The following is a 142,517-nucleotide window of genomic DNA, read 5'->3' on the forward strand; positions in this document are numbered from 1 at the left end:
AATACTCCGTGACATTATTTCCTAGTGATATAAACTTTGCTATGAGCTTGAATGTTTCACATTTCATAATGTTTTCAGTCATAATTATCTTTAAACATTCTGTTGAGTTTTGTTGCGATACTAACCGCAGCGCAACAGCAGACAAGTCGTTCCTGACGTTAAACTGTATAATACTATAAACCTAATAGCGAAAGTTCAAGCCCGCTACAAATGTGATAAAAGAAGAGATGAATTACTACATCGACATAATATAAGTTCAAAAGGCCATTTGTAGACAATTTGTCACATTTTTATGGGAAAAAAACACACATTCATTAGATTTAAATAGTCAAATATATATCTAAAAAGAGGCCTCTGATAAGCTTGATATTGGAATATAAAAAATCTCATAAAAACTGTGATTTATGAATGTCACAGCCTTGATTTTTTTATCTAGATAACATTCATCAATGTAATCTCCTTTTGGAACGATACAATCATTCTAGTTTCTCTAGTTTTTCGATATCACGGGTGTAGAACGGTTTATCGAGACCTTCCAAATATGCTTCAGTTTCGACAATCACTTCCTCATCTGAGCCAAAAACTCTTTCCACGGAGCATCTTTTTGAGTTCTGCGAAGAGCCAGTAGCTGTTGGGAGCCGATCTGGAGAATAAGGTGGGTGCAGTAGCAATTCAAAATCCAATTCGACCTATTTTGCTGCTGTTTTTATTGAATTGTGACACTGTACATTGTCTTTGTGAAAGAGCACCTTTTTCTTCTTCAAATGAGGTATTTTCTGGGTAATTTTGCCCTTCAAACGATCCAACAAACCGATATAATAGTCGCTGTTGATTGTTTTTCCATGTTTCAAGTTAGTCATTGAATAAAATTCCATCCAAACCCAAAATACAGAGCCCATGACCTTCCCAGCCAATGTTTGAGTCTTTGGACGGCTTTCTCCGTACGCACAGTACTCAACAGAATGCCGTTTTGATTCCAGAGTGAAGTGGTTAATCCATGTTTCATCCATTGTGATGTACCAACGCTAAAACTTCTTCTTATTTCGCGTGAACATCTCCAAACAGCTCTTTTGGATCATCTCCTCGCTGTTGCTTTATCTCTGGTGTGAGCAAACGCAGCATCCATTTGGAATACAGCTTTTTCATACCCAAATGTTCGTACATCATGGAGTAAAAACAACCTTTTGATAACTTTAGCGTGTCAGCTATCTCTTGCAACTTCACTTTGCGATTCCCCATGATGATGTCAGGATTTTTTCAATGTTTTCCAGAATAACCGCCTCATTTGGCCTACAAGGGCGTTCAGCATCATCGGTGTCCGCACGACCACGTTTGAAATCGGCAAACCATTGTTTGATGGTTGTTTTCGATGGGGCAGAGTCCGGGTAACATTTTTCTATCCAAGCTTTGGCTTGAAGAGTGTTTTTTCCCCATCAAAAAGCAATAATAAATCAACACACGAAATTGATTTGAATCCATCGTTTTTAAGAATCACAACCGTAGTGCCACTTAAACCACAGTAACTCAATAAATAATTAACCAAACGTCATGAAATTTTGACAGTAACCCTTTTATGTTTGTACTTTCGAAAATATTTTGTTAGTGGAGCCATGTGGTAGTTAGGCCCGGGACTTATTGACCGATGCTTCATATGCTTGACTATTTAAACCTAATACATAGTTTTTTTCCCATAAAAAAATTACAAATGGTATTTTTAACTAATGTTATGTCATTTTAATCATTTCTCTGTTCTTCTTCCCCATTTGTAGCGGGCGCGCTTGATCCTTCGCTTACAGGTTTCTAATATTATATGCAGTGATGTAAATACGGTGTATTTTTAAGATGGCCCGGTTTTTTTAGGACTGGCAGTTTAAGGAATGAACTCCTGGCTATATCATTGCTAGATACGAAGTGGGGGTTTGATTTTTTTTCAACTAAGCTTCTCTTCTTCCAAACGTTCTCCAAATTATCGAAAATTCAAGGTTTCTGTTATTTACAGCGACGTCCGCAGAATTTTTGGATTTTTTTTGGAAAAAAATTTAAAAATTAACTTTTTGAAAAAAAATTCTAAAACCATAGCTATTCTCAAAAAATTAAATTTTTGGGGGAAAAAAATTTCTAAATTTGCAGCTGTTCACAAATAATTATTTTTTTTGGGAAAATTTAAACAATTCACAACTGTTTTAAAAATTAATTAATTGTTTTTAGAAAAAAATTCAAAAATCCAAAGTTGTCTATAAAAAAATTTGGAAAGTTAATTAAATATTAAAATTTTTGAAAAAAACAATCAAATATAAAATTTTTAAGTAAAAAATAGAAATTTCTTCATTTGTCCAACCCTTGCGTACGCCCGTGATTGAAACATACCAGCTGATGATAAAATGATCAACTACGATTATCTTGAAGATCCAAATACACATAATATGTTGTGCCTTTGTAACATTCAGTTCCCCAAATACATGGATAACGACCATTTGGTCACGCTCAGCTGACATTTTATGTAATATGTATATGACACTCTTTTGAATAAACTAAGAATAAGTATTTAAATGTCAGAGCAATTCGAAATATTTCGAGGTATGTGTTCATTTACATATTGTATTGTATACGTAATAGGTCTGAGGCCTTACAATGCTTAGATTTATTACATTCTTCTCGTCCTACACTAATTACATATATTTTACGACCACAAACATGAAACCATTAATTCACGGTAGTATTTGATTCATTTGAAGTATTTAATAAATAAATAACTCATTATTGAATTACCCAACAAAGGATAAACAAAAATTGCATGCTTTGTTACTGTGAAACTTGGCTAAAACTCAATTGAGACTTCTTCACGAAACTGTTGCTCCTCGAGTGTGATCAAACGCGGCAACCATCTTGCAAACAGATTTCTCATGTCCAAATCTTCAAATAGCATTCAATGTAACGCACTTTTGAAAGGCCTACAATGTCTACTAGTTCGTACAGTTTATGTTGACGAACTTGTAGATATTTTCACAATTTCTGGAGTCGTTACATCAAATGGCCGACCACTGTGATGCGCTCGACATGGCAACTCATACGCAGGGGCGTCTGTAGGATTATATATATTTTTTTTTTTTGGTGGAGGATTTGGCAAAAATGATTTCAAAAATTTATAGCTATTCAAAAAAATTAATTTTTAAATCCTTAGCTATTCACAGAAAATTAAATTTAAAAAAAAAAAATTTAAAAATAAAATGTTTTTAGAAAAAATTGAGAAATTAAAATTTTCAAAAAAAATCCAAAGGAATCCAAAAAAATTTTTTTGCTCTGCTGCATGACTTGCCTGAATTACGAAAATATTTTCTCGTTAAAAGCAAAAATTGCCTTATTCGGCGGGGGGCAACATCCTCTTTAGCCCACTCCCAGCGGACGCCCCTAGTACGGCCTCGTTTAATCTCAACTGAGCAAAAATATACTTTTGTAAACGAAGGAGAAGACTCATCCAGAGTAGAATTTATATTAGTAGGGCCTTTCAAAGTATCAAAGTATGCTATCACATAACGATGACCAATTTCCTTCATTTTCACAAATAAAGACTGATAACGTTCATGATTTATGGACGCCAAACAAATACTAAACAACGTGGCACTTTCAAAACTTGAAACTTATGTTTTTACTTTCTAGCCCAGGGATTTTTTTAAACATCTACTCCCATCTTTTAGTCAGGCTGGGTATTTCTGGGACCACCCTTGTATTATCCTCATCGTTTGAGGAGAACCAAAGCTTTAGATCTAGTGGCGAAATCACTCTTTTTTTTTTGTATGAATATACGACTTTACATCAGTAATAACAACATGAGTTTGAAAGTTAGTTGCTTAATATGTAGCAAAGAATAAGATCTTTGTCGTCACAATGAAGAAAAACATCTACCAAAAGTTTCCTGGAACGTTACACTCTGAGAATTATGAGTCCATGAAATGTAGTTTAGAAACTCAAAGAAACTTCTTCACGAGAAAGTTTGCTGAAAATGAATCTGTCACTCTTGCAAAACAGAATAATTATCCGGCCCCCGTTCCTCATTCTTTCCTTTATCAGGCCCGCAGTAAACAAAGTTTTTTGACCCCTGGTCAAAATAATCAAAACTACCAAACATTTCTACAGTTTAAATCATAGTGTTGAGTTGAGCATACCTACAAGCCATATTAGTTCATTATTTAGTCTTGTGAATAGTCAATGTCATTAGAGTAAAGAATAACGTTGCAGTGACAGGTTATTTGTATAGTTGTTTATCGGTTACGAGTATACTACTTACATTATATTCAGAAACTTATGAATGAATTAGCAATAGATAGATTTTGATCCATTTAATTTGTTGTTCATTTTGTTAAATATTTTATATTCCAAATATTTTCTTTATACATTGCACAATTATTTACTACATATAACTAATAACTACCTAGGGCTATAAATTAAATCTGTATTTATAGTCTCTAGAGTCAAATGACTCAATAGTACTTACATTGGCTATAAAACATATTATTAAAAAATTGTGTGTTGTAGTCAGAGTCGGGCATTTTATGTACCTTAGTAGGATAAAACAAACTTTTAAGGGATATAAAATTATTTAAATTCCCTAAGCCTCGATTAAAAATCGCAAAACATATTAATTTCCCTATTCAAGGTGTTATCCAGGCAAAAAAGAATTGCTTGTAGTCGATTAAATGTTTCAGAAGCATAATGAAAAGTATTGGGGGATCAAATGTAGATTCAAAGGAATCCTACGCATTTTTATGGGGTGCATAATATCTCATTACACTAACGATGGGTGAAATGGTCACAGTTCGAAATGATACCAAACAACACTAAGTATTATATTGTTCCTTCATGTTTAAGGGCTTCGGATAAGGTTTCCTTAATTTGTCAATTTTGTTTATTAATAACATGTTACATATATCAACAATATACGATTTATTTTTTTCTCGTGAGAACAAGTGTTTTATTTCACAGTGAAGTTAAAATTGTAAATAGTGGTGTTACCTCTATTCATTGATATCAGAAAATATTTGTTAAAGAACAGGAAATCGTGTAGAGTTATCAAAGCCTTGGTTTCCTAGTTAGTTACATGGAATAAAAATTGATGAACAATAAAGGTAGGGATGGTTCTCATTGATCACCTGTGCAATCACTGATCCGTGTTCAGGACTCCATTTTTAAATAACCGTATATAAACGAATAGTATTTTTCTCAGCAGCTGATTCTATGTATTTATGAATTTATAAGGATATTAGTGATACTTAGAGTTGTATTAAATATAATTTACCGATTTGTAAAAATAAAATTAACCAAGAATGAACGAAGCCAAGTCGAGTCGAGTTTCTACAAGGAAGATATACCAATTTTTAAGTAGGGTTGTGCTCCAGTTTTTGTGAACTTCCCTCAATATATAATGTATAGAGATGTATAAAATATGACAAGCAGGTTTTTAAAAATTTAAAAAACAGAAAATTAACATGGTAATTTGCAGAATGTTTTGGAGGAAAGGAGATTAGCTGGCATGACGTTTTATTAAATTAGCGAAAAGTATTCGAAAATTAAAATTTAATAGTACAGCTATAGTATAAAGAAATTGAAAAAAAAAAGAAAATATTTTAGCATCTATGTATAGGGGCGTCCGCAGGGGTTGAGCTGGAGTGGTTGTACCCCCCCAATGTCCAAATTTCCAAAAAAAATATTTTTATATTAATATTTTTTAAAAGTTATCGATTTTTCAACTTTTTTCCAAAAAATTTATTATTTTTTATTTTTTTTTTATTTTTGTCTCCCAAAAGTTAAATTTCTTGCGAAATAAAATTTGGATTTTTGAAAACAATTCCCCCAAAATTTAATATTGCAACTTTTTTTCAAAAAAATTTAATTTTACAAATTTTTTTTTTGAAAATTTCATTTTTCGTCAACAGCTGTGCATTTTTGAAATTTTTTTCTGCGAAATTTTTTGAAATTTTTTCTAAACAAAATTTAATTCTTGATTTTTTTTTTGGTAACAACTGGTGATTTTTGAAAAAAAACTCATTTGATTTTTGGCCAAAAAAATGTAATTCTTTTTTTTTGAAATTTTTTTTTTGGTAACAGCTGGTGATTTTTGAAATTTTAGCACACGGTATGTTTGTATGATTAAGCACCATTTTTAGGGACTTGTATTGAAGTTATAACTTATTTTATATTTATCAGGTCATACTTTTTCTCTCTATCTGGAAATTGTAGACAGCAACAGCAAAAAGTTGAAACTCAATAATTGAAACTTTTAATAGTAAGGAAACGACTTCGCTATGTGAAATGAAGAATATATTATTGACATTGGAGTAAAAGAAGAGGGCAATTAGCACTTTGGAGAATCATGAAAGTATACGTCCAAAAGTTGTTATTTACACATTTCTATAATTGAAATTTTGTGAGGTTTATAACCGTATTCTTAAAATGTTCCGATAGCCAATGTTGTTCAACACATTCCGCTCGGGATTGTCCGAGAAGGTCATCTGGGAGCAGACTGACACCTTGAGGAAGACAATTTATATTATCTCCAGGAGGTTGAAGGTCGGGGAGGACCTCAGACACTCTCCAGGAGCAGGCAAGGAACCCTTCGTATCCGTCAATCGACTGAAGTCAACCTTCAAGAAAAAGCCGAATTTATCAATCGTTGACATGGCCAGGAAGATGAACAAGTCCTCTGTGGCAGATTTTGCGGTCTCCATTGACAGAATACTTTGTACGTTATAATTTGTAAAAAATAACGGTTGTCCCGGTAGATGGAAGGCCTCATTATGTGGAGAAGGTTTAGGAGTTTGTCTACTTTATAGTATATAGTATAGGGAGCCTCGGATTAGCCCTGAGAAGATCACGCCGTAGAAAAAGTCGTAGTGCTTTACTAAATGAGGGGTGATCTCCTCCGGCCTCATACCTTGATCCCCGGATCGAATCCGAGTCCGTTTTCTCCTACTCCAATAAGAATAATATATATGTATCTCGCGTCACTTAGCCAAGATATTTCCTAATTATTAAAAGCTTGCAATAATTGAATTTCAAATAATCAGCTGTCACTGTCTTCAATTCCGAGATAGAAAGAGAAATTATGACGTGCAGGGAAACTTATATTATACTCTTTGCCTTTTGCATTCCCCTAAAAATCCATCACAAAAAAAGTTAGCAAAAATGGCGTTTACATCGAAAATTTACATATTAAATTTTGAGACATCTTTTGACAAAAATATGTATATAAAAGCTAAAAAATATAGCCCCTATGTGGGATGAAGTGACTTTTTAAGGGCATTCAAAAAATGTAATGTCATTATTTGAGTGGACAAGAAATAAAAGACTCAATATTACTCGCACAAATCTTTTACGTAACTTTTTATGAAGAGATCACTAATTAGTTGTTAACTCTTCTTAATGATGATTTCCTTTTATTTTTAAGTCTAAAGACAAAATAAATACTAGTTATTATTTTAATAATTAAAAGGATCAAACCATATATAAAAAAAGAAAAAAACAGACACGAAAAGTGGTTAGCAGCATGTATAACCAAAAAAGAACTTTCAAAAAAGGTCTTGCAAACATACATTACCTTGAAGTTGATGATGATGATTGAAATTTCAGATACCTACAAGGTTGCAGAATAAAACTCCTATGTAACAAAAGTTAAAAGACATCTGAACAAATTAATAAACAAGAAAAAAAAACATGGTGGTTCAGGTAAATCCTGACCATATTTAACTACAACCTCAACAATAAGCCCACAAGTCCTGGAGTGATAAAAAACGGACTACCAGATTATTTGTAGCCCTGAAACGGTCTTTGAAGATATCTCCTGTCACGCCAATTAACCCTCTTTCCAAAAAGCGCCAAATAACCCATGCAACAGTATCCAGGGCTATAAACACTGACTTAATAATGAAATCATACCCCCTCTACAAAAGACATATACTTACAGACAAAATAAAGGCACTCGGAAGAAAATTGCTAAACGATTGGAAGTCCCAAGGTAACGGAATTATCTTTTATTCGGATGAGAAACAATGTACTGTCAATAGATCCCACAACATCCAGAACGACAAATGATTCGCCACAGGGAGAGTTAATGTCCTCCACGTCTTTAAAACCAAGTTTTCGGCCAGTATCATATCCCTTGGGATCATTGGGAGCAACGGCAGTGTCATTCCTCCATCTTGTTTGAGCCATAAAAGGAGAGGGTGGCTACAGACAGGTACTGTGAATTTCTATCTGAGTAAGTGATACCTTGGATGAAAACTGAGGCTAATGGTGTCCAGTTCCTGCTTCCACAAGACGTGGCCCCTCTCGCAAGGCCTGCAAGACCCAAAAAACTTGTTGAAAGAAGAGAAAATGTAATTTTTGGATCCCCAGACCTGGCCTGTAACTCACTCTTTATGAATCCCGTAGATTATTTCTTTTAGGGGGAGTTAGAGAGGAAGGTATCTGCCAATTCACAGAACAGCATCGACAGCTTGAAGAGTTTCCGACCTAACCAGAATACAATATTATATAAATTTATTATTTTTATGTTTCAACATAGTCTCCCTGTAACTCTACAAACTTCTCCCAGGGATGCTTCTATCCCGGATACCCGTTCAAATAGTACTCGATATTTTTCTCTGCAAAATAATTGTTCACAAGACGCTTTTTTTTTTGGTTCAATTACTCTGAGTTGGATTGACTAAGATGCGTCAAATTTTTCAACAATAAGCTGTTATATATTTGATATTGTATGAGTCTATTTAAAAGTTATACTTTTACAAAAAAAATTATTTAATGACAGCTCGATACTCGAATTTGTCCATTTTCACAAAAACACTCACATCAACTGCCTCAAACGACTGTTAGATAATAATTGCGCATCTAAAATCCCTGATACTTTGGTGAGCAACTGTCAACAAATTTTAGGAGCATTACCATCTTCACGTTGAGGTAGGAAACTTTTCAGACCTTCAGACCACTGATGCAATCATCGCAAATTATTGCATCAGAAAAATTCAATATTGCCTAAATATTGTATCAGCCAAATTTCATTTTATTCTGACCAAAAATATTTTTTTTTTTACTATAAAACGGATATTTTGAATACATCAATTTTTGGACATACTGTGTAGACTTTTGATTTTTTTTTTTCAAAATAATTTTATTTTTCAAAAAAAAATTCCAAAAGAAAATAATATTATGTAAATAACTATAGATTTTTGAAATTTTTTTCCTTAAAATTTACTTTTTGAAAATAAAAAATAAAAAAATTTAATCTTTTGTGAATAGGAATAGATTTTTGAATTTTAATTTTGGAATTTTTTTCCAAAATTGGATATTATTCCTTACCTTTTATATTGTTTTATATCTATGCATAGATACATCATGTAAAGAAAAGGCATTTCCCCTTATTCTTGATTTTTGTTCAATGTTGTTTTTATGTTAACTCATAACATAATATGCAATTTTGAAGAAAAAAAAATCTTTCTATTTTTGGATATAGAAAGGTTGAGAAATACAATAAAAGTTATATAATTGATGAATCATAGTTTTCCTAGAATAAAAAGATAGTTAATTCAAACAGATACAATAATACCTTGCGATAAAAGTGCCTCCAAAACCGAGTTTTTTACATACGTTGTGGATTACGAGCAAATACTCCCATTGACTCATAAGGTGTGTGTTTTTTTATTTAAAAAAAAATTATAATAATAAAAACCAAAAATGAACATGGTAACCCTGACAATTTGAAGAATGTTGGAGAGGAGAGGAGCTTATCTGTTCAGAAGTTTCTTTATTATTTACTATTCTCATTTTGAATTGGATATGGTATAGAGTTGACATTTTGGTAATGAAAAAACTATCTCGTAAAATTAGAAAAGGAAAAATTGTGGTTGGCTGTGCTTTTTCTTCTTTTTTCTCCATTATTAAATGGGTCGTCCTGCTATTAACTTCTCCCTCTGAAGTAGGCATTCTCGCCAATCTTTGATGTAAATTGTTTTAAAAATGCCCAATAACATTAATATAATTATAATATTGTCCGTTACAGATGACATTTTAAATGTAAGAGGCTCTCCTTCTTATCGCACTAAATAATATTAACAATAATCTTAGTTCAGGTGTATCATATGTAATGATGAAAATCCAATGTGTAATGGGTATGTTTAAAAAAAGAACCCAAAAAGCAACATGGTAACCCTGATAATTTGAAAAATGTTTTGGAGGAGAGAAAGAATAAGGCTCATGACGTTTCATTAGATCAGCTACAATACGTTGTGAGTAGAGAGGAAGGCGAAAAGGAAATAAACAAGGACATTGGCATTAATTACTCCGATGTCGATCCTCCATTCTACTCTGTGTCCAACAAGGACTTACTTTTATAACTCTGCAAAAAATTACGCTCCGTTTTTTATGAGCACACACAAATGTTCCATCGGGTTTGGAATATAATTAAATCTATTTAGGAAAGGATGTTCACAATTCAGGAATTAAATAATAATGACAACTGGTAAGGAAAAGAAAATTCATTTTTTACATTACCAATTACAAATTATCAGGCCAGCTAAAAAAACACACCGGATTTACATGACTGTATATAACTCTCGAACAAACCATCATTGTATCTTTTCGTCTTACATGAGGAGACGCACGAGTTATTACCTTTTAAATAGATGCTATGTTTTAGTTTTAGAAATATAATGCCTGTTCAGATTGCCAACTAGTAAAATATGTTTCGTTTTCTACATCATATTTTATACACCTCTGACAATGACTCAAAACAAACAGCGATAGCAACAAAGGAGTTGTCCAAGAAGAAGCATAAAAAGGTAGCCAGTTTCCGAACCTTTAGTGCTGTGTCAACCCTTATTTAGGAATGTATACTACAGTCTTGTCAAGTTCACGCTCCGTTTGGTCCAGTTCAGTCCTACAAATTTAAAAAGTTCGGTCTTTGATAACGTCACCCAACTTTATTTTTTTAAATCAATTCTAGTATTGACAGTCCAAAGGACAAACAGTTTTCTGGACCGGTGGTGACCACAGTGGGTAGGCTGGAGGGGCAGTAGTTTTTTACTAGAAAATGGGATATTAAAAAAAAAAAATCAAAAAATTGATTTTTTGAAATTTAATTAAATTTATCAAAAAACAAAATTAATTTTCCAAAATATTTTATTTTCTGATAATAGCTTTGAAATTTCCCTGCAAAAAAATTTATATTTGAATTTTTTTATAAAAATTTTTATATTAGAAATTTCATTTTTTAATTTTTTTTTTTTTTTTTAAATTTAATATTTGAAATCTCACTTTTGATTTTTTTTTTCCAAAAAAGATAATATTTTTGTAAATAGTTGAGGATATTTGCTAGGAACCAAATGCTTATTTCCTTCACTGTAACTAAAAAACAATTAAGATGTATTATATAAAATTATTTTCAATAGAACTGATGGAATGCAAAAAAAAAAAAGATACATTCATCTTCAATAGGGAAGATCCTCATTAAGCAGAAAATAAGGAGAATTACTAACAGTAAGACGCATTTAAAATCCTCATTTTTTGCTTAGTCTAGACTTTGCACAATAAATAAATAAGTGTTAAATTAGAGATATAAAACTTTTTCAACAATAAATATTACATAAAAAGATTATAAAAGGAAACCTTGATTCGATTTGGTGTTGCACAATACGTACATTGCAGGGTAGGTAGGTATTGGAACTTGAGCCTGAAGTTTTTATATCTTTAATTTCAATGGAAACGGCAGGAGGTACGCAAAACGTGGTTTCAGACACAGTGGATTATGCATAATTAGGTGTTTGAAATTATTTTAATTCCGCGAATATTGCAGGTATTTTCCACTAATGTGGCGTTGAATAATATATCTAGCAAAGGGTTACCCGGCGTTGCTCGGGCTAAGGAGGAAGAGGGAAATCACATCGAAAAAGGTCAAATTAATTAAGAAAATTAAAATAATATTCAGAAAATACTTCTATAGACTAACTTTTTTGCACTGATTTTGCACAAAAAATAGTTAATAACATTTATTGGAATTGTAAAAGAAATACAAACCCATCAATATTTTTTTCGTACTTGCGAAAACAAAAAAGTTATGCAGTATAATGTTGACGAAAAAAGAAAACTCGATAACTGGTGCATTTTTGCAAAAATTGCAAAAATTATGTTGTAAAATGTACCGGAAATTGAAAATATCCGTTTTTGATGTTGCGTCGTTTTTTTTTTGTTTTTTTTATGAAAAAATGGGATAAAAAGAGAGAAAAAATTCAAAAGAATGAAAAATTATTTAGGAAATAACAGATGTTTCAGATAACCATCAATTTTTATTTGGCAAATTTATATGCAAACGAATTTCCAGACAAATTTCTACAAACTTTACTCCATTTAATAATCCCATATTCCATTGGAAGTTCCTTTTTTTGCACCTGAAATTAACAAAATTGCAATTTTCACCGATTTCTTTTTTAGCCCATAACTTTTTTAATTTTGAATAAATTTAGAAAACGTAGTAGTTCTTATATTTGTTTTCGAACCGCCAACCACTTATTGATAAATAACTGAAACCCCTATCTAGTCTCCTTGAACTGCAAAAAATTGTTTTTGGATTTTGGGTATAGCACCCCGTTTTAGCCTATCCCAGCTCAAAAGAGGGATCTATTCAAAATTTCAGCCTCCTAGGTTCAATTGTGTGGAAACGTATAAAGGACATCTAAGCACACACAATCTCTCTTTTATATATATACAGAATTATATTTAAAAAAAACTATATATTGAAGTAAATAATAATTTTTGTAGTTGTTGACAAGATTGTTCAGCCTAGGCCTATATATTGATGTAATAAAATAATAAAATTTTGCATATGGGGGGAGTGTCCTGTATGTATTTGATTTGATACTAGAGGTGGATCTGGATACGATGTGTAGGGTTTTGGGTAAGGTTCTGGGACAAAATATGAGAATCTATATAATAAAAGTATTCCAATATATACTCATGAGAGATAAATATATTAAAAACATCAGAATATGATAACTAATTTATGAAATCAAATATCTGCAAATATTAAAAGATTAAAACTTTTGCCTCTGGTGGATAACTTAGTCAAATGACCATTTTTAGAAAAGAAACCCTTAAAAAACATTTTTTACTTTTCTAAAAGAAAAAATATTCTTGTACAAAAAATTATTTCATTTGGGTGAATGTCAAAACGAAAATGACGTCATCAATTAGTTGTGAAGGAATCATTTTACATTAGAAATAAATGTCAGGTTGGAATGTTCGGGCCACGGGTTTTTCAGGCTTTGCAAAATGAGGTTTGGCCGGCAGATTTTAGGGCTGGGGTCTAGACAGAATCCCCCTATATTGGATATCTATATACTTAAAACTTTTGGTTATTTTATATTATAAAAAGTTGCCTTTAAAAAAAATGCTGAATAAATATTGGTAAAGTTCTGATTAATTAAATTTTACAGTATTGAAATGACCGGATTAAAAATCAATGAAATACCCTACTAAGATTAAATTTTACAATTAATAATTGATGACGAAATAGCAAAAAAAAAGGACATTGAAAAATAATTTCTCCCAATTTACGGATTTTAGCATTGAAAAAGTCCGCGTAAAAAAGGGATTTTTATTGTGACCAAAAACCGCGATAAGCGGGGACCCCTAGTATATTACTATTTACATTTTTTTTGCTCTAATTTATCCGAATTGGCGGTTCATTTCTTGCTAGGATTGGTGTTCTTTCAAAAATGGTAGGCATTTAAATATAGGAAAAGTTCTTACAAACTCAAAAATATAAAAGTGTATATATTTATCTTGTCAGCTGTCGATGTTTCTGTTTCTTTTCCCTAACTAGTGTTCTGATTTGATTGGTTGAATTCGAACTAGCTCATGTCAAGAAACTATGAACAATCCCTAACGATTATTGAATAATCATTCAATATTTGGGACGAATTTGTACATAATTGTCTAACAACCATTAACAAAAAATAAAAAGTACAATTTGTCACTCATGGTGTCATGATATTTAGGTCATTAAAATAAGCGTATGAATAGCCAATATCGACAAAAAAAAATCCCATTTTATATTCAATTAAAAGTTCATGGGCGAAGTCAGTTTTTTATGTCTCAAGCAGAAAATATCCTGAAATCTGAAAACTTACTACTTCAATAATAATTAAAGGTTGAGTGAATGAAATTAATTCATATTAAAGAATAAACAATTAGTTACAAAAAAAAACCCAAAAAACCTGAGCTCTGTAGCTTACGTACAAGTAGAGAAAATGACACTTGAATGTGATCAACGAATTTTAATTCGCACACTGCAAGTAGTTTGGCGTCTCCAATACCACCGTCTATGCCATCAGCAAGTCGGAAACGTTAGAGAGGCTGAAAGAGCTTTGTGAGAGCGGAGAGGCCACTTTTGACGCTTTTGAATGAGTATTTTGAGTTCTTTTGAACACATTTTTTAAAACTTTTAACCCCCTACAGCCTTTGGGCCACCTTCTCGACTATACCTTTTGGGTGCATGTCGAGGGGAAGCCAAGCAGTGCCCCTTATCCTTCCTCAAAGTGTGGGTTGGGGCACTGTCCTACTATCAAACATACTCACCATTCGGATAAAATGTTCTTTGATCCAGAGTAAGACTTCCTATTTTCCCCTAACCAGTGTTCGGCACGTTGATTGGTTGAATTTGAATTAGCTCTTGTGATGCAGCTGTGATCAATTCCCCATAATTATCCAATTATAATTTCATATTTGGGAGGAATTTGTACATAATTGTCTAACTACCAGCTGATTTTGGGTATTTTCCTCAGTTTCTTTTTGTATTAAAGATTGCCTGATATAATAAAGGTGAGCTCGTGACATATAATAGGTAAAATTTGAAAGATGAAGTGTAGTACTCGACTCCGAACTTGCCATGTACTTGCTACTATGAGTACAAAAAAAGTACGCTTAGTTTTACCAATTAAAGGCAAAAAAAGAGTGAATGCTTCATGTATAGAGTATTCCCTGATTTAATTAAAACAAAGGGCCTTGAAACAAATAAGTAGACTTGTAGATTTGTGCTATTTATTTAACATATTATAAAGTTGTATTCATTCTTCAATAGTTTTAAGCATTTTTAACACACACTATGATTAAAACAATGTTTTTGCTCTATCAAAATGATGTATTTTGAGTCGTTACAAAATATGTAACGATGGGAAACACAGTTATTTGAGTATGAATGAAATATTCATTAGGCGATTGGTGGATAAGTAATTCTACCATTAAATAAACACTAACAATTATTTTTCAAATAAATATGTTTCCAGGGAAATAACATTGATATACCGGGTGTTAGATAGCTATTAGTCCATGGCAAGATCTAGCCAAAAAAATGGGTTAGAAAGAGTAAAGGTCGTTATTTTTATGATCTTAGACGAAAATAACATTACTTCTAGTTTTAAAAAAAAACAACCAAAAATGAACGCGGTCACTCTGACTATTATAAGAAAATTATGGAAGAGAGTAGCTTAGCTGTCATAATATTTTATTAAATTACCCACAAGCAGCTATGGGATGAAGGAAATAAACACAAACCCCATTCCGTATCTATTGATGATATAAATATAGATAGAAACTACTCCGATATCCATCCTCAATTCTACTCCGAGTACAACAAGGACTTACTCTACTAAAAACCCTCAGTGTCATTTTCTGTCTTTTACGCACAAGTGATTACTGTATACTTATATGTTTTCTCTTCAAGAATAATCTGAATAATAATAACAGATTTGAAAAGTTACAAAGACCTTTTCAGATGGGAAATTCAGAATGATCATATATAGTGGTACACATTTTTTTTATTTTGAATTTGTGAAGAGTAAAATTAAAACAAGAGGTTTTGTGAAGTCCTTTATTTAACAAAACCATTTGAAAATAGTGCTTGGCACAACTTTTATTCATTATGTGAGCCCTCATCACTAATAATTGCCTCAATAGGATGCATAAATACCTTGCAGACCTTGATTATGTAGTCAGACTCGAGCTTGGTCCATTCCTTTTTGGCGGAAGTTTAGAGACTGGGCACTCCCGTGAGGAGTAGCACACACCCTCTCCTCCAGACGCCCCTAGATAGAGTAGTCAAAGGGGTTCCGCTCTAGAGAGGAGGGTAGTCCCACTTTTTGAGGTCCTAAAAGTCCATAAGGTTGTATCTCAGGAGGCCCTGAGTCTTAGCGGGGAGATGACACGGAGCTCAGTCTTTAGTGGGAGAAAAAGTTGTCCCCGAACATTTCTCTGGCCCAAGGTATCACTTACTTATACAGAAGTTCGATGTAAGCATCTGCATTGAACCACTCCTTCATCTCCACAAAAATGGGAGGACAGACTTCGCATGTTCTTGCCACTGGATTTTTTGTTTAGAAGACATGTCTCACTGAAGCTGAGACATTGCCTGGATGTTCAGCTGTTATGTAGCGGCTGTTCTGCTTATTCACAGTGGCATCAACGGTGAAAATTATTTGAAGAAAAAAGAGAAAAACTTTACCCAAATGTTTGTTGGCCTTGAGAAAATTTAGAATCTTCTTTGATCTTTCCAACCATCTTAGCTTGCTCTATCCAGAGATAAGATGTCCTGTTGTTCTACTCTGTGATTTGGTACCAATGTCACTCCGGATTGAAAATAATAAAATGGGTACCACTAGATAAGATCAACCCTGTATATTATTATATCAATCTATGATTATGGTATCTCCCTATCTTTCAAGCGAAAAAAAAAAGATGAAAAAAGGTCCAAAAACAATTGTTAATCCACAAAATCTTCCCAACTATGAAATTATTCTTCAAAAATTGCAGATAATTGTTTACAACCAAACAAAAACTTACTCTAATTCAACCAATCAACATTCAGAATACTGATATCCTGGGAAAAATATTTAAAACATCGATAGCTGACGTTATTTAACAAAAAGTAAGTGAGTTAACACCATAAGTCAAAAGCTATAATATTTCAAATACTTAAGAAAGTGTTTTGCCTACATAATTTAGAACTCAATGGCACAAGCCATCAACCTCGATAATTGCCTTCAAACGGGTCCTTTTCATCATGATTTTGTCAATTTATTTCCATAGTGCATTGACGGATCCTTCAGAGCATTGGTATTGGTTTGGAGCTTGCAGCAGGCCCAGTTCTCAGTAGTTCAGCGGTATGACTTGACGGAATAATGTGTGTGACATACATGGTTTTGTCCCAAAAGGACATATGATCATCAAGACGGGGGTGGGTCACATTGACATTGTGATTAAGGTCACCATATTTCTACATATTTCCACGCCAATCTGTTTGAGAGTGCCTCGTGCGGAGGAGTTTGACAATTTTTGTATGACATTTTCACTTTCTCTTTTCTCAGTGATTGCAATGGATTCAAATCCATTGCTGTTTGTCCAATTTTGAGGCGTGGGGAAATTTTTAAAATTGAATAACGTAAATGGCTAGTTATAGCCATTTTAATAATGGGGAAATACTTATTGAACACCGGGTATGTAACTGCTAATGCAGATTTATTTATGTTAATGTTAATCGAATGTATATTGTATAAACATGATATAATCCATTAGAGAAACTCCTAAATTTATATGTCATCACTGATTTGTCAATAAATGAACTATTTTATCACAATTTATGTTTACAATCCATACCGCTAGGAAGGATTACTATATTTTTTGCAAGAGACGTGCCATTTGCAATAAGAGGATTGCATCACTTTTTTATGAGTATACAGGGTTGCTTTTTTAAACATTCGTATACTAAATTTACAATTAGTCAAATCTGAATGAGCCAATTGATAAATTTTAGTAATGCATTTTGAGGATTTCTGTATGGAAAAGTATATATACAATGGTTATGAAACAGGACAACTCTTGGCCTCAGCCTCGTATCGTTTCTTCTGGGTTTTTGTCCCAAGATGGAGCAATATGGACTAAGAGGTTATTTTTTCTTTTGGTTCTGGAAACTTCATTGACCTTCTTCTCAACTATTATTTACATGAAAAAACCAGAGGATTCAGATCTAATTAAGAGGGTTCTTGTCTCAGAAGTATTTAATTTCATTTTTACAGTGTATTTTCAAAGTGGTTCTCCATTCTATTAGAAGCAAAACATCTTGATTTGAAAATACTTTACAGACGCATGACAATATGAAATAGTCGTTTGTTATTCCACAAGTTGGATTTTAGAAAAATGCTGTTTAAAGAGCGTCATGGCGCTAAAGGTCAAAAATATTGCTAACAGAACCATCTCTTCAGCCATAAGAACCTACATAAAAAAATTCAGCAAAATCCAAGTACAATTACAGAAAATGACATTTGAACATGAATGACGAATTTCCACTCGCTCACTCCAAGTAGTTGGGTTTCTCCAAGACCACTGTCTACGCCGTCAGCAAGTTCGAAACTTTGGAAAAAGTAGGACTCTGTCAAAAACCCCAAACTGGACCCGATGGATTTAAAGAAAACATGCCTGATATTCACTATGATCGGAACACACTTTAGCAAGAATAAATAAATGTTAAATATCAGAAAAACACTTAAATGAAACATTTATTAGCTTAATTAATGGAATAATGACATTTCGTGAATTAATTATTATTTAAATATTCATGGGTGAAAATAGGGAGTGCGATGGATTTCACTACTGCTCATCTTATCCATCGGTTTAAAATTGGTTTGGGTGTGATTTACGAACAAACACAGACATTTACTTATTTAATATATAGATAATAAAACATTTTTTTTTTTTTTTTTTTTTTTTTTTGACGATCTATACCAAACTTTTCTTTTGGACAGAATTTAGTATAATTCATAACGGTCTCAGACCGGTTTAGTATTTTCAGACCGAAATCCAACCCTACTACATATCAAATTAATTAATATTTTATTCATGCTAAAAATTTATTTATGTACTTTTGTATGCTGGACTTCACATTTGAAAAATAAAACATATTTAGATAATATTGTGTTGCTATTTCGTTATATGTCAGAGTCCGTTATGACTGAATATGGGAGTTGCCAAAATCATTATTAAATGTGATTCATTCCTCAGTTTATTCCCACGAGGAAATATCATTCCTGTGGAACCATATAAACCAACATACTGTGATCATTCGTTGAATCATGACATTTATCATTTTAGTTGATGTATATTCTTGGTTCTATTTTTTGGAACATTAATTTTGTACCTAAATAACCTTTTCGAATATATTTACGTACATGGTATATAAAATTTGCAAGGTTATTTAAAAACGTGTAAATTGAAGATTGATGACCAAATTTGTCAATTTATATACAGTGAGGGTGTATTAAATTTAACGTCATCTAACTAAACAAATTATGTGTAGAGATTTATGTAAACTCCCGAGGGGTCCATTGAAATCTGAACACTTATTAATTCATTAATTAAGTAACGTTGAGTAATTGAAATTAATTCATATTTCGATATATTAAAGCATATACAATTAATTACAAATAAAACAAACCTCTCTAGTTTACGTACCAGTCGAGAAAATGACACTCGAACGTGATCAACAAATTTCCATTGGCACACTCCAAGTAGTTGGGGGTCTCCAGGACCACCGTCTACGCCGTCAATATGTCGGAAACGCTGGAGAGGAAGAAGGATTCAGTAAATAAGGGGAAACTGGACACAGATGATTTAAAGAAAAGAGAACAGGCCAATTAAAATTTTCAAATTATTTTCCAAAATATTTTAATATCTGGATATTTTTTCAAAAAAATCCAATCAGCGTCAAGTTAAAATTTGCCATTCTATATATTCAGGCAGTTCATAGGATTATATTTTGGAAAGGGCTTGGTTTTTGAAACTTTTTTGAAAAAAAAAAATCAAAAATTAATTTTTTTTGATAAAAGTTCAAATATTACATTTTTTCAAAAATCCACAAGCATTAGCAAAAAATTTAATTTTTTTTTCAAAAATCCACAAGCACTAGCAAAAAATTTAATTTTTTTTTTTAGCAAAAAATTTAATTTTTGTCAAATTTATTGGAAAAAATCAAAAATCTGAAACGATATACAGAAATTAAATTTTTCCGAAAAAAAAATAATTTTGAAAAATTTAACATTACAAATAAAATTTATGAAAAAAAAATTTCAAAAAATTCGAGTAAACTTTTTGAAAAAAAAATCAAATATTAAATTTTCTAATAAAAAACAAAAATTCCTTAATTTGGGGGAGGGCTGCAGCCCCTAGCTCATCCCATGCGGACACCCCTAATATTCACTATGATCTGAACACACTTTAGCAAGAATAAATAAACGATTAAATACCATAGAAAACACTTTTAATGAAACATTTATTAGCTTAATATATGGAGTAAGGACATTTCGTGAATTAATTATTATTATTCCAACAAGGTGGTGGAAGGGATTTCACTACTGCTCTTCTTATCCATCGGTTTAAAATTAGGAACAAAACCATCTTCATTATCAAGACTATAGAGCCATCTATCCTTTTCGACACTGTCCCATACCTCTTCACTCCTAGATATAAATTCAACGTTCAACCCATCCACGTTAACGGGAATATTGTACTCTGAAACAGTTACAGTTATTATAATTGTGGAGCAAACATAAAATAACTCATAATTCCCAACCTCCTCAATATAGACACTTAATCAAGCCCCGCTATTAATATATGTAAATATATATAATTTTTTATAAAAAAGTCATTTGGAATTACTTAGATGACAATCATCAATTTTACTCCGATTTCAACAAGGACTTTCACTTATTATTCACGACAAATCCTCAGTGTCACTTTCCGTTTTGACACACAGTTGATTACTTTATACTTATTATTCTCTTTTCAAGAATAAAATAATAAGGATAACAGCTTTGGAAAATTAAAAAAAAAAAAACCTTTCAGGCTGCAACTAAAAAAACTCTTTGATTATCATACTTTTTTCACCTATTCTAATATTATCTTCTTATTTATTAGGGGCCTGGGATAAAGCTAGTTTGAGCATGTGCGGGGCCTGAGCCGGATCATTTTTTTTTTTTCAACTGACCATATTTTCATAATAAGAATATTTACGAATGACGCTTTTTTGTAAATGTTATGTATATTTATTAATTACTTTTTTTTAAAGAATATTCTTTAAATTACCTTTTTCTTAAGGGCCTAAAACCCCAATCCCCAACAAGGTTTTTATTTTTTATTTTAAACTATAATTTTTTTTTGGTTTGTAGAAAAGAAAATTTATTTTCTCAAAAAAATATGTTCTTATAGCAAAATATAAGCCACCAAATACATGCAGTATGATGTTCAATCATTTGTTTGGACAAATAGCGAAGGTCAATAATCAGTTTATTATGGCTTATTTTAACTTTAAAACATCCATTTTCTTAAATGTTCCCTTAATTGGTGGGACGGAGTTGCACTGTTTAAATAAAAATTATAGTATTACTATCTGACCCAGGAATTTTCTTTGAAGTCCATATACATTAAGTATATTTCCTTCTCTAGGAACGACCGAGACGCGAACCAATGTATATTGATTTCAAAAGAATAATTACTCCTGAGCGTGCTATCCATTGAGCTACGTCGTTCCCTATAAACTTTCATAGGAACTACCTTACTTCAAGCCTACGCATATTGAGATCAAGAGAATAATTTCTCATAAGTGCATTGTCGATTGAGCTACGGTACTTCATTGTCTATATGTATTTTTTTTTTTGGCCGAGGTGTATTCATTACTTTTTTGTGTGGGTGTTAATAAATGCGTGTTTGATGTTACCAAAACTTAAAATTACGAGTAAATTAATATTAAACTTACCGATAATATTATTCTCTTCTTCTTCATCCTCATCTCCAACAAAGTCAAAAACATTTTGGTTATCCGTACTTTTGGTCTTTCCAGCCACTACTCGCGGCTATAAGAATAATTTACTATTATTATTATACATTACTTAAAAAAGGAAATTATTAGAATTTATCTCTGAGGATCCCGTTTTTTCCCCAAGACTTTACTCCTACACGAAATTCCAAAGAAAATAAATATTTCTTTGGAGATCTCGCATTTAGTCATTTTATTATATAAGTTCCATTACAGAATGGTACAGAATTAGAGCTCCATTAACTTTAACGTTATCAGATTAAGAGTATTGTATTTAAATACTACGACACCAAGATAGGGCCACGGCCCACCCTCCTGTAAATGAAGTGCAAGAAGTTGTAAAGGTAATTTAGAACACCTTGTACCTCCCTATTCACTTGATCCTTATCCCTTGGGTTAGGGTAGGGTCAAGAGGGAGGCCCATGCAGCAAACCTCTTACTAAAATCTTTTCTCGTACAAAATAACAATAATTTGAGTTGTGAATCTAAGTATCTTCTTTCGTAACACTGCCTTTTTTTTAAACATTCTGTGTAACCTTGGCCTCTCAAGATTTAATAGTATTGTTCCATTAACATTCATAATCTTCCAACAATATTTTATTCAAATCGATCTGTAACTTATTCTGTAATCCTACTTACAAACAAACTAACTAACAAACCGAGGGGGAAAACATAACTTCGTTGACGAGGTTAAAAACAAAAAAAAAATCCTTAAATATAGAATAAGTTACTTAAATTCACAGTATTTGCAATTTACTATCTCATCCTGGAATTTAGCAGGATCCCGAAATTTAAAAATGGTTTTCCCAGGATTTTGCATAAGGACAATCATAGGGGAAATTAGGAGCCCTAATTATGTAGTCATAGTACCTGAGAGTCCCAAGGTGAAGGGCGTGAGTATTCAAACATGTTTGCATTAGGTGCATAGTTTTCTTCCTTGATCAAAGAGGCAAAGTAATGCTTTGGAGCCACCAATGTGATCTGTTTGGAGTATAATTTAAAAGAAATGTAATTTAAAACAACTTCTTATCTCTTACCCTCAGAGATTTATCCCCCAATCCTTGAAACCCATTCATATGAATGAGAGCATTTCTCTGATCGTTTGACTCTGTGAAACGAACGTAACCAACAACTGCATCCGCTTCTTTGTCCTGAATCACTGAATATAGGTCGTATTTTAAGATTAACAAACATTATAAGAGTCTCATGCTTACGTTTAGAAAGTTCATAGGACTCGAAGCGTGTGGCGAAAGTTTTCTTAAATTGATCCTCTGTGACATCGTTCGTTAACTCTGAGACCCAAATGGAAAATTCTTTGTTCTTCCCACCGTCGTATTGTTCCATGACCTTTGCACTCGCTGGACATAGTTGATATTGAACAGGCTGATGAAAAATAGTAACATGTCATAGGTGGATATTTTTTACATAAATATAAAAGTGTGGATTTGAACATTAGATTAAGATAAAAAGGATTCAAAATACTATTACACACGAAAAAACAAAAAGGCAGGGTTTCTATAACTGTGAGCCACGGCGGTTTAAAACATCCCCAAGTAAATGATGCAAAATGACTGTTATTTTAGAGAAAGGAAAACCAAAAAAAAAAGTTCAATGGTTTTGCTTAAATAATTAATTCATCAAAATCGTTTCCGAAACAATAGCGGTTATTTCCCATTTACCATCCATTTCTTGGTGTTTTACAATTACGAAAAACTCCAGAGAGAAAAATTATTTCCTCGGAAATATCGAATAGTATTATAAGGTTTCATTACGTAACACTATTCAACCAAATTTTCACAATTTATTTTGTTTTTTTTGCCTTTGGATTAAAGTTGTGCGTTTCTCATGGTTTTTACTTCGAAAAAATTTGAAAATAATTTTTATAGTCCAAATTATATGGTTTTATGGCTTACAGAGTGAGTTTTGAGGAAAAAAAATTTACACCTTCACAATTTGAGTTATTTTTTCCCTTCAAAGATCTACATAAAAAAAATTGTAATTTTTTATATTTATATTTCCAGATTCAATACACATTTAAATTGTTTATGTATATTTTTAAGAATCGTAGAAAATGCGTTGTATGTACAAAAAATTGACCCTCTCTTTAAAAATCTAATAAATTCCTCATTTTTGAGCACAATCATAGAGACCAAAGTTAGCCGCAAAGCCATGGCAAACAACTTCTTAATGATAAAATAAAAGATATTACTAGTGATTTAAGATTTGTAGTTTGAAAAAAAATATTTCTGTAAATTTATTAAGCTGTCAAGGCGTATTGATTGTATATAATCTATAGGTCTCAAAAGCAGACATTATGGATTAAAAAGGTCATTTTCATGATTATCGAGATAAAAACAATCAGAAAACTACCATCTTAATCCAATAGCAAATATATGTTGACTAGTAGTATAATTCATTCAATGAAAATTTGAATACATATTAAAGATTCACTTTTAACGATATATTTTAGAGTGGCAATAATGTGGATCAACAAAAAATTATGATCAAGTACGAAGCACCTACCGAGTAAGTGTAGTAAGTGTTCAGATTTCAATGGCCCACCTGGTATAACAAATAAGCCAATGAATATTTAGTTAGTATTGGATCTTTCAAAAAAATACGCGTAAGACCAGGTTCGCAACTTATTTTTTCTTTTAAAACATAAAATAAATTTTCTAAATTTAACTATATTTATTAGTTACTATCCTATTCCGTAATTTTCCGGTATCTCAGAATTTAAAAATTGGTTTTCCAGGATTTCCCTGAGAAACCTCTCATTGGCGTAAGTCTTTCTGCCCTCCCTCCCTAAAATAATTTGGTGTATTTATTCTGTTGAGACCTCTTAGTGATTTTTTTCCCCCTGGTTCGGTCTTGAGGGATTTTTAAAAAAAAGATTTGTAACGGTTTTTTTGGTCCAGACTTCGATCCCAGACTGTATACAGAAATTTAATCGCATTTAAATCGAGGATCGATTTTGTCAGTCTCAATATATAGACCAATTTTCTTCTCCATCCTGACTTATGAGTTCAGGGTGTCCGCAGGATTATATATAAATAAATATTTACTAGCAAAGTCTTACCGAGGAGGGAGCGGAAAATCACATTGACAATGGTCAATATTATTTTTTCTTAATGTTTAAACCTCTTGGACGCGGGCGAGCATTATAATATATGTATTATAATGAATTTTAAAGAATAATTGTGTTATACATATACTTTCTAGTAACAGACCAACATATGTGCATCAAAAGAATTGTATAAACGTGAATTCGATCTTTTATTTTTGTCAAAAAATAGACAAATTGAAATCTGTTAAGAATATTTTAAATTTGTTTTTTGTTTTTTAAATTTAAAGTCAATTTTGCAATGTTTGCAAAAATGAATCTGTTATTGAGCTATTTTTTCGGAGACATTATTTTCCATAACTTTTTGTTTTTGCAAGTATGTAAAAAATCATGGTAGGTTTGTGTTCCTCTTTATAATTCCAATATCTTCTATTTTCTACTTTTTTTTGCAAAATTTTTTTTGGTTTCAATATTCAATTTGGCAATTTTTTGACAAAAATAAAGATGGACTTTTCATATAGACAATTTTTGATGCATATATTATTAGTATGTTACTTGAAGTTTATAAAAAAAATAATAATTTCATGATACATATATTATAATCCTTGTCCACGCCGAAGGAATCTTAACATTAAGAAAGAATAACATTGACCATTGTCAATGTGATTTCCCGCTCCCTCCTTGGCCCAAGTAACCCCAGGTAATCCTTTCTTTGTAATTATTTAATACCGGAATGTGTCACAGGAGGGGCACCCCATGGATGATTTGGAAATTTAGCCAATTTATGTGGTGATTGTAAAGAACATGAAACGTTTATCCAAAAAAATTAAGGTCATTTCATATTTGAGAAAAAAAAGGATAAGTCCTTTATTGAAAAAAAAAAGTATAAGAAGATTTTGATAATAAAATAAAGCCTTACTTTCTATTAAAAAAACGTTATCCCATAATTATTACTTAAAATTGTTTGAAAAAAAAAGGCAGCTCAAAAATATTTAATTGTGTACAAAGAAAAAAGAGAGAGAAAGGACCCCCTCATTACTTCTGAAAATTACCCCCCATATAAAGATATAAATTTTTGAAAGAGGATTCCATAAAAATTGGTCCAAATCAGTTTAACTATATTGCTCAATCAGGAACCATAATATCCAGTGATTAAAAAAAATATGATAATGGAAGAGTCTTTTTGAAGTTGCAATCTGAAAATGCATTTTTTATCTTCCAAGCCTGTTATAATTATTATTACTTTACTCTTCAAGAGGGCACATCTAATTACAGAGTAATCACTGGTGTATGAAAGACGAAGAGTAACGCTGGGGATTTGTTGCGGAGTTATAATTATAAGTCCTTGTGTGACTTGGAGTAGAATTGAAGATTGTCATTAGTGGGGACATTTCAGCCTAGCGGCGTCCCAAGTCAAATATTTTTTGCTTTGTATATAAAAAAAATTGGCAAGGAGGAATAATTTTTACACGAAAATAAGAGTAAATATATATAAAATTTTGTGGACGACCCTAATTTGTGTTTATTTCATTAATATCATCTGCTAGCAGCAAATTTAATGTAACGTCTTGACAGCTAAACTGCCCTTCTCTTAACATTCTTCAAATTCTAAGGGTTGACACGTTCAATTTCGTTTCTTTTTTTTTACATACCGGCATTTCATATGATTTCCATCACTGATCATATTAATATTTATTAAAAATATATATAATATTATTATTTTTAAATTACTATTATATACAGATCTTGGAAAAATAATTAGATATTTATTGTGCAATTAATTATTTGAAAAATGAATTAAACGAAAAAGTAGGATCTACAAAACAAAAAAAAAACCTTTTGAACAAAGTTGATAAGGCTGTGAAGTCAAATATTCAAAGTTATTTGCTTAAAAATCTTGCATTTTTTTTTCAAAAAAAATGAATATTATTATTTCTAATACTACTCTGGTCCAAATTCCCCGTAATTCAGTAGAAGAGGTAGACCATTCTAGAGTGTTATAATTTGAATTAATTCGGCCCAACTTCATTCTAGACCGGTTTCATTGTAAAATTCGCCCTACAAAAAAAATCGGTCTTGATGGACTATACCATGTAATTTTTTTTGGATTTTTAGAAAAGAGGAAGGAGGAAAAAATATGTACGAAATTTTGTTAGAAAGGGAATTATAGGTCAACGGCAGAGTTTGAAATTTGCTATAGGTGAACCATTTTGTAATTACAGTCAAACCTGTTTAAAGCGGTCAGGTAAGGGACATTGAGAAAGCAACCGCTTACTGCAGGTGACCACTTAAACCAGGTTTCTTATTGTAGAATTATAAATTTGAAAACTGGATATGGTGACACGCATAAAACAGGAGACTGTATTTACAAAACAAGTGTATAAAATATACATGTTTACATAGTGGTGTGTCAGTCCTTATTTATTTGGTCCAGTCTAGCCCATTCTTAGGGCCAGTCCGTCGGACTATCAGTACTGATGGAAAGTTTTAGGACTGAACTACTGCAGTCTTCATTCCTAAATAAGGACTTACACATCACTGTTCATATGATAAATCCTGAGTGTCAGGGGAGGATTGCCTATGATCCACGGTCTGAAAAACCACCAAACTGAGGGGAAAATCCGGTCACAGACCGAGTTTCAACACTAGTATTTATTGTTAAATTCGAAAGGAATTAAATAACCTAAGATAGTACACCCTTTGCCTTCCACTTCAATACAAAGTGGGAACCTTCGAATGACAAAAACTACACAATATAATAGTAGAGATCACCCTTCTCTCTCTCTCTTATACACACACTCTTGGACACGACTCATACTACGTCCATTAGAAATTACCTTTAATCTTATCTATCACTCTGCAAAATAATAATATACTTTTATTAAAAGGAAGATATGGAAATTAAAAAAATATATATAAATATGTCAATCTAGAGCATAATGCGATATAATTTTCGAGATACAATATGACAACGATTTGAATAAATAATCATCGAACTACTTTGCTCAAAGATTCAATTTTAGCATTATTCCACCACATTGATGCCTCCATGGATTCCCAAAGCTCTTCAGAAGCCCATACTGTTTCTTTATTCATTTTCTCATAATTGAGGGCCTCAGTATGATCTAGAAGAATAAATAAATAAAGATTATGCTCGGAGCAATAACCTGGATGCACTTCTTTATAATAAAAAAAAATGATTTTAAAAATTTGAATTTTCTCGTGCAAAAACAAAGTGTTTTTTTAGTGCTTTATTTACTCTTAAGACATGAAGGTTTTTTTTCTTTTCTTTTAAAAACATTTGTTTTGTTTGGTCCTTACTAATGATCTCTGAAGAGTCTCCCTCGGTTATACTCTTTGACTTGGGCTTAATAGGCTTAGTTTCAGTAACTGTCGTAATAACTGCTGTCGAGGCGGAAGTGACAGTTCTTTGTTGATCCTTTTGTTGTTGTGCCGCATAGTCAGCTGCAGCCTTTGCAGCAGCGGCCGTTTGATCCACTTCCATTTGTCCGGATTCATCGTGTCTAAAAATGGGAGACTTATTTAGAAAGAGAGTTTGAAGAACCATCAAGTTAAGTGAATCGAATAAATATCGTAGAAGAAGAGTGTGTTATATGTTTTACATAATTTATTCAAATAAATACTCGAAATTAGAAATAATTATAATGAACAAATAATGATACTAAAAAACAACTTAAGAAACTTTCATAAATAATTAGTTAAAAGTTTATGCATTTTTATATTCAAAGAGTCCTTCATTAACATTTTGGATGGAATTAGCCCAAACCAGAGACTTTTCATGATACGATGTATTTAGGTTTCGCAATCAATAGGGAAAGGACAAAGGATTTTTTTCATGTTGTCTTCTAACTAACTCGCACTGTTTAGTTGGAATATGTTATCAAAATATATAACTATAAGTATATGTATGCTCCTTACCCGTAATATGCCGACTGATCATAATATTGTTGAGAGTACTGACTCCAAGCAGCATAGTGTGACCAATATTGATTATAGTTCTGCCAGTATTGTTGAGATGCATAATCGTTTGCCGATGAAGTGGGAGCAGTACCATTGGGGGCAACTGCATTGATAGAAGCAGCAATTGAAGCAGCTAATTGTGATGTTGCTGGTTGCTGTTGTTGACTGGCGAGAGCAGCTTGCTTGGCCTTTGGAATCGCTAAGCTCACTTTGATTGGCTTTGCCCCTAGTCCAGATACGCCCATCATGGATATCAAAGCCGATTGCTGTTCCTGCTCATTACCAAAACGAATAAATCCATAGCCTTTGCTAAATCCAGATTGATCCAGTACCACTACAGGTAATAAAGTGAGTAGTTGATTAGGTAATCCATGGGTAAGTAAAAGAAAAGGATATAAATCCTACCTTTGGCAGATTTAATGGATTGGAATCTACTAGAAAAAAATTTGAAAAGTGTGAGGTCATCAACGTCAGGGGTTAGATCCCCAACCCAAATGGATGAATCCTTTTCACCAGGCATCAATCGAGTGCTATTATGATTAAGTTTGAATCTAACTGGCTGTAATATAAACAAAAAACAAAAACAGTGTGATGGATAAGACAAATTTATCGTTTCTTAGTATTCGTCACTTTACCTTTTGGTATCAACAACAACAACAACAACACAAGAACTAAGGAGGTCATTTAAAGCCCCACATTTGAAAGAGGGGTACCATTCCTGATGATTAAAAGAAAATGCATCCCTTTAATATCATTTTGTACTATACTCGTAAGAAGTAAGTATGATAATATAATTAGAAATAACACCTCAAAATTCAACAACTACATAGTAACTGCTTCCCTGATCTTAATTACTAATTAAATAATTCCCTAATCTCCCCCTCTTTAAAAAGAAGAAGAAAAACTCAAAACGGCTTGTTAAAAGAAATGAAACTTTCAAAAAATCCGGAATGAATGACTCTACATAAGAAATCAAGAGCGTTGTTTGATTTCTAAGGAGAGTAATTTGATCTGATTCCTTCTTTTTCTGCAATGATTGAAAGTAGGATGTTTACGTATGTTTGCACTAATGATTCAGTAAGGAGATGGATCAGGGACATAATCAACGAATGTATGGAAAAGGGAAGTAAAGGACCTCCTTTTGGATCTGACACAGGGCTACAATAATGAGAACTACTTGTTCTAAGAATAGTAGAATTGGAAATACAAGGAAGTAAAGACCAAAGTGACGAATACGAGGAGTAGCGGGTGTGTGCGTGTGTGAGAGAGAGAAGGGCACTGCAGACTAGACTACTGCGTCCTGCGTCTATAACAATAGGATTCTCCTTCAGGAGCAACTTACCGGCGTGGAATTGGGGATGATTTTACCATTGAGCTTATGCATGGCCATAAGTGCACAGGAATCATCTTCGAAATTGATAAACCCGTAGGAGGCAGGTACACCCGTAAATTTGTTTTTGATGACTTTGATGGAAATTATTTTATCTTCTCCCATGAGGGCCAAGGAGTTGCGAATAAACTCCTCGTCCATGTAAGGCTCCAACTAACGGGGGGAAAGAGATAAGAATCATAAAATCCGCCAACATAAGGGTCCATCCCTCGACTAGTACTTACTCCACCGATCCATAAGGCTCCTTCACGGCTCATGATGATATATTTACTTTAGCTTGAGTAACTTCTAAGCGACTTTTTTCGGACCGAAGCAGAGAAGAGGAGAGGAGAAAAGAGGAGAGAAGAGAAGGAGAAAGAGAGAGAAACACTAGAGGAGAGGAGAGGAGAGGAGAGGAAAGAGAGCTAGAAGAGAAGAGCAGCTACAACTTCTACTAGCATACTATTCCTAATACTATTACTCACTCACTCTGCCAGCTAGCTAGCTAGAAACATACACACATAAAAAAGAGCAAAAAAAGACTCCATTATTCCACTCGTTTCAGTAGCCAGGAAGGGAGGGAAACACACACAAAAGGACAAAGCTACGGAAAGAGAGCATTCAACAAGGGAGGAAAGAAAATATCGAAAATCCTTTAAGCGATAAGAAGAAGAAAGAGGAAGAAACAGTTAAACCTCACATTAAAAGTTTCATATCTTTTATATAATATTATGTTGGTACATAATGCGTTCCAATACTATTCAAAGGACTTAAATGAATCTACTATGTGATTCATTATCGAAAATGTTGAGTGTACTTTAATGAAAGAGTTCACTACTCTGAGGGAGGACTGTCTAAGTGAGTGATGGAAAATCTGAAGTGAGGTGGTGTCGAAGGCGGGGCGGCGGTGGAGGGAGAAGGTGATTGTGAGATGACGTCATGAGTCGCTCTCTTTCTTTTTCTTTCCCCCCTACTTCCAGCAGGAGCACCAGGAGCAGCAGCAGCAGCAAAAGGAATGTTCAAATGACAAAATTCCAATGTAGTTTGTTATGTACGTCAACTGTCTACTCAAAGTCAAAGTCTCTCGCCCGCTTGAGGAGAAGTGAAGTGAAGTGAGTACGCTCGTTATGATGGAACGGGTCAGAAGAGACAAAGTTGTTGTGGATTTTGCAAGTTCCTGGGATGCAGGCGAGCGCAGCGGCGATAGAAAAAGCAGAGTAGGAAAGGGAAGCCACGGATTCATTCCTTCTGAGCCATCATGAGTAAGGCGCTCAAGCGGATCCTGGATGTCTCTTCCCGCGTCAAGACGGCTCTCCGCAATGGAGATCCCATTGTGGCTCTGGAGTCCACGATCCTCACGCATGGCATGCCCTATCCTGTCAATGTTGAAATGGCTCAACAGGTGGAAGAAATTATCCGCTCCAAAGGGGTTACTCCCGCCACTATTGGGATTTTAGGGGGCAAAGTCCGGGTTGGTCTTTCTGGAGAGGAAATAGAGATGTTGTCTAAGTGCAAATCCGGCCTCAAGGTAGATTCTAAACATGTAATCAAAGTCCTCTTACTCCTCGCAATGCCATTCATTTCCAGGTTTCTCGAAGGGATTTGCCCTACGTATTGAGTGATCCGCATGCTCATGGAGGAACAACGGTGTCTGCCACAAGCCTGCTAGCCCATTCCTGTGGTATCCATACCTTCGTGACTGGAGGTATCGGAGGGGTTCATAGGGGAGCAGAGGTCTCCATGGACATAAGTGCAGATCTCTTTGAACTTCAACAAACACCCATTACGGTTGTCTCTGCAGGGATTAAATCCATTTTGGACATTGAAAAAACACTTGAAGTGCTTGAAACATTGGGCGTTTGTGTTGTGACCTACGCCTCAAGTCCACAAACTTCTTTTCCTGCATTTTTTTCTCGTGAAAGTGGTTTTTTAGCTCCATACACTGTGGCTTCCGCTAGAAAAGTTGCTGAAATGATGAAAGTTCGAGATGATCTAAAATTAAATTCCGGCATGCTTGTAGGAGTTCCTATTCCTCTTGAGCATGAAGCACTTGATGCTGAAAAATCCATTTTGAACTCTGTCAAAGAGGCTGCGGAATTAGGGATCAAGGGTAGAGAAGTCACTCCCTTCGTTCTCTCCAAAGTAAGCCAATTAACGCAAGGGGATACTCTTAAAGCCAATTTAGCTTTAATTAAAAACAATGCAATCATTGGCTCCGAAATTGCTAAAGAATATTCCATTTTGTCTTCTAAAAGTACCGAAATGCCTTTAACACCCATACATACTCCTATTGTTGTGGGAGGTGCTGCCGTTGATCTCATAGCTCAATTTCTAGAGCCAAAATTACCTCTGGATGGTGCAACTCACAAAGGAAAAATTGATATGCATTTTGGAGGAGTGGGTCGAAACATAGCTCAGGGTCTAGCACAACTAAATCTGAGTCCAGTCTTTGTATCAAGCGTTGGTAAAGACAATTTGGGAGCATCCTTGAAGCAGGATCTTGAAGATGACACTCATGTATCCACGTTTGATAACAAATCAACTGCTACGTATTGCGTAATCACGAATGATAAAGGGGATGTGCAATCAGGGATCGGAGATATGAATGTTCATAATGATATAAGTCCTGAATTAATTAGAGAGCTGGACTTTAGCTCCTGTCCACTCGTTGTGATGGATGGAAATATACCTGTATCAACCATGAATGAGATTAAGAATAAGTGTCTTGAGTCTAATCCAGTCCTATTATTTGAGCCAACGGATGTTCATAAAGCTCATAAGCCATTCATTAATACTGAAAATATCTCTGCTATCACTTACATTAGTCCAAATGAAAGAGAACTTGAATGTATTCTCAAGGAGTATAACAATGAAACTGCTAGTCCGTGCAATCTTAAGGACAAGTTGAATAATTGTATTGATCTCTGTCAAGGCATATTAACCCATGTGGAAGTTATTATGGTAACACTGGCAGAAAATGGCATTTTACTTGTACGCAGAGGTTCTTCCAACGATCCTCTCCCATTATTTAACAACCCTAACGTTTTAAATCCAGGAAGCTTTCCGATATCTGCAAAACATTATCCCGTATTATCAGCACCAAGTCACATTTTGTCATCCTCTGGAGCTGGAGATTGTTTAATTGCAGGGTTTATGGCTTCAGTTTTGAAAAATAATCATCAGGATAAGGCTATCGGAGTGGGAATGCAGCTTGCAAGGCAATCTTTGGAGCAGGTTTGTGCTGTACCCAAAACATTTCAACATTTGGATTGGGATTATTCTGCCACTGGAACAAATTTGTTATAGATTTTAGACTCATTTGGATTAGGATGGTCATAATCCCTCTGTAGCTCAGTTATAGCTATTTTTACTGTTTGTGACTTAATTTTAGTGCATTGTAGAATGCATCTCAGCATTAATTGATTAGTTATTTCTATTTTTCTTTATATAGTTTTATCGTCAGTTTTATATAATAAATAAGTGATTGATTGAATCAACGAATACATGTTTATGAACTTTTAAGTATGTTCTGAAATTCTTCATCTGTTGTCAGTTCACCTTTGTTATCATATTCATTAAATTTGATCCAGTCGTCAGATATCGGTGATGATACAATGTCATCGTCAAAACCGAAGGAATCAACTATGCCCAATGACTTTGGAGCCAACTCTCTACAGAGTTCTCGATTTAACTCCAATATCTAAATAATTGAAATTTGAGTAAAATTATAAATATGAAGGATAATTATCTTATTATCTATTACTTCTTGACCGTTCTGTGGGGTGATAAGCCCTTTAATAATGTACCAAGACAAATTTCTTTCCACGACAGATAGTAAGTGTAAGTGAATGATTTGACGGAATATGGCCTCAATGCCCCTTTGATTTTCAGAAATACTTTTCAATTCATCAATTGAGGCCTCGCAAACTAATCTATCAGCGTATGACTTGGAAAATTCTTGAATTAGGTCCTGTTCTTTTAACATCCAAGTATTGTAAATACCCTTATCTCTTTGTATTTTTTGTCCAATCCCCTTCAAAAATCCAGGTAGTTTCTTGGTTATCTAAAATAAATACAGCTAGTAACTAATATCAGTAAATAAGTAATTATAAATTGTACTGTGGTTATCAAAACAGGTGCAGTCAATTTTGTTTTTAATTCCGAATATAGAGTATTTTCTTTTGATTTCAACAAGTATTCCAAATGCTCAATATTTTGAGCATCAAATGAGGTTGGAGTAGTTATGGAATGAGGTTTGAACAGACTCATGTGTTCTTTAGCAACCTTTTGCATAAGAACAGAATTATCTCCTTCGGCAGTCATTCCTGCGTGAGCAGATCCGAAATAGATTCCAAGCCGATTGACAGACAAATAGCCTTGTCCTCCACATCTTTCTCTACACACAGTTACAACTTTGTTGAGGTGCCATGCAGTTATGGGCTTGATGCCACAGCACATGGTAACAACCTACATAATATAATTAAAGATATAAAAGGTGAACAGATCATTAATTACAAAAGTAGAGAAACCTCTAAATGTTTTGACCCGTCTTTTGGTTGAAAGGCCCAACTGTTCTTCACTTTATTTAATCCGATAGATAGAGCAATTGTTGATGCTAAAAGAGGCATAAGTGCCCTTTGTTGTAATTGGTAGCATAAAATTGGAGTATCTGATTTCCCTGTTGGTCCCACAGTTAATCTTGTTGATGCATAACGAATGGCTATCGCTAAAGATACTTTAGCAGCAACCATGCACCCACTTGCAATACAAATCCTTCCACTCAGTAATTGATCTGCCATAGCCAAGAAACGTGCTCTACCCCTTTGTTTGATGTTGGATACAAATTCTCCTTTTTCATTTATATCACTGAACTTGTTCAATAAATTTGTACGAGGCACTCGAACATGTTCGAAACTAATCTTTGCATTATCCACACCATTAAGACCCATTTTATGACCCATATCCTCAACGGTTACACCAGGAATGGGGCCCAAATTATCATCTCTACATCTAACAAGAACTCCGTGTATTCCCTCATCAATTCCCTTTACCAAAAGCCTAGCGAAAACAACTACATGTTTAGCATGGCAAGCACCATTTGTTATCCAATATTTTTGAGCTAAAGTTGTGGGAGAGTGAACGATGATTTCATCCGTCTCTGGGTCATAAGTTGCTGTTGTTTCCATTTCGACCGCATTGTTTCCATAGCCCAACTCTGATAGACCAAAACAGCCCACATCTTTCAAGGTATCAATTCCTTTTAGTATATGATGATGCCTCTCCGTTCCCAGTTTCAAAACTGTTCCTCCAAAGAGATTAAATTGTACCGTCATTTTCGTACCCATAGCAGGATCTAAAACTGCCATTTCGTGAGCAGCGAATATCCTAAGTGGATTATGCACAAAGTCCATAACTGATATGAAACCTGCATCACAAATCGCCTAATGAAATAAATATATAAAAAATGACCAAATGATGGTCTGATATGAAATGAAAGAATATCAGATGTACTTGAAGTCTCTTCAATGCGAGTTCTCTCTCATCCTCGAGGCACATATTATAGCGTGGTTTGAAGAGATCCTTTTTAAGGAACGCTCTGAACTCATCCCTCATTTCATGATTGTCATGATCCAGAATTTTTTTTAACTCTTCAACTGGGAAATCCGGTTTTGGCCAGGCCTTACGAATCTCAGGAGGAGAAAGAGCTATGGAGGAGCGTATAATCGAGTCCAAAATTCTAGGTTTCTTGGATTCATGAGGTAAAGATTGAGCAGCTGGCTTGGCTTGATGATTTGGGCTGGAAGCCGTTCCGAGGGATCGACTTGAGCATAAGAAAATAAGTTTAAATACAGATAATGTACTATTGCATACGTACCTTAAAAGAATGGAATACACTCGAGGTGTCTTGGGAATCTTACTCAGAATTATTGTCATGTTGGGTATGAGACAGTACCTGGGATCATTTATTATAGACTATTCTATAGAATAGACACGATAAAGAAATTAGAAAAAAGAACTGTCAAACGTAGGATATGAAAAACACTCTTAACATATGCTCCGGCCACAATTGGACTTTTGGTCTATTGCAGTGATGTAATCAGCCCAATCTGCCAAACTTCTTAAATGCAAAAGAATTCAAAAGCAGTCTGTCAAATCGAAATTTGGATTAATAGAATCAACAACGAAAGATTTAAGTAGAAGTCATTAACTTATATATTTAGTATAATTATAGAAGATTAAAGGCATGAATAATGCAATGATGCAAAGAGCGAAAGGATGCAGATTATATAAGGAAATATTATACTATATAATTTGATGTTAGAAAGGGAAATTCATTTGAGGATGACGTCATCGTATGGTAATGTGAGCTCAGAGCGTAACAAAATGAATTGTGCCGAAATCTATATTAAATTTATTAGGACATTTTTCTAAGCTGGCAAAGACCTTAATTTGATCGATCGTTGTTAGTGATCCAGCCTTGTCCTCCAGTTGGTTGCAAAGTCCTTGAAGATGACGAACATTATAGCGGAAAAAATATTGAATTCCGATTCGTGGAAATGGGCTTTTGAGCCTAAAAAGCCAGAGTTGTTAACGGATAAGAAGTATTACGGAATGAATGATCTTCCTTGGTACTTACGAGTCCCTCCTGGCAGTTTCATTTACTCTCGTGACTCCATAATGGACAAACATCAAGTCCCCAATCATAACTTTGCCGATTCTGTGAATATGAGGTCAGGCTATGCTATAATGAGTGTTTTAAGTCCTCTTGATTTGATTTAATTTATGTTATTTTTTTAATGAATTAGATCCATGGAACCCATCTTCACCAACGTCATCAGTGATCTCTCTTTTTTGGCCAACTCCATTCGCACGAGCAAATGTACCAAATTTGAGCTCAGTGCTATGGAATGCTACGAATACTACGGGATGCGTAAGGGACTAGACCTATGCAAGGATTATTTTGAGGACTATGTTGAGTGTACCCAAAACACGAAGCAGGTACATTCCCTTCAAACCTCCCCATTCATCCATCTATTCATTATTATCTTCCTCTTTTATATAGCTCAAAAGAATTTCTGCCATTCGAAAGCAAATGAATAAAAGATATTTAGAGTATTTGGCTGGAAAAAGGGAATATAAGGATTTATATCGATCACATCCCATTCCTTTTGCTTACTACGAACCGGATCGTGAAAATGAAAATATGTATAGGAAGTTTGCATGAAAGGACGATGTTGTCTTCTTTCTTTTAGTGTAGTCGTGACTTATTACTGATCTTAAAGTGTTATATATAATTCAATCAGAAACCAATAAATTTAATTAAATTTATAAGAGCATCCAAATACGGGGTTGTCATTGCTATATCCCATATATAACCAAAGTGAAATAAGACACTTATTTCTTAAAATGAAATTTTTAGATCACGTTTATATATATAACTCGGCAAATTTTTTATAACCTAGTAATATTAAGTGTTATAAAAAAATAAAGATTGTTTAACTCAGTATAATATTTTTAAACTGTTCCTTTTGTGCATGTAACAAACTCTCCAAACTTCAGTTTAATTTGGATAAGCCACTGTAGCCTGTAAAGCATTTGACTGATCTGAATATAGTCACTATTATATCGGACGAGAGGTGAGAGCTCATGTGTACCTAATTAAGCCATAATATAATGACTGAAGCAAGGACATATTTTTTGACTTGTTTAAACCACCTTTTCTCTAATGGTCGTGGGCAATGGTTATTTATTATATTTATAAAGAATCATGAAAATACATCGATAATTAATATTTGATTCTAAATTATGGTAATGTGTATATTAAAATATACCCTAAAATAAATTGTTATCGAATACTTATAATTTTTACATAATTCAAATTAGCTAGAACCCCTCCGATCCGAGTTATGAAGACCTTAATGTACCAACATAATTACCCATATTTTACAAATACCAGAGATGGGGACTTGAATTAAACTTGATTTTCTTTTGTCTTCTACTCGAGATGTTGATAAATAAAGAATGAAAAGGATACCCAGAAGGAGTGAAATATATATTTTTATAATAAAAAATTGTGTTTCTTTTTCTTCTGTTAAGTCCAACTAGGAGAATTGTTGGTTGTCTTACTCCAAAATTAATCTTCAGGGATTTTAATACTCGTATTTAATTTGACATTAGACCAAACATGTTAATCAAACAAAGAATGTTCGAATTCCAATAGGTCTATCCTTTCTAAATTTACGCTATTCAATCCGGGATATGAAATTTGATATTTCGAATAATAATCTAATTGAAAAAAAACAAACATTATAAGGCCTTTTCTAAATAAATAAAGAGTTCATCAAAGTCCTATGTTTCATTCATAAAACATTTGTAATTTGAAGGCTATGGGTTGAGATATACTTGTGACTTGATTCGTCCCATGTCTGACAAATGCTCTTAGGAAATATCAACTTAATAGCCTACGTTATATAAACGGGGGGGGTGATACCCCAAGGGAGTTTTAGAGTCGTAAAATAGTGGATGTTAGTTTGAAATTTTAAATTATTTATGGATTGTCCTTTAAAAAAATTGAAGGCTATTTGAAAAGTAAAATATATTGGTAAACTGGAGTTCAGTCTCGGTCCAGTCCAGTTGGGTCCTACATATCAGTTCTAAAAATTTATAAAGTTCGGTCGTTGATGATATCACTCAAATTTATTTCTTCTTTTTTAAATCAGTTCTAGTACTGGCAGTCCTAAGGACCGACACAACACTAAAATATACCATTTTCGATATATTATCTAAAAGAGAAAAAAGGTAATTAAAAAAATATATATTTTCTAAAAAAAAGTCATTCGATTAAAAATGATTTATTAAGAAAGACCTATTATTATTTATGGAAAAAGAGTCACTTCATAACAGATTCGGAAAAAATGAATCAGTTGTAAAATTTATTTGTTGCCTAATGAATGCCTTTATGTTATTAAAATACCTCTTATTTTGCACTATTTTCTGCCACAAGACACAAGCTGATAGCAAAGTTATGGGACAAGTTGGAGTTGAAATTAGGATTGGGCTTCATTCAATTGATTGATTGTATTAAGAATTTTCCCCTAATCGGCATTAACTTGTTAACATTATTAGCAATAAATAAAGAAAAACCGGATCAATAATTTCTAGCATTTTATACTGTTAATATAGCGTTATTATACTCTATGACATCAAAATCTGTCTGCCTTGCCCAGAAGTCTGTACGGTACATAAAATTAAGAATTATGGCAAGTCTATTACATGATGATGGTTGGTATAACCTTGATAATTACCTACTCATTTTGTATGTTGATCTGGAAATCTTACACTGTTGTAAGGCCGTGACAATCACTTATCCGTAGTTAAATTCTGAATATAAAATAGAGGTTCAATATCATTTATTAGAAGATCAATTTGATGGATATAATATATGAAGGTTTTTTTTATAAATTTCGGTCGTTCAAGGTTTGAATGTCGTTTTGTACCAAAATATCGATCTTGATTGTTCTGAAAAAAATACCTTAACCCTCTCTTAGTGAATGAAGCTAGTGTACTAGGGTAAAACATTACCTGAAATATAAAACGAATGCTATTACATGATAGACAGTCGACATAGACCCAAAATTAGGCTATTTAAATTTGTAATACTTTACGCATTATTTTATGTATTTTTTCACTCGTAAATATCAATTAAAATTATAAAAATACTTACGTGATTACAAGACAAAGGGAAAAAATACATTATTTTTTAAATTAATCTATTTTTGGGGCATGAAAAAGATTCAAAGTTGGTGATTATTATAGTTGAAACATTATAATTTCATTTGGAACAAAAGTTTTATAAATTATTAATTACTTTTTACAAATTAGTCATTAATTTTGATTCATGATATATACAGGGTTGATCTTATCTAGTGGACCCATTTTATTTTTTTCAATTTTTCAAGATTAAAATTTGAACGAGAGGTTTTGTGAGGAGATTTATTTAACAAAATCTTTTGAAGATAGCACTTGGCGCAACTTTTATTCAATATGCGAGCCCTCAGCTCTAATAATTACCTCAATACGAAGCCTAAATCCATTGCAGACCTTGACTATATAGTCAAACTCGAGCTTGGTCCACTCTTTCTTGATGGAAGCCTCTAGAGACTGGACACTCTTGTGAGGTATAGCACACACCCTCTCCTTCAGACGCGCCGAAATAGGAGTTTGTGTTTGGAGAGGAGGGCGGCCACATATTGAAGTCCCAAAAGTCCGGAAAATTGTATCTCAGGAAGGCCTGGGTCTTAGCGGAGTGATGATACGGAGCTCCGTCTTGAGTGAAAACAAAGTCATCCCTGAACTTTTCTCTGGATCTAGGTCGCTCATACTTATCCAGAATTTCGATGTAAGCATCTGCATTGAACCTCTTCTTTCTTTCCAGAAAAATGGGAGGGCACACTCCACAACGCCGAAGACCATGGTTCCGGCTGGATTTTTTTTTTCTGAAGACTTGTCTCACTGAAGCTGATACATTGTGTCTAGCGGCTGTTCTGTTTATTCACTGTGGCATCAACGGTAAAAAAAAATATATCAGAAAAGAGCAAAACTTTGGTCGAATTTTTGTAGGGCTAATGAAAATTTAGAATTTTCTTTGCTCTTTCCAAATCTCTGAACTTGCTTTGTTCATAGATAAGATGTCTTGTTTTCCTCCTCTGGGATTTTGTACCAATGTCATTCCGGATTGAAAATAATAAAATGTGTACCACTTGATAAGATCAACTCTGTACAATAGAATAACATCTGATAGTACATTAACAGCAATGGGTATAGTTTAAATTTAAAAAAAAAGTAAATAGAAAGAGTAAAAGAACAACTAAAAAGCCAATAAATTAATCCAATTCATCAAACTTTTATTAAAAATTCCAAAATTTACATATTCTTCAAAAAAAAAAAAAAGTACATTTTTACAACAGTAAAAAGTGGTATTTATTCTTGAGGATATTTGTAGGGGTTACTAAAAAGTTCTGATGATAAAATCTATTTTAGATTTAAAGCAATTTTATAAAATTTATAAACAGAAAATTCCTCTTCATTGAGGAATTGATCTCGGTAGAAACGAATGTGATTGTCATTGATTTCTACCTTGTTAGAGAGTCATATCTGAAGAATGGATCTACGTAGAGAAAAAACTAAGTTTACCGATTAGAAAAGGAAAAAAGGTGGATACGTGTGCTTTTTCTTCTCTTTTGTTTATTATTCAGTCAGTCCTGAGGGTCTTAACGTCTCCCTCTTAAAGAAGAATTCTCGCCTATCTTTGGTGTAAATTATTTTAGAAACATATAATAAAATAAGTATCATACGAATTTAAATGTAATTTTAATAATTTCCCTCCACTAATGTTAACCTCTTCTTTACTGGGTAGTCCATTGAAATCGGAAAACTTACTCATTCAATAATTAATTAAGGTCGAGAGATTAAAATTAATTCATATTTCGATATATTAAAGCAAAAGCAATTCGTTACATAAACAAACAAACCTTTAGCTTACGTACAAGTCAAGAAAATTACACTTGAATGTTATCAACAAATTTCTATTCGCGCACTCTATACAGCTGAGTGTCTCCAGGGCCACCGTCTACACAGTCAGCAAATCCCAAACTTTGGAGAAGAAGAAGGGATCTGTCAAAAAGGCCAAACTCGATCCGAAGCAGTTAAAAAAACAGCCCAGACCAATCCCTTCAAGTTCATGAGGGCCCATGCTAGACATATCGAGGTATAAACCAGATTGGCGAGAAACCTATCAAAAAAGTGGGTGGAAAGAGCCTTCCAAGAGTGGAGACCCCCCTTTTGACATCAGCAATGAAAGAAACCCATCTCCTCCTTTGCAAGACTCTTTTGGCCCCCATGAAGCCCTGATGCAAACCCCCCTCAACTACACCTTTTGGGTGCATGTGGACTGTGGAGGGGAAGGCTTTCAGTGTCCGCCATCTACACACCTAAACCCCCAAAGCTACTGTCAGCCATGATAGAGGACTCCAACTGTAGTGCCTTCCGGTGCTGCCTGGAGGCCATCATTGCCGCTAAGCGTGGCTACATTAATAATTAAGAGAACCGAAACACATATCTATTTATAGTATTCATTTTGTTAAAATTTTATTCTTAGTTATTAAATTATATCTTGTTGAAGTTTAAAATTCAAAGTCTTCAGATTTTTATGGAGCACTCGGTATAGCTGTAATTCATTTTCTCCCCAAAAACATATAATAAAGGTCTTAATTCAGTAATACCATATGTCTAACTCGCACCCTCTCCTCGCACTTTTACATAAATCACAACTTTACTCATATCGTACTGACCAATTTTGTTATTTTGAGTAACATTGAGATGATTAAAAGTACGCTTGAAGGATTTTTTTTTTTTTTTTTTTTGGTGGACACCCCTGGATTGCCTTTATCTTGGCTAAAATGATTGTCGGAAATATGAAAAAATGATTTTAATCAGAATTATAATATATTTCTCGTTAAAAGTACACAAATACTTGTCAAATGACATAAGATTTTTTGTCCTTATAAGTATTTTCTCGTAATTCAATTGGACTTGTTTTTAAGCTCTCTTCCTTTTAGCTGAGACCATTTTCCAAAGAATCGTAAATTGTTATTGATTCCAGATATTATAGAAATTTTAAATTAATCAAATATTTATGAAATGATTTCAATGTAATAGGAATCAATTCATTGAGCATTTGAAATCGATATCGTATGCGAAAATGACAAGACTGTAATAAACGAAGAATATTAAACATACATGGAACCAAAAGTTACAAGATGAAAATATTCTTTTTATTAAAAGAAAAAAAACTAATTTTTGATTTTTAATAGTTTTGTTATTACTTTAAATACATCACGGAACCTTCCCTCGGAAATGAAAAAGAAAAATGACCCCAAAATCAGTTGGTAGTTAGCCAATTATTCCCAACTATGGAATTTTAATTATTCAAAAATGGTTTGAAATTGTTCACAGCGCTAATTATAAACCAACAAATCCATTTTCAGAACACGGTTTAAGTCTATAGAAGCAGAAACATCGACAGTTGACAAAAAAAATACACATGGATATTTTTGTGATAGTCAGGTAACGCTGTTCATTCTGTTCTGGAATAAGGTTGTCTTGACTACAATAGGGTATTATGAATAAGTATGAAAATCCGGTGTATTTTTTAGATAACCTGTTTTTTATAATTTGTTGTATAAAGAACGAATTTTATTTTCCTTTGCAGTTGTCATTATTATTTAATCCCTGTGTAGTGAACATTTTTTCCTAAATAGATTTAACTATATTCAAAACCGGATTGAACATTTGTGTGTGTTCATAAAAGACGGAGCGTAACCCTGAGGATTTGTTGCGGAGCTATAATTATAAGTCCTTGTTGGACTCAAATTAGAATTGGGAATCGACATTGGAGTAATTCTAGCAAATATCCTTGTTTATATCCTTTTCGCCTTCCTCCCTTCTCACAACCTATTGTAGCTGATCAAATGAAACGTCATGAACATTATTCTTTCCCTCCTTCAAAACATTTTTTAAATTGTCAGGGTTACCATGTTAATGTTCGGTATTTTTTTTTTTTTACATGACCATTGTACACAGGATTTTCATCACCAAAGATGATATTCATTTATTGCTGAAATGTCCTTATTCAAAAAATGAAAAAATGAGACTTACATAATATTTGGGTATTATTGATGAGGAGCGTAACCTGGAAAATTTGTTACGAAGTTTCTAATTTCAAGTCCTTGTTGGACTCAGAGTAGAATTGGGATCGAAATATGAGTAAGTCTTGACAATGTCATTGTTGATTTATTTCTCCTCTCCTCTCTTGTCAAGGCTGATTTCCACCATAACTTTCCTCAAATTGCCAGGGTTACCACGTTGATTTTCAGTTTCTTTTTTTTTTAAACATGCCCAAAATACACACAATTTTCCTCACTGCTCATATCTTTAGAACAAATTTCAATATTTTGAGTAAGATTGAGATGATTATATTTATTAATTAAATCTTATATTTATTTGGTCCATTCCAATCGATTTTTCAATCTGATGTATTGTACTGACTGCTGAGCAAGACAGGCAGATTTTGACAAAACATGCAATCACTCATACTCCATGACGTTACTATTGCTGGAATTTTCAATTGAATGTATCGTACCCACTACTGGGCTAGAAAAACAGATTTTTTACAAAACACGCAACCCCTTATTTACTTTGACGTCAATATTAAAAGTGTGTTGAAAGTCAAACATCAGTCGTTCACGCGTTATGCTATAACCTTTTATTTCTATTAATCTTGGTCCAATCCAGTTTCAGGACTGTGAGTAGTAGAACTGATTTAAAAAAAAAGTTGAGTGACACCATTAAGGACCGAACTTTAATAGTTTTTACGACTGATATTAAGGACTGAACTGGGCCGGACTGAGATTGAACTGGACGGGACTGCAGTCTCCAGTCTCATAAATAAGTCCTAAATAAGAACCAACACCACATTACTTTTAGTATATAATATAACTCTTTCTAAAATTTGCAGTTTGGCTTAATTCTCATTTGTATATGATATTCCTTCGTATAAGGCAATGTTAACATTAACATTAGTGTTAGGCTCCTTTATATATATATGTATATAATATATTCTCCAAATCGCACCACTCCAAATTATGGCAACACCAAATTCGAAGAAATTAAATCGATTATTTACAATAATATTTATAATTATTTATTATCATACTATAATTTTGATTTAAATAATTCAGTTCAGGGACATAAATATATAATATCGTCAGTTCCATATAATATGTAATTAATATTAATAATGTCATACATGGAAAAAAATCTCGAAAACATATTGGTTCAGTTAACGAATATTGTGAACACGGGGAATGTATTTTTACATTTCAATGTGATCATTTATAAATTGAAGGGGTTTGTAATCGCAGAATATCTACATAATATCCTTTAAGGACGATGAATTTATAAATAAATTAAGAAATTTTGAAATTTGATAGATGCCTTTGATGTGAAGTCGCATGAACAAAACTTGTCATGCTATGTTGAGCAAAAAGATTATGTTCTTGGATAAATAATAATTGACCTTACTCAGAAGTAAGTTTCTATTTTTTTATGATCCTCTATTTATTCTTAAACTTATATTAACATAATTGCTCAAATGTCATATCATATCATATTCTTCAACCTTTGCTTCACGGACATTAAAGTTCTTGAACATTGAGAGTATCGTTGACCGCATGAATCTTCCATTTCCTTAATCTCCTGAATGAATTTGATGACAAGAAAATAATTAAATCACAATTCGTTAAATAATCAGGGGCGTCCGCCGGGGTGGGCGGGAGTTGGCTATAACCCTCCCGCCTACTCCCAATATGAAAAAGAATGTACCAAAAAATTCAAAACTTGAAAAAAAAAAAAAAAATTTTGAGAACAACTATGGATTTTTGAAACTTTTTCTCCAAAAAAATTGATATTTGAATTGTTTTGTGAGCAATTGTAGATTATTTAAAAAGTATTTGAAAAAATAAAATTTTTGAAATTTCATTTTTTTTTTTTAAATTAATTTTGGGTGAACAGCTGAGAATTTGTGCTTTTTTTCGGAAAAAATTCAATTTTTGAGAATAATTAGGAATTTTTGGAAAAAAATTTCAAGAAAATGTAATATTTGTTTTTTTTTTGCGCACAGCTGTTGATTTTTTTAGAAAAATTTCAATTTTTGAGAATGGCTATGGATTTTTGAAATTTTTTTCGAAAAAGTTTAATATTTGACATTTTTTGTGAATAACTGGTTTTTGGAACTTTTTTTCTAAAAAAGTAAATATTTGGAATGTCATTTTTGAATTTTTTTCCCAAAAAATTTAATTTTTTTGTGAAGTGCTGTAGATTTAAAAAAATCGAAAAAATGATATATTTAAAATTTTATTTTCAAAACCAAACCCCTTCCCAAAATATAATCCTGTGGATGGCCCTGATAATGGAATACTAGACACGTGGAATAATCATGCATGAAGCTTAGTTTGTTTTCTTTTTTCCTTCTCATTTTTTCCAAATAATCAATTCTTTTAAACGTCTTCCTCTCATGTGGAATAAAAATGTCTGCACGATTATTCCAGGTCTCTAGCATACTATTGCTAAATATATCTATAATCTATGCAGAACCGGTTTTAATATGAGCAGGGCCAGAGCATAGGCGGAGTTTGAAGGCAGGCTACCCTAACTAGAGATAAGCTGAGATTTTGATGAGGATTTGAAGTATACGGGTACAGTATAGTAAATTTGTATTATCACAAAAAGATGCCAGTCCCAAACAGGCTTCAGGTACTCGAACTTTTACGGATCTTAAAAAAGTTCCAAAGTATATAAAAAAGCTTATAGTAATGCTTAAATAACATAAGACGGATCTTTGATACGGATCTGAAGTACTCATGTATATTAAAGGTAATTTTGTATTCTCGGCGCTCCGGGATTAAGGTTCGGATCTGGATCGGAAAGTTCGAATACTTGAAATTTGGTCGAATATTAACGTCTCAAGATATGAGCCCACACTGATCCTGAACCTTTATTATATGAACATGGCGTCGTTACCTTTATGTATCTCTTCATAAAAGAAACAGGGGAAAGGTCCCAAAATCAGTTGGTAGTTTGCCAATACTTCCTAAATATGGAATTATTATTCAATAGTTGTGAAGAATTGTTCACACCTTAGCAAAGAGCAGATTCTAAATCGACCAATCAACGTTTAGAACAATGATTAAATGAAATTAAGCAAAAATATCGATCGCTAGAAATAAAAACACTGCCAATTTTCTGTGATAGCTAAATAACACCGTCGTATATTTTTCGTACATCGATCTCGATTTATGGCCCTGGGGCAAAATGAAGCTCTTTTATTTTATTCATTTTTTTAATATTTAGGAATTAAAATGCAGGGTTTTTTATAATTTTATTTTTTTAATGTGCAGTTATAATATAAATTAATTTAAAAAAATCTACACTTAGTGAAGCCCTTATCAGGGGTGTCCATAGTTGTTGGACTGGAGGGGGTGTAACCACCCCCTCATGCGGATATCCCTGATAATTACTATAATTTTTTTCGTTATTCGTACAAATTACGAAACCAGTCAAAAAATTAAATTTTTTGTAAATAGCTATGGATTTGTGAATTTTTTTTCAACAAAAATGAATTAAAATTTCAATCCCCCCCAAAAAAAAAAACAACTATATATATATACAATCCTGCCTACGCCCCTGCGTATCCGCCTTTAAAACCGGTACTAAATTTATGTACAATTTACATACCTGAATCTCCCTATTGATGCCCGTCAACGATTCCGAAATCCCGAGTCTGGCAACAGGGTCAATCATCGATAGGAAATTTTGTGCACTCTTTGTCCAATTTCCTAATTCCGAAGGGTTATGATACACTTCACAAAGCCATCTTTTGTAGCATACATTGCTCTCAAGCTCAAAAGAGCCTGATCGGGACTCAGCAAATCTGAAATTGTGGATTGGTGGGTTAGTATGTTACATATGGAAAGCAACAACAATTGAGATATCACGGATCTCTAGGCAATTCAAAAGAGCAAACGTTATTAATCTCAACAAGTAAGAGTATTTACTCTAATAAAATAAAGATTTTGTTAATTCTTTCAAGAATAATTTAGTATTTTTAACTTTAGAAAATAAGAAACAAAGTTTTACTCTAAACAGATACTTTTTCACCTTAAAAAAATAGAAGAAAATCACATGGAAATCCCAGACAAATCCATTTGTTAACGTCTAAAGTCTTTGGTATCGAATATCAAGTCTTTACTCACAATTTCAAGTCCATGAAAAGTTTTATATAGTCCCGTTTGGTTTCTTCGATTTATTTGGAGTCTATATAAATTCCGTACTTATAATTTCATAAATTTGAGTTTTAAGCTTTTTGTGAGTTTAGATCTGTCATAACTAAATCTCAATTATTATATTTTTATTGTTTTGACTTTTTAGCTTTTCGTGAGTCACAACTGATCTCAATTATTGCATAACTTTTGATTCCTCATCTATTTTTATACCCCAAATTATATCTGTATGTATAAATGAATGCCTTAAAAACAGTAACCGGGTAGAGTTCCCTGATGTATATCATATACCTATACAGTATTAAGAAAAAAAAGGGTATGTTACAAAAGAGGGAGTGATCTAATCTTTTTTTTCCACGTATTAAGTTGCTCGAACAACTGATCAATAAGAAGTTTCGTGACGCATAAAACGGCATAAATATGTACATCTTTTAAATAATAAATTTGATGGCTTTTTCTTAAGGGCATTACAAAAAAATTACCCTAATACTGTTCTATAGGGTTTAAACTATATTGACATTGCAAAAATTCAAGAAAAGTCGGAATATACAGCTTCATTTAATAACTTAAAATTACCTCCGAATTAGCTTTGACGTTTGGGCCAAAATTAACCCTTTTAAAGGAAGCTCCAACATTTTTCTATTCATTAATGAAAAAAATATAAGAATTCAATGCCACAATCAGTTTTTATGAGATGAAGTAGTTTGTAGCTTCTAATGAATAGAGGATGTAATGAACTTCAGATTTGCATGGTAGTTTGGAGCATAAAATCTCACCTTTCAGTTGACAGAGAAATTTTTAAAAACATCTAAGGAAGATGGAAAAAATTTCTATTCATTAGTGAAAAAATTTAAAAATTGATTGACGGAATCAGTTTTTATGAGTTGAAGAAATTTGTAGGCAGAAATAAATTATGAGAGGTGTGTCATTTTTGTTTTATACACATTCTTTTACGGTTACTGAACCTCGTAGAGTTCACATCTAGGAAAGTGTAGGTTCCGTGATTCAAACTAAGACAGTCCTAAATGTAGAGGGATATTATTTGAGTGGGATAATAATATTTACTACGCCAGTCATACGAAACTATTTCTTAATACGTGCAATTAAAGGAGAAGAGGCATTAAATTTTTGATCACGAATCTCTGGATTGCTCAGTGAATAGCCATTGGATTTTAATAATTGAGGTATTTATTGGAGAAAGCACTCAGTACACAACGAAAGTGTTCCTTTTCAAATTTATATTATGACTTTTTTCAGACTTTGTAACATACCTAGAGTATAATACACAGGGAGCACTGTATAAAATGAACTTAATCTCGCAGGCCTTAAGTTCAAATTATATTAAAAGAGGAAAAAAGGGAAGTACTTCTTATAAAAGAAAAAAAAGAATGTGACATTAGATGAGGTGTAACAACAAGCTAAAGTACTCCCTGGCTCATCAAATCAAAATACTTTTTTATTCTGGAAGAAAAATGTCTAAGTATTGAGTGAGGTTGCACATGAAAAGCGGAGATTAACACCAAGGATTTGTTGGGGATTTATCTTCTATATTATTAAAGCAAAATTTCTATGTTCGTTGATGTACTAACTCCGGGAAATATCAGGTACTACCGTGAGGTTCATCATATTGACATTTATTCATACATGAATGGAAGCTTTCTCCATCCCTTATACAAAGTACTTTTAAGAGTACTTCACCCTATACACTCAAAAAATTACAATGATTGAAAGTAAACTAATTGATAAAAAACGTCTCAAGTTCAGTAACTTCTCGAGTATTGGCTTTTTAGTTCAAGTCAAGTCCTGGGTCTTGGCTTTCGAGCTTAGGTCTAGTTTTAAGTCCTCAAAATACAAAATCGAGTCTCACTCCTTAACTTATCAAAATGGCACCTAAATTGTTTGGGATTTTAGTAAAAAATATTATCTTTAATTTTACTAATGCTATAAGTCAATCTGTTCAATTTTTTTTTCATGAATTTATAAAGAAGCGTAATCGTGATATTTGTTTCCACGATACCAGGGGTGTCTGCAGGAGGTGGGCTGGAGGGACTGTAGCCCCACCCACAATAAGGAATTTTTGCTCTTTACTGGAAATTTTTACGTCATTCGGGCCAATTATGCAGTGTGAGTAGCTATAGATTTTCGAATATTTTTTCGATGGCTATGGAACCAAGCCCCCCCCCCCAAAAAAAAAAAATATATATATTCCTGCAGTCGCCCCTAGATCCCTTCTCCCTAATTCTTAATAATAAAAATGGCAGCTTACAGCTCTTGTGCAACGCTTAGCATTCGAAGAATGGTTTTGAAGTTCAGACCATTCCCTCCCATTCCTCGATAGGTTGTGCCATAATGGTCATAGTAAGTAGGATAGCTGGAATACAGTTGTGCCGCAAGAACATCCTCTTCCTTTTTGTCTTCCGAGCCATCAATTTTATTATAGGCATATCCGTAAGTTTGGTTGAAATAGACGTCCAGAGCGTAGAGAGCCAATTCTGATAAAATATGATTTCATAATTAATTTAGCAATAGATATTGAATCATAATTAACTAAAGAATATATAAACGACGGGTACATAGATACAAATTAGCTATGAAAGTTATATAGTTGCAAGAAAATTCTGTTGTCAATGAAAGTAGACTTAAAAAAACAAAACAAAAAAACTCTGTACTTTTATGTTTTTAGATCATTCAAACGTAATAATTTGCAAATAATTCATGGAATGAACTATTATAATTTGTTTTAATTAATGTGTTTTGTGCATAAATTTATTATAGAGAATAGAGAAATCACATATCAGTTATTCAGGTAAGCCACATTTAATACTCGTGACTAGGATTTTTATTTGAAGATGTTGGGATTTTTGACAAAGCGTTTGACATTGAGACAGAATTTTTTTGTATATCATATAAATTTGACATATAAAAATGTAGAAAAGTGACTGAAGACAAGATTTGACAAATAACTTTTTGACAAGTCACATTTAGAAAATTATTCATTTAAAAAATTTAAAAAAAAGAAGCCCGAAATCATATGGTAGTTAGCCGAATAAGTCAATGATTTAATCCAAATTTATATTTTAAGTAATTTCGGATCATCATTGTCATATTATTTCTACACGATTTTTAAAATGAATTACAGAAATTTCATACTATTAAAATCCTATATAGTATTTTATTGGATACTGTATTTTAATATTGGTAAGTAATATTTTATTGAAAGTGTAACTATACATTTGTATTTGATAGCCAAAATTTCTTCATAGAAATAATAGAATGGACAATATATATATTATATTAACGACGAAGGAGCAACAAGAAATTGTATTCCGGACCTTTCGGAAACAGAGCATTAAAGTAGAATAACTTATTAAAAATTGAAAAATACTAAAAAATCCATATGTAGTCCCAACAAATTAAACATTTCAAATTTTTTGGGTAAATATTTCAAAAATCCACAGCTATTCGGAAAAAAGTTAAATTGTATAGAAAAAAGTTGGAAAACTCCACAGCTGTACATGAAAAATTAAATTTTTTGGAAAGAAATGTCAAATATTATTTTTTTTTTTTTAAATCAACTGCTGTTCATAAAAAATTTAATTTTTTGGAATAAAATTTCAAAAATCCACATTTGTATAAAGTATATGTAAGAAGAAGGATCGATGACTCATGTGGGAAAAAAAATGACGTCGATCGACTTTAATCAATCTAGAATTCCATGGCTCAGTGTCTCAGTACTTGATTATAATATAGATATGAAGTTTATGTTATAAAATAGGTACAATATTTATTGTATGAACATGTAAATTTCATTGGTATTAGAATATTAATGAATACAATTTATGGCTCCAAGTCCACTAAAATCAGCTCTCGTCTCATTTACGAGGGTCGTTCGAAAAGTCCGTGCAAAATCCGAAGGATGACACTACTAAATCGAGGTTATGTTTCTTTTAGAAGAACACAACCAACTTTTGGACATATGGGTCTATTTCTCTCTGTTTGGGGTTCGTTGGAATCGAGGAAGTGGAGTGATTTTCAAAAAATGTACAAAAAGAATTTCGTATCGCCATTATGACGACTAAATACCTTCTATTAAAACAGTTTATAAGTGGTTTTAAAATGATTGGATTTACCATTTGGGCACAAGTGACGCTGAACGTTCATAAATCATTGATAAAATACATGATATGGTCATGGATGACAGAAGAGTGAAGGTGCATGAGATTACTAGTGCTGTGGGCATCTCAAGTTCGAACCCTATTTCCATTAATTTTGCTACCACAACTGCAGATGTGGTAGCTGAAAATTACTTTTTTGTGGACCAATTGTGGGCGTTTTTCTTGCAGCTCAGGTTTCAAACGATGGAATAAATGTGAATAATATGCACATGTAATAGTTTTACCCTTTCCAGATAGTCGATGAGGATTATTCCTTGTGAATCCAAAAGGCAGTCGCTATAATATTTCCGGCCTATTACTCTATTGAAACGAATGAGAAACAGAAAGTAATAGACAAATCTGGCTGAAAGTTGGTGAGTGTTCTTCCAAGAAATGCTATTAACTAAATATAAACTCCATGCGCGACAGTAGTGTCATTTCTAAAAATTTAAACGGACTTTACAACCACTCTCGTATTATCCATGTTCCTACCCAGATTGTACCCTGTACAATCTGTGCTGTATATGACCCCACAATAGTTAAGACCGGCTCTTTTAATACAATTCAATATCCTTACCAAATAGTATGATAATCACGATGAGAGAAAGCCCCAAACTAACTATGGAGTTGTTGAAGAGCCCAGCTGTAAATGCAGTGGTATTAAAAATTGTATCAATGAACCTTGCTTCCGAATCCGTGGGATCCAAGTCCTCATAGGGATCCAAGAACAAAGGTGAACTTGATCCCTTTACAAAAAGCATAGAAAACGTAGTCAAAAGTACTCTCACTGAGAACATTTTATATGTTGGACAATGTTGTTAGTAAAGATTCACAACTGAACTAAATTGCAAGTCAATGAATTATGTTTCATATAGATATAATGATCCTCTGACATTGACGAAACATCTTCAGCGTTTCTTTTTACGAATCTCCCGCCTTTATTATTTACAAAGTGTTTTATCGTCCATATGGTGCGTCTGATATTTAAATACGTCTTCCATTTTTTTTTTTTTTTTTTTGATATTCCATGCACTAATTATAATACATACTTAGTTCGTCAAATGACCTTAAATCTACATATAATTATGTGTTACATACTAGTATTGAAGAGAAATTAATTAACATTTTTTTGTCCTAGAGTGAATGTCCTTGAAAACCTGGAGCTATGTACAATAGATGTGAATACGGAACATATTGTGAAATACATATTATGTTTTGTTTTGTCTTATTCATAAATAGACTTGGTTGAAAATTAAACATTTAATTGTTATTTTCCCTATTTTATTGATGGGATATGTCTCGGTTAGCCATTTTTAAAATATAAAAAACCAATTTTTATTTTTGATCAGGAAGGTGAAAATAATTATTAATCGATCGTGAATATGTGTACACGAAGTCATTGCCTTAAACATTTGACAAGGCATGAGATTCTAGAGACCTGGAATAATCACCTAGAATTATATTCCCAATTGAGGGAAATGTTTCTAAAACAGCCCCTATATCCAAGAAGAAGTGAGGCAGGGATTTGACGATGATTTTTCTTTTTTTCAAGTTTAGAACTTTTTTTTAGATGTCATTTACCGGTAGTTGCATAAATACGCAGACTATTTGTGGCAAATAATTAAATGTTTAATAAAATCCGTATGACGTATTTTTTTGAGAATTATATAATCGAGAATTTATTCTGGTATAAAATTTAATATCATTACTGAATATAACCGCCATCAGCTGATATGACACCCTCCAAGCGCCCGCGGAAGGCATTGCACACATTGATGCTGTAATGGTATTCATGGCTGCCCATTGTTCATTGACACTGGCCTTCAATGAGTCCAAATTCGGGTGGCGGGTAGCACAGGCCTTCTTCTCAATTTGTCGCCACACACTGTAGTCAAGGGGATTCAAATCAGGTGATTGAGGTGGCCAAATGTTTTTGTTCCAAAATGGCAAGTTGGCAGCAAGCCAATCCTGAGTCATTCCAGAGGTATGGGCAGGTGCCCCATCCTGCTGGAAGATAAAGGGGCACATTATATATCTTGAGGGCCTATGGAAGGACCTTGTCCTTCAAAATCTCCAAGTAGACAGACCTACTGGGGCGGAGGAGAGTGGCAACCATATGACGTTTGGCCTCGTAATTCATCGTAAACGGCTTTGTTTGATGCGAGTAAGAAAAACAAAAAAAAAGCCAAAAGATTTACCGAGTTACTTGTGCTGGAATTACACACGAATTGAACTTTGATTTGTTTTTATTTCCACCATTTCTTCTCCAGATTTGGCTTCCAGAGACTACTGACTGTTTGCAACCTAAAAAAAAATAATTGTCATTAAGACATTTCGCTCTAATGAAGAGGCTATCCCTGAAACTGAAGACTCTTTTGAGGGAAAAGATAAAGCGTTTTGAAATGTTAGAGCGGGGGCGGAATAATTGTGTTGCTCTTTATGGAGATTATATTGATGAAAAAAGACAATTTTGAACAAAAAAAATATATGTTATTTCTTTGTTAAGCCCAGGACTTTTTGCCAATATGCTATTATACTTACCTATCGGGTCATTCCACGCCAAATCGATCAAAAATGGACATTTTGTACGGCACAATCTACGATTTTGTTGAAATTTTGCATATAGCTTAATATTGAATAGAAACTCAAAAATATAAAATTTTAATCTTCTTTGACCTCCATGTCAGGAGTTAGAGGCTCTTAACGTTCCAGCCTCGAGGCCAGTACCTATATTTTAAAAGCTATTTCTCTTGGTTTTTTGAGGATATCCATCAGATTCTTCTAAGCGTTCTTACCAAAAGTGCCAAGTAAGCCGTGCAACAATCTACAGGGCTATAAACACTAACATTGACATGAATTAAGACCACCTCTACAAAAAATATATCCTTACAGACAAAATGAAGGCCACCCGGGCTTCCCACAGAAATAAAAATAAAGATATACCTACATATTTTTGATAGAGGAACAGGTTAAAGTCCTTTTATTATAGGTCCAATTTTGACATCTAATATTTCACAATTATTGTTAATATGAATGAAAAAAAGGGATTTATTGTCAGCAAACATGGCCCCCAGAATAGCCAACATTATAAATCCTTATGTCAAATAAAGACACTCTACATGAAGTATAAATAGTTTCAAAAATCATTTCCCCACAATTCATTTCTTATTTTTTAATTAAAATCCGCCTTTAATTATGTTGACATGTCACATACGTATAATAGATAGGAATTAATGACCGTATAAGTGAAGAAAAATGTAATTGTCCTCTTACAATTGAGGCAATTATTAAATTAGTATAATTTAATATTCTATTTTAAAATATCAAAATGTACATATTGTCTACAAAATACCTATGTATTACATAGAATCATGGACGACAGCTGCTCATGTTTCTAGAGTACACACATAAGTAGTGAGGCTAATCGGTTGTATAATTACTGTTTGGATTTATAAAACTTTATTACCTTCACTCAAACTAAGAAATCAATAAGATATCCCTACAGTTTTTGGATCAAATTCAAAATTCCAAAAACCATCCCTTTATAAAAAAAGTAGTTCACCTTATCATTATAAATAATTTACATTGTATTTTGTATTAGCTGTCAATTGTGATCCCTCCTTCCGCCTTATCTGTATTCCACCCGTTGATTGGTTGAATTCGAATGAACTTTTGTTCAGCTGGAAACAAATATGGGAAGTTATATTTAAATAAGAATTGGATTATTAACAACTTATTTTGGGCCTGTTTCTGGTGTCTTTTTGAAGATGAGGATGTGAGATGCAATAAATGTAACGACGTGCTAATCTTCTTTGTATTCTTTACTCTTTTATAATTTTCAGTACCGTGGGTAGAATTTATTTTTAGGGAGTAATGTGCCTTTCTTTTTAGTAATATTTATTGATTTACTTTTTTTTAAATAATGCTTTACTTTGAAATGACCTCTTTTAGAAAGATTATGATGGCCTTTTTTTAAATAAATTGTGTTCATATTTTGTTGTTGTTGTTGTTTTGGGCCCGGAGTTCGGGTGGTTTATTATCATCAAAGTAAACAGATAAAAATAACAGAATCACAATTACACCCTAAAACAAAGGGCCATAAAAATAATTAAATACAGATATTTAAATCAACACAACTGTTGAAATGCCGAAATAAAGTGTTTACATATCTAAAATGTGTTTATCATTTAAAATAATAGAACACTCATAGTCAATAAAACTTCCATTCAGAGGTTCTTTATTGATAAAAATCCTATGTACAATGGTCATGTAAAAAAAAAAAAACCAAAATCAACATGGTAACCCTGACAATTTAAAGAATGTTTTGGAGGAGAGAAAGAATAATGTTCATGACGTTTCATTTGATCAGCTACAATAAGTTGTGAGAAGGGAGGAAGGCGAAAAGGATATCAACAAGGATATTTGCTAGAATTACTCCAATGTCGATTCCCGATTCTAATTTGAGTCCAACAAGGACTTACAATTATAACTCCGAACCAAATCCTCAGGGTTACACTCCGTCTTTTATGAACACACACAAATGTTGAATCCGGTTTTGAATATAGTTAAATCTATTTAGGAAAAAATGTTCACTACACAGGGATTAAATAATAATGACAACTGCTAAGGAAAAGAAAATTCATTCTTCAGATTACCAATTCAAGAAAAAAAACACACAAAACGGGGCAGCTAAAAAATTTACCGGATTTACATGACTGGCACAGGCTGCAAATGCATTTACCATTCTTTTTCAACTCCATTCTTTTTCAACCTTTTATTTGTAGACAGTGATTTTGTAGTGAGCCCATAATTCACCCACCAGATGTAATAGGAAATCAAAAAGCTTTGAATTCTTTTTAAAATCACCTTGGCACATTTATTAATTTCCCATCCCTTCCTGAATTTTTTATCTATTAGTAATTTCTATCATCATATCGTATGACAAAATTTGTGTATAAATGTACTTAGATATTTTTCAATTTGCCATATCTAAATATTACTTAATTAAGTGATTACTTTTCTATGAGATACAAATGTATTTAATTAATACTTAACTTTTTATTCACATAGAAAACGTGTTTTAAGCTACGGAGCTATTAATATTATTCACGATAAAAATATTTTTGTATGGAAAAATTATGGTTTATTCTCATCTCCCTCTAAAAATATCCGATCCCTAGACATTGTTATTATATTTCTTGATCAAGTTTGCATAAATGGATGAACTTAATTTAGATTTAATGTTTACTCTGCGCAATGGATTTTCAATTTTGTCTTCAATAGTTAGATTAAATCCGTATGCCTAAAGTCAATGAATTTTCTTTCAATACAGTTTCCCGGTATTTAGTCGTCAAACCTACGACCTACGAGGAATATGGGAGTTTTTATAACACTGGGACTTGTGGGCTTTTCTCTTATATGCTAGGATTTATATATTTCTGTCCTTCATAATTTTGAGTCCACTTTCATATTTTTTTGTCCTACGTTACACCAGCCATTTAATAAATTGATAGAAAAGTCCCCAAACATCACGGACAGGATGTAGACAGAGGACATGTCCGATAAACAGAAGACAATTGATCACACTTGTTGTTACATAGTAAGCAGGGTTGTATATAGTTCTCTAGTCTCGACTGATTTTGAGAGCAGTAGACGAAATTTAGAAGTGTCACATTTTAATATTAATATGTCTTGGATTCAACTAGTTATCAAGACCAGGATGGCGAGAGAAACCGAATCGAAAGAGTTGGAGTCGATCCTCCATTTGATTAGGCATATAAAAATTATATTATTTTCAATTATATTTTAATCAGCCTATAATTACCTCCGCCAACGAAGTTGAACGGAAGTTATGTTTATGTAAGTCTGTGTTTGTTTGTTAATCACCAGGATTACACAAAAAAATTCCTATTGATGTTGATCAAACTTGGTACGAAGATTATATATAATATAATATTTGAAAGGTCAAATCTTAATTTTCTAAAATATATAATTTTTTTTTAATTTTTCAAAAAGTATTAAAGATCATGTAGGTCTATGATACAAATATTCAGATTCTTGATAGACCAAAATAATATACAGGGTGTCCACGATAAATTGGAACTACTTTAAACTTCATCCAGATCCATAATGTGGATATTTGGGGGTAAATCATACTAATAGAAAAGGTTATGTGAACAATACACTATAACTTCCACCACAATTTTTTGACAACAAACAATAGCCATCATGGAACAAGCAAGGAGAGACGCCATCCTCGAATTGGCTCGCGCGGGACACAAGCCCTCTGCTATCTACAAGCTTCTTAACTACCCCAAGACCACGGTGTACTGGGTCTTCAATGCCTGGGAGGTTGAGGGGAAGGTCTACCGCAAGGCTTATAACATGAGAAGTGACCGAACCCGTACTCCCTGCTTCCTTGAAGGCCTACGGAAGTCCATCAAGGCTTTGCGGGGGACTTCCTTGTCCAGGTTGTCCAAGAATCGTGGAGTGAGCAAGCAGCAGGTCCAAAGCTGTGAATGAGGTCATACAGGTCTGAATGGCCACACAACACATCTTCATGGCATCCATGAAGGCCACCAGGCTCACCAACGGTAAGCGTCTCCTCAATGACCTGAAGAGCCATGGAGGAAGAATCATCTTCTTCCATGGACGAGAAGAACTGGACTGTCGACAGAAGCTACAACGTCAAAATGACAGGTGGCTTGCCAAGGAGAGAGAAGAGGTCCCTGCAGTCTTCACCACAAAGTTTCCGGCCTCCGTGATCACCCTGGGTGTCATTTGCAGCACCGGTGAGGTGATGCCTCCTTTCTTCTTCAATCCCAAGGAAAGGGTTAACGCGATAAGGTACTGCGAAGTTATGGAGGAGTTCGTCATCCCCTGGATGAAGAATACGGCCGCTGGGAGGGAGTTCATATTCCAGAAAGACTCAGCGCCCGCACACATCGCCATGAGGACCACTAACCTCTTCAACTCCCACGACATCACTTTCTGGGATCGCAACACCTGGCCCTCCAACTCACCCGACCTCAATCTGTGTGATTACTACTGGTAGGGGAAGTTGGAGAGGGAGGTGTGCAAGGTCAGCTACAAGAGCATCGCAGCCCTGAAGGGCTCCATTACGAGGGAGTGGAATGCTGTCGATTCCGCGGAAGTCATCAGGGCATGCAAATCCTTTAGGGGCAGGATGGAGAAGATGGTGGCTGCTGAGGAGGACATGTTGAATAAATTTATTTTTTAATATCATGTTTAACTTTTTCATTTTAACAAATACACTCCAAATTCCATTTTTATCAAGCAGGTTGAATTTTAAGATAGTTCCAATTTATTGTGGACACCCTGTATTAGTCCTTATTGCGTATTAAAATATTAAAACAAAGAAGAATATATTTCCCTAGTTGAGACATTCCTCACTCTTCTTAATTTCATTACCAGCTTCTCGAATCGTTTCATGCTCGTGTCAGAATCTTCATGATTTATCAGATAATTCTTCCGATATTTGAAAGATTTTCTAGAAGATGAAACTCTGAAGGTACAATTATAGCCAACAAAAGTAGGAATGCTCAACCTGGGACTATATATATCTTTTTTAAGTGTAGTAATGGTGTGTGGATTGACGTGATGTAATGAAAAATGAGATGTTAAATCATATAGCAGCAAATACTTTGTTTTCGAATGTTTTGGTTAACTAATAATTTTCTCTTGTCTGTTGTTGCAGTGTCAAATAATGTCCCTTGCTATTACTCAGTACCATCAGATCTAGTCTGCATGTTGAATCTAAAAACTCAATGTGCTCAGGAGCCCGTATTTTGAAGTTTCTAAAGATGAATGCAGTCCTGAAATGTACTCCCAAAATGAACTGACACACACATTTGATCATCGTACAGGTGAACAGTAAGCATGAATTCTAAAAACAGATGTAATTAATTTGAAAATTTCAGTTATATTGACGAAAAGTGAAATGTGGTCCTTCTCTTCTCCTAACTATTTCTCCCATTTTTACTCTCTCCCTCCTTCGTCATGATTCACGAGGCAATCGTTCCAACTTAAATATCGACTCTTTAATGTTGATTACTATAGTTATTCCTGCTTTTAAAAACAATAAATATAATTAATTGTCTATGAATTGAATACTACGAACACAGTCGTTTGTAGCAGATTGAAGAAGATGTGGTGGAGTAGTTGTCGTTCTTCTTGGTTCCTGGCTCTCATAACAATCCTCTTGTATCTACATCCTTCTCAAGGATACCGATATGGCTACTACAGCTTATGCAATTTGATTCCATCGAAACAAACCTGGCAAAAAAACAATGGCTATCAACTTCAGACTTGGATTAAAAGTGTAATCCCATATCCCTCCAAGGAAAACGATATATTAGCTGGGTTTACTTCGGATAGTGATTATGTGTCCGTCACGGAAGTAAAATCCCCCTCTGGTCTGAGATGGAAAGCCTTTGGGACTAAGCGTCTGGATGGATGGCTCTATGGAAGGATGGATTTTAAGTGGCGTTTCTTGTCTAATGAAACCCTTTATGTATTTCCTGACTTTAAGAGCGCCATTATTGGGACTTTTACAAGGGATGGGGACTTTGTTGAGGGGTTCGAGTCTCGCATTACTCATTATAGGCATGTATTTAAGTACTCTACACATATTTCATATGTAGAGATGTGAAAATCTGTGCATTTGCAAACATCACAGATCATTTTCACATCTCTACTCTCAGTGTTGTGTACAAGTTCCAATTTATTCGTCTTGAAAATGTCTTACAACGTCAGCCATTTTAATTGACAGCTACTTTATGATGCTAGCAAATCATTTTGATCTATTAAATTTTCTATTTTTATTATATATTTATAAGTAACTAGAGGGACTTCCCGGCATTCCAACATTCATTCTATGGTCGTCAATTGGAAAAGCTTCACACATTATTTATCTTTCTTTAATGTTCAAAAGTAACTCTTTGAATATGACAGGATGAGCTCACGTAAGATACAAGACAGGCAGAGGTTTTTAATAAAATTAGATATTTTAAATGAGTAAAAAATCTTTCAAAAGTTTTAATATAATTTTCTTAATATTATTTCTTATAATAAACTTAATATCTAAACATTTGAAGTGGCCGAGTACACGACACAATATACAGATAGCATCCATATTTGAATCTTATTTAATACTAACTATTCCAATAGATGCAGGGATGGAGTCATGGAACTCAAGTACTTAAAACCCAAAGACAATGCACTTCTCCTCAAGCCTTTTACTCCAAATACTCACTCTTTAAGTAAAACCCCATTGATAAGAGATCCACTTGAAAAACGCAATGTGTTTTTATCAAATAGTGTGAACATTCCGGCCCTCAAAAATGAGGACTCATTGTATGCGAAACGGAACATGCCTCCTCATTCTTTGGTATCATATTATAATGGGTATTTTATACCCTCTAAAATTGCCTATGATAATGCCAGCGACTTATACTCCGCTCATAAAAATTCCATGGCTTATAGCGATATATACTTGATGAACATGCCCATTGATTGTGCGGATACCAAAAACTATGTTGCTACACTCGGTCATAAAGTAAATCATCATTTTTGGAATAATCATGTTCAATTCGGATACGTAAAGCATCCATTGTAAGGAAATATTAATAATAATTGAAGCTGATGAATTCACATTAATGAATATCCATTGCAGGTATGGAGAGATTCGATGTCTTGTCTCACTGAAATATGTGCACAGAGGACAAGAATTATTTGCTAATTATTATTATCCGTTAGATCAAGAAGAAACTCCAGATTGGTACCTGGAAATGTATAACAAAGGTGTTCAAAAACATCCAGAAATCGTTTTAAATATTTAGTTACCCCTCCCTTATATCTTAGTTTGTTGTTCAACTCACATAACTAATATATATATTTTTTAAATCAAAACTCAAATCTACACATGTGTTACTTATAAAATGTATTATTCAGTCTAATAAAACCAATTAATTATCTTGTCTCGTAAACATTGAAGAAATCCATAACACTCTTTTTTATTAGATTCATATTGTCCATAGGTATAGTTGTAAGAATATGATTTAAAACGCGTGATATATTTTTTTCTATTCGGCAATCTGAATGATGTTTTTTTTCCAAAGCTGTTATCTTTATTCTTTAGTTATTAAAGGGAGAACCTCTAAGTAATAAGTAATCACTAGGGTCTATGCTTTGAAAAATAATGAGAATGGGGTTATAGTGATGGGATGATTTCAAAAATAAATCTCGATGCGATTCTATTAAAAATTACCAATGCCGATTCTTTAATATTTAAAAAATAGTCAAACAATACAATTTTGCTGTAAATTTCTAAGAATCACAGTTGATAAAATAAATGTATACATCAACATGATTAATAATTCAATATTGATGATGATAAACTATGTAAACTAATATATATTTCCTTTCTGTCCAATTTTAATGGAAATAAAAATACATAAATGAACTAAATTTAACTCGCTACTATATCCAATTGTAATATAATTAAAAATTGATATATTCTATTTATATTTAGCTAACTAAAAAAATAACAACTATTAAATTATACTTCAAGCCGAATACCCCCTAATTATAGTGTAGGAACATTGGCATCTCTCCAGTATCAGCCGTCAGTCTATTTCTTTTGGGTTAATAGATGTAATCGCCAACACTGATGGTGCGCAGAGATACTTTTTTACTAGGAAGACCATGTGTGGGAAACTTGATTGATTAATTTTATACCAGTTTAAAGGGATTTATTTCCATTTTTGATCAATCTTGATGCTTTGTATATTCCCATCTCAAACTTTTTTCTGCCATTCTTGCGATGTGTTCGAAATAATATAAACAAAATTAAGTTGGTAAGTGCACTTGTATGACAGTCGATGTGCGATTTTACAACTCTACTAGCGAGTATAACTGATATAGTACAATATTAATACACATTTAAAATCAAGTTTATTGCCTTCCTTTTTTTAAAGAGTAGAATATTCATGAGTTAAAAGTACTCCATACATATATATATTTGTTCTTTTGCTAGGCATGGGAACATCATTTTTTGACAAATCCCTTAAAATTTTTCTATATTCATTTCTTCATTTATATTCAATCCTAGAAATTTTTTATAAAAAGAATAAAAATGCCAAAGACAACCTCACAAGCAAAAGTTTAGAACAGTGTGGGTCGATAAGGATGCATTAAAAGACAGGATTGTTCAAATTCCTACTGATTAAAAAAACGTCTAAATTGTAAATATTGCAAAACAACAATTAGAGCTAAACTCTCTCATATAAAGGATCATGCAAAAAGTAAGAAGCACGAGTTGAAATGTGAACCTTTTTTCTTCGTTCCGGCAATCAAATATAAATTTTTCAAAAGTTGAAAAATCTCGTGATACGTCTCGAGCAGAGGTTCTATTTATTCCCAAACATAGTTAACGTTCTGTTTGTGTTCAATTTGTTTGTTCTCAGTTTTTCAGCATTTTTATGATACATTATTTTATTTTAATAAATAATAAGACTCAAATCATAAATTGAAATTGCCGTTTTTGTATCTTGACGGATATATTTTATAATTGTTTTTCCATAACTTGGAAAAGTAATGAACATTTAAATACTAGTTATAAAGAGTAATACATAATAATCGGAATTTAAACATTATGTTTCTGGTTCCGATGCCGATTCCAGAAAAAGCACTCGATTTCCGATTTCGATTAATCGTCCAATCACTAATCTGTAATACTAAAATCCCCGAGAAAACTCACAGGATTTGAAAAGATAATTAGGATTCAACGGGGGCGTCCGCAAATTTATATTTTGGCGGAGGGGTGCTTCGTTTTTTTAAATTTTTTGAAAAAAATTCAATAATTAAATTATATGTTCCAAGCGGTTGTGTTCCCAGGACCATCGTCTACGCCGTCAGTAAGTCCAGACCAGAATGTTCAGAGAGCTATCCAAAAAGTAGATGGAAAGAGCCTTGGAGGTTGGGGAGGCCCCTTTTGACAACAGCAATGAAAGAACCCCATCTCCTCCGTTCCAAGACTCTTTTGAATGAGTTCTTTTGAACTCTTTTTTGATATTTTTGCCCTTTCTACAGCTCTGATGCCAAACACTGTGGCCCTCAAGGCCACTGTCAGCCAGCACTAGGACGCCATGGCAGAGGAAAACATCTGTAGCGGGTTCTAGGCCTTCTTCCACCACCTGAAAGGCATAATTGTCGCTAAGGGTGGATACATTAATTATTGAGAGCTCAGACACACATCTATTTATAGTATTAATTTTGTTAAAATTTCATTGTTAATTAATAAATTAAATGTTGTTGAATTATAAAGCTCAAAGTATTCAAATTTTAATGAACCACTTGGTTTCCCGAAATTTGAGGCAGCAACAGTGGATAGTTGAAATCCAATTGTCACAACCTTATACTTAATAATAAGGAAAACTTTGCAAAGCGAAGGATATTGTAGTAGAAGGAGTGGGACCTCGACTCAAGCCATCATAATTGCTCGAATAAGTATCCATCTAGGATTAGACAATCATTGGAGTTTGTACTGGATATTTCTATTTATCTATGCTTAAATTAATTTTCTGTTTCATGAGTTAATGGATTTCATAACTTAGAAGTTCATCTTCATCACACTTAGTACGTTCACCCTGTAATGGTTCTTTGTCTATAAAATAAAATGTAATAGTGATTTACAAAATGAGATGTAATTTCCTTCACCCTTATCCCTCAGTCCACGGATCGATTCAAAGTATCCCCCCCTCCATCCGGAATATTTGGTAAGAGACACACTCACAATTACCTCCACATAATGAGACCTTCTATTTACTTTCATTATCGTCCAAAGTGCTAATTGTCCAGGTATCTCGAAAAAGTCGAGATCCCTCATTTCCTGATCCAATAACATAAGGTTGGGGATAAAGTATTTTTCGTTTTATTTCAATGCTGTATATGAAAGTTTTACAATCATACAATTTAAGCCAAGTATGCCCCGTTCTGTTCGATAACTTATAGCAAAAGAGAATCCAGCATCATAATGCCCTTCTCGTAGAAGACCTTGCCCCCTGTCGGAAAAAAACTCGGACCTCCAATCGTCACATACCTCTACTGATCAAATTTTTATCCCCAAGCGTGTTGGCCATAGGCAGGAACGGATAGAAGTTACTTGTTTCTAGGTCTGGACTGAAGGGTGGATGCATAAGAACTTATAATCCGAGCTTCCACAGCTTCTGACGCGTCATCAGAGATGTGGGCGGCCTAGTGTTGTCTTGATGAAAGACTATTTTTGTATACATCCTTCTACCAATGGTTCAAAACGGTTTTATGTTCGATGTTCAGCTCCATGGTGATGCTAGGAGTACTATCATGACTCTCCATATTTTCGACAGGCCTGACAGTGCGTGGCGCATCATTCATATTCACTAGTCCAGAGCGAAATGGCTCCAACCACTGTTTACAAACCTAAAGAGTATCGACTCCGTATACATTGCAAATTTTCTAGGTCTCTTTTGTTGTGTTTTTACCATTCAGGTACAAAAAATGTACATACTAGATACGATTGTAATATTATAAAATGTTCAAGCGTAAAATTTAAAGGAGAGGTTATGTGAGGAAATTGATTGTGGAAAAACATCTGAAATTAGTGTTTGGCATAAATTTTATTCATTATGTGAGCCCTCAGCTCTACTAATTGCCTCAATACGAGGCCTAAATTCCTTGCAGGCCTTGACTATCTAGTCGGCCTCGAGCTAGGTCCACTCCTTCTTAATGGAAGCCTTTAGAGACTGGATATTCATGTGAGGAGTAGTACGCATCCTCTCCTCCAGACACACCTAGATGGAGTAATTCAAGGGGTTCGCGTCTGGAGAGAAGGGGAGCCACATGTTAAGGTCCCAAAAGTCAAAAATGTTGTTTCTCAGAAAGCTCTGGGTATTTTGGCGATGCGATGACACGCAGCTGGTCCAGGATAGGTTATGGTTTGTATATTACTTAATAGATTTTTATTGTGCCGATCTTTCCTTCTTTCTTAGTTTCATTCTCTCCCCAACAAACTTGTAAATGACCATGGCCTTTTTTAGAGATTTATAATCAGAAACACTTAATTATTCACCGTTATAAAATGTCAATTGAATAGACCAAGTAAATAATATGTGTCTCTGACAAATGATCAAGAATGAATGAGTATGAATATACAGACAAGGATCTCAAAGAGTTTCTCAATGTTGGTGTGAAGCTAGTTAAAGAGGCATGATCTATAATGAAAAGTGCTAATCGATCCCCTAAAAATGTGACTCTCAAAACTGACTATGCATCAAAAGTCTTAACAGAAATAGAAAAATTTAGAATCTTCTTTACAACTGTCTCAGCTTTCTCTGTTCAGAGATAACATGTCTTGTTGTCCTACTCTGTGCTCCAAGGATCAACCCTCATGGTATATGTAATTCCTTTTAAAATTGTGGAAAAATAAAACGACAATGATAGTCTGGGAGATTGGTAGGATTGACCTATGATTTTGGACCTTTTTTTCTTGTTTTCTTTTAGGAGGTAAGGTTGCATGATACAAAAAACGTAACACCGTATACAAAAGACATCATTTTAATCCAATGGTTCAGTTGGCAGAACTGTTGCCATGGTTAAAAAAAGGGATGCATTTGGAAAATTGGTGTAATGATTGGAAAGATATATCAATGTCTTTTCTAAAAAAATGTTCCTCTTACATATTTGATATCCCATTTACAATATTAATATGAACAAAAATGTTGCAGCTTTTATTCTCATCAATTAGTGACATATTATACTTTATTTATGATCTAGATTTGTACTATCAAACCCACAAACACCTGCTCTGTTTTTGTTGTTTTTTTAAATTAATGTCACATTCTGATTGACGTAGAATTTATATTTAACGGATACTGGGCCGTCAAAAAGTTTTGGAACATGATTTTCATTGCGTTTTTGAGAGGTGATGGCTAATTTTATGCAAAAGTGGAGTTAACAAAAAAGAGGAGCTGATTGTTTACCTTTTGAACACTTTATTTACCAAGTTTCGAGGATATATATATACGTCAAATGATCAATTGAACCAAAACTTGTTAATCTGAAAATGGTCTTTAACTTTTATTTACGCAACATTTACGTAAAAAGTATCTGAAACCTCAAAAAAAGCCATCGAAGGTACCGGTCAGACTTTCGGGACACCCGGTATACGTCAAATGATCAAAAAAGGCAAAAAGTGGCTTGTTTTAGTCCGCATTGAATTTAGCAATCCCGATATTGTAAAGACACTTAATATCTGCAGAACCAATGTCTGGAGGGTCATAATTAAGGTCAACAATGGTGAAGACATCACTGACTGTCATGGAAGCAGAGGGCGATCAAATTAAAGCCTGAAATAGCAAAAAAAGCTTTTTTGAAAAATCCAAGGATGGAGATGACGGAGATGCCTATGAGGCGGTCGGTAAGACGTTCCACGGTATCCAATGGGTCCAACCTCCTCTTGATCCTGCCAAAAAAAAGCTGATGGCAAGTCTCTCCGACATATTGAACGACCCTTGCCCACTCAACAACAACAACAATTACGATTTGATTGCTGCAAAAAGCTTTACAATTACCTGAGGTATCACGGACACCAAATTTTGTTCTCCTCATACAAATTATATGTTCGTATGTTTTGGAAAAGTCAACTGCAACCTTCGTGAAGTATCCACCACGAAACATCCGGCCTCAGTAATGATGCTTGGCATTGTTTCATCTGAAGATAACAAAGCAAATTTGGTTCCCCGTTGGATACAGATAGACTAGCAAGGATTATTTGATGATTTGGAATACAAAAGTGCTTCCCTAGGTTCACAAGATCACAAAGCAGTCAAAGAAAGCCGATTATTGCTTTCAACAAGATGGGGCAATGCAGGATTTTAATGCAAAAATGGAGAAGGGTTTGATGTCAAAAAATAAATAAAGTTATGACCGAAAGACTTCTGGCCACCGCAGAGCCCTGACCTGAATCCCGTTGATTTCAGCATTTGGTGGCAAAGCTAGGACGGTAGACAACGTCAGAGCAGTATTGAGCCCCTAAAGCAACAGGTTAAGAAAGAGTGGCGATCAATGTCGAAGCACAACTATGTCATCGTGTGCAAAGCGTTTTGGGGTCACGTGGAGCGTGTGATTATTCATAAATAATGTTTTCAAATGAACAATAAATAATTTCCAATTTAAAAAAAAAATTATATAGAAGTCCATTCAAAGCTGCTAGGTGTAATTAACTGTTCAAGGTTCATTATGTTCCAAGACTCTCTGACGGCCCGATAGAGTCAAACAAGGTCACATGGCCACCTGTTTTAAGTGTGTCACCGCACTAGTTTTCAAATTTAGAATTGTTACAAAGTAGGAAACTTGGTTTAAGAGGTTATCGTCACTAAGCGGTCACTTTTTCAGTTTTCCTTACATAAGCGCTTAATACAGGTTTGATTGTATTTATACATTATAAATAATCTCCCAAGATATTAAATATATTAATGAGGGGCATACTGATGAACCGGTTATCGGATTCGTTTTAATAATGCCGATTCCGCCGATATATATATATAATTATTTATATGGATAATATCACTTATTTCAACTCCTTTTCGGAGACAAAATCAAGGTTACAAATCAATCAAATGTTTAGACTATATGTGGCTTTGTACAGGAAATTTACTTGATTTAGAAATAAACTGTAGGGCTTTTTTTTGTTTTTTTTAAACAATATTGTTAATAACAGAACTGAAGTCGAGTCCATATTTTCTGAGTCAAGTTGAAGTTATCAGTATTCGTCCCGTGTCGATTAAAAAAGAAACGAGTCCAAACTGGGGCACTGCGTTATACATATTTCAATTCCTAGGGCAAGTATATAAAACTCAGTTAGAACATTGAGACCGTTCAAAACCATTACATCTCATGTGGCCCAAACCAGTAAAATAATCGAAAATAGTCTTTTGTTAGAGTTGCAAGTATTTTTTTTTTTAAACAGTGAGGCGGTTGAAATTAGATCAGAGGCTGAGGGGTGATGAGGTTGACTTTAAATATCTAAGAAAGGAGAGGCATCAAACTTCCTAATATGAGCCAACTACAAATTAATTTACTCCTGAGCACAGAGATTAATTACCTTTTTGAAAATTAAATTGATTTACAATTAATAATAATCGATATTATCCGAAGTTAATAAAAAGTTGAACCTTAAATGAATTAAACAATTTTGTTATTTGTGTATGAAATTCCTTTGTACATAATAAGGAAAGGAATCGTTCATACAGAGGGCATTGTCATCCGAACCGGAATTAGCTGAAATTTTGGTATCGGTACATCACTAATATTAGTAAGTAAAAAGTGAGGGCACAAAACATGAAGTAGCCTGATTAAATTACGAAAAACTTAATTTCTATGGAATCTAGAAAAAACAACTATAAGAAATGAGAAAATATACATTAATTAACAGTCAATGTTTTGCTTCCTACCCTGTATATTATGTATACAACGAGGGATCAACAAGAAATTATATTCTTGCTTTTATGGAATTGGATCATAAATATATGTAGAATAATTTATTACTTTATTTATTTATCAAAAAGTATAAATTATGAAATAGCCATGACATATCAAGTGAGACGAGGGAATCGACAGCTGACAACAAAATACAAAGGGATTTTTGTATTAGTGGCGTACCACCGTACTTTAACAGAGTTACATATTTGGAAAAAAAAAATTAAAAATCTATAGCTACTTAGAGAAAAATAAATTTTTTGGAGAATTATATTTATATGTATATATATATATTTGGGGGGGCAACAACCCCTCCAGCCCACCCATTTGGACGCTCCTGTAATGAAAGCAGTGCCCGAACACAACTAGAAAAATCGTACATATTTACTCCACTTATAATAATATGTGTATTGACATCTGTTAATTTCACAAAAAACGTCGACCAACGATATAGACAAATAAAACACACTTATATTTAATTATATTCAACTACACCTGATCTTATGGCATAGCTATTCTCAACAATAAAAATTTACTTCATAAATATATATTGATCTCAAGAGATATTATCTATAGTATCTAGTCCACAGAACTGCTTGGCATCATTATTCCCCCTCCTGTTTTCGTTATGAACCTTTATTACTTAGTATAATCGTGGAACTGAAGTGTTTCCAGTCTTGTGTTGATAACTATAATTAGTACGTCTTCTCAATTGCTCTTAGAAAATGAAATTGAAACGACAGTCTATGCATGGTAAACTACTAAGTCAGTCGTTTGTAGCAGATTGAAGAAGATGTGTAGAAGTAGTTGTCGTTCTTCTTGGTTCCTGGCTCTCATAACTATCTTCTTGTATCTACATCCTTCTCAAGGATACCGATATGGCTACTACAGCTTATGCAATTTGATTCCATCGAAACAAACCTGGCAAAAAAACAATGGCTATCAACTTCAGGCTTGGATTAAAAGTGTAATCCCATATCCCTCCAAGAAAAACGATATATTAGCTGGGTTTACTTCGGATAGTGACTATGTGTACGTCACGGAAGTAAAATCTCCCTCTGGTCTGAGATGGAAAGCCTTTGGGACTAAGCGTCTGGATGGATGGCTCTATGGAAGGATGGATTTTAAGTGGCGTTTCTTGTCTAATGAAACCCTTTATGTATTTCCTGACTTTAAGAGCGCCATTATTGGGACTTTTACAAGGGATGGGGACTTTGTTGAGGGGTTCGAGTCTCGCATTACTCATTATAGGCATGTATTTAAGTACTCTACACATATTTCATATGTAGAGATGTGCAAATCTGTGCATTTGCAAACATCACAGATCATTTTCACATCTCTACTCTCAGTGTTGTGTACAAGTTCCAATTTATTCGTCTTGAAAATGTCTTACAACATCCGTCATTTTAATTGACAGCTACTTTATGATGCTAGCAAATCATTTTGATCTATTAAATTTTCTATTTTTATTATATATTTATAAGTAACTAGAGAGACTTCCCGGCATTCCAACATTCATTCTATGGTCGTCAATTGGAAAAGCTTCACACATTATTTATCTTTCTTTAATGTTCAAAAGTAACTCTTTGAATATGACAGGATGAGCTCACGTAAGATACAAGACAGGCAGAGGTTTTTAATAAAATTAGATATTTTAAATGAGTAAAAAATCTTTCAAAAGTTTTAATATAATTTTCTTAATATTATTTCTTATAATAAACTTAATATCTAAACATTTGAAGTGGCCGAGTACACGACACAATATACAGATAGCATCTATATTTGAATCTTATTTAATACTAACTATTCCAATAGATGCAGGGATGGAGTCATGGAACTCAAGTACTTAAAACCCAAAGACAATGCACTTCTCCTCAAGCCTTTTACTCCAAATACTCACTCTTTAAGTAAAACCCCATTGATAAGAGATCCACTTGAAAAACGCAATGTGTTTTTATCAAATAGTGTGAACATTCCGGCCCTCAAAAATGAGGACTCATTGTATGCGAAACGAAACATGCCTCCTCATTCTTTGGTATCATATTATAATGGGTATTTTATACCCTCTAAAATTGCCTATGATAATGTCAGCGACTGGAACAATGGTTATAAAAATTCTATGAGTTATGACAATATATACTTGATGAATATGCCCATTGATTGTGCGGATATCAAAAACTATGTCGCCACCCTCGGTCATAAAGTCAATCATCATTTTTGGAATAATAATATACAATTCGGATACGTAAAGCATCCATTGTAAGGAAATATTAAATCATAATTAAAGCAGACGTATTTGTACTAATGAATATTCAATATCCATTGCAGGTATGGACATATTCGATCTCTTGTCTCACTTAAGTATGTGTTCAGAGGACAAGAGTTATTTGCTGATTATCATTATCCAATAAATGGAGAAGGTACTCCGGAATGGTACATGGAAATGTATAACAAAGTCATTAAAAAACATCCAGAAATCGCATTAAAGATTTAGGTGCTCCTTCATCTTTGTTCATAATATTAATTTTGTAAATCAAAACTCAAATCTACACATGTGTTACTTATAAATTGATAATAGTCAGTCTAATCAAACTGATTAACTATTTAGTTTTGTAAATATTGAAGAAATACAAAACACTTTTTTAATTAGATTCATATTGGGTATAGGTAGAGTTGTAGAGAATATGATTTAAAACGCTTGAGAGAAGTAATAGTGAGGGTTTCGACTAGAGATATAAGTTTAAGTCCTTGTAAGACTCGAGGTAGAATTAATGATTGACATAGTAGTAATTCTGGCCCATATGCTTACTGGATACGGAGTCGGATTTCTGTTTATTTTCTTCCTTGCACAGGTGCCTGCAGGTGATATAATGAAACTTCATGACAGCTCTCATTCAAAATATTCTTCATTTTTTCGGTTGCTTTTTTAGCCATACCGACAGGTTATATTTTTTGAATGAATTGTTCCAAATCAAACTTCTTTTAAGGACTAAATTAGTTTGTTCCACTTAAAATCATAGTGGTCTCAGACGGGCAAGAATTAACAGACCGAAACACAACACTAATAACTTTTGGCCTTTTTATATTACAAGTTTTGACACAAGTCATCCATTACAAACATAACGAAACATGCAATTTAATCAAGCAAATATTTTTCATATAAAGTATCAATTGAGATATTAGAAAAGTATCAAGTGTTATAGTTTTAGTCACATCTTATCAAGTATAATAATACATAATTTTCAACTCTAATTGGCATCATCTACATTGTATATAGATTTAGGAAGACATGAATTAGAACAGTACATAATTTTTTCACATCCATAAGTTACTTATTATACTCTATCTATAAAATATCTTGACTCATATAATTATCAAACTCTAAAACACCTGCTTTCTATATTTAGTTAACTTAATGCCATACTCTGTTTATCAGGATTTTTGGGAACAAAAGAAATCCGTGTTGTACTGTTTTGGTAATATAACCCGTAAAATGGGAGAAATTATTTTCAAAGTCCACTCTTTAAAAATTTTTACTTTGTATTTGTAGAATGATTAGACAAAAAAATCATTTTAATCGTCAAAAATTATTTAAAACAATGTATGCCAGAAAAAAATAATTGAAAAATTTAATCTGAATCCGGTATTTACTTGATTTTTAATCCTGTCATTTCAATCCCGTAAAGTTAAACTAATCGAGCCTTAAACAATATTTATTCAGGAACCTTTTTAATTACAAGTTTGTATAATAAGTAATAACTAACGATGGAAATCCAGTGTAGAATGGGCATGCTAAAAAAAAAAAAAAAACCGAAAATCAACATGGACACTCTGACAATTTGAAGAATGTTTTGGAGAAGAGAAAGATTAATACTCATAACGTTTCATTAGATCAGTTACAATGAACTGTTACAAAGGAGGAAGGAGAAAAGAATGTCAACATTGCATAAATTACTTCAATTTCAATTCTTAATTTTACTCGGAGTCCAATTTTGATTTTCAAATTGGTATTAAAAAAATTATTCATAAATGAGAAATTGAGGTATGATCTTTTGAAAATATTAATATATTTTCCGCAAAAATGTGCTAAATATTAGAGAAAATAACATTGATAGAAGGGAGTATACAATTTTAGTACTGCAGTCCGCCCACCTATATGTTTCTCCTTACCTTCATTATACTGGGCAATCTGTATACTTAGATAATAAAATATATAAAAGTATTATTCAAAAATGGTTATATTTTAGTTTAATATCTTTTTTGGCATTCAATGGTGTCTTTTATCGATTCTTTTTATCCAAAAACTACACAAAATCATAAAAAAAGGCATTTTGGAAAAACTTTAATGCCGATGAGGTACTCATTTAACATACTTAGATTTAAAAACAAAGATTTTCGAGCATCTCACATCTTAAAGCATGGGAAAAAATGTGGACACATATCAAAATTCAAAATGTATATTTGTGATTAGGTCTAATGATACATACATCAAAACAAGGGCCCTATTTGACACATGTCCCCATGATATTCGTGTTGTAGCTTTTGGAACTATTCCAAATTGAAATACTATCTTTATTTTTAATCTTCAAAAATTTGCAATATTGTTATTATCTTTGAACAATAAAAAAATAAAAGTTTTGAGCGGGAATATTCAAAAGGAGAAGGACGGAGTGTTTTAAAACTATACAATTATTTGTGGAAGTACTCGAAAGTATTAGGCTTCGTCGAAACATCAAACTTGTCATAAAAAATATATAAGATCACTACCCAAGAAATCAACTGTGAGTAAAACTAAGGATAGTGATGTAAATCGTGTGTATTTTTTAGATCGCCCGTTTTTTTTGGAATTGGTAATCTGAAGATTGAATTTTATGTGCACTCCTGAGAAGTTAACGTCCTTTCATACTACATTCAATTATATTCAAAACCTGATTGAACATTCTCGTATGGTCATAAATGATGGAGCGTAACCTTGAGGATTTGTAGCGGAATTATAATTGTTTCGTGAATATCAATAATATTTTATAATAAATAAAAAAATGTAATTTTTGAGGAATTGGTTTATTTATTCGAAAATGCAATAGTTTATTATTTATGGTTTTTACAAGCAAACCAGATGCAGTTTTCAGAACCGACTTAAGGGTTGTGGTATAGGGGACACTTGTCCAGGACAGACTCTGAATTATAATTTAAATTTTAAAAATATAAACTGAGAATGAAATATAAAAGCAAGGACTCATTTTTAGACCTTTTCGAGAAAAGGTCATTTTCAATAAGTAAATAATCAGTTTAGTAAAATAAAATCAGTTATTCTTACACTAGATGGCTTTAGTAATGTATATATTACGTTGTGTAAGTGCGATAGGTTTACACTAGATGGTATTTGAAAGATAAAATTTCCTACTAAAAAAATGTTTTTAGATAGTGTTGTGATTGTTTAACTCAGTATCGTTTGAGTGATCGTCAAATAGGGATACCAGGAAAGAGAAAATACGCCATATTTACAGCTTTTTTTTAATAAGTGGGAAACGCGGGCCAAGTGGCTGAAAATGCGAATAGTGTTTATGGTATTGATACTGTAACAGTCAATCATGCAATATTTTGGTTTCATCGATTTCCTTCCCGCACCACGCCCTCAATTGCCTATTTTGTCAAAGATATGGGTTAAAAAATGGAAATTGTCAAGTCTGACCGACATGGAGCACTATTTCCATAGACAAGGAGATAAGCATGAATTGAAAAAAATAAAAAGTTCATTAAAAATAACAGATTTATTTTTACTACAACTTATATATCTATGATATTAATTTATATCTTTCTGATCAATTAATTAAATTTACTTTAATTAATGTAAATTAGCAAATATTTCTGTTAGAAACTCTCTTACAGTTGTCATCAAAATAAATTAATTATTTGTACATGACCCCTAAGTACTAAGATGTTTCCTTTATCGGGAAATTGTCTTTGAGCAGGATCACGATTTTTTTTTTATAACTACGAGATCCCTTTACCCACCGGGATAAAGAGCCCGTGAAATGTGCTCCTAGACATTTCTACAACTTAACAAAATTCATAAGATAATCAAAAGCTTTAATAATTATCCTTTTAATGCTTAATTCCTTGGAGATCATGCCCCATTGATGGATTTTTAAGTCCATCAATAGAGGCCCTGTGGAGGACTTAATACTACATATGTATATTATATATTACTTGCTATTAAATATTTGCCAGTTCAGTCTTTGAAGAATAGCGAAAGAGAATACACACAATATGTTACACGTTTTAAAAAAAATTGCTTTCCTTCTTACAATAATTAATAAATCAATTTACTCATCAATTATAAAACTTGAATACGTCTTCTTAATTACGTAATTCTTTAGCCCTATAAAGGAAAATTCAGCAAACTTAGAAAAGAGAAGGTTCCAAAGTCTTGGATGCCTTGCTAGTGAAAACGTAATCGAGAAGTCGAGCAAAATCTTCGGAAACCCCGACGCTATGGCTATGGATTTTTGAAATTTTTTGTGTATAGTAGTGGATTTTTGTAAAAAATTTCAACAAAAATTAATTTTCTGTGAAAAACTATGGATTTAAAAAAAAATCCAAAAAATGTAATGTTTTGTGAATATTTATGGATTTTTTAATTTTTTTTATGATTTTTTTTTTTCAACAACGAATCCCTCCCTTTAATATACATATATATATAATTCTGTGGAAGGCCCTGATTTATATGGAAGGGACCAATGCTCCTGAGGGATAACCTATACAGATAGCAGATGTTTGATTACATGTCCAGAATAACCGCAGTCCTATCATATCTTTATAGTCATCTCACTGATTTTCTATGCCAGAACCCTCAAATGAAGAACCACTTAGCCTACCTCGTTAGAGAAGTGTTGGTCCTCCCCTACTTCAATGTTAGCCTGTTGATATTTTTCTGTCTAGGCGAGACAAAGAAAGAAATATGGGATTGACGACGAGGATATTCATCCTATGGACTATTCTATCTATTACATCGTTCAATAAGTTCAAAGGCTTTCTCACAGACGGCGCCACTATAGACAAATATATATATTTTTTTTTTTAAAAGTTACATTGCCTAAAGTGACACCACTTTGGGTGTTTGTAAAAAAATGGATTCAAACCAATTTCGTGTATTGATATATCCATGCTTCTTAATGGGAAAAAATACCGTAAAGGCAAACGTTTGGTTTGATCAGTGTTATTCGAACTCTGTTCTATCGGAACCGACAGTGGAAAGTTGGTTTGCTAACTTTAAATGTGGCCGTACAGACACTGATGATGCTGACCTCTCTGGTTTCCCAAATTCTGCAGGTGTTCCCGAAAACATACAAAAAATCCACAACATGGTTTTGTCGGATCGTAAAATTAAGGTGCACGAGATAGTTGATATCCTAAAGATATCAAATGGTGTTGTTTGGAGCTGTTTCGCAGCAATAAAACGGAGTTTTTGCGTCGGTATGTCATTGAGGGCGAAGCATATATTGCATATATTGATGAGTAACGTTGAATTTTGCTAAAATATTGAGTTTTACTTAGTTTGACTCTATTTATTTTTTTGGTTAGCCCTTTTACACATTCTGTAAGTTCAAAATAATATTATTAAATTAATTAATAAATATATTAATACAAGTGGCAAAACTATATTTAATATCTAGATCAAAAAAATGATTTTTTTAGCGAAGTATCTATATATACGACAAGTATTTCGATATAAATAAAGATTGATTGTCTTTTCCTGTCAGCTGTGTTCATTAATATTCATAAGTTGAATCTTGATTGATGTAAAGCAGCTGACTTTTTTATGAACTCAAAAAGATATTACATAGGATTTTGTTATTAATTTATATCAATATAAGAGCCATTGTCTAGAGTTCGTATCATTTTATACTCTGCCATTGATTCTTATTTTGATAAAGTTATCAATTCAATTTAAATAATAATTAATAAGTATTCTTTAAATATTTGATTTACAGTTGACAACAAGTGTTGGATCTGTTACAAAAGTATGTCCAGTCCTAATAAAATTTGTCAGACATAGGACTGGTCCGTATTGGTCTTTTGTAGAAACTACAACAGCTGAAATTACGTAGTTACACCTAACTACGTCATTTGAGTCGTTGAAGAGATGTGGATTATACGATCTAGCTATCATTTATTGTTTCTAGGACTGATCAAACACTAGAAAATATAAAAGAGAAGGTACCATCTGTTTTTGCCAAGTTTTCATTTCCTTTTTGATAGTCAATCTTATGAGTGGATAAAAAAGATGGAGCCTTTTCATGTGACGTCAACATTGTTGACGCCGGCCATTTTAGGAGCCTAAACAATCAAGTCTCATTATAATTAAAAAAAACCTTTAAATAATTAACTATATCGATAAAGCAATGCTTGTCTGAAGAGGAGTACTCATTTTTGAGTATCCACTTAATATCTCAGAACTTTCTGAATATCTTGATCTAAAAAAATAACAATATAGCAATGAGCGTGTGAGACACTCATTCCCTCATATTAAATATATATACATATATTTAATCACGGTTAGTGGACAGTAAAAAAGGTTTATATAACACTTAACGCAGACATTAGTACCTAAAAAATTGTTTAAAGAATATATTTAATAAAACAAAGTATATCTGTTTGTCTGATAATTACTCAATTTTGAATGGGTATCTAATATCTTAGAACTTCGTGAGTGTTGAATCGATCCTTATTTATGACCATGGTCCAGTCCCATTATTGTTACTTAAAGAAGTTAAGATACCTCGTGACGTACTTGGGAGTGTTTTTATTATTCCGTTATTTAATATAATAATCTATCAAACTAAGTAAAATAAAATAAGTTTGTATTACATTGCATTAGTACAGAAATATGAATATTTTTTGCAAGATATGTGCAATGCTCTTAATAAATAAATCATATATTATTTGACTTAATAAAACATCGGCATTGTTAGGAAAAACTCCAAGAAATGAGAGTTAAGGACTTGTACCGACTGGACACTGAATTGAGGCATCTGTTACTACAATCCTCAAATTCAATTAATTTATGTGTTTCCCCCATATAGATAAATAAATATAGATATGGTATAACAATAATAATTTTAAAATCGGCCAACCCGTTAGCGAGGTATGGCCAATTTTAAAATTTCAACCACTAAGTAATGCTCACTTATTGAAAAACTTTAATCACTGATTTTAGAGGTCATACTTATAATAAAAGGTTGATTTTGCTATAAAATTATATGTTTTTCGGGATGAGGAGCTTGAATTTGATAGTATAATCTGAGTAAAGATAAAGGAAATCAATGCTTTTCAATATTTTTATGTTTCGAGAGGTAAATCTATGGGGCCCAATTTGAGGATGAAGGATTGCACGAAATTTTGAAAAAAAAGAAAGTATTTTTAATTTCTTCAAAAGTTGCATATTCCACTAAAAAAATTATTTATGCTTGTCACTTCCTTCAATTTTAATTCTACCATGCAAATTGAATGTTAATTTAACATAAAAACATTCCAAATCATTCCTTTTCCTTAGTTTTAGGATAATTTTTTTAAAGGATTTCTTTTTTAAAGAAAGTTCATTCGATCAAATTATGCTGCAGAGCCAAAATTTTAATGTATAAAATTATATTGAAACAAAGTTGTGCCCAGTTCAGATTCAACGGGTTTATAGGTCCCAGTCTTTTCATTTCAACGGTTTCTAATATCGGCCCTTTTTTATACTTGTTCAGTTTGGTAACAGGCACTTAAAACAAGAGGCTTGGGTAAAAATTCGGGCCCAGGGAATGATATTAGATACAAATAGGGCCACAGCTACCTAATACACAGAGTGCGTTGTGCCCCAAGCTCCGGCAGGGGTACCGAAAACTAAGATTGCTTAAGACAATGGTTTTCAAAGTGAGGGTTGTAAGGGAAGGTTAGGATGCGCAAGAAGATGTAGAATTGAGGATTGCTTTCAGTCTACAAATATATAGTACACATTTTTCGTATAAAGAGGGCTTCAGCTAAATATGTATCTGTGTAGTGGGGTCTTGGCATGGTAAAGTTTGGGAAACCCTGGTTTTATGAACTATAATAGTCATCATAATATAGGGACCCGACAAGCTTAGTAGCAGACCTGGATCCCTAATCTACCCAATCCATTCCTCTTTTATTTACAGAGTCTGGTGCCTAAAACCACTTTTCTAGATCTATAAGAAGCCCTTGGCATTGTGGAACTCAGATACAACTGTATGCCACTGGCGGCGTAAAAAATCATTGGAAAACGTTGCAATTGCACTAGAAAAACTCAGAAAATTGACTTTTTGATTAAAGCAAATTTATTTTTTTATGATATACATATATTGTATTTTCTTTATATATATCTATTTTGAAACGGTTTCACTTTATGGACCAATTTTTTTCTATTTCAATTTATGGAACGATTTTTTTCGGTATCATATATTATGAGACGAAAAAAATTTCGGAAAAAAAATTCTGTATTATGAGAGGCCATTTTTTTTCTGGATCAATTGTCATTCATTTTTTTTTTTTTTTTTTTCAAAAGTACACGATAAGTTGTAGAACAAATACTCTATACATATACGAGATGGCAGGATCAAAATTAATCTGTTTAAACTTCGTATAACGTCATTGTATTTGATAAAATTTATGATGTCATTTTATAAACAATATTACTGTAAAACCGGTCTAGACCAATTGTTTCCTTTGGACCGATCTAGATCGAATTTTTATATGAGACCGGTCCAGACTGAAATTTTTTGTTGGACGAATAGGTTCGGTCCAACAAAAAATATAACGGTCTCGCACTTGTCTAGGATTTCAAGACCAAAACCCAACACTACTAACAATCAGGTATATGATGAATTTGTTTGTCAATATTTCATCTTTTTTTTATTTTTTTTGTATTATTATTGCAACTTCGGAACAATTTTAAAGAAAATCGCACTACCTCGACTTAAGTGGGGAAATTTAAATGAAATTTCCACGGCACATTTGGTGCACTCTATGCGTACACGGCAGTAATTTATCAATTTCATTCATTTTAATAATAAAAATTTTATAAGTTCCTCAAGATGGTCAACATCAGAAATCTTATAAAATTTCTAAGTGTCACACTTACAAATATCTTTTTTAGATAGTATTTTTATGATTGGTTTCATACCAAAATACTTTAAACACTAAAAATATCTAATCAACCAAACGCCAATATTAGAAGTTGAAAAAATAGGCGTAAAAAGTTATAAACACATTAAAATAAGTTTATTAACATTTATAGCTTCAAAATTAATGTTTTTTTATTCAATTGATCGAGATTTGATTGTGCAGGGGCGTCTGCAGGGGGTGAAGGTTGGAGGGACCTCCTAAAATGAAGAAATCATTATTTTGTACTAGAATATTTTTTTGTTTGGAAGAAAATATTTAATAAGATTTTTTTTCAAAAAAAACAAGCCACCCCTCAAAAAAAAAAATATAAATATATAATCCTGCGGACGCTCCTGTTGTGTGATATTTGACATTTCCCTTACACTAATGCTATTTTGAATATCGGAAGTTCTGCTCTTTATAGAACTAATTCATTTTCTGCCCCAAACTCATGTAACAGACAGCCGAAATTAACAATGGTCTAATTCCGGACTACCATATGCTTTGCTCCCGCTTTTTCCTCGCGCTCTTACACAAATCCCAGCTCTATGCAGTATCAAAGATAACATAAAGATTATAAATGCTTATTCCTCGGCTGGACAGATGTCGATCACGTCTGCTAGTATTTTCTCGCTGTCTTTTGTAGGGGTTTCAATTGCTATAATTAACTTTAATGCCCACGAATTTACTCTTTTCCTAGCACTCATCAGATATCAAGTACAAGTATTTACTATGACTAATATATTTACTCATTGTTTGGTCTACATCCTATTTTATTAGTTAGTCCACTTTTATGGGGAGTCAAACACTGGAATAAAAGTTAGGTTGGGAATTACTTTGAAAAGAGGATCATTTAGCGTAAAAAATGGAAAGAATAGATTTAATCAGTTTAAGCTTATAATTCCATCTTCTTTTATTAACAGAATGAAGCCACCTTTCATCTTTCAACAAATCAGTCGTAATTGTAAATTTCCTAACGGATGCAAATAAATAAATTGATCATACTTTCAGAGTCAATATCTCCTATTTCAAAAGTGACTACTTACGGTTCTAGTGCACTTTTACAAGAAGGCTTTTTACCAAACAGACATTTATATTTAATAATGATTCAAGTTCTAATACTAGGTATATAATTATCTACTAAACTACTCTAATGACAAAAACATCTTGATAATTTAGAATCACATACAACCTCAGTATTGGTCTTGGATCAGTCTTAAGACCGCATTCCTTAACAATATTTTGTTTAGTGGTCCTTTAATTTGTCAGATGGAGTTGCCCTGATAATGTATAAATAAATATTACAGTAGTACAATTTCTCCATCTGACCTGAGAATTGTCTTTGAAGTACATATACATAAAGTATATTTCCTTCTCTAAGAACTACCCAGGCGCGAACCTGCGCACATAGAGTTAAAGATAATAATTTCTCCCGACCACGTTGTCCATTGTGCTATATCGTCGTTCCTATTAAGCATATTTTACTGGAGTATGATATCTTCTAGGCACAGGCCTCCTACTTTGAGCTTCAGGTATCTTGTCTCTTTGGAAGAGGTTATGATAAAACTTCAATAGCTGAAATGACAAAGTGTGTAACTACTTCATTTCAGCTGTGGAAATTATTGACAAAATTCTTGGACACAAGACCCTGTCTTTAACATTAAAAATAACCTTGACTTTCTGACCATTGGCCAAGAGATCTTCTACACGTTTGGATAAAAATTGATAATGAGCTCAATGAACGTCTTTCAAAGATTTTTTCCGTTCATGAGCTGAGGGACTAAAAATGAACGGAAAACATGACCAGTGTCCCCTCAATATACAAGCCTATTCTAGACATAGGCTGTATCTACATTTCTTCAATGGGTATCATTCGTTTTTAAAATATATTACTTAAAACTCAACTAGGATACAAACATTTGTATTTAGACAAGCATATTTATTTACGTATTATTTACCTATATTTAAATAGAAACACTCAGAACAAGTGCTGTGAAAAATAGAAGGTATAATCTGTACTTTGATTGACATAATAATATTTGATTTGATAGTATTAATAATTACATTCCTTCTCTATCAGACGTAAGGACCCAGATAATGTAGATGATATTGGGGACCATTGCAACAATTTGTGTGTCTAGCTCAATTACTCAGAGTGGGTTTGATTCAGACTCACCAAATTTAAAGACAGCATAGATATACAAGTCTTATATTGTTTGAATATATTATAGTTAGGATGTAAATTGTATGTAATCTATTGTTCAATTAATTATGGAGTGTTAAAATAATAACCTTTTTTAAACGGTGAATTGGTTCGTTTCAGCTTATTACTCTTTTTGGCACACAAAAGTGAGGAAGACCCTGTGCCACAGGCTGTACCTCCAGATCCCGCTTTTTTACGCAATGGACTTTTCTCAGCTTCTCGTGTGCCTCCTTTAAGTCCTGCTCTCGCTTTTGTCGTTGTAGTGCCATTCGATGTTGCTGAAGTACCATACTAGGTATTAGACCCGCAAGAGCGTGTGTCCATTCTCCATCACGGTATGCTTGCCACCAATGAGGATCTTCGTTGTTGATAATGTGGAGTATATCTACCCTTACAAATGATATCCTCAATTCATGGCAAGGTATATAAAGATCATCGTCTGGATGATATGAAAAATGAGCTCTGTAGTGAAACTATACTCAGAGAAAAGAGAGAAAAATAAGTTAACTACTTCAACCAATGACTTTTATGAGTAAGGGAAGAGTTAACACGAAAGCAGTATTGAGTAAAAATCAAGGGAAGAAAACATGTATAATGTATATATACAAAGATGAAAATCCTGTGTGGAACGGACATGTTAAAAAAAGAGAATGAAAATCAACATGGACACCCCGATAATTGAGAGAAGGAATAATGCTCATGATGTTTCATTACATCAGCTGTCACAAGAGAGGAAAGAGAAAAGGAAATAAACAAGGACATTTGCTAGAAGTGCTCCGATCCCCAATTCTACTCTGAGTCCAACAAAGACTTAAAATTATAACTCTGCAACGAACCTTCAGGTTTACTCTCCGTCTTTTATGTGGGCACAGGAATATTCAATCAGGTTTTGGATGAAATTGAATCTATTTAGGAAAGGATGTTCACTACTCAGGAATTAAATAATAATGACAATATTTTATTATGTTAATATTTAAAATTTAATTTGATTTTTCAATTTTCTTTCCCAAAAATTTAAATTTTCTGTGAATAGCTATAGATTTTAATTTATGGATCTTTTTAGCCAAAAAAAGAATCCTGCAGATGCCCCTGATGCACTATCCAATAATCTTGTGAGGAAGAGAATTAATTGCCACAAATTGTTTCTACTGGTGCTAGGTAATATCCAGTAATGTAAATCGTGTGTATTTTTTACCTGGCTTGCTTTTTTGGAATGGGTAATCTGAAGAATGAATTTTCTTTTCCTTAACTGTTGTGATTATTATTTAACTCCTGAGAAGTGAACTTCATTTCCTACTACATTCAATTTTATTCACAACAGGGTTGAACATTCGTGTCTGCTCATAAAAGACGAAGAGTCACTTTGAGGATTTGTTGTGAGTTATATTGTAAGTCCTTGTTGGACTCCAAGAAGAATTGAGGATCGACATTGGAGTAATTCTTGCCAATGTCCTTGTTTAATTCCTTCATACCCTTATCTCAGCTGATTGTAGCGGATCTAATGGAGCGACCTGACAGCTAAGCTGCTCTCCTTCAAAACATTCTTCAATTTGTCAGGGTTACCATCTTGAACTTCTTCCTCTTACACAAATACAAACTACACTAATCAGTATTATAGATTGGAGAAATTCATTCTCACAGCACTTTACAGGGCTTTTCGCAGGAAAACAAATTTAAGGGGTTGGGTTTTTAGAAGTTTTTTGAAAAAAAATTCAAAAACCCATAGCTATTCTCAAAAAATTTCAAAAATTAAATTTTTTGGAAAAAAAATCTAATATTAACTTTTTTGGAAAATAAATTCAAAAATCCATAGCTATTCACAAAAAAATTGAATTTTCGGAAAAAAAATCAAAATCAAAAGTTCACATATTAAATTTTTTGAAAATTTTTTCAAAAATTCAATACTATTGACAAAAAATTTCAAAAATTAAGTTAAAATATGGAGAATTAATTATTTTGGTAATTTGTATATTTGGGGGATACACCCCCTCCAGCCCAACCCTTGCGGATGCTCCTGATGCTGGATGTAACTGAGTGAGTTTTTAGTTTTAATAACATTATATCAACTGATGGCACACGAAGCAATGATATAACTTAGAGCAAGAACAATGAAAAACTGACTGCATTATTATCAAAAAAACGCTTCTCAAAAAAAACAACCTCAAAAATAGTTTTTATCAAATATCGCGAAAAATAGTTATCAAAAATGATTCATCTTTTTTTTACAGTAATTTCTATTATATGTATTATAAATTTGCAGAGACTTGGACTCGAGACTCGACCTGACTTTAAGTCCAGAGTTGACGACTTGCAACTCCACTTAATTTCAAAATCAAAGACTCAAGACTTTACTTGAACTGGATAGCTAAAGGTTGGTTCAATGATGGGCGCATGGAAGTTTTTGTCTCTTGTCTTTTTGTTGTGTACAGTTTTTCACTGATCAATTTTTGCATACAGGATTTGTCATCTTGTATTCAAGAATGAGCAAAAAGTAGCGCATCTCAGATCTTACAGATGTTGAAGTTGAGGTGGGGAGATTATGGACTTTGTGAAGTACTCCAGGAGCCTGGTTTTTAAGGTAGCCAAGATGAAGAATGATGGAGAAGACCTCTCCAGGAAAACGGGAAGTGGAGAGCACAATTTAAAGAGGGATCCAGAATTTCTGTTCATCTTGAAGAAGAAGATCCAGGAGGGTCCCACCAAATCGATAAATCATCAAGACAACGACTTCTCTCTGCCTAGTAGGTCCATCAGGAGGACCGTGAAGGGCGAATTTATTAAATGTATATTAAACAACCTCTCGAGTCCACGTTTTGCTACCAAGCCCTGTATATTTGCCGGAAACTGTCTATTTTTATCTAATAAAATGAAGAGGAAAGATAATAGAAAAATATAAATACTTTATCAGACGAAGTGATGGTGCTACGTTCTCACATTTTTAGTCTCTAAAGGCATTTCTCTGTTTCTTTGCATATTTATATTACGTCTTTTGCTGGAAATAAAAGACCATCATTAGATTTTCTTGCTATCAAAGAATAATTACGGATGTCCGTTAAATAGCTGTAAAGAGATTCCAAGCACTCAAGACATACTAAATGCTTGGAGACTGATTTGATAACATATCCACCAATATAAGCAACAACAAATTCTTTAAATTGAGAAAGACTTGATACGAAAGGAGGCACATCGAGGAACATGGTCACTAATTCGTAAATGTTTTTCATTTAGGCCATACCAAAGACGTAATAGAAATATATATATAGGTCGGTGGGATATAACTGATTATTATAAGTTCTACCTATGATTTATTATTTTCTTCGTGTTAATATTATTCAATCTTATCTATGAGAGAAGAAAATAAAAAGATAGGTAGGACCGTATAACTGAAGGACCTCCGTATCTATCATTAGGACCGATGAATGACAAAAAAAAGGTCGGACCGACAACAAAAAAAAAGACTTAAGTAACCTTTATTACATCACGCAACTTTTCCTTCAAAAAGAAACAGAAAAAAGGCTCGAAATCATCTGGTAGTTGTAACAATTGCTATTTATATCTTATTTACTCCTAGACGATCATTGTCATATTTTCTCTCCACCATTTCTAAAATGAATTAAATATATATATATTTCATTAAATTAAAATCCTGTATTATTTGATACTGAATTAAAATATAGCTAAGAAATATTTTATTAAAAACTTAGCTATACATACATTTGCATTCTCTATGATAGCCAAAATGGTTTTCTAGAAATAATAAGATGACCAATAGGTATATATATATGGAACTAGGAAAACTGCCTTGGGGAAATTGGCCATGGAGGAAAATTGCCAGTTAGGGAAATGACCAGGGAGACAATTGCCCTTATTTTCTTCAAACTTGATGAATAATAATAATAAATTATAAATTCGCTTAATATTATTTAGAAAAATATCTAAATATATTTGTTTGTTCCATCCCCCATGGGACTAGTACCTTCAAGTGTGAGTAATATTATTGCAATACAATTTCATTGCATTTTTTGAAATTCAATCTAATCTTCCTAGAAATGGATGCAGAGGATTGTTAAGGAGGGGGGGGGGGGAGAATAAATAGCTTAGGGCCCCTTAAAATATGGTTGAATACCCTCCGCCCTCAAATTGGCTCTGGGGTAGTTAAAGGGTTTCCTTGTATGTATGTGATGCAATGGCGTTGGTTTTTAAGGATCAAGGGATACTCTCAAGTACCCCGCGCAACCTGATGCTTGGTACTATGTTTTGATATTAGAGGGATTCCTTGGATTTATGTGATGCTTTGGTGGTTGTTTTTAACCATCCCACACTACCCCCTGGATTTCTTTGATGAAAGCTGAGGTCCTTCAACAAGCTTGTGATGTTAGAGGGGTTCCTTGGTTATATCAGACACTACCCTCGGAATACTGGTCAATCTGAGTATTCAATCATATTTTATCAGTGTTACCAAACAAATTATTTTGATCAGGTTCAGTTAACCTTAAAAACCGCGGCTCCAAAGGACTTTATCCCTTTTTTGAACTAATATAAATTATAGTACTCATATGAACGGATACGTTTATAATACTGTTGCAATATTGAGAAAAAGTATCTCAGCTTGTTTTTATGTTATCGCCACATATATATACAACGAGGTATCAACAAGAAATTATATTCCTGTCTTTTTGGAAACGAAGCATAAGTATTGCTTAACTTATTACTTATCATTATTTTTTCAAAAAGAATAAATTATGAAATAGCCATGACGTATCAAGTCAGAGGAGGGAATCGACAGCTGGCAACAAAATAAATAGGGTATTTTGTGTGTTATCGAGGTAATGCCGTGGGAAAGGAAAGACTGATGGTCCTAATACCGATTCAACACTAATTATTATAGTTGATAATATTGTAGAGAAAAACGCGTGCGAGGAGAAGGGGGGAGAGAGACATATGGTATCATTGTTTAAAATACTGATGTGATTCTCACTGATAATCACATCAGTATTTATCAGTTGCCTGCTTTATTATGATGTTTGAGGGTATAACGAAAGTATTTATTATCAAAATGTTTAATAAAGATATACTACGTATAATTGACTTAGACGGTTTTTATCCGTTACAGTAGATTTGAAAACGTCACACTCCATGAAATTGTAATTCATTATGAACCATTGATCCAAATAATATTTTTTCTTGTTTTAACATCGAAATTCAGTTCAATATGTCATAACTTTAGGTTGCAAAACACAAGGCAGACGTGGAGTTTAATCAAAAATATCATCACCCTTTATTTCTCATGTGCAAGTTGCATATACAATTGTGCACAGGATAGTATATCTCTACCGATGAGATCTTAATAATTATTAATAATAAAGTAAATGTCAAAATCATAAAATAATGTTAGATTTAAATCCATATCTTCTTCCAATCTTAGTACGAACAGCTTTTAGAATCCCACTTTCATTTATTTCGTGTTTATCTAAAAAAAGAAAAGTTAATCCATGCAGTCAAATTTTAAACCTTAATTACTTATCTTAGATATAAAAATAAGACTCCTTTATAACTGATAAGACAATTCAGGCAACCATTCTTGACTTAATGTAGTTTTCTAACATGATATCATAAATATTTAGAGCAAAAGCTAATTATTTAGTAATGTCCGGCGATATTACTCCTCATTAAGAGCATCAAAAAAAGATTTCCCCCCGGTTATTTATGCTTGTATAACAACATACTATTATCATGAAGGATACACACAATTGCTAATTATTAATCAACCATAGCCTAAGCCTTAAGTGAAGAAACTAGTGTCAGACAAACTAGTTACAAACCATCCAAAGCTACTACCCCCGTTGTTGTGACTATTTAAGCAGTTGTTTTTGCCATTTAATGAGTTGTGTATCATAATTTTTGATATGTTTACCTAAAATAGAATCATATTTTATGGTTAGATTTTAAAAAAAATGAATACTTACTGTTAAATAGTACAAAATTCAGAGTTCCATTTCGAAATTAGTAAATATTTTATACTTGTTACTGACAGCTTGATCGTAATTTGGTGTAGATGACTCAAGACATGCTGAAAATTATCTCAACTTCACAATTTACAATGGGGGTATTTCTATAAATGACATCATTACCAACATCCTCCATTATTTTAATGATGGCTCCTTGGGAATGGACGTGTTTACCCGTGTATTTCTCTATAATTTTTTTGAACGTAGGATGATTAGCCATGTATAAGGGTATATTACATGTAATAAGCATCTTTGTGAGATCAGAGTTAAAGTTTGACTTGATGTATTCATCATTAACTTGATTTTTAGATGAATATCCATGCTCTTGATTGAGATGAGGATAATGAGTGGCGTGGAATTCTAGACAGGGGACTAAAGGCACATTTATATCGACAACTCCGGCAAGCCATCTGTTTCTCATCCGGTAAGTATTTTCCAAATTCCTGGGCCTCCATTTTCAGAAATCCAGACAGAAGGCGACGTTATTTTAGGCATTTTATTCAGTTCTCTATCGACTATCAGCATCCAATATTATATTATTATTGAATAATAAAGGCGGTAATGATAACGTTCTTGATAGAAGAAGGTGTATACTATTTAAACAATGATGCCATGCGTATTTATTCCTTACTCCTCGCACGCTTTTCTATTCTTACCAAAATTATGACCCTTACTAATTATGTAATAATTTCATAAACTGTTTTGATGTACACCATTTACAATACTTAATATTTCATGTAATATTTTTAATCAATCAACTCGACTTTGACTCGTAAGGCTCTAGCTAGTATACATATACTGAACTAAGAAAACCCATAACATTATGGATCCTATATTATAATTATGGACTTGGAAGGAACTCTGATGAAATTTGAGGACTCGAGAAATATATTCAAGGACTTGGATTAGACTTGGATTTGTATTATAAGGATTATTTTCTAAAGCCTTTGTGGCTTTAGCTTTTTTGATCTTCTAATTTTTTTTTTAAAAGATTGTTTTTATAAGAAATTCAATTCTCCTTCCCCTTAGAGTATAAACGTCATTATTAAGATAGCCTGTTAACATATTATTCGAAGAGCTGTTTAAGCTCCAAAATTGCATTGAGGAATTTCTTGTGTGAGTCACACGTGCAACTGTTTATCTTTGTTGATCGTTGCATTTACCATGCACCTTTATACCTCATGGAAGTAGAACTTTCATTATATTTGCATTCAAACATTACGTCTCCTACAGTTGATTACTCACATCACCCTAGGAAAAAATGCAAATACGAAAACGTACTCAAAGATGTCTAAAAGATCCACGTTGTTATAGTAGGAAAATTTGAATTGTTTATGCAAATATTTAAATATTATAACAATATTAAAAAATCAAATCTAAATAAATAAATAAAAATTAGACTCTTTATAAAAAAGTATAATTCAAATATTTAGATGGAAATATTATTTTCTAAAATCGACATTAACCCTTTCTCTTGTGAATTAAAAATAGGTGAAAAATAAATAAATCTATTACTTTTTTTGCAATGTTTCTACAATAAGAAACATACCCCAAGAAAAAAATAATAATAAAGTTATTATTATTTTTTTTAAATTAATGCAATATTAGAATGTATATATGGTATAACACAAATGATATATATATTTAAATTCAAAATGCAATAATCACTAATTAAGAATGCCACGAAGAATTTCATTTCATAAAACACAATTTTGATAATTATTCTACTAATAAATAATTTAATTATACAATTTCCTAGACAGAATTATATAAAAGTTATTGAAACTGAAAAGATTGAAACAGTCGTGAAATAGCTAAACTCCGGTATTTCTAATCCTAAAATGGATGAATATTTAACCTTAAGCTCAAGTTAACCCGATTATTCTAGCAGGTTATCCTTTTTTTGATATTTTTAGATAATAGAGAGGTGAAGTGTTGGTCCTGGGCAAGGTTATGAGGGAAAGAGTTAAATGAAATATTGACACAGTACATAAAAAAGGCCCTCAAGGAACAATCTTATCACCATTGGAGTGGCAGGGCATTCATGCCTAGTGATGAAAATTGTGTGTATTTTGGGCATGTTAAAAAACAGTTACCACTAATCAGTGTGGTGAAGCTGACAATTTGAAGAATGTTTTGGAGGAGAGCAGCTTAGCTGTCATGTTGTTACAGCTGTGACACGGGAGGAGGGGAAGAAATACAAAAATTAGGACATTGGAAAGAATTACTCCAATGCTCATCCTGAGAGTCTAACAAAGACTTACAATTATAACTCCACAATGTGACTCACTTTGGGATATTACTCCTGTAATTGGTCAGATGGAGTTGCACTGATTACTTATCTAAGCATTATTATACATAATTATTCCAGCGGAACTAACCTACATAATGATGAAAATCTATTGTAGAATGGGTATGTTAAAAAAAACAACAACACGAAAATCAACATGGTAACCCTGACAATTTGAAGAATGTTTTTGAGGAGAGAAAGAATAATGCTCATGGCGTTTCATTAGATCAGCTGTGACAAGGGAGAAAGGAGAAAAGGATATAAACAAGAGCATTTGCTAGAATTAATCCGATATCGATCCACAATTATTCTCTGAGTCCAACAAGGACTTGCAATTATAACTCCTCAAGGTGTATTTTATGAGACACACGAATGTTCAATCAGGTTTTGAATATAATTGAACGTAGTAGTAAAGAAGTTCAACACTCAGGAGTTAAATAATAATGATAACAGCTGAGGAATAGAAAATTCAATTTTTTAGATTAACAATTCCAAAAAAATGGACCAACTAAAAAATACACACGATTTACATCACTATCCATTCCCCTCCTGCGATGATCATATAGGCAAAGTTGGAGGTTTTTGTCTATAAAATACAAGCTCAAAAATTCCCCCCGCGTTACTCCACGACTGCTTCCTACAAATTATCGACTATCATGAATAAATTAATACAGAATGTACCAAGTAGCGTCATTTGGAGAAACATTTTGTTTTTTTAAAGTCCAAGAGGATGAATAAACTCTCTAAAAATTCCTTTTTGTTTTCCTATAAGTAACCCTTGGTATATTTTAGATCCAAAGTTTCATTGAGATTCAATGAGGTTTTTTTACATTTTTAAAAGCTTAAAACATAGTTTTGACAAAATTTCATTTTCTGCATTTTTGTAAGCGGGGGGCCTCACAAACTTTCTCAGTCGTTTCTATGCGGGACTTCACTTTGCTCCTCTTGGTACTAAAATGTTTTGATGCACTTTTCATAGGGGGGGTTCTAACAACGTTCATGTCCCCAACTAAAATATTCAGGAAAAAGTAATTTCGTATTTCCCGGCCTTTATTTAACTAAGTATGTCTTGTTCATTATTGGTCACATCCGATCATACGATATGGTGCTGTAAAGGTGGGAGTATACTACAAACGCTATTTGGACATTATTGCGCTTGGCATGTTCAGTTGTGAATTATCGTCGAATATGGAGGTCTCAAAGCAAAAAATTCGCCATATTTTAGATTTTTATTACCTGAAAGGTAAGAATGTGTCGAAAGCGACTTAGAAAATTTGCTATGTATTCGGTATGTGTAGCACAACAGTTGTAGGGATTTTTTTTTTAATTTAAAAATAAATTTTCACAACAGTTCCACTCTCTTCTGTGAACAACGTTTGAAGTGGGCGATCGAACAAAAGTGCCCAGATTTTGGTGAATAGGAAAGGAATTGTGTTTCATCGAGACAACGTCAGACTGCACATATCTTTGATGACGCGCCAGAAGCACGGGAGCAAGGATGATAAGTTCTCGTACATCCACCCTACAATCCAGACGTGGCACCAAGTGAATAGCACCTGTTCCTGCATATAGCCGACGCGCTTGAGGGTACATATGTTGCCTCCATTCAGGACTGTGAATATTAGTTGTCGTAGTTTTTTGCCAATAAGGACAAGGGTTTCATCAAAAAGACCATTATGAAGTTGGATTCTCCTGGGCAACAAGTTATCAAACAGAACGGGCACACTTGGCTTAAATCGGATGATTGTAACACTTCTTGAAAAGCATTAAACTGTAGAATTGTGACCATTTTCTCAATTATAGTGCTTAACAATCGTTTATTTTTAAATATGCCCCCAGACTTCCAACTAAATTGGGCTATAATAATGTGTTAAATGTTAAATAAATTGTCTTTTCAGAAATAAAAATTCAAATCTTTGACATTTCATAAATAATAAAAAGATGTAATTGAAAAGTTTCAAGAATAAATAAATAAAAAAGTCATCTCAAGCTAGTCAACCCTCAAAGAAAAATCCAAGACATGGCTGTGATATATAATTTGGATAAGGGTATGATTACCAAATAAGGAGAGTTTGCGAAAGGGTCAGGACCAAGCTGCTCTGACCCTCATGATTTATTATATGAGCATGAATAATTTACATCCTTAGTTTGTAAATTAATACCATTTGGACTCCCACCATAACAAATTTCAAACTTTAATTGAACTAGTATAAATTTCAAACTCCGCCTATTGGTTATCAGGGGCTTCCGCAGGATTATCTATATTTTGTTGTTGCTTTTTTTTTTTTTTGGAGGGCAAGGTTTTGGAATTTTTGAAAAATTATATTTTTTGAGAAAATTTTCAAAAATCCATAAAATTAATTTTTTTCGAAAAAAATTTGATTTGAGGAATTAAATCAAATTTCAAATATGAAATTTTTGAAAAAAAATTATATATATTAAATTATCTAGTAAAAAGCAAAATTTCCTTAATTTTAGGGGACTAGAGCACCTCTTACGGACGTCCCTGGTTATGGGACTACAATGTTTACTACTGTTATCTTTACAAGAGCCTCAGTTCCCCACATAGCCTATTATAATTAATGACATGAACTGTATATATTATTTTTATTGAAATCAATTAGTGGAATTTAAATATGTGAATTGTAATTCCAGATTTCGTCCCCTTTCTATCAATAAATAAAATAAATTGAAAGTCCACGTTGGAGACTAATATTTCATAGTACTCCATTAACTTGCCTAATTATTCCAGTCGAAACTCTATATTAGAACAAGTGTTTATTCATTATCTATTTTTTTTTTTTTTTTTTTTTTTGATTTAGATTCATTTCATCTTGCAAAGGTGGAAAAAATTGAGTGGCGTCAATTAAAGTTCTTTCCACAAACATTCTCCATCCAAGGTTGACGTGTCTTGACTCGAGATAAAATGCTTCTATCATTTGGAATTATATTTTTAAGTCTCTTTATGAGAATTCCCACGACTGAAGGAACAAGATATGGATATTTGAGTGCTTGTGATTTGATTTCACCGAGCAAGACTTGGCACAAAAATACCGGCTATGAATTGATATCCTGGGTTGAGAGTATAATACCACATCCCTTAGCTAAATCTGATGACGCCATTCTTGCTGGATTTGTCTCCTCAGACTATTACGTAAATGTTAATGAAGTATATTCGCCGAAAGGGATATCATGGAAAAGATATGGAAGTAAGCGTTTTGACGGTTGGCTGTATGGAGTAACTGATTCACATAGGAAATTTGTTCCTGGAAGAACATACTTTATATTCCCAGACTATAAAACGGCTTATGTTGGGACTTTTAAGGATGACGATGTAATGCTGGAGGGAAGAGCTGTAAAAATTACTCACTTCAGGTAGATATTCGATTTTCTAAAATAATATATAATACCTAATTACAAATAATATTTATTATGAAGGTGCAATTCCGGTGTAATGGAACTCAAATTTACGAAGCCCAAAAAGGATTGCACTGTATATAAATCTATTTACCGCACGAATACCTATTATTCTGCTACACCTCATGAAAGAGATCCTATGGAGAAGAGAAACATATACATCGGTTCTAGTGTCAATGTACCCGCTATTGCCAACCAAGATGCTATCTTTGCGCGAAGGGATATTCCAGCTCACTCTATCGTATCCTACTACAGCGGTGTATGGGAAACTTATGACCTGCCTTTTTTCACACCTAACATGACTGAAATGGAAAAACAGGATAAACATAAAAACCTTTTGAGCTTCAACGATACCCATAGTATTGATGTGACACCTCATATGTCAGATATCAGAAACTATCTTTCCACCTTGGGACACAAGTCTAATAATCATTTTATCAATGACAACGTCATCTTTTGTTTAGTCAAACATCCAGTGTATGATGTTATTATTAATTAAAAATAATTCATTATTGACATTATTCTAATATTTATTATAGATATGGTGAAATTAGATGTTTGGAGTCTAAAAAGCCAATAGAACGAGGAGATGAAATCCTTATCAACTATGGATATAACGTACACGAGAACGATTCGCCTCAATGGTACAAAGACATGTATTTTTCTCTATTTCCACATGAACAAAATCAAACCATGTCATTAATAGAAAATTACCAATAGAAAGTGAATAATCAATGAGTATTCAAGCAAAAAAAAAAAAAAAAAATACAAGAGAGCTTTAAAAAATGAAGGAATATTTTAATTATACATGTTCATCTTCCGTTAGTTACAAATGATTATATGTATATATTAGTTCCATTGGTTTCATGAATTATTAAAGAAATACTTTTCGACATTATTGGATGTGTTTCAATTTTATATAATATTATGTAATGAATATTAAATTTGGATGGATTTGAAAAGATTGAGCAATAAAATAGTTCATAAAAGTAACTCAAAAGTTATCTTATTTCTGGGAAAAAATATGTGACATAAAGATAATTAATAGGTATAACGCATACTATAAGTAGAACAAAAAATCCGCGAGCTTTAAAAAGACAATAATAACTGTATAAAATATGAAAAAAAATGTCAACTATTGATAATTTTTTTAAGAGTATTCACTTTTACAAGAAGAAGTCATTTTTTCTTTATTAAAATCCTAGGTAACTACACAAAATAAAAACTCCAGAAAGAAAGAAAACAATTATAATTGAGGCCCAAAACATTGATATATATCCTATAAAAAAAGTGATATAGTTTTATAAATAAATAGGATGATTTATAGAAAGCATACTTAGTCTAGGAATGTGATGAATACATATACGGTGATCAACTGATATACTAACGAGAGAGGCATCACTAAAACCACGAGAGGGAGCAGACTCATCCGTGGTTGGTAAGAACTCCAAACCAGTGATAAAGGTCGTATGAGTGTTCAAAATTCTCTTTAATATCTAAACGTGTATGTAAAAAAAATAGTCAATCATATGCTTTATTATTATTAAAGTTCAAAAACTTACTCGGAGATTAAATGCAGTATAAATATCCACTGTCCCACCAATCATTGTCCCAGTAGCAACAAAATGACCATTATCACTCACAGCTAGGGCCGACAAACTTCCACTATTTGGCACAGACGATTCTAAGAGGAAGGTCTTTGGTTCCCAGCGTTGAAGAAAAGAAGGGGCTTTTGATGTACCGATGGGATTAACAATAGAAAATAATTTGCACTTCTTGACGTCTCCCTCTATTTTGGCGAAACGAATACGTTTATAAGCATACTTGACTTTCTTATTGGGAGATTTCCAGCTCATTTCCGCATGTTTTTTACCCTTCTTAACGTCCCAAACCAGGGCACGCTGATCCTTAGAAACAGTTACAACCTTAAGACTATCGGGGCTAAAGTCTATATCATCAATCTCTTTATCATGAGCTTTGATTTCATGAATTTTAGAGTAACTAGATAGATTCCAGAGGCGTAATATCCCATCATCCCCTCCTGTTGCGATACATTTCATATCAGGACTAAACTTGACGACTTTTTGATATGGTTCAGGGAGACTGTAAATAGGAATAATATAAATGAATACATGAAAGACTCAAAGGTTACACATTAGATGTTGTGCTCGTAAGTTCCCACCATCTAAAATACAATTTCAACAGGAAGCCTTAGAATTTGATGTTATAATACCCCCCCCCCCTCCCCTCGATACTTAAGTAAGTAATAGACTATTTTAGCAAAGTTAGAGTAGAATTAAAAAAGTAAAGCTATTTAAAAAAAAAAAATATATCACATTAATACAGTAGACTTAGTTAATGTCTACTATTAATAGTATCCTAGTCTACCATAGAGTTTAATTAAAATAGATTAAAACCATACCTAGATGGTTTAAATTTTTGTGTGCCTCTAAGCTTTGAAATATAGTGATTGGATGGGCATTATTGCAATTTTAGAATATTGTCTAAGGGGCCTTTAAAATATACATATTGTTACTTTAGAATAAAAAAATGTTCTATCTGGATGTTTCAAAATTGTTCAGGAGAGACAAAGCATATTTTTTTAGGTCCGTAAATTTTATGTTTTAATTAGTAAATAAAAGATTTCTTGGATAGAACATTACTACAATATCAAGATTAATGAAAAAATGTTTTAAACTAACTGTTGATCAAATTAACATAGTACTGAGTGACAACTGCAATTAACCAGATGTTACATTTCTATTCTAAAGCAGTGTTATATCATTTTTAATCAAGTAAAACATAAATCAAATTTTTTGAGGTATCAATAATTTCGGACTGGACTGTACAATATGTATAAATAAAAATAATTCAAAGCACAGTTCTATTACCTAAAGTCGGTTTGAAAGGACTGTAAAGGAACAACTTTAAATGTTAGAGGAAGGAATTCTTCTTTTTTTTGACGAGGAATTCCTCCATTGGCGGTGCTTCGTTTCCGAAGGGACCCACCGTTGTTGTCTTCTTCCCCCTCCTCGCTCTCTGCATTCGCTTTGGAATGATTGGATGAGAGAAGGAGTTCATAGATCTGAGAATGTCCATTTTTACCCACTGCAATCAGTGTTTTCTGAGCCACTGGATCAAAGGCGCTCGCAGTTGCATTCATAATAGCAAACGTTTCCGTGTCGAATCGGCAAATGGAGTCCGCAATACACTTTTGTCCATCGTGACTAATTTCCAAAATTTCCTTACATGAATAGAAAACATTATATAAATTATAAATAATTGGAACCTAAAAATATTTACAAATCCGTTCTTGACACCGGTCTTGGCGGGTCCACCTCCTCCTCCGAGTAGAAGATGCCGTGGGGACACCATGTGACATAGGTAAACAGGAAAGTCTACGTGGCATAGTAATTCTGGAACTTTATCCACAATCATCTTGCTCGGCGAGGAATGAACGGAGAACAACAAGGGATCTCTTTCGTAGTCTACTCTATGTCATTGATGATGACGTCCACAGTTTGTAGTTACTGTTAGTTATTCAATGAATTCACTTTTATATTTATTATGTATATAACTAATTCAAAAGCAAGTTGAATTTTTAAGAAATTGCTCACGGATCTATATTTGTTTAATCCCGCAACCTCTTTCAAGTAAAAAACCATTAGAATTAAGCACTATAAATGCTTATCTATTATAAAATGACCAATTGTCTCAAAATCGTATATTAGTTAATAAGTTTATCATCATCGTTATAGGTTTTGAGCTAAGTTATATTAATCATAATATTATTGAAATTATTGAATAGGTTGCGTGATTTGTATTGTTTTTAAACTGTCTTCAGTAAATGTCATCGTCATATTCTATATTCCCTTGAGTCCTTCATTGAGAAAATCCTTGTGACGTAGATTTATAATTTAAACTTCAAGGTGAATTTTCACATACATAACACGGCTATTACACGTCTAATAAATGTTTATTTTGGAACTCTAAACTCTATTGATCTTCAAACTACATTTTTAATTATCATACTTTTAATATAAAAGGGATTTTGTAGCATGGTACCTTCTTGTTTATGGTATTACAAATGATTATAGGATATTGTAATAAAATACCATGATAAAATCGTTATTCCCGCGATATAATTTTTTGTACCACGTCGCGACATCTTTCTTTATCTAAAAACAAGAAACGTTTAAACGTTTTCACAGAACTTCTTCATTTTGATTAAGGGAATTGTTGAGGTTTTAAAGATTAGAATATGAAAAGTTCAGGTAAATAAATTGTCTATTGATTTGACGTTTGATATTTCGTGTATTAATTAATCAATTATCTGATAATGAGAGACAGGATATTATGTATGTACAAATTTTAATGATGCATAAATCTTTGATGAATAGTCCTTTTCTGCAGGGTATATTATCTGAAATGCTATGGAGTGTGGCCCTTAGATCCGTACCTGGCTAAGGAAAACATTGTAACTAATTGTCGCTGATTCTGAGGTGCGGGGGAAATTTAAAATTCCTTCCTGAGAATTGCATTGGGATTCAACAACAACCATAAAATGTTTCTCTCCCCTTGGAATACGTCTCGAACACCATTCAAGGGCCGTTGGGTTCCCAATACTCCTGGAAAGGATCTGATCTGTGAATATGGACGTAACCCTCATAAAGGACTCGTGACCCTTGACGAAGATGGAAAGATTCTCATGACAAATGATTTGCTTCGTGTTCTATTGGAAATCCCGGATGAGAGAGATCTCCTGGGAAAAGATTTCTTTAAAGAGATTGTTGTCAAAGATAAGGGTTTAGAGTCTTTGGATGAGACGGAGCTCCTTCCTGATGGATCCACTTTTCATTTTTCGGGAGCTGTTGTTGAGCTCCTTAAGCAGGATGGCTCTCATCTTCCTGTCTCCCTTTGGATCACCCCCACATCCTCAGGGAAACAAATCATTCTCATTCAAAATGTAGAGAGAAAAGTTGCTGAGGTCAATATTCAAAATCCAAAGACTTTTTAATTTTCTCCTTTCATATTTAATTATTCCATTCTTCTCATTACAGTTCCTGGTGTCTTCGAAAACGGGTCTCATCATCTCATCCGACTCCGTTACAAGAACCCTATTTGGTCTAGATGAAAGTACAGCCCTAGATGGAAAATGTTTCAATAAATTTTTACCTCATATACCCACACAATTGCTTCGGGAACTTCAGGTTCGTTAAATTATAAAATCTCATTTTTGGTTATATCGATTCTAACATCACATTCCATCATTTTTATTTAATAAAAACCCTGAATAGTCCATTACTAATAAGCAGATCTTAATCTTATAAGGGATTAAACTTAATATCGAATTCAAAATGTCATAGTGAAATAAATCAATATATAATCTTCTTTCAATAATGATGGACTTTATCTTTTACGATTCCCGACACTGAAAGAGGTTTCCGGTATTAAAAACTTTATATATAGCCTCCCTTTTAATAATCAAGTCATTGGATAATCTCATGTGATGATGGCATACAATTTCAAATTTTGATCCTTTTAAGATGTAATCGATATAACTTGATATATATTTTTTAAATAGATGCCTTCTGAAACATCAGGATCAATGTGATAATAATTATTAAAAAATTGAAGGAATCGTAAAATGAACGTTTATTCTCGAATTTGTATAACGATTTGTTTTTTATTAATTAGAATTAGGATAAGTTTAAAATAGCCTTTATCCTTGGGTTACTTTTAGGTTAGGGACTCCAAAGGGTACTTGTAACACTTTTAAAAAATTATTTTACAAGTGGTACATAAGTCATGGGCGTCCGCAGGAGGTTGGTTGGTTGGAGGGGCTGTAACCCCCCCCCAATTGCAGAAATTTTTGTTTTTTTACTAGAAAATATAATGTTGGAATTTTTTTTTTCAAAAGATTTTATATTTGAAATTTAACTTAATTTTCTATAGATAGCTATGGATTTTTAAATATTTCTCTAAAAATTAAATATTTGAAATCTTTTTAGAAAAAAAAATTCATTTTTTGTGAGCAACTATGGATTTTGAATTTTTTTCCCAAAAAACATTACTTTTTGTGAATATAAATGGATTTTTGAAAGTTTTTTCTAAAAATTTAATTTTTTATGAAAAATTAAAAGATTCTTGAATTTTTTGGGAATAGCTATGTATTTTGAGAAAAAAAAATGGAAAAGGTTTATTTTTGAATATTTTTTAGAAAAAAGGTTAATTTTTGTATTTCTTTTCAAAAAAATCCAAAAACTAAGACCCTCTCCAAAATATAATCCATCGGACGCCCCTGTCACTGAAGCTTAAAATGTTTTTTGCTGGTTAGGGGGAACTTTATTTTACAAGTGGTACATCACTAAAAAAAGGTTGAAGAATCCCTGCCATATATGATTTAAATGCGTAATAATCTATTAATTATTAGCCAAAAAAATCATCATACAGAACTTAGGGTTCATGCGTATTGTATTCAGTATTACTATCTATGTATTTAAGTGACCAACGCATTATCCATCGAATAAATCTTGAATGAGCTCAGTCAAATGGTTTTAAGAATAGAAAAGACTTTACAACTCCATTGAATGCTAATTGATGCCAATTATAATATTTGAATTAAATCAAAGTAATATGCATTCAAAATCCCTATGAGTTATGTAAATTTGTTCCTTTTTTTTATCGATTAGTGCTGTGGAAAGTAAGATAATTGGAGAAAAAATATATTATTCTTTCCATTCTAATAGTTAATTTGTATCTACAATATGGAGACAAGATTATATAACGATGTAATAACATATTTTTAATATAAATTTGTGTCTGTGCTTTTAAAAAACTAGGTATTAGAGCAACATGTTTTTGATAGACAGTAAGTTTTAAGTCCTTTTATTTGTTAGTCTTATTTTGACATACAATAGTTCACTATTTTCCCTAATATTAATGAAGAAATGGGGCTTTTTGTTATAAAACTTGGTTGCTTAGACCTTCGAAATTGGCGATTTAAAGAATACTGACGGTCCAGTACGTTCAAAACATCTCGGTGCATTTAAATAATAACAATAATATCTGTTGGTACCCTTTTTATTTACTGTTCCTAGTCATATTATTTTTAAAATTACAACCAATAAGAAAACGATAATATATTTATAGCCAAAGCAGGGAGCGCTCTAAAGTACTCCCTGTTATGGCTGTAAGTGGTAAGAAAATATACACTGCCGGTATGTAAGACAAAAAAAAAGTAACTAAATGACGTTCAAATATAAATTTTATGGTGCATAGTTAGTAATAGCGGTTTGTTCGCTTCTTTATCCATATCCCTACCAGTAGCGCTATGGACTTAAACTTCTTAAACGTTGTAGATCGTAAGCATTTCTGGTATGTAAAAAAAAAATACCGAAAATTAACATGGTTTCCATGACAAGTTTCATTAAATTGGTTGTGACATGAAGAAAATAAACAAAAGTTCAATTCCTTATCAAGGAAGGACATAGCCAGGAATTACTCCATTTTCAATCTTGAGTTTTACTCATGTCCAACTTACAAACTCCTCAGTGTTACTCTCATGAGGACAAACACTCGTGATTAGTGTTATGTCAGTCCTCATCTAGAACTGAAGACTGCAGTCCAGTTCAGTCTCGGTCCGGTTCAGTCCTGCATATCAGTGCTAAAAATTATATATTTCGGTCCTTGATGACGTCAACTTTTTTTTTTTTTTTTTTAATCAGTTCTAGTACTGACAGTCCAAAGGATCGGTCCCAAAGAATGATAGGAGCTGGCCTAAGAATGGACTGGACTGGTTTGATAAATAAGGACTGACACAACATTACTCTTAATGATACTTTATACTTAGATATTATCTCCTTAAAAATAAAATAACAATGATAACTGATTAACAATATAAAAAACACAAAACAAGTTGCCAACCACAACAACAAAATCTCGCTCGCTAAAAAAAGTCTAGGATTTACACTTTAGTCATATTCGATATTACCTAACTCCCTTGTGCTCGAATCCATAATTATTTTATTTTCAAATAATAATTATTATTTTTCCCCTCCCAAATAGAGTGAAGAAGGATCGTTTCGATCTAAAACGACAGGAAAAACATTGGATGGCGTTCATTTCCCTGCAGCATTACATTTAATCGCGGAGGAGGAAGAGAGAATACGCTGCATTGTTTGGGTTAGTTTTTTATTTACCAACTAGTACAGTTATCGAAAATTCCAATATATTGCTGCGTATAACCTTTTTTGTGTCTGTCTATTAGAAGTGTTTTTTTATGGAGTAGTTGATTATGAAACCAGTTTTCATTTTAATTCCTCAACAATCACGAAATACAAGAATGACTTTTTTGTACTATTTTAATAATTGTCATTGTTCAATACTTTCCAGATTTTCTCAAGTTTAAGTGGTTTGATCGTTATGAATAGCGAAGGAAAAGTGCGGTCGTGTAATTCCAACTTTACACACCTATTATTCGGTTATAAAGAAGAGGAACTTGTGAATAAGGTAAATCTATAATTATTATACTAATTATAGATGCATTTTATTCTGTATATAATAAAGAATTAATATCAATAATATGTTGTTACTTTTCAAAAGTTGACAGGGATCAAATAGCTAGTTGCTTTACTTAACCTTGTCCTCATTCATTTAAATTCATTATCTTAACTTATCATCAGTTTAAAACTTGATGTTGGAATTCTTATGATTCTTTGAAAACAAAACAAAAAAAATTGCGTCTTATTTTTTGGCTTTGGAAGTAGAAGTACATCGTAACGAAATACAAAACAAAGCAATTAAAACTAGATTCACTATAAGTATATTGCAAAGCTGTGAGGTACAATTTTTTTTTTGCAAAATAGAGGCCTCTTTGTTTGTATATATGTAGCATGTCTTTTATTGATATAATATTATTACATAAACTTAAAGCTTGCAAAAAGCATGCTGATTTTGTGCATGCCTTTTTGCTCTCGCAGAGTCTCTATGCATATCTCCAAGAGCAATAATAATTATTGCTATGTAATGAAACTATATATTGTTTAAACAGAAAAGGAGGTGGATCATCCAAACTTTACGTGACTCAAGATATCATAATTCTACATATCTAATGTTTCTTTTAGCGAATTGAGGATCTCATACCGACTATCTATGAAGATTGCGACATTGTGGATATGATACCGGACAAATGTGAAGTGGAGGATGGCGAAGAGGAAGATGAAGATCTGGGGTGTACGAGATTTTCATCTGGCGAGGAAGAAAATGAAGAAGCAGAAGGTGACAGTTATGATATAGCTCATCATTTTGAGGAGAAACTACACTTGTCAAGTAATACACTAGAGAATGAGAGTCGCTATATCAAGAGCACCACCGAGGGTGGTGGAAATAATGACCCAAACGAATCCGCTAAAAATGATTTGTTTAAATTAGCATCCACTCCAGTTATATCCAAATATTCTGGTGCGGAGATTAGTCGCTACTCTGTAAATTATCGAGTTGATGAAGCTCACAATTTTCCAGAGGGAAGCTTTTTTGGACTTGGGAGGCACAAAAATGGAGATGAAATTGGTAAGATATCCCGGAATCATTTAGTGAATTGAATTATAAAGTCAGTATTCAATTTAATTCACGTTATTCATTTCGATCATCATCAAATAAATACTCCGTTTGTCTGATGCTATTCATCACATATAATATGTAAATTATAATGGTTCTTAAATTATTATTTTTTTTTTTCGAAATGTTGCGAGAATCATTGCCCAATAATGTTCCTATTGATGCTTTTCAAAGAAAAGTTAAAATTTAATGTTGCATATTGTATACGCAAATTGTACAAGTTTCAATTTCTTCGTTTTTAAATACATTATTCAACATTGGTCAGTCTAATAGCCGACTATTTATTGTTACTATCATTACATTTTGATCTATTAAAATGACATGGTTATTATGTATTTGTGAGTAGTATAACTGTGAGCATTTGAACTCAATAATCCGCCACAGAATATTTATATTTTAGTCATTTGTATTAAAATAGTCAAAAATTACATCATTATTATGTTTATAATCCATGAAATATTCAGTTATGCTTTGCAACTTGTACAATTTGCATATACAAGTTACAATTTGTACAAAATGTTTGAAAAATAATAAATAAAGTAAACGCCCGTTATACTTTATCTAGTAGTTTTTTATGAGTGTGTTATTCTTTACTTACAGCAATACTCTATCAAATTAGACGTGTTACGTTAAATGATGGAAGTAGTTTATATTGCCTTTGGCTATCTCGAGAACCAGAGGATCATGATGGAGGAAAACAATTTGGATCCCTCACCCTCGAATCAACCTTTGATAACTCTCCAGATGAATCATTAGGGCAGGCCATTCGTAATGTTGTTGAAAAACAAAAAAAGGCAGGCTATAATCGCTCCATAACATTCAAAGATGATGAACTCCATGATGGCGAATATTCAGATAGATATCATACGTTGCACGAAATTGGAAAGGGGGGATTTGGATGTGTCAAGTCGGCTTATCGAATTGAAGATGGGTTAATGGTAAGATTAATACATCAGGGACGTCCGCAGGATTGTATTTTTTTGGGAGGAGGGACTTGGTTTTGGAATTTTTTTTCAAAAATTAAATTTTAAATTTTAGATTTTTTTGAAAAAAAAAATCCCAAACACGCAGCTATTCACAAAAAAAAAAAAAAAATCCTAATCCATAGCTATTATCAAAAAAAAAAAAAAAAAATGTTATAAATTCACAGCTATTCACAAAAAATTTCAAATTAAATTTCAAGTATTAAAGTTTTTGGAAAAAAATCATATCTATTCTCAAAAAATTTCAAAAATCCATAGCTGTTCACAAAGAAATTTCAAAAATTAAATTTCAAGTATTAAATGTTTAATAAAAAAATCAAAAATCCACAGTTGTTCACAAGAAATTTCAAATATTAAATTTTTTGAAAAAAAATTTTAAAAATCCATAGCTTATTCACAGAAATCATATTTTTAGGAGAATAAAAATTGAAAAATTTAAATTTCAAATATTAAATTTTTGCAAAAGAAAATCAAATATTAAATTTTCTAGTAAAAAGGGGGAGGGGGATGGGGGCTTGCAGCCTCAATACAATAAATTGTTTATATTTTATATATATGTGTAAACATGATTATTAGGTATATATTTATTACTTTTTTACACCTTATACAATCTTTATACAAAGATGTTTACATATGCAACTGTTTTGTTTACTCAATTATATTATAGGTTATTACAAAGTTTATCAAGAAAAGTAAAATTTACGAAGAATATTGGATTCAAGATAAAGTTCTCGGAAAAACAGTTTCCCTGGAGATTAGCCTTTTGACAACCCTATGTCACCCAAATATAGTGTCCATTATTGATGTATTTGAAAATGAAAACTATTTTCAAATGGTTATGGCCAAACATGGGCCCGGAATGGACTTGTTTGAATTTATTGACCGTCGTCCCAAAATGGGAGAGGATCTAGCCAGCTACATTTTTCGACAAGTTGTGTCGGCTGTTGATTACTTGCACGAAAGGGATATTATCCATAGAGACATTAAGGACGAAAATATTATTATAGATAAGGATTTTACTGTTAAACTTGTGGATTTCGGATCAGCTACTTTTATAAAACCGGGATGGCTTTTCTCGACTTTTTACGGCACTGTTGAGTATTGCAGTCCGGAAGTTCTATCTGGTTATCACTACAGAGGTCCTGAGTTGGAAGTATGGACGTTAGGAATATTACTATATATCATTATGTTTGGAGAAAACCCCTTCTTTACAATAGATGAAACCATTCAGTGTCAATTATTTCCCCCGTTTGCTGTTTCACCTCCTTGTATACAGCTCGTTAAATCCATACTCATTAAAGATCCGAAATACAGATTTACTCTGTCTCAAATAAAAAACCATCCTTGGGCTTGTCAGGAAATTGATTTAAAATCTTACAAGTTTGAAGAAGTCATATCATGTAGTAAGTAAGCCTTCTACTGTGTCATATTTATATATATTAATAATATTATCAATTATTAGGTAAAGAAGAATTAGAAACACCAGTGGTATATCCTGATTTCATTTCACCAGAGTCCCGTCCATGCCAAGATATAGAACATAGAAGATAATTTTATTTATATTGAAAATTTAGCCTTGAAGCGTTGCTATTAAATTATATATTTTATGTATTTAAAATGCAGTTATATTTTGTATTTATATATTTAATAATATATATTAACAAACTTACAACAAATATATTATAGTTTGCGAATAGAACCAATTGGCAATGAATTACTTATGATCTGAGTAGACCATAGGCACGCAACGTCCATAATTAATATCACCTTGCAAGAATAATAAAATAAATAATTAATTATTCTTCCATTTAGTTGAAAAGAATACTTAATTATTTACATTTAGAGTGATGAATAAGGATCTTGGAGATAGAGACGCATTCGTAAAAATAATTGATAAAGTAAACAGTACTGTCTTTCTTTTTTAATTAGTTCTAATAGTGGACATAAACTAAATCTGCTGTATTCATGTCATATTTTATTAAAGACTTACCAATGCATTTGTCTTGAAATTATAAATAATTAACAGAATTACTAATGGCATAAAATTTCATTCCTGCAGAATTTATTCAATTAACTAATCCATGAGTATTGTAATAACCTACTCAATGAGAATTCCCAGTAAGACCAATATCGGTTTTTTAAACCAATTTAACATAAGCTTCTGAATACCTCCGCCAAACGATTTTGTTTGCAAGTCACCAGGGTTACGGCCAAAGTTAGAGATCGATTTTGATCAAACTTGGTACGAAGATTATATATGGTCACAGTAAAAGGCTATTAAATTTAGAGAGGTCAAGGGAACACAAAGCGTAAAAAATGTATAGTCGAAAAACAATTTGGACTATACATAAGATATATAACTCAATCTGATTTTAGGCGGAGGCGTTATGCTCTAACAAGTGTCCATTCTAGTTGTTATTTGAATGATCGTACAAGAAATCAATTAACATCAGGGCGTATTATTTTTTTGTTTGAGTAAAGAAGATAGCCCGGGCCGGTTATAACGTGAGCGGGGCATGGGGAAGGATAATTGATACATATCCATACCCCTCTTTTTTTTTCCTTTAAACAAAAAAATTCTTATTTTTTTGGAAAATAATAATAAAAAATGGACATAATATATTTAACCAACGGCCTTCTTTAATAAAAACTATGTATTTTCATTGAATGACTTTAAAATATATATATATATATTAAATTTTTGTAAATGATGTTTTTTTAAAGAATATTTATTAACTTTTTGTAACTGGCCTTTTTAAAGATATAGTCAACCCTTTATATTATTTTAATAACCTTTAAAAAAATTATCATCGAGTGTATAATTAAATTTGAATCTTTACAACACAAGATGCCCCAATCATGAGTGGGGCCTGGTGCAAATGCCCACCGCTTAATACCGGCTCTAAACATAATACTATCTTGACTCAATTCGCTGTAAATATTCGCATGGTGCATTCTAAGTAAACTTGTCACGAGTATTGATTACTATAGGATGTGGCAACCTTTTAAATGTACATATTTAAAAAAATTATCCACTTCAATGAAGAATAATTTGATGTAGTTATTAAGAAAATGAATGGATCTTGATGTGAATACGAAAAAAAAGATATTTAAAAAATTAAGGATCATATAGTCATGTAATTTTTGGATAATAATAATTAAGAACAACAGAGAATAAATACTATGGTATCAATATCTTTCAAGGAAAGTAGACAATTTATTAAAGCGAGCTGAAGTGAATCAACTCCCCACTACGGAACATACAGTGTATATTAAAATTACATGGAGTGTTATGTGTTATGAGATCTCCTTTTTTAAAATTTGACCTGCCCATAACCAAAACACCTTTTAATGGGGATCCAATAATAGCTCATCCATCCTTGTTGAGTGCTTTCGATTTCTTTTTCAGGAATACCCGTTTGTGAGAGAGTCAGCTTAGTTTCGTCTTTTGCCTGTGCAATAGTAATTTCAACTCTGGAATAATGTCCCTCAGGCCAACTGTTTATCCTCCACTTTTTAACAATCTTTAGGTAAGGTTTTAGCTCTACAAACTCTCCCAAAATATTTCCATTAAGGAAACTGAATTGAACTCCAGGAGCGGCAACCTCATCCATCTTAATCTCTGATCCAAAAAAAGCTTGGTAATAACTCTTTTGAGTTAAGACATTGTAGAGTTCTTCCCCGAGCAGTTGAAGGTCTCTGTCTGTTGAATATCTTTGAGGTGGAGCTTCACCCCAGAGCTGCCGTTATTAGAGACATGTTCTTTGGCAACTTTGGAGGGAGTGGTAGCGGAATAATTGTTAAATTGGGCCTTGCTGATGGTTGTGGTGCTCTTGATGGAGGTGTTGTTGATATTAGAGGCTGGGAGGATGAGGCCTTTGGAGAATTCGTTCCTTAGAGCGGTCACATATTCCTGGAGCTGTTCTCGGAGCAGACTCGCTCCTTTCCCCTTGAAAATCATTTGCTTTAGAGCACAAGCCTCAGAGCTCTTGTCCTCGGCAGTGACTTCGATGTCCACGTCCCTCATGTCCGTGTGCTCCTCACTCATATTGGGAATGGAGATACTTCCCGTCAAGGCCTCAGTCTTGTTATTCACTTTCCCACTCCATTTCAGCTCAATGACCCACTCGTAGAAGAAGATGAGCTTCGACTTTCGGTTATTGACTCGCGCCTCTCCCTCACACTTTTCTATCTCTGTGATCTCCACCTTTCCGATGGAGGGATCATCCAAAACCAGGCCCTTGAAGAGAGACTCAAACTTCATTTTAGACCAAGAGTCTGCATTCTTCTCCGTCCAATGCCAATTGTTGACATTGGTTGCATCTGGACGCTCCTCCACAATCCAACGAGGATCTCCTTCACCCCATTTGGCCATTTTGGGACACCAACAATAGTTATGTTAGTCTATTAGTGATTCCAACGATCCCACACTTTTAACTCAATTTTCATTCTTTTCTAGAAATTTCCCGAAATCAAAGGCACTAGGTTCCGGCAAAACACTCACTCACGCTCGCACACACTCATGACGTCACTTCATATACGGCTAGCTTCACTGTCTTCTAATTTATATTAACTTTCTATGGACCCTCCTTCGATCAGCTCTCTCTCTCTCTCTAACCTCTTGCTCCTCTCTAAGGAATGTAGTGTTGAGTCGAGCTGTTAAAGATCAATTTAAGTCGATAAATTAGAAAAAAAAAACACGTTCACTGCGAATTTTATATACAAGGTTGTGCCCTTAGCGGTCTTGCAGTTCCGGTTCTTGAGCCGCTAGAACCGACAAAGTCGAACCAAGACCACTATATTATATTGCTTATTGGTCTCGGTTCTTGTGCTTCTATTTATATATATATTATATAAAGAAAATACAATATATATTATAAAAAATGAATTAGCTTAAATCAAAAAGTCAATTTTCTGAGTTTTCTTTTGTGCAATTGCAGCCTTTTCCAATGATTTTTTTACGGCGCCAGGCTGATAAAGTTTTATCTGAGTTCCAAATAGTTAAGGTCTTGTTATGAATCTGTAAAAGTGGTTTTAGGCAACAGACGGTGTTTAAAAGATGGAAAGGGTGGGGTAGATTATGAAGGCCCCCTTTTACGAAACATTTGTTCTATGTTTCTGCAGAATGGAAGCAATCCTCAATTCTTCATCTTCCTGCACCCCTCCCCTCACGGTCCCCACTTTGAAAACCATTGTCTTAAGCAAACTTAATTTACGGCGCCCCTTTGAAGCTGTGGGCCTGTTTTTATCTAATATCATTTCCTGGGCCCGAATGTTCTAGCAACACACCTTGTTTTAAGTGCCTGTTACCAAACTGAGCCTGCATTAAAAAGAAACGAAACCGAATACCCGAACAGAGACCGATAAAGCTGAACCAAAACGGTTGAAATGAAAGATCTGGGACCGATATAACCGCTGAACCTGAACCGGGCACAACTTTTTTATATGTAATTCGGAGACCATATAAATTTTTATTCTTTAGTGCATTAAGTATAAAATACAGCTTTGTATTTGATCACAAAACTAAGGGATATACTGACAAAGGGTATTTTAATTGTTGTAGTACTTGTTTAACTAAGTAATTCTATAAATTAGATTCAGTGTGAATTAAACCATTTACTCGACTTTGAAACATTTGATCTATAAATAAAGAAAATATGAATTCACTAGCGGTTGTCCCAGGGACTGACTGGAGTTATTGAACAGACAAACTTTGCTTTGATAATATAGAGATAACTCTCACAGCAGTATTTCGTTTTACTATCTGTTTTTCATGAGCACACTCATACGTAGTTACTCAAAACGTAGATGTTCTCTCCTCAAGAATAAAAGAGGAATTACAATAGCATGATAATTTTTTTTTAATATAACGCGATGAGCTAGTAAGTACTTTAGTATGTAGAGAACTCCCTGCATGAGCAATAGCTACACACGCTCATTGGCAGTGATGAAAATCCGGTGTATTTTTTTGGTCCGTTTTTTGTTTTTGTTTGTTTTTTTTGAATTGGTAATCTGAAGAATTGATTTTCTTTTCCTTAGCAGTTGTCATTATTATTTAATTCCTCAGTAGTGAACATCTTTTTTAACCAAACCCTGATTGAACAATCGTGTGTGCTCATAAAAGACGGAGAGTAACCCTGAGAAATGTTTTTGGCCAATTGTCCTGGAACCGTTCCAAAGTTATGGTCGATTATGCATTTAATAGGTTTTGGTTTTTTAACTTTTATATGGAATATTATCTCTGTCAACAGATATGTCGTCTATCAAAGTTGCCAACATATACTTTTCTTTTTTATTTACAGTCACGAGGATTTAGACCATTTTCATATCCGACCCTAGATATACAGATGATATATAAAAAGGAAAGCAAAGGGCTTCATTTACACTTTAGCTCGCAGGATTACCACACTCTAGTCTAACATAATGTTGTATTGGTCTTAAAAAAACTTAAACACTGTATTCCTATAAGTCCAGTCGTAATAAAACCAAGATACTTAGAGACATATCTTGAATAAGACAAGTATCATTCATTATTTTCTTCCTATTAATTTTCTTCAATTCTAGCTAGAAATGAAGAAAATAAAAAGATAGCTAGGACCGTAGTACTGAAAGGCCGATGTATCCGTTCTTAGGGGTCCTATTTAATGCTAAGAAAGATCGGACCGATAAAAAAAAGAAAAAAAGGAGGAGGGGGGGAGACTTATTAGGAAATCAGTCCTAGGACCGATCCAACACCAGTCTCATAATATATGTTTACACAATCCCTTTTTTTTAAAATAAAAGATAAAGTTTTATCTTCCTTTATATTTTCTCAATTTGCTAGAATTTACTAGGAGATACGGGATAACTGCTTTCTTCCTTAGAGCCTTTTTGTACATGCTTATTCTTTAATATTACTATTATTAAAATAAAAATCAGGTTCATATTTTAGGACAGTCATATAAATTCATATTTATTTATTGTATTACGAATTTTCAAAACAATTTACATCAAAGATAAACAATAATGCACACTTCAGACGGATAATTTAACACCACAACTACTGATTAAATAATGAAAAAAAATTAGAGCTTTCGATAAATTGTTTTTCCTTTTCTAATTTTTAGAGGTAGTTTTTTCCACTACAAACTACTCACCTCTACATATATGTATATAATAAACTTATTTATATAAGTAATTATGTCCCATTGTTGATAATTTTTGGGACTTAGTTCGCCCCCTCGCAAAATGATGAAAGCTAGCAAGGACACTGGTCCTATTAGCAGTAAATCAAAACTTTAATGTTTTCTAAAGTGGTACAACCTATAAAAGGTTTGAGAGTCACTGCTCTATACGAAATGAAAACCAATTTTTTGTTCAATGAAGGTTATTTTTTGTCTCATTAATGTGGGCTGGTTAAAAAATTTAAATACTACTCTGTAGTTATTTAATATTCCAAATTTTAATAAGGAATGAATTATAATTATATAGCATTTTGAAGTTAAAATATTAGGACTTGAATGAGTCACTATTATTTGTTGATCAAAGGAGATCACATTTAAACCAAACCGACTCGGGTTTTTTTGAAAATTTAGAAATCACTTCACGAGTCAAGTCGATAATTTATCGATTTGACATAAGACTAATATAATGAATGGACTAATCCACCCAGTTATGCACCTATACTTACATAATTCAATGACAACCATAGAGAATAAAATAAAAAAAGGCTCGGAAGGGAGTTGGTAGCTTTGTACGGATGGAATGTTGAATTTCATCTCTTTCTCCCTCTCTTTCTGGTTTCCTCTCTCTTTATGGCAGTACATGGTACTTGGACGGAACACTGAAATAAATATGGAACGCGCTCTTTTTTTGTGCTTGACGGAAGGGCAAAATAGTTTTCGCATATTTATAAAGTAAAATGAAACTTTAACAGCTCATATCTTACCCATTACAAACAATAATATTTTTTTATATAGAAAGCTCAAGCATTAAACAATTATCATTTCATTGAGATGAATATATATTTTTTACAATTCATATTTAACCGAATTTTTATAATGATTAATGAAAGACATCTAGTATATTCTATTACACAATATGTATCCGAGCCTTTTCCTGGAAATTAGTAAGAGCAAATCAATTTTCTCTCTAACTAACATGATTTCAGAAAGTCGTCATATAATAATAACCACCTACTCAAAACTTTGTTAATTAAATTCCATCAAAATTATTCAATATTTAAGTTATACAGGGGTGTCAGATTATATATATGTATTTTTTCCATAGCTTTTCACAAAAAATTAAATTTTTAACCTACAAAATTAGAAAAATTAAATTTAAAAAACAAATTCTAGTAAAAAGCAAAAATTCCTTAATTTGAGGGTATCTATCCCACACCCTGCGGACGCCCCTGCTATATACTTTATTTTCGTTTTTGAAGACTATAGCCTATTTTATTCACATAAAAAGAGGATAGGGGTTTCAAAAGACTCTTCAACTCTAAATTTTTGTTTTTCCAAAAGTTTGATTGACTTGTGAATTAGTTCCATTTTATCTACAGCGTTCAAATGTATATTGTAGGTAATTATAAAAATTGGGTAATATTAAAAATATATTATGATAATTGTTTAATGCTTAAACTTTCTATTAAAAAAATGATTATCTTTTGAAATGAGTAAGATATGAGCTGTCAAATAGGTATTACATATACTTCAATTATTTTGCACTCCGGTCAAAATAAGCGCACGCCAAAAAAAGATATCGCTCCGCCATATTCACTCCATTTTGAGCGTTCCCTGGTACTAAGGGACATGCCTGCTTTTTTTCTCCTCTTCTTCTCTTTTTGGTCTTTTCTTTTCTTCTCTTTCCTATAATATCTTCTGGTGAGTGACTCAGTTGAGTCTTCTCAGTACTCAGTAGTGGTAACTGGTAATAGAGCGTATTGAAGTGTGGAGTGGGCAGCCACTTGAAGTTCTCTTTCTCTTTTCTGCTGAGCTGTGTCACTCATTGGATCTTTTATTCCGTATTTTGTAATTCAATTCTTTTGGAAATAGCCCCTGCTATTGTCAATTGGTTCCATTCCTTATTATCAAGTCAACCCTGGGACATCCTCCTTTGCTCCTTCATCATGGCCTCAAGTTCCGTGAGCCAAGATGACATTGACACGGATTTCGAGAAGAACTCCCGTCGCTCCCGTATTCGAACGGCGCGTGCAGCCCGGCAAATCAACTCCTCTTCCTCTTCGTGCCGCGCAGAGCTCCTCATGGGCGAACTAGCGGATTTGGACCATAACGATGCAGAGGAGGCGCCCTGCTCTGCACTGAATGCGATCCATAGCACAACCTGTAACAACCACTCCTCTGCAGGCGTGGGGAAGATGATTCCGGAAGAGGATTCGTCGCGGCGTATGCGCGGAGGCGTCAAAAAAGGGAAGCAGCATCGGGAGAGGAGGAAACTACGAGAAAAGAGGAGGTCCACGGGCGTTGTTCATCTCGCATCCACAGAGTCTACAGGAGGATCCACGACTCCAGACGATGCAGAGAGTTCGGACAACGAAACCAAAAGAAACACACTCCTGAATGAATCCGATAATGTACTCCTTCCCACTGTGCGACAGGCACAACAACAACTCCCCTCGGATCTGGAAGCGGATGACGAAAATGACACGGAGCAATCCTATCACAATAATAGCAACAACCACAGCAGTAACAATCTGAATAGAGCACAACCTCCCTCCCATTCTTCTTCCTCCTCCCTTCTTCCACTCTCTTCCCCTACTCCGACACGTAAGACCACCATTTCAATAGCAGATTTTACTCATTCGCATTCATCTTTTTCTTCTTATATATCCCCTAGCCGCCGACGAACCCAAAGTTGAAAAAGTGGTGGAGGAGAATAAACGTCTTCTCTCCATGATGGACGAAAAAGATAAACTCATTCATCATTTAGAATTCAAAATTGAACAGCTCATGAAGGATACACTAAGCATCAATGAAGAACAGTCTCGGCTTCAAAAAGAAAATAAATCCCTTCTTCGTGCACTTAATAATTACTCAACAACCACCGCTTCAGAAACAGGAGCGACGGAGAACAAGGAACATAAACCCTAATACTATATAATATACATTCCATATATATATTACGTTACTTCACTCTTGAAGTATTTAATTCATTATTAAGTATATACAGTGAGGCAAAAAAAGTCATCGTAACTCTCAAAGAAAATCATTTCTTTTTTATATACAAATAGGGGTTACTTCAAAGTAACTCCATGAAAAATTTGACTTAATCAGCATTAATATATTAGAAATCATAATTACTATTTAGAGGAGTGATTCCCAGTTGGGGATTTTTGGATACATCGTCTAAGAATCGGCGTATCTATAATGAATTTTATTTTGTTTAAAAAGTTGTCAAAAATTCCCCCAAAAAACTGCGAAAAACAAAAATCATAGACCTAAATATTCGGACAAAATTAGCTACCCCCAAAAAGACCCATAAGGTCTCCGTGGTGATGAAAAGGAGATGGGAAGTATTTGACTTAGAGTTGAATAAATGAGCAAGATATATTGTCTAAATGCGTGACCTAATGCGACCTTTATGTCGACCCTCCTCAAAATACTTTGCCATTACAACTATTTTTCATTTATTGAATTTAATTTAATTTGGAAAATATAGCATACTTATTGCGAATGAGTTGATTTATCCTCCTATTCTAAATATTTAAAAAACTATTTTACATATTTAAAAAAATATATATTATTCTAATGCTGATTTGGTCCAATTTCCATGATAAATGGAATCATGTTTTTGAAATAACTCCTAATTTATAATGATTAAGAAAAAAGCTCGTATTTCTCTCTAGCTAGCTACGGTGATTTTTTCCCCTTCATTTCTTTTTAAGTCATAAAATATTAAAGACAAAAAAAAGTATTATTCGTATTTTTCCTTTAACATGATGGAAGCGAATATATTTTTTTAAATTATCTTTAATATGGAGTAAATTATCTACATAAAAGTATTCTCAATCCAGTTATTGGCATTTAATTACAGTGTATTATAATTTAAGTACTGTATTCATTGTAAGAGTGAGGGACATCGCTATGATTTTTGTTTTGACAAAGGGTGTTGAAATTGTTTTATTTTAGAAAATACATTTTTGACATAAAATTTTCGGGTCAAAATATCTCGAAAATTTAAAACTTTTGCACTGTTTTTTTTTTTTTTTTTGAAAAAACTTATGTAATTTCATACCCCATATTCTCTATTGATGAGGGAGAAAGAGAAATACAATTGCATGGTTACCTGGGAAGTTTCGCCCTCGTATATATACATATATATTATGGCAAAAATGTATCTGCCCTTATTTTTTCACCTTTAAAATGAATCTTCAATGAGTGCGAATTTGGATGAAACCACTTATGGAAGAATATGGGATATTGGCGAAAATAAAATGCTCAAGTTCCTACTGGACGGAGTTTATATATAATTCCTCTCGAATATACATTGTTAGCCAATGGAGATAACTTCTTGTTATTCGACAGTGGTGAGCAATTCGATGTGGATTGTTGATTATATTTTGGAGCAGAAAGTGGGATTCTCAACTTCTTTAATTACAATAATTAGGAATGCAACTTTCTAATGCTGCTCAAGCATATATTATCAGCTTTTTACAATAAGTGCCGCTATAGGACAAAAATTCGTTACTCCCAGTGTGAATATATATGAGGGCGAAACATCCTAGAACCTATTTGTATATCTAGGTTTCATCATGACATATTACTTCACATCTTAAAATTGATCAAGTATTATATATATATCTATCTATTAGTATTTTTTTAAAGAAAAGATGAAATGAATAGTGTTGTATCAGTCCTTATTTATTCACCCAAGTCCAGTCCAACCGGTCCTTAACTGTCTGTTTTGGAATTTTTCATAAAAATATCGATGATTTATTAAATTGAATTAAGACATGTATAAAGAACATTGCATATATCCTGCAAAAAGTATTTATTTTTCATTACGATCCGCAATACAAAACGCACATATTATATTTTTATTTTGTTAAAAAAATATATTTTATTAATTATATAACAGAGCAATTAAAAAAGAAGAAATTCCCTCAATGACGTCACAAAGGATTAATTTGACCTTGTTTAAGGACCAACAAGTGGGACTGGGCCGGACCCCTATCCTTTGTCCTAAATAAGGATAGACGCAACACTAGAAATGAGTTTTTGTTATTAAAAGACATTTAAGTGTCAAATTTTTACCGACCGAAATATTTGAAGGTTTTAAAATATTTCCCACTTTTTTTTTTTTTGTAAAAATAATACTCCATTTTTTCACCCGTCATTACATAAATAATCAAATTTCCAGACGGACATCCCGTTTATTCTGATCGAAATATCTTTGGAAAAAAGTCTATATATAATTATATTTGAATAATTTTTTTCCATTTACTCCCTGTCATTACATAAATAATGAATCAGATATAGCGACGGCCCTTGTAAGAGTCATTCTAATATTATTTTTTAAAGCATTGTTCTAGAAAAATAAGCCGCCTTTTGGATTTTAACGTTGCCATCAACATTCTTATATATTATATATTGATGTGTGTGTTTTTTTTTTTTTTTTTTGTTATTTCTACTCATCGCTTAATTATTTTTATTTCTTTTTGAAAATAATCAAATTTTATTTCGTCAATTGAGGTATTCCAAATCTGCTGATTTATTATTATAATTATAACCACAATTTATACATGTATAAAAAAAATATTAATATTCATTATGTTAAAATTATGTTTAAAGTTTATTGTAAAAGAATGCAAATATTATAAAAAAGTATAATTTATTGTATGTACGTCTGCTACAATTATGTTTCATTCGATTTTTTGCTTTTAATGGAAATACGATTAGAATTGTGGGTTATCTTTGCAAATAATACGATACATTTTCAGTGAGGTCATTAACTGCATCATAATTAAAGGAGATTCAGTCTTGCGGACTCCAAGTTAATATTTGTACAAAGTAGAATGTACAAATACACATTAAATTTGGAAGGAACTCCATCAAATGCCTTTAAGAATAAAGTTAGACTCTGTATACATTGATTATTTTCAAAAATGAGTGTTTAGCGTCAAGTAGATTTCTATGTACTGAAAATCCTTAAAAATGGCTGGGTTTGTATGATAATTTGTTGTTGTTGATCGATTAGGGAAGAGAAAAGTAGGACACAGGTGGAAAAGAATCTTTAATTTTTGCCCTTTTAATTGGTAATCTACAGGGGCGTCCGAAGGATTATATTAAAAATCCAAAAATTTAAATGTTATGAAAAAAATTTCAAAAAGGTCCTTGTATTCTTGCATCTTGACATCTAATAGTTCACAAGTTTCCTTAGTATTAATGAAAAAAGAGGTACATTGTTATAAAAATTGGTTGTTAAGGCCCACAAAATGACATACATCAACAACAATGACGTTAAGTAAAAATGTTATTTACGCTAGGAAGCTACAAATGAGTAAAAAATATCTTATTTTTTTCATTGTAATAGTTGATTATCTACAATATGGAAATAAGATGGTACAACAAATTTTTAATATATTTTAGGGTCATATATATGATATAACTAGGGATAAAAATTAGGGGGGTTAGAGGCCTCTCCAAATAAAGAATTTATACTTTTTACTAAATATTTAATTTAATTTTTCAAATTTTTTTAAAAAACAATTTGATTTTCTGTGAATAGCTACGGATTTTTGAATTTTTTTCCTAAATATTTGAAATTTTTTCTAAAAATTCCTGCTGATTCCCCTGCAAATTTTAAAGACAGTAAGGGTTAAGCCCATTTATCCGTTGGCCCCATTTGTTCATCCAATAGTTCAGTAGTTTTCTTTGTATTAATGAAACAAAGCCGTTCATTATTATAAAACTTGGTTGTTAAGAACCTCAAGATGTCCGATGATTACTCTTGGAAGCTCCATTTATTTGGAGAACATTGCGTAAATTTTGTAGCCTGTATATAAATATATCCATGACCATATTACGCTTTTACTGATGTCAAAAATTGCATTAAAGGCGACGTCGTCTTCGGGGTTCATAGTTAATAAATATTTTACATTACATAAAATAGCCAAATTTCTAATAAATCTTGTTTAAACTTCATCAAATGGCTTTAAAATTAAAAAACAACAACAAAAAAAAAACACATTTATTTAATACTATTTGATGTCAATGATAAACAGGGATATTTGAATTCACTCCAATTAATAGTTGGTAAAAATCCCTAAAAAACGGTTAGATTTGTACAATTGATTTTGCTTAAGATCTCAGTAACAATAAAGGTAGTTGTTTTTTTTTGAGAAAAATAACTTATCCATGCGAATGTCATAGATATTTTATTGACTACACTATATAAATCACAATATTTACGTAAAAAGTTGTATGAACATATTTAGCGTCTGATATTGAAATAAACTAGATGTTAGAAAAGTGGTTCTCAAACTATGGGACCAACAGGATTTCCAGGTGCGCTCCGCAACATTCGTCAAATATATATCTAAAAAATATCTTATTTCGTATACAGCAAGTATCTCTGTCGTGTTGTAAGTAGTGATTGGACGATTAAAAAAAAAAAAAAATCCGATTCCGATGCAATTCTAAAAAAATCCCCGATGCCGATTCTTTGACATTTAAAAAATACCATTTTCCTATCAAGAGTGTCCACAGAAATATATTTTAGGGGGAAGCGGTTGGTTTTTGGTATTTCTTTGAAATAAAATCCAAAAAATTAAAATTTTTTTGAAAAATATTTGAAAAATTACTAATATTAAATTTTTGGAAAAAAAACTTCAAATATTAAATTTTTTAGAAAAAAATTTCAAAAATACATAGTTATTTATTACAGAAAATAAATTTTTTTATATAAAAAAATTGAAAAATTAAATTTTTTAATTAAAACATTTAATTTTCTAGTAAAAAAATCAATAACTTTTTTTCATAATTTGGAAAAGTAATAAATAGTTAAATACCAGTAATAAATTAGAATCGGAATCGCAAATTAAGCATTATTTTTCCTATGCCAATTCCATAAAAATACCCTATTCATATTCCGATCACTAGTTGTAAGTGCACTTATACTTCATAAAGTTTGAGAACCACTACGTTAGAGATATGTTTTTGTTATGCAATCAAGGTCTAGGATCCATTATGACATCCTAATACAATACGTTTGCCATTTTTCTACATATTAAGCAAAAAAGCTGTTCTGGTCTTACAAGACAAGGTTGTTTATGCCTCCAAGATGGCTGGCAGCAACAATCCTGTTCTATTCTGAGAACATGGCGTAATTTTCATGATCTCTATTATTATACAATCCGAATGAGTGAGATGCTGATTCTTTTTTTTTCTTTGGTAGTAAACATTCTAACTTTATTGAACGATTTCGTACGTATTAACTTAAAAAAATCAAAAAGATTACACTTTTATCGTAATACTAATTCATTATATATATTATTATATTTATTTAACAACTGGAATAAATCGTTTATATTTTTATAATTAAAAAAAAAAAAGCAAATCGAATCCATCACCACGTAGGTAAAGGTAGTTCTAAAAACGGTGTCCGAGTATGATCCATATGGAATAATACACGCAACCAATTTGAAAAGAGGAGGAATGATATACGATATTCGATAAATATAAAATAATAAATTAAAAGTAAATAACAACATAGATTTATAGAATTGGAATATAGTTGTCGATTTTGGCACGATGATGTTGTGATACACATTCGGCAATCCATACTATATTACGACGCTCCTGTTCTTTTAATTTAAGGAATGCATAGAATACTCCAAAGTGGAACTGTTGCATGAATGCATTGACATTTAGCTTCACCTATGAAAAATTGTATATAAAAAAATAAAATACTCTTCTAATAAGTGGCAGCCCATCAACACAAAAGCAAACATGATTTTTCTCAAAAATATGTAAGATGAGGAATTTTTGTATTCTTCAGATAGTTAATAACCTTATATTTATAAATTACTCATAATTGCACTTAAAAAGTCGCCCAGTGACAATGAAAGAAAAATAATTTGATAGATTGCATTTAAAGTTATATATTGGAGCCAAATTAAGTCTCACATATCCGGCTCTCTCATGGGTACTTCAAATTATCACATAAATTGGAAGATAAAGCCCATAATTAGCCGAAATATGGGGAGTTATATTTATAAAGTAAAGATATAAATCGGGATTTTTTTTATCATACTCTCATTTCGTGTTCAAAATTGTTGATGTGTTGACACAACATAATGATTAAGTTTTACATACTTCGTGCTCAAAAAATTTATCCTCTAATGTTTTATCTCCTGGATTTGTACCAGCCTCTTCAAAGCATGACTTGTAGTCCTATAATTATAGATAAAAATGAAGTGATTTATTATAAATGATAGTTATGATTGATTATGGAAAAGGTGTCAGTTACATTGTAAAATTCGGCCACAGATCGAACTTGCTCATAATCATCAGCTCTTGCTAAAGACTTTAGACCATCTGGAAATAATTTCCCGCATGTAGGGTATAGCTTTTCTCTGTCGTCTTTGGTCAATTCAGTGCCAAAAGAATTAATAGTTATGACAAATGCTCTCCTGTCCGCTTCAAACTACATGACCATTATATGAAAGAAGGTAAATGGGATCACTTTTTATTATTAATATATCTTCACTCCTTGAAATAACTCACAGCTAGAATTTCACACATGACTTCTGCTGTTTCTCCGCCCATATCCTTACAGAAGTTATAGAATGACTCCAAATAGGATTTGTAAAGTGTGTTTCTGATGATTTCAATGTTAACTTCATCCAGATCCTGCTCATAGATGCAGTTTTCAAAAAAGGGCGCTGAAAAGCAAGTGAGAAAGGGTCATTAAATATGTATATGTGTCCATGCTGCGACTCCGTACCCAAAGGCGTATCTACGAGAACAGCATTGTAAAGCTCGGCTGGAGTAGAAGCAACATGAATGGCCTCCATCTGCTCAAAGCTCCCAAGAGCATTGCATTTCCCAACTAGTTCTGAAATGGGGCGCTGGTGAAGAGTGCCCGTCATGAGGAGCATGATGTTATCGATCATGTAGCTGTAGGTCATGTAGTCCAAAAAGGTGGCTAAAGCACCCGTGGCATGATTGCGCAGGTGAGTAAACTCCGTCACGAGCTTTTCCTTCAGAGCATCATCAATGGTGGACACTTGGAGAGGACCAGGAACATTGGAGAGGAAGTTACCATAGTCCGTACTCTGAAGATGAAGTTTCAGATCCTCGAGTGTGTCGCATTGAACCAAGTTAATGTAATCATTTTGTTTCAAAATCCCATTCTTGAATCCACGACAAAGACCCTCCAAATATCCATTGTCAATGTTGAATAGATATCCTTTCATTTTGAGTGCTCAATATGTTTCGAAACAGCCTCTTTTTACATTCCACTTGAAGGAAATACTAGGATGAATGAGGCAATCACCAATCTCTCAACTCCTCTCTCATTTATTCTATGTTGCAGATACAAGAACCAACAAAATCCTCCCTCTTCACTTCTTTACTCTTTCTCAGCAGCTCTGAGCTCCCTCTTTGAGCTGTCGCACGCGCTCGCCTTCTATCCAACTGTCACGAGTTACCAGAAACGTCACTAAAAAGACATGCAGACCTCCCTAGTACATTCAAATAAATAGAATATTTATTACCCTCATTCATAATTCTTTGGGCAAGGGGGATTAGGAGGGTTTCTATAGCCCCTCCTAATATGAAGATTCAAGTCCAAAATTAGTAAAGAAACTCAGAATAAATATTAACGGAAACAAAAAAACATGTTGGGGCTTAAGACACTGATAACACCCCACTCATTCTCCCCTTGCTCAAATGGACTTTTAAGATCCTAAAATAAATGTTACCAAACAATGGCCCTCCATGCCCGTTTTTGCTTGTCTCAGTTTCTTCATCAATGGAGCTAAGCAGAGGATCTGCCATGATTTTGAGGCATTATATCCTTTAGAATCTTTAGATTATTTTATTTTATTGATACAGTTAAAAATATTAATTAAGAGTGAGAGTCCTAATTTTTAGTGTTCTAAAATATAATTTACGCATTCGTAATATTAAGGTTTCACTGTCTTTAGAGGAAAAAATGAAAGAAAGGTAAGGCAATTGGGGCTAGTATAGCCATGGAAAAGAAGGTAAAGGATGAGAAGAAAAAGAAGAGTCAGGGCTCCCTCTAGTGGACACATTCTTAACTATTTTTCAAATTTTTAAATTAAGTGGCAAAGCTTGGATCACGGAGCCGGAGGATGTACGCCACTCCTATCACCAAGGATGCGAGGCTATCTGATCAAACGTCTGAATTGTCGCTCACGTCTTCTTCTCGGATGAGGCCGAGTCGTTTGGGGAAATTGCGGAATCTTGGAGTAAGTGGCCTTGATTCATTCCTGGGGGGAATTTGACATTGTTTCTCTCTTGATTTCTCATTAGGCTCCCCAGAGGCATGCTCGCAACTGGAACGAGAACGGAACGGAGTCATCCACTGAGGCCCCTCTTCGCCGTATGGGATCCGCTCATTTATTCAGCGCTGTAGGAAATATTTACTAATTACTCATTCATCTTTTTTTTTTTTTTCATTTCTTGTGTTTCCCGAATTTGAATTTCTTTTATTTATTTTTGTACATTATTCCATTTCATTCTCTTATTCTCTTTACTAGAAAAACCTTTGCCAAATAAATGAAGATGACACAAACCAGGAGGATCCATCCAGATCCCCACACATTAGTGGGAGTAGCAAAAGTTGCACAACTACTTCTCAACCCATTTCTCAGCCTAAGTGTGAAATAATGACACAGGACGAAAATCACGAACATATCCCTCCATTCAGACACTCAAAAGAGAATAAAGTGAAGGAAAAAGAAAGTACGGATTCTATCTTTTTAGACATCAAGAGTCCTCATAAACTACTAACAGTAAATAATAAAATGTATAAACCCCTTAAAGTGCTGGGTAAAGGAGGATCAAGTCAAGTGTTGGAAGTCATTGACACACAGGGTTCCTTAAGAGCTGTAAAAGTTGTTGACATGTGTGGCAATGATGATGAAATTAAAAATAGTTTTTTAAATGAAATCAAAGTCCTTGAGAAGCTCCAATGCTACAATAGAGTGATTAAGATGTATGACTACCAATACTGCAAACAAGAAGCAAAACTCTACGTTGTAATGGAAAAGGGAGAAACGGATCTTGGCTCCATACTTAGGAATGAGCTGTCAGACACTAAAATAAAATTCTATTGGGAGGAAATGCTGAATGTTGTTAAGATCATTCACGAAGCAGGAATTATTCATAGTGATCTCAAACCCGCCAACTTTTTATTAGTTTCAGGAATGCTCAAAATAATCGATTTTGGTATCTCCACATCAATACAAAGTGATCATACAAGTGTAATTACGAATAGTCTTGGTGGAACATGTAATTTTATGTCCCCGGAGGCTATACAAGGGATTGATTCGGATGTAGGGAGTCCAAAAGTCAAAATTAGTTTCAAGAGTGATGTTTGGTCATTAGGTTGTATACTTTACTTGATGGCCTATGGTAAAACACCTTTCTATGATATTAAAGCTCAATATAAAAAATGCCAGGCCATAGTTGATCCGAATCATAAGATACCTTTTCCTGAACATTCTAAAGACGGTCGTCTAGTAGGCATCATTTCATCATGCTTAAATCGAGATCCACAACAAAGGCCAACTGTTGATGAATTACTTAGTCATGATTATCTCAAAATTGGGAGTTGCTTTATTCATCTTTCTGCCATCGAAGAAATGTGCTCACCAGATACTCGAAGAGGGATTTTAAGAGCGAAAAACAAAATATCTCAAAGTAACCTTAATATTTGATTAATCTCCCTGCATTTTAATTCTTCTTGGAACATTTTATGTTTATAAATATATACCCACATATATCTATACTTTAAAAAAAAAAAAAAAAAAAAAAAAAAAATTATAAGTTAATTATACATCCCAGACCATTAATTCTCAAGATCAATTCAAAAGTATCTATCTTATTTATTTATGGACTGTAAAATAATTATTTCATTGTAATTGAAGTAGTTGAGATATTCATGATTTCTTTTTGCTTCCGGAAGATTGAATCGGAGGATTTTTGTTTTTGACAAGGAGCCATTCAAGCTTGATAGCATCAATAGCACTTTCCTAAAAAGTGTTGCTTCGGGTTTAGCTTCTACATATTACGACAAATCAACTTTGTTCAAAGTTAACTTACCTGATGAGTAATGACGAAATCTATGTCACATTTGACAGGGTTCTTTAGAATTTTTGAATGATAATTATTATCAGAGCTAGACATGATTTTTTAACGTGATTTATGCAGTACTTGTATGGTTACCATGACAATAAGTCAACAACATGTACTAAGTACCTACTACTTGCAAATACATATGTATATCGCAACATTTTAATACTTCTTATTGATTAATTATTGTACTCTTGTAGTTATGACATTCTTCGTTATTATGAGAGATCTAGGTCATTTTAATGCCTCCTATGGATTAATCATGGATACATAGTACTAGTATGAAAGAACACCTCAATTAGTTCGTCACAATTGCAACGTTGTGGAAATTAGCTTGTAATAAAATATATTCTGGAAAAGTAGATTTTACGAGAATACATTTGAGTGACTATTATTCCTACGAAATGTATTTCCCTAATTCCGCTTTTGTGATCTGCAATCGAAGAAAAATCATTTCTTTCAGCATTATGTAAATTTTATAGTTATCTTGAGGTAGATAATTATGACTCGAGTCCATTTTTTGAAGACTTGCAACTCAACTTGATCACACAGAGACTCGATACATGACTCAAAAGTCGTTTCAATTTTTTTCACTGGATATACTCAAACTGGACTATATGAAAATATTCAGACTTGGACTTGTGAGCAAAGACATGAGACGCGACTTGAACTTGCAGTATAATGACTTTTCCCCCACCTCTGTAATGAACTAATTCATAATGTCGTTAATAAGTTGATATCTTACTTGTAAGCCCAAGGCTTTGTTTCTAAAAAATCATTCTCGAATATTGTTTTTTTTCTCAGAGGTTATCAAATGTGCATGATTTGCAAACCATATAAAAAGTTGAAATGAAGTCGACCGTCACATTGTTTTATTCTTCATTAGATAATAAGAACAAAATTGGGCTACGCATCATTTTTTCTTTATAAAAGGATCTTTCAGTTACTTAATTTATTCATGTTTATCATGAATTTACAAGGTTGTGGCCGGTTCAGGGGTTCTGTCGGTCCCGGTTCTTTCATTTCAACGGTTTCGATCTAGGATCAGCTTTATCGGTTTTGGTCTAGGATCAGCTTTATCTTTCTCAATTTTTTTATACAGACGCAGTTTGATAACAGGCACATAAAACAAAGGGAGTCGCTAGAAAATTCGGGCCCAGGAAATTATATTATATACAAAGAGGGCCACAGCTACCTTCTACGCAGAGTGCGTAGAGCACCAAGTTCCAGCATAGACCCCGAAAGGCAGGAAGATGGAGAATTGAGGAATGTTTACAGTCTCCACAAACATAGTATATATTGTTCGTATAAAGGGCATAGTAAAGTTTTGGACCCTTGCTTAAAAAAATATTATAGTTGTCATATTGTAGGCCCTCGACAAGCTTGGTAGCGAACATGGATCCATAATCTACCCCCCTCCCTCTTTTATTTACAGCATCTGGTACCTAAAATCACTTTTCGAGATCTTTATGGAGCCTTCAGCATTTTGGAACTCAGATACAACTGTATCAACATGAAGACGTAAAAAATCATTGGAAAACGCTGCCATTGCATAACAAAAACTCTGCAAATTGACTTATTGATTAAAGATAATTTATTTTTTATAACATATTTTGTATTTTCTATATAGGAACAAAAGCACAAGGACCGTGACCGATAAGCAATATAATGCAGTCTCAGCTCTAGTGGTTCAATAGCCGGAACCGCTAGACCGATAAGGACACAACCTTGTCCAGTTATTATTAGTTTGAGGCATTGAATAAATTAGAGACTTTTTATCAATCTAAAGGATTTTGTCAGATTTTAAATCTCTCTAGATTTATAAATATCATATGTATTTGAGTGAATGACAAATGAATACCTATTAATTAATCATTTAAGCATGGGTTATCCTGTGAATAATTCACAATTAATAATACGATATTAATTTACAGGGTGACAACTATAGAGAAAGAAAGAAAATTATTTCTTTATGGTGACAACCAATCGGGCCTTGACCTGGTAGTCACCTCTAAAAAAAAAGGAATTTACGTTAAAGTATCACTAAGATACAATTCAAACCGAATCAAAATCCCCTAATTATGACACAGTAATTGAGTAAAGGTGTAACATTTTGCTCCGGTCTTACCTAGTTGCTAGACAGTGGGAAAAACATATTATTCTAATTAAATACAATTACATAGGTATTATTATCGATAGTGTTGTGTCAGTCCTTATTTATTCAGTCAAGTCTTAGACCGGTCTTTAAGACTGTCGGTCCTTCGGACTGTCAGTACTACAACTGATTAAAAGAAAGAGAAAATAAAGTTAATTGAAGTCATCAAGGACCAAACTTTATAATTATTAGTTGTAGGACTCAACTGGACGGAACTTCAGTCTTAAATCTTCAATAAGGACGAACACAACCCTAATTGTCAATAGCGACCGATACAGTTGACTACACACGTTCACGGTACAAGACACAAAAATGTTGGTATCTTTGAAGAGGAGAAGTGCGTCATAATTGATGAATGGACTAGAGTAGTGACGTCAAAAAAACCTGCAAAACATTGAAACTTGTCACACTTAATATATTTCTGATATTCTTTTCTATCAATTGATATTTTGAGGGACATCCCCGCTTCCCTTCAAAATGTCCTTTAATTATGTTATTACTATTGCTAATAGCATAATTGGTGTATCCATTCTTGCAATGCCCTTTTGCTTTAAAGAGGTCAGTAATTTTCATTTCTCAAATTCATTTATAAATTCGGATTCAACCTTAAGTAGATTTGTTATATCTTATATGCCTTTTTACGATCCATTTTCTATCTATGTTTTCAGTGTGGAATTCTACTGGCAAGTCTCCTACTGATCTCAGCTGGAATTATGGTCAAAATTGTTTGCCATTTAATGCTCAAATCAGCCTTAATTGCTCGAAGAAACAATTATGAGATATTAGCATTCCATACTTTCGGGTACAGCGGTAAAATCGCCGTTGAAATTTGCATGATTGGTTTTATGATGGGTACCTGTGTGGCATTCTTTGTCGTTATGGGAGATTTGGGTCCTCCTATAGCCTCTGTTATTACGGGGCTCCAAAATAATTCGAATTTAAGAGTTGGGGTATTAATCGGTGAGTAATTTCTTGAATGGTTCGATATTCAATTATTTAATCGATCGAATCTCTTATCCGACATATAGTTTTGGGTCTATGTGTGGCTCTGCCCCTTGCATTACTCCGTAATGTAGGTAGTTTATCAGGAATTTGTGTCGTGTCCGTTTCATTTTACGCTTCAGTGTTATGTCACATATTGTTTTCTGCATCTGGAAAACTTATGGATGCTTTAACCTCTGACAACCTTAATTATTGGAGACCTGCTGGAATTCTTCAATGCTTTCCCATCTTTATTATGGCACTTTCTTGTCAACCGTAGTTATAATATTAGCTAATTAATTCCGTATAATATCTAATGACATTTTCTTTTTTATTCCTTTCTTTACAGACAAGTATTTGAAATTTACGACTCTCTTCCAGATCCGAATATTTATACAATGTACTCCATAATTAGTAGTGCTGTCAACCTTTGTACCATAGTTTATATTTGTTTTGGATTTTTTGGATATATAATGTTCTACACTCAAGAAATTGGAGGTTTGTGTAGCAATGAAACCTTTACAGTTATATTTATTTTAAATTATTTAGGAAACATTCTTGTAGAATTTGATCCCTCAATTACCGTTGAATTAATCAAACTTGGATTTGTATTATCTATTGCTGTCAGCTTCCCTTTGGTCATATTTCCATGCCGAACAGCCCTTCATTCATTGCTTTACAAAAAGGTGAATGATGGAGTAAAAATTAATTAATATAATAATTTATCCAATTTCATTTTAGACCCATTCACTGACGTCGAGCGATTCGCCCAATGGATTCATTCCATATGATAGATTCAATAAAATAACATTTTTTATTGTAATTTGTACTCTATTTATCGGAATTCTCATTCCGGATATTGAATTGGTTCTAGGGCTCATAGGATCAACAATTGGTTCCGTCATAAACATAATCATTCCCGCCTTAATATTTTTAAAATTGACAACTATAGACAATACTGAGCGTATCAGTGCTAAATTCATCGCTGTCATTGGCGTCTCCTTAATGATATTTGGATCATACGGCAATTTGTTTATGGTTAAGAGTCCGGAGATATCACATGGTGAATTAAAAGTTGCTAAAAATTTGAATGCCATAGATCCTCAGAATAGTCCTACCTTAAAAGGTTAGAAATATTCCCCTTTTAAATAATAATTATATTGCTAATTATTCACAGATCTCTCAAATCTTGTTCCATCCATTGCTAATAATCTGGAAGTGGCTATTAAAAAGAATGCAAGTCTTGAGGAAACAGTGAAGCCTCTAATCCATAAAAATTTAACAGCTCAGGTAAAAAAGATTTCAAACAATGATAATACTAATAAAGATACAAAAATTGTTAAAGAAGAAGAACAAGAAGTTGAAGCTGTAGCACCTTCCGAATCCAAGGCCAAAGTTAATGTGAAGTCCACATTCAAATCTAAAGTTAATAAATCAATAAAAACTAAAGTTGTCATTCCGAAAAAAGAAAATTAGGCGTTTAAAATTATGATTATAGATTTTTTATTTTTATTGTGTGATAGTATATTTATGTATACAAAAATATAAATTGTAAAAAAAAAGAGAATCTTTTTATTTGATGCTTAAATCTCACGCAAATTGCGTGGAACTCCCGCATTTCCAATGAGGCATGAGCCTTGTTTACTTATATTAGTTTCTATGCAAAGCGACGGAGAGTAACGCCGTCTTGCGGCAAAATAAATCAACTCCTTGAATGATAGTATTATTATTTAATATAAAATATAGGTGCATGATACTCACATAGAAGGTGCTGAGAAAATTCTTCTCAGTATGCACAATTGTTTATTAATAAGATTCAGACTGTCACACTACTTTGCGAATAATTTAAACTTTTAGTTGGCTCATGCCCCCTAATCTCATGCCACATAATGCATATGTCACGCATCATCAATTAAAAAAAGTTAAAGATTGCTGATTTACCGTTAAAGAATCTGAACGCTTACTAATTCATTAGTTAATGAGGTTGACTAATTGAAATTAATTCATTTTTGGATATATTAAAGCATAAACAATTAGTTACAAAACAGAATAAACTGGAGTTCTCTAGCTTACGTACAAGTCGAGAAAATGATTCTCGAACGTGATCGAAGAATTTCCATTTGCGTACTCCAAGCAGTTTGGCGTCTCCAGAATCGTCGTCTATGCCGTCAACAAGTTCGAAACGTTGGACAGGGAGAAGTTCATGAGGGCCCATACAAGAGATCTCGGGGTTTCACACCAGGCTGTCCAGGTAGCTATAAAAAAGTGGGTGTAAAGTAGCTTTATGAGGGTGGAGAGGCCACTTTTGACACCAGAAATGAAAGAAATCTATCTGTTTTGTTGCAAGACTTTTTTAAGCTCCATTTTCGCCCCCTAACGCCCTGATGCCAACCCTTTGACTACACCTTTTGGTATATGTCGAGGGAAAGACTTGTAGTGTCGTCATCGAAACAATGAGGTCTGAAAGCCACTACCAGCCAGTATTAATTTTGTTGAAATTCTGAAGATTAAAATTCAAAGTTTTCAGATTTTAATGGACCACTCGATATAGTGTAAATTTTAAAGAATGTTAGCTGTCATAACGTTTCATCAGATAGCTGCAAGCAGCCGTTAGATAGGCTGGAATTACTCCAAATGTCAATCTTTAATTATTCTCCGAGTCCAACAAGGACAACTCAACTAAGGAACAATAAGTCATTGTTACTCCCCGTCTTTCATTAAAGCATTAAACCAAGTAGCGCATCGAAGGCTATCGTCATTATAAGCAAAAATTAATATATTGGTGAAAATTTACTTTTTTTGTCCGCTAGAGGTATTATTATTTCAAGTATTTTGGTGAATCATTTCCTGTTCTCTCGTGAATGAGTCAAGTACTGTACTGTTTTTAATTTTATTTACTTCATTATTCATATACTTTTTGATTGAATAATTATGGAAAGGGAAATATGATTCAAAATGATTTTCACATACATTAGTAGGTTTCTAATTAGGAAGATACTTAAGATTTGATATCCATTTTTCTTGCGACTTTTTTTGGATTTTGGGTAATGGAAACTTTAAAAAAGTGAACGTTTCCTTCAAGCTTTTGGAAATTTGAAAGACGAGAAAAAAAGATATACTTATCATTACTTATTCAAACTTATTAATACTTCGTACAATAAATAAGTGAGTGACGTGGTAGAAAAGCGACATCTTGCGAAAATATTATGACAAATATTGATCATACTATTTCTTCAGGCTAACAGTGCTGGATGCGTTACTTGGTTTAATGCTTTAGTTTTTCATGAGCACACCCATTAGTTAATACGTTATATTTAGATGTGATGTCTTCAATAATTAAACAATAATGATAACAGCTTTGGAAAAATAAAAGACCCTTTTCATATTGTCAACGAGAAAAAGCCGTTCCCGCTTTCTATGGCATATTTTATACACCTCTTGTAATGTAGTACAAAAATTTTGTGCACTGTTATTAACATATGTTTTAAAAAGACATTAATAGACCTCACTCCTGTTCAAAATGCTGATTAAAATAGTGTACAATTATCTACGTATCATCAATGATAATATGATACATTTGGAACAAGGACAACTAAAGAGATGTTCTTGATTTTTCAAAAAACATAAATACCACATACATCCCTCCAATAAAAAAACAATTTAGTAATCTATCAGGTTGTTAACTTTATTTTATCACGCAACTTTTCATAGGAAAAGAAATAGGGGAAAAGGTCCTAAAACAGTTATTAATTAGCCAATTCTTCCGAACTATAGAATTATTATTCAATAATTGTTGAGAATTGTTCAGAGCTTAACAAAAACTAATTCTAATTCATCTTGATTCAGAACACTGATTGGAGAAAAAGAAGTAGAAACATCTACATCATTGCTTTCCAAAAGCGAGTGTTTTCTGACATAAATCTTAGATTGAATACCACAATGAGTAAATCAAGGATCTCCTAGCTGTTATAAATTATGAATACTTTTAACATTTTAGAACAAAAGGTCCTTTTCTAGGAATTCTTTGTTTCTTTCTAAATTATTTTTCAAATCATAATAATATAAAAAATGTATCAACTACAAGTCCTCTAAAATCGGGTTCTTTTTTTTAAAAACTCCCAATACATTTTTTCATATTAGGAAAGGATACTTTAAAAAATATAGTACTTATTTGAAATTTGGAGACATACTACAAGAAATATTCATTTTTATTCTAGGTATTCATTGAAATTGAGTAACTATACATCGTAGTTTTTACCTCAAAACTACTAGACTCTAAATTTTCTGAAGGCCAACAATAATTGGGGCAATGTTTTGCTCTTTTCTGATTAAAAAAATTGACCTTTGATGCCACTGTGAATAAGTAGAACAGGCGTTACATCACAACCAAACATTCAGAAAATGTCTCAGCTTCAGTGAGACATGTCTTCAGAACGAAACTTCCAGTAGCCAGTACATGCGAAGTTTGCCCTCCAATTTTTGTGAAGAGGAAGGAGTGGCTTAATGGAGATGTTTTCATTGAACTTCTGGATAAGAAGTGTAACCTTGAGACAGAGAAAAGTTTTGGGATAACTTTATTTTTATTCAAGGCATAACTCCATGTCATTGAGCAGCTAAGACCTAGTCCTTCCTGAAAAACAACTTTCCAGAATTTTGAGACCTCAATATGTGGTCGCCCTTCTCTCCAGACGCAAACCCCTTGGACTACTCTATCTGGAGGAGAGGGTGGGTGCTACTTATCACAGGAGTGTCCTGTCTCTACAGGATACCATCAAGAAAGAGTGGACTAAGCTCGTGTTTGACTACATAATCAAGGTCTGCATGGGATTTAGGACTCATATTGAGGCATTTATTAGAGCGGAGGGCTCATATACTGAATAAAAGTTGTGCCGAGCACTATTTTCAGATGATTTTGTAAAATAAATGTCCTCACAAAATCTCTTGTTTGAATTTTACTCTTGAAAAATTGGAAAAAATTTAATGTGTACCACTAGATAAGATCAACCCTGTATAAGGTCTTCCCTCCATCTGATAAGTACTACTACTTGAAAGTTATTGGAAAGGGGCTGGGCTCCTTGTTCCGTAGTGATTACGACTCTCAATGTATAATTGTATTTAATGCCACCGGTCAATTTGCTTGATGAAAATATTACAACATACTTCCGAAAACAATTTGGGATTAATTTCAAATACTTTATCGGTAAATTGGAAACTTGGCCAATATCAGTGATGAAAATCTGTTGTATTTTTTAGGTGGCCCATTTTTCTTTTTTTTTTAAATTGGTAGTTGAAGAATGAATTCTCTTTTCTTTAGAAGTTGTCATGTCATTACTATTTAATTCCTGAATGGTGAACATCCTTTCCTTTATATTCAAAACCTGATTGAACATCCGTGTGTGCTCATAAAAGACGGAGCGTAACCCTGAGGATTTGTTGGAGAGTTATAATTGTAAGTCCTTCTTGGACTCAGAGTAGAATTGGGGATCGACATTGGAGTAATTCTTGCAAATGTCCTCGTTTGTATCCTTTTCTCCTTCCTCTCTTAACACAGCTGATTGTAGCTGATCTAATGAAACATCTTGTGCATTATTATTTATCTCCTTCAAAACATAGTTCAAATTGTCAGAGTTACCATGTTCATTTTTTTTTTTTAACTTGACCATTCAATACTGGATTTTCATCACTCGTCAATATTTTTTCTTCTTAATGATTAGACCCCTTCGGTACTGGCGAGCATTACAATATATTCATTGTTATGAATTTAAAAAAAATCGTCTTATAAACTTCAAATAAAATACCCACTTACCAAATAACACAAAAATTGCCAAATCGAAATCTGCAAAGAAAATTGGAATTTTTTTTTACACTATTTTTGCAAAAAAAGTATTAAATTGCATTTATTGAAGTTGTAAAGAGAAACAGAAACATACCAAGATTTTTTTTCGTACTTGTAAAAAAAAATGAAAAAAATATGGAGAATAATGTCATTGAAAAAATAACCCTCGATAACTTGTTAATTTTTGCAAATATTGCAAAAAATATTGAATAAAATCCTCTGTACATTAATAATACAGTATGTCAATTGCTAGGGGTTCGAATTTGATATCCAAAATACATTTTTTTATAGCATTTATTCTTAAAAATTGAAAATTGACGTTTGAGGAAAAAAAAAGAGAAAAAAAAAATTGAAAAAATAGAAAACTTTTTCAGAAGATGACAGATATTTAAGTTACACATCAATTTGTCAAATTTATATGCAAACGAATATCTACGCAAATTTCTACAAACTTTATTTCATTTAACTATCCAATATTTCATTGGTAGTTTTTTTTTTGTACCTGAAAAAAAACCGAATTTGCATTTTTTTCTTTTTTTGCCCATAACTTTTTTAATTTTGAATAAATTTAGAAAACAGTTTTTGTGTTTTGGCTATAAAATAAGACCCCTTATATACCCCCAAAAAAAAAAAAAATAAAAAATAATAATAATAATTTAAAAAAAAATCAGCCTCCGTCAAGATTAGGTTCATTAGATGTACCTATGAAATGTTTCAGCTTCCTTGGGTCCAACAGTGTGGGCACCCATAAAGGAAATACACACACACAAACTGTATTATATATATATATAGATAAATGAATTGAATAAATCTTATGCAGTCAAATCCGTACTAGAACTAAATTTAGATATCATTTTTATTGATTTGATTCATAGTTATAATTGGGTGTTTTCATGTGACGTCCGCATTGTTGATGTTGGCCATCTTGGGACACTTTTTTTATAAGATTGAATTAAAATGGTCAATTATTGCCGTGTATTTGGATGTCAAAATGGGACCGATAAATACAAGGACTTCAACCTGTACCGTCTAAAATCTATCCCTCTAATACGAGTTTTCTTATATAAGAGACTCCAATATACATTAAAAATATGTAATTACCTTATTATAAATTCTTATTTACGTAGTTTAGATAGTAAATTTGTAAGGATCAGATAATTTTCTCTAATTATCCTACTTTTCTCGCGTCTAATGGACGGAAAACAAAATTGACGTTACAAATCTAGCCCTTCATATGGATTTTTAGTACCGATTACTTTGGTTGCTTTCAAATATCCATGGTTATCAAATAGTATTCTATATGTACAGGGGCATTCAATTAAATCAAGGCCATCTTTAACTTCATCCTGAGCAATAAGGAAAGTATTTAACTAGGTTATTTCAATTTTAAAGTGAGAGGTTGAGCGTAGCTTTAAGTTAGTTCTGCAACTTTTAATTCAAAACAAGTATTTACGATGGAAGAGACCGGGAGGAACACCATCATCAAATTGGCTTCCCTGGACACAGGCCACCGTACATCAAGATGATGCTCGGGCATCCAAAGAGCACAGCTTACGACGTTTACAACCATTGGAAGGAGGAGGGGCATATAAGAGAAAAACCCACAAGCCCTAGAGTGGTAAAAAACGCACTCACATACCTTTTGTGGGTCTGAAACGTTCTATGAAGTCCTCTCCTGGCACTCCGATTATTGTTCTTGCCAAAAAGCGCCAATTAAGCTGTGCAACAGTCTCCAGGGCCATAAACGCTAACCTCAGAATGAAGTCATACCGCTTCTACAAAAAGCATATCTCTACAGACAAAATGAAGGCCACCTGGGCTACCTACGAAAAAAAAATTGCTCAACCATTAGAATTCCCATGGTAACCGAATCATCTTTTATTCGTATGAGAAACAATGCACTGCTGACACATCCCACAACATCTAGAACGATAGATTGTTGGATACAGAGAAAGAGCTAATGTTCCGCAGATCTGATGTTTGTTTTGTTTTGTAACTAATTGTTTATGCTTTAATATATCGAAATATGAATTAATAAGTGCTCAATGGGCCATCCGGTACAACAATGCGTTAGAAGGATATATTTTTGATAGACAATAAGGTTTAAGTCCTTTTATTTATGGGTTTGACATCCGATAGTTCAATATTTCCCTTAATATCATTGAAAAAAGGACTTTTATTAGTATATAACTTGGTTGGTTTAGCCTCCAAATGGCCGACAATATCCATGCTAACGTTACATGAAAAAATTCTTAATTTAATTGGTTTTTGAGTTATTATAGAGTTCAAGACATGAAAATAAAGCGATGATTTATTTTCTTTTTCGCCGAGTGAAATTATCGATTTGGCGGCATTTTCCTCTTTCTTGGAAAAATAATGGGCTTAAGACTTTCTAAATAATAAGGACCTACCTACGTCTTTTTTTTCTTATTTAAAAAACCATGCTTTAGCGAAATATGTTCCAACTTTCCCCATATTTTCTCTCTCAGCCTACCACCCATAAGGAAAAGTTCTACCAAGAATAATAATATGTTACTTTCCCCTCTTATCCCATTAAAACCAAGTTGTTTTCTTTGGCCTCACAAAATATGCTTTTCTCTTTTTCAACATTATCCTTGAGTGCAAAGAAAAAAAATAATAATCAGAACATTTTTTGCCTTTTAGAAAGCCCCAACATTCTTTACTTTCCAATCCAAAAAAAATATTCATACTCAAATAACGTATATAATATATAGCTATAAAGGCAGATGAAGACATGTTTCTTTACTATTTCAAGTCTAAAATACTCATTTTCCCCTCCCATAACTTCTTTGTTCACAAATAATCGCCATGATTTCATTAAAATCATTTTTTTTAAATATATAAATTTAGATAATTAATTAGCAATGCAGAAAACCAGAACAAACGACATTAAAACAAATAGTTTCCCGTAATTCGGCGCGTCTCAAATTAGTGGGGCAACCATGTCCTGTGTCCGGTAATTTTGCTCTGAACCTATTTTACCTCAAGACATTTTCCCATAAAACCATATTCACTCAAACATATTTTGTCTTAATATTTTACTAAATGAAGTTTTTACGTCGTGATTGTTTATTTTTGGTTGAAATGAATGTTCTCTTCGAATTTTTTAAATCAAAATATGTAAAATTCTATTGGGTATTTATTGAAATTTTGAGGCATGATTCCATCATTTTGCCTGCAGAAAAAAATCATTTAATGCACTTTATAGTAATACAGATTACATATGTAGGTTAAAAAATTACAAAGTAACATCAATTTAAGCAAAAATAACAAAAACTACCTATAAATGAATGAAGAGACTCCATATAAGTACAAATAGACTTTCAACAATAATAATCCAAAAATAAAAAAGTGTTAAAATTGGCCTTTGGTTTGAGTAATGAAGCTGTCAATCCTTATTTGCTTTAGAAAAGACTATATTACTTCCAAAAAACACAGCACCGTATTTCTGGCAGTAACATAGAAATATTTTTTTTTTGTCAGCAATTAATTTGACGTCTATTTTTGGCCCGTATTATAAGTCTTTGATTGGTCGTACAATTGGAATGATTCCTTGTTAAGGACTGAGCATATTCCGTCTACTACAAGTGCTGCATTCAAGACCAATACAAGGCCAAGACTGTGAGGGATCGATGCCCATACTTTGAAGAATCGAGGTTAAAACAATACCCATAAAACTATTGATGAATTTAGTTACTCTGGTCTTGGTTTTGTCACCGAGACCAGGTCTTATACACAGAGTGGAAAACAAGAGAAACATGGATTAATCTTGTTGCTATAGTAATGGTTTTGACAGCCAAAACCTAGTATTTGAGGAGTCGAGAAACAAGACAAACCACTACTTATTAATCAGAGGTAGAAACAAGTCACCATACTGTTCTCAGACATCTTTTCAGCTCATTTTAAGCATATATTTATGGCATAGGACTAAGGTTTATTAAGCTCAGTATAAATAGCTTACGAATCCAAGTGTAGCCGCATGTCTCGAATACAAGTCCCCATCTCTGCTTTACACTATGTTAAATAAAGAATTACCCAATATTTGGTAAGAATAATGGAAGTAATTAGGAAACTAACAATTAATTTGGGCCCTTTTCCCTTTATATTTTGATAAGTTTGACGTAATTACCTAACTAACAATTAGTGTGTACCCTATTTCGTTTATACTTTTGTCTTGAGAAATATTGAAAGAGCCAATCTGGATCACATAATCCCTCCAAGAAGACAAAAAAATCCAAACATTTTAATGTCATAACTGAGTCAAAGTATTCATATTTTTCTATAAATTAAAGTGCTTACAGATGAACTCTATCTTAGTTCATGAGGGATCTATTTAAATCATGTAGAAGATCAACAATTACTATGCATTTTTGAGTCGGTGGGTTTATCACTCTGTTATGATTCTTCGTAACGGTGATTAATTAAATTTGAACTAAATCCAGATGTGGGCTAAAAAGTCCTTATAATGCAAGTCCATGTAGAGTCTCAAGTCTTTGATCACAAGTCCTTGAATATTTTCATGGAGGTTAGTTCGAGTCCTCAAACTTCGGAATGGAATCGACGTAGCTCATGGACAGCACGCTCGGGAGAAATTAATTTCTCTTGAACTGAATCTGCTTAGGTTCGCACCCCGGTCATTCCTAGAGAAAAAAATATACTTTCTGTATATGGACTTCACACAAGATTCCTAGGTTAGATGGAGTAATATTTAATCAGTGCGTCTCCATCTAACCAATTTAAGGGACATTAAACAAACTTCGATTGAGCTCATTACAAGATGAATCCTAATATATGATCCATTGTATTAATGCCATTCTTGAACTCAGTTTAAGCTAGCTTTCGATTCCAAATCGAGTGGCGAGTCTTTGAATGTAAGATCAAGTCGAGCTTCAAGTCTGAGGTCCAAGTTTCCACCCCTGACTACATCTGGTAAACGCGTTTCTTTCGAGAATTGAATAAAAAATAGTCCTACCAGTTAATTTCGGGGCTTTTTCTTCAAGTAAAAGAGTAGGAAAGGTTGAGAGAGTCAATGACTTGTATAAAAACAAAAGATGCTCCATTTTGAATTTTATGCTTATAGTTTTATTGTAAATGTTATTATTCATTTTGGTACAAAGAAAGTACAATTAGTGTGCTAGTATTGATAGTTGGATCAAAAATATGAGATAAAGTATAAAAGAGAGAGGAGCATAATTTTGTGTATTGCCGTCAGCTATAATAATTGCCACCTATGAATTATAATATTATGAATAAGAACATTATTTGTTATGTTATTTTATATGTATAAAGGTTGGTGAATAAATATTATATATTGTATGAAAAGACACAGTGAATAAATAGATTGAATATAGAGTATAATATATGCTTAAAATAATATGTAATCTATTAAACTGATGTAGTGCGTACAAATCTTTAAGTACTGTAGAGTGCTGAAAAAGGCTTCTCCTCCCCCCTTCAAGATGATGGTTTTCTATGAAGAGAATCTTGAAAGAGACTGCTATCATCAGATGACGTCGTCGATGGAGTCGAAGAAGGGTTTCCTAGGATCATCCCAGCAGGAGAGGCTCCACCTGCACCCTTTGACGGCGGGTTGAAAATGTTGGATTTGAGGCTTTCCCTCGGAATCGGAATATTTGCTGACTGTGAAAGGAATGCAACAAGTTTTTGAAGTTCTTCCAGAGCCGTATTTTGCATCAGGATATAATTTTTGGCTAGGAGAAGTGTTGCTATTTTTGAAAGTTTTCGAACTGATGGGGAATGGGCATATGGGATTGACTTTCGTAGTTCGTCTAGAGCATCGTTTAAATCATGCATTCGACGTCTTTCACGGGCGTTGATACTTAGGCGTGTTCCTCGATCATTCCTGTGCTTCTTACTGATTGAGGGAGGATATGAATTAAAATAGGGCTGCACTCATTCTCTCCTCCTCAAGCTCCGTATAAGTTATACATAAACAGAAGTATGAAAATGGTTCAAATCCTCGTGAGCATACATTTAACAAACAGTATATATTGGCAACGTGCAATATATAGGTGCTCTTATTAATTATTTCTCCGTATTTTGAAAATTCAAGCGAGTAAGGAACACTTTACTTTATTAAGGGATCTTTTTCTGTAGATATTTTCGTCTATCAAAGTTGCCAACATATACTTTTCTTTTTTATTTACACTCATGAGGATTTAAACAATTTTCCCATCCCTAGTAATGATTTAGATAAATAGAGACTGACAAACGTAATGACCTCATAAAAAGAGGAAGAGAGAATGAGCGGGGCAGTGCCTGTTTTTTCTTTTGATGGGCTCATCACTACTCCCCTTGTTGGGACTCGAGCTGGAAGATGAAGAATTTGTGGATGAAGAGGAAGAGAAGGATGAAGGAGGAATAATTGTGGTCGGTGCGGCTCCTAGGTTAAGTGGAGCAATTAGACTTGCTCTTCCAATGCTTAAAGGGGGATTGACTGCAGCGGCCGCAATGCTGAGTGGTGTTGTGGCCCCTAAATGTAGTGGATTCGTTGTTCCAACGCTGAGTGGAGTACTGCTACTACTCGTAGGTGGCCGCCCCAGTAGGAGTGAAGGTGCCTGACTGCTGGTACTATTATGAATGATGCTGTGATGAAGGAAGGGATAGTGAAGATGTGGTGTTGGTGGTGGTGGTGGACTATGGAGATGTTGATGGTGAGTTAGATGGTGCGGGATCCCACCACCGAAACGTGGAGTATGCTCCAGATTTAAAGGCTCTGCTGCACTGATGATTTGGGGACCCTCATCTGGAGGAGTATAAGTCATGATACGATTAGAATCGATGTTGGCAACTTCATCGAGTCGCTCCGTTTTGAATTTAGGCGGAATAATATAAGAAGAAACAGATGGAAATTCCTTAGAAGGATCCATGACTCTAACTACATAGAGGAGTCGTCAGCGAGCGTTGTATGGTGCGAAAGAAAGTCTTTCCTAAGGAGGAGATTTCTTTACTTCCCCCGCCCATGATACGTACGTTGTTTTCTTAGATTTTTTTTTGGGTGGGAAAGACAGAAAGAAAGGAAGTGAGGGGGAAGTGTGGGGTAACAACATTCTTGTGGGCTCTCTGTGGTTGTTCTCATTTTCATCTTGCTCTCTCTCTCTCTTTCTCTCTCGTAATTATAATTTTTTTCTCCGATTGCGAAGAACTCTTTCTTAAACCTCTTTCTACAACCAAAAATACCAACTTTTTTTTGGTGTCTATGTCTACGTTCCATCTTTAAAAAAAGAAAGAAAATATCGGAAAAATTCCCATTTGACACTTTTTGAAGTAAAATATTTACTCCATATACAACATATGCACCGTTCATTTCTATCTATAAGAATTATTCTTATTATCCCATTGGGTTTGCTGCAAATTACATTTAAAGTAGCCCAAATTGATCGTCACAAAAACCGATTCAAAAATTGATGTATTATATTTTAAAGGACCTACATAATAATGTTAAAGTCATTTATAATTCATGTGGTGAGTTAATATAAAAACAATATTCAACAGAAATCAAGAAAATTGAGAAATGCCCAATTTATAATTTTTTTTACATCATAATTTGGGTGAATTATTGGCTTTGAATTCACATTTCTGGTATAAGTTGAC

The 142,517-nt window shown here is 33.0% G+C and overlaps 16 protein-coding genes across 40 annotated transcripts; 9 read left to right on the forward strand and 7 right to left on the reverse strand.

The window, feature by feature from the left end:
- The first annotated feature begins 4,978 nt into the window (after positions 1 to 4,978).
- On the forward strand, positions 4,979 to 62,376 carry LOC121115291 (histone-lysine N-methyltransferase SETD7). Its single transcript, XM_040709507.2, has 5 exons — positions 4,979 to 5,123; positions 60,084 to 60,252; positions 60,307 to 60,991; positions 61,556 to 61,999; positions 62,061 to 62,376. Exons 3-5 carry the CDS (start codon positions 60,534 to 60,536, stop codon positions 62,224 to 62,226), a joined length of 1,068 nt encoding a protein of 355 aa, XP_040565441.1. The 5' UTR covers positions 4,979 to 5,123; positions 60,084 to 60,252; positions 60,307 to 60,533; the 3' UTR covers positions 62,227 to 62,376.
- On the reverse strand, positions 20,343 to 30,802 carry LOC121115389 (uncharacterized). Its single transcript, XM_040709609.2, has 11 exons — positions 30,561 to 30,802; positions 30,289 to 30,489; positions 29,352 to 29,505; positions 28,905 to 29,280; positions 28,287 to 28,489; positions 27,957 to 28,090; positions 23,116 to 23,284; positions 22,939 to 23,060; positions 22,772 to 22,882; positions 21,842 to 21,938; positions 20,343 to 20,598 (listed from the first exon to the last, which is right to left on the reverse strand). Exons 1-11 carry the CDS (start codon positions 30,591 to 30,593, stop codon positions 20,408 to 20,410), a joined length of 1,791 nt encoding a protein of 596 aa, XP_040565543.1. The 5' UTR covers positions 30,594 to 30,802; the 3' UTR covers positions 20,343 to 20,407.
- On the forward strand, positions 30,787 to 33,808 carry LOC121115286 (uncharacterized). Its single transcript, XM_040709503.2, has 2 exons — positions 30,787 to 31,843; positions 31,903 to 33,808. Exons 1-2 carry the CDS (start codon positions 31,574 to 31,576, stop codon positions 33,619 to 33,621), a joined length of 1,989 nt encoding a protein of 662 aa, XP_040565437.1. The 5' UTR covers positions 30,787 to 31,573; the 3' UTR covers positions 33,622 to 33,808.
- Positions 33,743 to 36,332, reverse strand: LOC121115285 (uncharacterized). Its single transcript, XM_040709502.2, has 6 exons — positions 36,191 to 36,332; positions 35,827 to 36,136; positions 34,845 to 35,756; positions 34,435 to 34,782; positions 34,079 to 34,378; positions 33,743 to 34,015 (listed from the first exon to the last, which is right to left on the reverse strand). The coding sequence occupies exons 1-6, from the start codon at positions 36,247 to 36,249 to the stop codon at positions 33,824 to 33,826; spliced, it is 2,121 nt and encodes a 706-aa protein (XP_040565436.1). The 5' UTR covers positions 36,250 to 36,332; the 3' UTR covers positions 33,743 to 33,823.
- On the forward strand, positions 36,650 to 37,647 carry ND-15 (NADH dehydrogenase (ubiquinone) 15 kDa subunit). The gene is made up of 3 exons (XM_040709509.2): positions 36,650 to 37,046; positions 37,122 to 37,314; positions 37,379 to 37,647. Exons 1-3 carry the CDS (start codon positions 36,826 to 36,828, stop codon positions 37,538 to 37,540), a joined length of 576 nt encoding a protein of 191 aa, XP_040565443.1. The 5' UTR covers positions 36,650 to 36,825; the 3' UTR covers positions 37,541 to 37,647.
- LOC121115292 (uncharacterized) lies at positions 45,464 to 53,243 on the reverse strand. Its single transcript, XM_040709508.2, has 4 exons — positions 52,944 to 53,243; positions 50,479 to 50,704; positions 47,668 to 47,863; positions 45,464 to 45,630 (listed from the first exon to the last, which is right to left on the reverse strand). The coding sequence occupies exons 1-4, from the start codon at positions 53,161 to 53,163 to the stop codon at positions 45,535 to 45,537; spliced, it is 738 nt and encodes a 245-aa protein (XP_040565442.1). The 5' UTR covers positions 53,164 to 53,243; the 3' UTR covers positions 45,464 to 45,534.
- Positions 62,377 to 70,573: 8,197 nt separating the features above from the next.
- On the forward strand, positions 70,574 to 72,547 carry LOC121115290 (histone-lysine N-methyltransferase SETD7). The gene is made up of 3 exons (XM_040709506.2): positions 70,574 to 71,152; positions 71,717 to 72,160; positions 72,230 to 72,547. The coding sequence occupies exons 1-3, from the start codon at positions 70,695 to 70,697 to the stop codon at positions 72,393 to 72,395; spliced, it is 1,068 nt and encodes a 355-aa protein (XP_040565440.1). The 5' UTR covers positions 70,574 to 70,694; the 3' UTR covers positions 72,396 to 72,547.
- A 21,843-nt stretch (positions 72,548 to 94,390) lies between these two features.
- Positions 94,391 to 95,756, forward strand: LOC121115289 (histone-lysine N-methyltransferase SETD7). Its single transcript, XM_040709505.2, has 3 exons — positions 94,391 to 94,943; positions 95,007 to 95,462; positions 95,525 to 95,756. The coding sequence occupies exons 1-3, from the start codon at positions 94,495 to 94,497 to the stop codon at positions 95,703 to 95,705; spliced, it is 1,086 nt and encodes a 361-aa protein (XP_040565439.1). The 5' UTR covers positions 94,391 to 94,494; the 3' UTR covers positions 95,706 to 95,756.
- Positions 95,757 to 95,762: 6 nt separating this feature from the next.
- LOC121115288 (guanine nucleotide-exchange factor SEC12) lies at positions 95,763 to 98,575 on the reverse strand. The gene is made up of 5 exons (XM_040709504.2): positions 98,289 to 98,575; positions 97,877 to 98,229; positions 96,548 to 97,088; positions 96,322 to 96,481; positions 95,763 to 96,264 (listed from the first exon to the last, which is right to left on the reverse strand). Exons 1-5 carry the CDS (start codon positions 98,421 to 98,423, stop codon positions 96,179 to 96,181), a joined length of 1,275 nt encoding a protein of 424 aa, XP_040565438.1. The 5' UTR covers positions 98,424 to 98,575; the 3' UTR covers positions 95,763 to 96,178.
- A 687-nt stretch (positions 98,576 to 99,262) lies between these two features.
- Pask (PAS kinase) lies at positions 99,263 to 107,285 on the forward strand. 2 transcript variants are annotated; one of them, XM_040709511.2, is made up of 9 exons: positions 99,263 to 99,343; positions 99,399 to 99,972; positions 100,046 to 100,195; positions 103,053 to 103,169; positions 103,380 to 103,496; positions 104,111 to 104,555; positions 105,204 to 105,541; positions 106,254 to 106,993; positions 107,049 to 107,285. In XM_040709511.2, exons 2-9 carry the CDS (start codon positions 99,550 to 99,552, stop codon positions 107,050 to 107,052), a joined length of 2,334 nt encoding a protein of 777 aa, XP_040565445.1. In that variant the 5' UTR covers positions 99,263 to 99,343; positions 99,399 to 99,549; the 3' UTR covers positions 107,053 to 107,285. The 2 variants fall into 2 exon arrangements, with proteins under 2 accessions (XP_040565445.1, XP_040565444.1); XM_040709510.2 differs by having other exon boundaries at positions 106,254 to 106,989.
- A 1,476-nt stretch (positions 107,286 to 108,761) lies between these two features.
- LOC121115296 (activator of 90 kDa heat shock protein ATPase homolog 1) lies at positions 108,762 to 110,079 on the reverse strand. Its single transcript, XM_040709512.2, is given in 2 exon segments — positions 108,762 to 109,271; positions 109,274 to 110,079. Coding segments are annotated over 2 exon segments (1,059 nt in total). The 5' UTR covers positions 109,962 to 110,079; the 3' UTR covers positions 108,762 to 108,900.
- Positions 110,080 to 114,427: 4,348 nt separating this feature from the next.
- LOC121115298 (uncharacterized) lies at positions 114,428 to 118,429 on the forward strand. Of its 19 annotated transcripts, none has more exons than XR_011779466.1 (4): positions 114,443 to 115,353; positions 115,424 to 115,755; positions 116,433 to 116,649; positions 118,108 to 118,429. XR_011779466.1 is itself a non-coding variant. In XM_040709513.2 (2 exons), the coding sequence occupies exons 1-2, from the start codon at positions 114,696 to 114,698 to the stop codon at positions 115,675 to 115,677; spliced, it is 912 nt and encodes a 303-aa protein (XP_040565447.1). In that variant the 5' UTR covers positions 114,428 to 114,695; the 3' UTR covers positions 115,678 to 118,429. The 19 variants fall into 19 exon arrangements, 1 of the variants encoding a protein (XP_040565447.1); XR_011779463.1 differs by having other exon boundaries at positions 116,433 to 116,635; XR_011779462.1 differs by having other exon boundaries at positions 116,472 to 116,649.
- A 2,618-nt stretch (positions 118,430 to 121,047) lies between these two features.
- On the reverse strand, positions 121,048 to 123,250 carry VhaAC39-1 (V-type proton ATPase subunit VhaAC39-1). The gene is made up of 5 exons (XM_040709520.2): positions 122,534 to 123,250; positions 122,314 to 122,471; positions 122,057 to 122,233; positions 121,903 to 121,980; positions 121,048 to 121,464 (listed from the first exon to the last, which is right to left on the reverse strand). The coding sequence occupies exons 1-5, from the start codon at positions 123,003 to 123,005 to the stop codon at positions 121,303 to 121,305; spliced, it is 1,047 nt and encodes a 348-aa protein (XP_040565454.1). The 5' UTR covers positions 123,006 to 123,250; the 3' UTR covers positions 121,048 to 121,302.
- Positions 123,251 to 123,769: 519 nt separating this feature from the next.
- Mps1 (Monopolar spindle 1) lies at positions 123,770 to 126,078 on the forward strand. The gene is made up of 3 exons (XM_040709519.2): positions 123,770 to 124,022; positions 124,087 to 124,185; positions 124,314 to 126,078. The coding sequence occupies exons 1-3, from the start codon at positions 123,906 to 123,908 to the stop codon at positions 125,493 to 125,495; spliced, it is 1,398 nt and encodes a 465-aa protein (XP_040565453.1). The 5' UTR covers positions 123,770 to 123,905; the 3' UTR covers positions 125,496 to 126,078.
- Positions 126,079 to 128,083: 2,005 nt separating this feature from the next.
- Positions 128,084 to 130,613, forward strand: LOC121115299 (putative sodium-coupled neutral amino acid transporter 10). Of its 6 annotated transcripts, none has more exons than XM_071887462.1 (8): positions 128,084 to 128,623; positions 128,734 to 129,025; positions 129,094 to 129,322; positions 129,396 to 129,544; positions 129,596 to 129,732; positions 129,788 to 130,172; positions 130,224 to 130,336; positions 130,392 to 130,518. In XM_071887462.1, the coding sequence occupies exons 1-8, from the start codon at positions 128,543 to 128,545 to the stop codon at positions 130,416 to 130,418; spliced, it is 1,413 nt and encodes a 470-aa protein (XP_071743563.1). In that variant the 5' UTR covers positions 128,084 to 128,542; the 3' UTR covers positions 130,419 to 130,518. The 6 variants fall into 6 exon arrangements, with proteins under 6 accessions (XP_071743563.1, XP_071743565.1, XP_040565450.1 ...); XM_071887464.1 differs by having other exon boundaries at positions 130,395 to 130,518; XM_040709516.2 differs by having other exon boundaries at positions 130,224 to 130,611.
- Positions 130,614 to 139,969: 9,356 nt separating this feature from the next.
- Oli (Olig family) lies at positions 139,970 to 141,832 on the reverse strand. Its single transcript, XM_071887465.1, has 2 exons — positions 141,183 to 141,832; positions 139,970 to 140,778 (listed from the first exon to the last, which is right to left on the reverse strand). The coding sequence occupies exons 1-2, from the start codon at positions 141,791 to 141,793 to the stop codon at positions 140,358 to 140,360; spliced, it is 1,032 nt and encodes a 343-aa protein (XP_071743566.1). The 5' UTR covers positions 141,794 to 141,832; the 3' UTR covers positions 139,970 to 140,357.
- Positions 141,833 to 142,517: the final 685 nt, after the last annotated feature.

This window comes from Lepeophtheirus salmonis, chromosome 3 (genome assembly GCF_016086655.4).
Source record: "Lepeophtheirus salmonis chromosome 3, UVic_Lsal_1.4, whole genome shotgun sequence".
Classification (NCBI taxonomy): domain Eukaryota; kingdom Metazoa; phylum Arthropoda; class Copepoda; order Siphonostomatoida; family Caligidae; genus Lepeophtheirus; species Lepeophtheirus salmonis.

Excerpts from the sequence above, each read along its gene's own strand:
- Mps1 (XM_040709519.2), top strand. The coding sequence starts at position 123,906 with ATGTACGCCACTCCTATCACCAAGGATGCGAGGCTATCTGATCAAACG. Across the intron at positions 124,023-124,086 it reads GGAAATTGCGGAATCTTGGA|GCTCCCCAGAGGCATGCTCG; the intron begins GTAAGTGGCCTT and ends ATTTCTCATTAG. Across the intron at positions 124,186-124,313 it reads CCGCTCATTTATTCAGCGCT|AAAAACCTTTGCCAAATAAA; the intron begins GTAGGAAATATT and ends TCTCTTTACTAG.
- LOC121115291 (XM_040709507.2), top strand. The coding sequence starts at position 60,534 with ATGTGGTGGAGTAGTTGTCGTTCTTCTTGGTTCCTGGCTCTCATAACA. Across the intron at positions 60,992-61,555 it reads TCTCGCATTACTCATTATAG|ATGCAGGGATGGAGTCATGG; the intron begins GCATGTATTTAA and ends CTATTCCAATAG. Across the intron at positions 62,000-62,060 it reads GGATACGTAAAGCATCCATT|GTATGGAGAGATTCGATGTC; the intron begins GTAAGGAAATAT and ends TATCCATTGCAG.
- ND-15 (XM_040709509.2), top strand. The coding sequence starts at position 36,826 with ATGACGAACATTATAGCGGAAAAAATATTGAATTCCGATTCGTGGAAA. Across the intron at positions 37,047-37,121 it reads GCCGATTCTGTGAATATGAG|ATCCATGGAACCCATCTTCA; the intron begins GTCAGGCTATGC and ends TTAATGAATTAG. Across the intron at positions 37,315-37,378 it reads GTACCCAAAACACGAAGCAG|CTCAAAAGAATTTCTGCCAT; the intron begins GTACATTCCCTT and ends TCTTTTATATAG.
- LOC121115285 (XM_040709502.2), bottom strand. The coding sequence starts at position 36,249 with ATGACAATAATTCTGAGTAAGATTCCCAAGACACCTCGAGTGTATTCC. Across the intron at positions 36,137-36,190 it reads GTGTATTCCATTCTTTTAAG|TCGATCCCTCGGAACGGCTT; the intron begins GTACGTATGCAA and ends CTTATGCTCAAG. Across the intron at positions 35,757-35,826 it reads TCGCATTGAAGAGACTTCAA|GCGATTTGTGATGCAGGTTT; the intron begins GTACATCTGATA and ends TTATTTCATTAG.
- Oli (XM_071887465.1), bottom strand. The coding sequence starts at position 141,793 with ATGGATCCTTCTAAGGAATTTCCATCTGTTTCTTCTTATATTATTCCG. Across the intron at positions 140,779-141,182 it reads CCCATCAAAAGAAAAAACAG|TAAGAAGCACAGGAATGATC; the intron begins GCACTGCCCCGC and ends TCCCTCAATCAG.
- Pask (XM_040709510.2), top strand. The coding sequence starts at position 99,550 with ATGTTTCTCTCCCCTTGGAATACGTCTCGAACACCATTCAAGGGCCGT. Across the intron at positions 103,170-103,379 it reads GAATACGCTGCATTGTTTGG|ATTTTCTCAAGTTTAAGTGG; the intron begins GTTAGTTTTTTA and ends AATACTTTCCAG. Across the intron at positions 106,990-107,048 it reads TGAAGAAGTCATATCATGTA|GTAAAGAAGAATTAGAAACA; the intron begins GTAAGTAAGCCT and ends ATCAATTATTAG.
- LOC121115299 (XM_040709515.2), top strand. The coding sequence starts at position 128,543 with ATGTCCTTTAATTATGTTATTACTATTGCTAATAGCATAATTGGTGTA. Across the intron at positions 129,026-129,093 it reads AAGAGTTGGGGTATTAATCG|TTTTGGGTCTATGTGTGGCT; the intron begins GTGAGTAATTTC and ends TCCGACATATAG. Across the intron at positions 129,323-129,395 it reads ATGGCACTTTCTTGTCAACC|ACAAGTATTTGAAATTTACG; the intron begins GTAGTTATAATA and ends CTTTCTTTACAG.
- LOC121115286 (XM_040709503.2), top strand. The coding sequence starts at position 31,574 with ATGAGTAAGGCGCTCAAGCGGATCCTGGATGTCTCTTCCCGCGTCAAG. Across the intron at positions 31,844-31,902 it reads AGTGCAAATCCGGCCTCAAG|GTTTCTCGAAGGGATTTGCC; the intron begins GTAGATTCTAAA and ends ATTCATTTCCAG.
- LOC121115290 (XM_040709506.2), top strand. The coding sequence starts at position 70,695 with ATGTGTAGAAGTAGTTGTCGTTCTTCTTGGTTCCTGGCTCTCATAACT. Across the intron at positions 71,153-71,716 it reads TCTCGCATTACTCATTATAG|ATGCAGGGATGGAGTCATGG; the intron begins GCATGTATTTAA and ends CTATTCCAATAG. Across the intron at positions 72,161-72,229 it reads GGATACGTAAAGCATCCATT|GTATGGACATATTCGATCTC; the intron begins GTAAGGAAATAT and ends TATCCATTGCAG.
- LOC121115289 (XM_040709505.2), top strand. The coding sequence starts at position 94,495 with ATGCTTCTATCATTTGGAATTATATTTTTAAGTCTCTTTATGAGAATT. Across the intron at positions 94,944-95,006 it reads GTAAAAATTACTCACTTCAG|GTGCAATTCCGGTGTAATGG; the intron begins GTAGATATTCGA and ends TTTATTATGAAG. Across the intron at positions 95,463-95,524 it reads TGTTTAGTCAAACATCCAGT|ATATGGTGAAATTAGATGTT; the intron begins GTATGATGTTAT and ends TATTTATTATAG.
- LOC121115292 (XM_040709508.2), bottom strand. The coding sequence starts at position 53,163 with ATGTTCTCAGTGAGAGTACTTTTGACTACGTTTTCTATGCTTTTTGTA. Across the intron at positions 47,864-50,478 it reads CTAAGCGTTGCACAAGAGCT|ATTTGCTGAGTCCCGATCAG; the intron begins GTAAGCTGCCAT and ends CCACAATTTCAG. Across the intron at positions 45,631-47,667 it reads GCATCAATAGGGAGATTCAG|GAGATTAAGGAAATGGAAGA; the intron begins GTATGTAAATTG and ends AAATTCATTCAG.
- LOC121115389 (XM_040709609.2), bottom strand. The coding sequence starts at position 30,593 with ATGAGCCGTGAAGGAGCCTTATGGATCGGTGGA. Across the intron at positions 23,061-23,115 it reads GTCCTATGAACTTTCTAAAC|TGATTCAGGACAAAGAAGCG; the intron begins GTAAGCATGAGA and ends ACCTATATTCAG. Across the intron at positions 20,599-21,841 it reads AGAAGAGAATAATATTATCG|AGTACAATATTCCCGTTAAC; the intron begins GTAAGTTTAATA and ends TAACTGTTTCAG.
- LOC121115298 (XM_040709513.2), top strand. The coding sequence starts at position 114,696 with ATGGCCTCAAGTTCCGTGAGCCAAGATGACATTGACACGGATTTCGAG. Across the intron at positions 115,354-115,423 it reads CTCTTCCCCTACTCCGACAC|CCGCCGACGAACCCAAAGTT; the intron begins GTAAGACCACCA and ends TATATCCCCTAG.
- VhaAC39-1 (XM_040709520.2), bottom strand. The coding sequence starts at position 123,005 with ATGAAAGGATATCTATTCAACATTGACAATGGATATTTGGAGGGTCTT. Across the intron at positions 122,234-122,313 it reads TCATGTGTGAAATTCTAGCT|TTTGAAGCGGACAGGAGAGC; the intron begins GTGAGTTATTTC and ends ATGGTCATGTAG. Across the intron at positions 121,465-121,902 it reads ATAAATTTTTTGAGCACGAA|GTGAAGCTAAATGTCAATGC; the intron begins GTATGTAAAACT and ends AATTTTTCATAG.
- LOC121115288 (XM_040709504.2), bottom strand. The coding sequence starts at position 98,423 with ATGATTGTGGATAAAGTTCCAGAATTACTATGCCACGTAGACTTTCCT. Across the intron at positions 96,482-96,547 it reads ATACTGCATTTAATCTCCGA|ATATTAAAGAGAATTTTGAA; the intron begins GTAAGTTTTTGA and ends ATACACGTTTAG. Across the intron at positions 96,265-96,321 it reads TCATCACATTCCTAGACTAA|GATATATATCAATGTTTTGG; the intron begins GTATGCTTTCTA and ends CTTTTTTTATAG.